General features: G+C 43.8%; 1 protein-coding gene across 1 annotated transcript; it reads left to right on the top strand.

The window, feature by feature from the left end:
- The first annotated feature begins 44,317 nt into the window (after positions 1–44,317).
- HS3ST3A1 (heparan sulfate-glucosamine 3-sulfotransferase 3A1) lies at positions 44,318–143,433 on the top strand. The gene is made up of 2 exons (XM_036267652.1): positions 44,318–44,916; positions 141,003–143,433. Exons 1-2 carry the CDS (start codon positions 44,318–44,320, stop codon positions 141,622–141,624), a joined length of 1,221 nt encoding a protein of 406 aa, XP_036123545.1. The 3' UTR covers positions 141,625–143,433.
- Positions 143,434–144,179: the final 746 nt, after the last annotated feature.

Here is a 144,179-nt window from a genome sequence, read left to right as displayed (position 1 = left end):
GTTCCCTTCAACCCAGTCACCCTAAGTACTAACTTTAAGTAATAAAGAAATAAACAAATAAGTCCATAAAAATATTTACACATAAATTTTTATGGCATGTTTATTCATATTTGCCAAAAACTGGAAACAAGCCAAATGCACACTACAATGATGTTTAACAACTACTCAGCAGTAAGAAGAGATGCATTACACACACAACCGGCAACACGGACGAATCTCAAAATATGTTATGGTGAGAAAAGAAGCTAGAAACAAAATAATATATACTTTAGTATTTCATTTACTGGATTCTAAAGCTGGTAAATCTACGCTGTGGTAATAACAATCAGAATAGTGCTGCCTCTTGATGATGATAGGGGAAGAGTCATGACCTGAAAAATTCAGAAGGTGATAAAGATGTTTTATACCTTGCCCTGGCCGGTTTGGCTCAGCGGTTAGAGCATTGGCCTGTGGTTTGGAGAGATCCGGGTTTGGTTCCCGCTAAGGGCATGTACCTCGGTTGCAGTTTGTCCCTAGCCCTGGTTGATCATGCAGGAGGCAACCACTCGATGTGTCCCTTTTGCGTCAATGTCTCTCTCTCTCTCCCTCATACTCTATCTGAACAAAAAATGGAAAATGTCCTTGGGTGAGGATAAAAAAAAAAAAGATGTTTTACATCTTGATTTGGTAGCAGTTAGTTAGCAGTTATAGTTGGGTGTAAAACTCATTACATTGTTCACTGTTAATCTGTGTATTTTTGCAGACAAATTACATCTCAATAAACTAAATCACCCTGTGAAATATTTTTTATTTAGTGCTAATTCTAAGAAAAAGACTAACATAAACCCAGAAGTATATATCATATATATAGTTTTGCTTGTCTTAGTATCTACCTGAAAGTCTATGACATCTTGGAATTCTTAAACATTCTGAACTCAGCAATCAATATTTGCTAACACTGAAATGACATTTAAACCTATGTGTCATAACTTCACTAGGAAAGGCTTATCACAAAGGTGGTATCTCATTTAATACAGGTGATAAGAAGAATTTAAACATTAATTAAATATCTGTACACCCATGTTCATAGCAGCATTATTTACAACAGCCAAAAGATAGAAACAATCCAAAGTGTTCACTGATGGGTGAATGGATAAACCAAATGTGGTGTAGATATACAATGGAATATTATATAGCCTTAAAAAGGCAATTCTGATATATGCTACAACATGGATAAGCCTTGATATATTATGCTAAGTAAAAAAAAGCCTGTCACGTCCTGGCTGGTTTGGCTCAGTGGTAGAGCGTCGGCCTGCAGTCCAGAGAGACCCGGGTTCGGTTCCCGCTGGGGGCATGTACCTCGGTTGCGGTTGCGGTTTGTCCCCGGACCTGGTTGGGTAGTGCTGGTGGCAACCACTCGATGTGTCCCTTTCACTTCAGTGTTTTTCTCTCTCTCTCTCTCTCCCTCCCCACTCTATCTGAACAAAAAATGGAAAAATGTCCTTGGGTGAGGATTTAAAAAAATAAAAAGCCTGTCCCAAAAAGATAAATACTATATGATTTCATTAGTATGAGCTACCTAGAATAGTCAAATCATAGAGACATAGAAGAGAATAGAGATTCCAGGGGCTGTGGAAGGGAGGAATGGGGAGTTAATGGCCATTATTGAGTGGTAACTGCGTTGATTTAAAAAATTCTGAAGATGAAAGCTGGTGATGGTTGAAAAACAATGTCATTGTACTTTATAGAACTGAATTGTATACTTAAAAAATTGTTAATATGATAAATTATATGTAACATATATTTTGCCACGATGAAATTTTTAATTGATTAAATCCAGCACCTGGTTTCTAGACATTGTATCCCTTTGCTTCTTCTGGTCTTTAGGCAAAGTCTGCATGAACTAAAGAGGAGGGCTGGTCATCAGTGAACAGAGCCTCAGATCCCTGTGAGAATGAGCCCCAAGGCGGTTCCTGTTGTGATCTACCCTCACTTATTTTTACACCTTACCCTTCTATCTCCTGAAGGAAACTTCGCCTCTTCTTTTCTGAGGCTGGTTTTAAGAATTCCTTTGTTTAGCCCGGCCATGGTGGCTCAGTGGCTGGACATCAACCCATGCACCAAGAGGTCGCCGGTTCGATTCCCAGTCAGGGCATATGCCCAGGTTGTGGGCCCGATCCCCAGAGGGGGTGTGCAGGAGGCAGCCAATCGATGTTCTCTCTCATCGAAGTTTCAGTCTTCTCCCCCTCCCTTCCTCTCTCTCTAAAACCAATAAAGAAAAATTATTTAAAAAAAAAAGAAAATAAAAGGAAAAAGTGTCTTTGTTTTAAAAAAATCTGTTTTATCATATTTTACGAGGGACCAGCAAAGGCTTGATTATACAAATGTCTGTCTTGTGCCGTGTTTTGAAGTGTAACTTGCAAAATCTTAGAAGTTTCTTTACCATCCATTTGGAACAAATACTCTGGAGAGCCAGATCCTTAACATGGGACAGTACACATGGAATCACATGGTAAATAAATCTAAATGCATTATTTTTCCATATATCTTTGTGTATTTTTGTCATCATCTTTAATTTGGCTTAAAAATGACATTATTAATTTGATGAAGGTAGTGTGGGCGATACTTCATTTGCACAATATAGGTCTAAGAGCAAAAATCAAAAATCTCATTGCTTGCCCTGGCCGGTTTGGCTCAGCGGTTGGAGCGTTGACCTGCGGTACAGAGAGACCCGGGTTCGGTTCCTGCTAAGGGCACGTACCTTGGTTGCAGTTTGTCCCCAGCCCTGGTTGGTCATGCGGGTGGCAGCCACTCGATGTGTCCTTTCATACCGATGTTTCTCTCTCTCTCTCTCTCTTCCTCTCTCTCCCTCCCGCTCTATCTGAACAAAAAATGAAAAAATGTCCTTGGGTGAGGATTAAAAAAAAAAAAATCTCATTGCTTATGTTTTAGACCACAGAATCATGTAAACATTGACCATGGAGAAAAGGTTTCCATAGAATCCCTGCATGTCCATAGTTTAAAAGCTTCTCACACCCAGCTAATTCACTATTAGCAGGTGCAATGGATGAAATTGTGTCCTCCTTCCCAAATTCATATTTTGAAGCCCAAAGTGACTGTGTTTGAAGATAGGGCATTTTGGGACTAATTAAGGTTAAATAAGGTTATAAAGGTAGGTATCTAACCAGTAGGGTTCGTGTATTTCTAAGAAGAGTAAGGGAGACCAGAACTCCCTCTCCACGCGTGCCCGCACTGCGGGAAAGACACGTAGCACACCGCGTGGCCATCTGCACGCCAAGAAGGGGTTCTGAGCAGAGACAGAGGTACGCCAGCACCTTGATCTCAGCCGCCCAGACCTGTGGGGAATACGCTTCCACTGTGTAAGCCACCATGACTAAGACTGATGGCATTTCAATAAAGAAGAAGAATTTCCAGTGCGATAACAATGATTCAGAAAACTATGCCTGCTTCATAAGGGCTCTGAGTCCAAGTATACCTGGTAGTACTGTTAACATACATCTTTTTAATATATAGTAATAATAATATGTATTTCTGCTCACATTCTGTTTTTCAACACCATAACAAAACAGCCTTTTCACATGCAGAAAATCTGAAAAAAAAATTTTAAATAAGAAATTATTTGTGTAACTAAATAATTGAGTTCCATAGGCTGATTTGAATCATTGTTCTTTTTTTGGGGGAAATTCTTCAGTTTTGTGGTTTCTGGACCACATCTTTTGAGCGTCATCTAAGAGCTCTCCAGAACATAAATCATGCCAAATGGGTAGTAACAAAATGATAGAAGGTAATAGGCTGATTTCCACCATTCTTCCTCCTCCCAGTTCATTGTGATGTCTGCATTGTGATGGCTCTAAGTCACAGAGCCCGGTCCACTCAGCACTGCTTTCCCCACACACCTCCAGACATGCTAAGGGCACACCAAGACCCGCAGAACGCAGCGAGAACTGTTAAGTGGAGGAGCATGTGGGTGGGTGCCGTGGATGAATGAGCCTCAGCTCCCATCCACGTGAGCCCCGCCACGGGACTCCTTGAGCATCCTCAAGGCATGGTGACCTTGAGAGCCCTTGGGACAGCCAAAGTGTGAGCTGTAATGCCTATTGTGACTAGTCTTGGAAGTCACACACCATCACAGCCACCTATTCAACGGTCAAACGAGGTATCTCTGATTCATGCAAGAATGTGATCGCCTGGAAGTGTGGGTCACTGGGGACCATGCATGTTACAACCTCACACCACTTCTTTGCTAGGGTCTTGTGTGAGCTGCCCTACAAATTCTCTCCTCCTCCTGCCAAAGGGAATGTCTATTTGGGTTACTGCGGGCATGAGGGAAGGCCCACAGTTCCCTCTGTGCCTGAATTCTGCTGTGTGCTTAACCACTCCAAGTTCCCGTAAGGAACTGGTTTCCCATGATAGCTGTTAATTAGAATTACCTGAAGGGGGGAGGGGGAGGGACGCGCACATGTATATAAAATATTCCAACAGTAATTCTACCCCATTAGAAATGAGTGTTCCAATTCCATACAATTTCCATGGATTCTGATTTAGTTGATTTGGAGGGTATCCAGCCAACCGTAATTTTTAAAAGTGTCCCTGAATGACTCTAATGTGTGGGTTATAAACCGCTGCTTATGTTTTTGCAAAAGCCAGGTGTCCAGGTAAAGTACACAAATCTCAACTGTACAGATCAATAAATTGTTACCTATGTCTACACCCAGGTAGTCACCATCCAGAATGTTCAATCGTATCCTTCTCTAATCGCAAGAAAGGCAGAACCAGAAACTTACCGTGGAGAGGAAAAAGACAAAGGAGAATGTGTGGGACCATGTAATAATAATACCTCAAAATGGTGCCTCCTGATCATTGTATTTATCAGATTATAGGCTCTTCCTCATCTGTGTCATGTTTATCTTCACAACCAGTAGAATACCACGCTCAGGCCTCATGCATCTCACACACACACACACACACACACACACACACACACACACAGAGTTAAATTCATGTACTGCTCTGTCCTCCGTCCAAAAAAAGAAGACAACAGTAAATATCATGGGAGAAGTTTTAGATATCACCTCCCAACCCGAGTTTTCACACACATCACTGCCTAGGAGGTAGATGACGCTCACCTGGGCCACATGCCTAGTCAGCAGCAGGACTGTGATTTGATCCCAGGATGCCTGCCTTCCCGTGAACGGATCTTTCCCACGTCTCCAAGCCTCCTGAAGAAACCACGGGCTATTTTTAAAGGACCCACATGAGTTTCAGCTGTTAGATTGCTTCACTGTTGATTCAACATATAAACAAAAGAGTTCTGTGGTTCTTATTATTTCTCTCTGTTGAATTACCAGAATCCAATCAGCAAAAAGTTAAAATATCATAAAGGTGGTGGTGGTGGGAGAGAATGGAGAGAAATAGAAAAAGTATTGGCTTTGGTAACAGCGTCTTCTCTTAAAGGGCCTGCACGTTTGGGGCCAGTTTGGAAGAGGGCTTTGCGCCCAGGCAACCCACGTGAGCTCACACCGGTTCCCCTTCCACTTCAGACACCGGGAACTGAAATCCTATAAATATCGGTGATTGGCGAAGCACTGGCTTTATGTTTTTTTTCCAGGACATAGCATTTATTTAGGCCAGAGGTTTCATGTTGAAAGATTGTGGGCTGGATAAGGCCCATAGATGGGGTCATGTGTATACGGCAGGTCCTCCAATAACATTGTTTTGTTCAATGTTGTTTTATTGCAACATTGATGACAAAAAAACGAATTCCCAGCTGGGACCACTGTTTGTATGGAGTTTGCGCCTTCATCCCATGTCTGCCTGTCTTTCTCCGGGACTTGAATTTCACCCACGTCCCGAAGCTGTGTACATGCAGTGGGTGTGTCTCCTCTCCCAGTCTGAATGAGTGTGGATGGGTGTCCTTTGCAGGGTGGGTGCCCACCCTGTGCCCTGGGCTGCTGGGGCTGGCTCTGGTCACCCGACCTCTCACCAGAATAAGCAGGTTGGACAATAATCTTACTTGTTTTTATTAATCTTTCTTAAATATATGAATCACTCACATTCATTTCAATGTTTAATAGTAGAAGTGTTTTGTGTCTTTATTTAGAAACTTGGTGATGTTTTCATGACCAAAAATGTGCCGTAGAAACTGAACTTTTATTTATATCAATTAGCCGATGGTAAATTGCTTTTGTTATATCTTATTTCTCTTCAAGTTGCAGTTTCCAAGAACCTGTCAAGACTTTAAGTGAAGACTTACTGTATGTGTTTAAAAATTAAGGTTTTGTTTTTTTTAAAGTTTCATATTAAAATAAAACAGAACTTCTAGCTTCTCTTGAAGAACCATCACGGAGTAGACAGTACTGGGTTTGCATTTGGACTCGCCAGCAGCGGGCTGAGCTGAACCGGCGTACCCTCTCAGCCACAGTCTGTCATTGACCTCACTGTCTCTTCTGTGGGCAATTGATCTGGGAGCCTTAAACAATGACCTAAATTAGCTACTATTATTTTTTGCTTACAAACCCATCACGTATTGAAATTAAACAAAACAAAACAAAAACAAAACTTTTAGCCCAGCCGGTGTGGCTCAGTGTATTGAGCATAGTCCCATGGACTGAGAGGTCACTGTTCAATTCCTGGTCAGGACACATGCCCATGTATCCCTTCAGCCCCTCTTGAACTTCAGTCCAGCATCACCAATCTGGAGCATTTCAGCTTTGAGTCAGTGGCTAGCTGGAATACAAGTGCTAAATGCCTACTGACAACTTCCTGCTACTCATTCTAAACAGAAATGCCTCCAAAGGATTTGAAATTATGTTGCCATAACCATAATTGAGCCAGAGGCTTCATGAGTGTAACTCTCAACATCTATTTGAATCCAACATTTTAGCCTTGACCTTTGCCACCAATTTCCCAAAGTGATGGAAAGTCTTTTATTTTTTATTTATTTATTTATTTATTTTTTATCCTCACCCGAGGATACTTTTCCATTTTTTGTACAGATAGAGTGGGAGGGAGAGAGAGGAAGGGAGAGAGAGAGAGAAACATCGACGTGAAGGGACACATCGAGTGGCTGCCACCCGCACGACCAACCAGGGCCGGGGACAAACTGCAACCGAAGTACATGCCCTTAGCGGGAACCGAACCCGGGTCTCTCTGGACCACAGGCCGACGCTCTAACCGCTGAGCCAAACTGGCCAGGGCTGGAAAGTCTTTTAAAGGGGAACCTTGCAACAGGCCGTGTTGCCCTCAGTGGTTCCCCACTCCCTCTGGGCAGTGACCTTCCGCATGCAGGTGGTGCACCTTGGCCAAAACAACCCCAAAAGCAGAGATCAGATTGTTTTACTGCAATTTAAACAAAACACATTCCTTTCCAGTGTTTTATTTGAATGCTTCCGAACTGGTATTATTTAAAAACAAATACATATATCATTTTAAGAGAAGACAATGGTGATCTAATGGTTTTAGATTCATTCTTACCCTGGGGGTCCATCTATTATTTGAAAGTTTTTACTTTTTTGAGCTCATTCCAGGGATGCAATGAACAGGGCTTGGTTTTGTGGCTACATTTCACAGGATGTCATCACCTTCTGCCTGAGCTAACTAATGGATGGCTGGGAGGAAAGATACAATTTGGAGGCAATTAATTCTGCTTCAAGTCCCAATTTACCAGCGCTAATAGCACTTGAGTCCAGGCTCAAGATTCGGAGCTTAGCAGCCTAGGAAGCCGGCCAGGCTGCTCCTCTCGCGGTTCCATTGCGCAAGGGGCCTGCCTTTTGTTCCTCCTCCTCTGGCCCTGTGCTTGTGGGCAATTAGATCTGTGCTGGGGCTGCCCCTTGCTCTGTGCTGGGGCCTCCGGCTGCTTTATGCCCTGATTTATGGCCTGAAGGGAGCCTCTGGGAAGCTGGTGCTTGGTACTTGCTCAATTTGTCCTGGCCACAGCAGGACTCATGCTGCCATCTGCTTGCGACACTGCAACAGCACCACCCAAGGAAGGAGGCTTTTTTGTCTCCCTCGGTGCTGCTTGGGGTACTCTGAACTGGGAAGGGAGTCAGCAAGCCAAAGATGCTTCTGCTCCCTGGAGTCATCCCAAACAGGAGCCTGGGCCAGCGGCTGGTCGGCAGGTACCAGGGCTGGGATGACAGGAACATCACCTTGCACTTAGGATTTACCACGCAAGGGGTTGTTAAGCTGTGAGCCCACCCTCCCTGGCCCCTCCCAGGAGGAGGCTGCAAGCAGCCCTCTGTGAGCAGCACAATTTGCTGCTCAGAGCCCACTCGGGTCAGCGGGCCTCGCCTTCCCTCACGCCCAACACTGGCTCCGCAACACCCAGTTCGCGTGGCCAGCCCGGCTCGGGTTCGTCTCTGCCGCTCACCTCCGCAGGCAGCTTAGCCTCCTGAACCTGTTTGCCCCTCCGCGGCCCAGGCTCGTGAGCACGGCGACGCGATGGTTTTCCACGGCGCCTGGCGCACAGGAAGCTGGCTGAGTGTCAGTTACAGCCACCATGCGTGGTGTTTCCGCTCCCGCCACAGTGGGTGGGATAAGCTCAAAGTGGGGACAGCCAACACAGAGCCCCCGGAGTCGGCCCTCTACCCGGAGCCCGGTGTCTTCCGTGAGCGATGGATCCCCACGACGCAGGGACGACGGCTGACACTCCACAGCCCTAATTCCGCGCGCCTTATGTGTATTCAATCCTCCGAAGTGTCGCAGCAGCTCCAGGACGGTGTTACTGTGTTTATCATGTTCTCCACAGACATGAAGTGACCTCCCGAAGTCGCGCAGCTACGAGCCAGGGTTCGCGGCCCACTGGCGCTGAGGGCCGGCTCCTCACCACGGAGGAAAGCACGTCCCGGGACCACAGACGGTGCGCGCTTCAGTGATCCACGCGGAGCTCCGAGCCAGAACTCTCTTATTTTGCAGGAGAGGGAACTGAGTCTGAAGTGACATTTTTTTTTTTTTTTTGGAGAAGGCAGTGTAATAGGCAGCCTGGACTCAGATTGACATGGCTGAGTCCTAACTGTGTCCTGTACCAGCTGACTGACACCACGCAGCTCATGGGCCTTTAAGTCACCTCTAGTGAGAGCCCACTTCCTAGTGAGCCGCCTGGCACTGAACGCACGTGCTCGAGGCCGCGGGCAGGGTTACCTGGGGCGCTGTGTTCAGTGAGACCTCCCGAATGGACAGTGGTGACTGACCTTGCCCAGCTTCATGCAATTGAAGCAGTCCAGCCTGGTATCGGACCCAAAGGCTGCCTCCAGCCCAGGGTTCTTTTCCCTCCCGCCTGCTGCCTGAAGAAAAGCAAGACTAGAAACAAAAACAAAGCCAGAGGTCCGGTGAGTCCAACCGTGATGCCACCCTACTTGGCTCTAGACCCTCAGAGACTTGGGAGTCACAGCAGGAGGAAGTGTGCTGCACCTGTAAGATCTGTTGTCTGTAAAAAGGGCCTGGCCAGGAGGTGAAGGGCTGAGTTCAAACCTGTTCTGTCACCCCAACATGCCTGGGCTTTGTGGGCAGAGAAATCGGTTACCTCTAGGCATTCACCAACCTGCCCTGCCCAGTCCAGGGCTCAGGTTGACTGGGTACCTGTAATGACCAGATGTCCATTCTCTAAGGCTCAGTTCATCTCAGACCTCATTGCCTGGTGTCATGCTCGAGAGACACAGACCAGCAAGTACACAGAGACCATGTGTGACCTGTGTGGAGAGAAGTCCAAGCACAGGGATGTGGGAGTTCAAAGAAGGATATGGCTTGCTCATTTTGGGGAGGGGGAAGGTGACATCCAGTAGAGGGTTCAGCACCTTCAGTAACTCATGTATGTCATCTCGTTTAATCCTTAAGAGTCCTCCAAATACAGCTGAATGGAATCACTGATGGAACTTAAATGACTAGAGTCATGTACTCCAAAGGGTCAGAGTCAGGAGTAGAACCTGAATCTTCAGAGAAGCAAAAATCAAACCCTTGCTTGCAGACCACATTTTTTCTCAGCATTTATGGAGCACCTGCTGTGTACCAGGATGCATGCTGCACCTACTGCTTATTCAGTCCTCAAAGGATCCTTCTGAAATAGGTATTGTTAATCCTGATTTCTAGTAAAGAAGACTTAAGTAACTTGCCTAAAGTCACAGAATAAGTGTAAGGGTAAGGTTTGAGCCTGACTTTAGCTCCAAAACCGATGCTCCTTGCACCACACAGTGATTTTGCCCTGTCTTTTTCTATACTCTTTCAGCACCACATTCCCAAATGCCATCAGTTTAAGGATCCCTTGCCATCCGTGCAATTAGCATATTCCTCGCAGTCACTACCAGACATTTTCTTCTTGTCTCAGGGACCAGGTATGACCTCTCCAACCCTGCTTAGCGACCAGATCACAGCTCTTTCTGTGATAGGAGAATTGTAGATCAAGTGCTGCACTGTGCTGAGACCTTTGCATGCCTTTCCATAACCATCGCCTCCAATCCAGACTCCCCCCGTGCCCTACATCCCCTTAGCTAGCAGACCCTGCCTTTCCAAGGCAGCTCTTCCTTTCCTGTCTACTACCTCAGACTCAGGGAACTCCCCCAAACTAGACCTCTGGCTCACATCTCTCCTTCGACCTCAGAACCCACACACATATCAAAGCTTCCCACGGAGCAGCAGAGAAGGTCAATCTGGTCAAAACAGTACCACATCCTAACCGAAATGTGCACAATGGATAGCAGTCATATAAAGAACTAAACGGTCTAATGACTTTCTGCTGAGACCTTCCATAGATCAGAATCCCCTGCATAGTGTAAAACACAGGCACCGAATCCCACTGGAGTTTCAGATCTGCTGAGATCACAGAAAGTCCACAAAGAATGTAGCCTCACCCTGAATCCAGATAGAAGCTCCTAGTCTTTTTTTCTAAAGGTGGAAAACACTTATTTATCAAGGAGACATTTTTCATACAAAATCCATGGGTATCTTCCTAGTTGTTGTTTTCCAGATTATATATATATATATATATATATATATATATATATATATATTTATTTTTTTTTTCCTTTGTTGTATTTGCATTATTTAAACTGCTCCTGTGGCTGCTGGTTCTCTTCAAGGATTGGCTGTGTCCTCCCGGTCCAATGGGCTAACATTGTGTGGGCAGGAGGTATGCCAGTTGGTGCAGGAAAGTCCCAACCAGCCCTGTTGCTCGGGTGGGTGACCAGTTCATCCCAGTCAGCCCCGGGACTTTCTCCAACTTAGAACTGAAGGTCCCGCATCCTGGGAAAACACCCCAGTCTCAGATGAATCAGGTGGCAGGTCACCCTGTCTTACTGAAATGAGAACAAAAGAGGGTATGGATGTAAATGGTGTAACTAAGTCAAAGAGGCTTCCTTCTCTTTGGAATCAGGAGACCCTCCGTAGGTCAGAATCCCCTGCGTAGTGTAAACGCAGCTCACCGCCTCCCACTGGAGTTTCCGATCCAGGGCAGGGGGAGCGAGAACGGCCGTCCTGCCCAGGTGCCGGCCAGGGACCCCTGTGAAGGCCACCGCGCCGCGGTGTGCAGACCTTCCCACAGAAAGGACAGATTCCTGCGACTGGGATCCCACCAGAACCATCTTGCCACTAAGCCTGACCTTGTACATGCCCCTTGAGCCATTTCATTCTCACTAAAGTCTTCATTGTTCAGAGAGCGAGTGCTAGACTGGCAACACGGCCCCCGCTGATTAATGACCCCCCGCCGCCTGTGCCTTGGGGGGCTCTGGCATGCAGCTTTTGCCCTCAGAGCCCTGGTGCGGGGGAAGCAAAGAGAGGTCTCTTTAGAAAGCCCTGAAGGATGGAGGCCGGAGGGGCTGGGCAAGGCTGCAGATCACTGGAGAAATACCAACCTGACCCTCTCCAAACCCACAACAAAACAACCTTTTCTTGAGTGATTAGCCCCAGAGAAAGGTGATTTGTTAAAGTGCTGGGTCCACGGCTTTTGTGTCCAGGGCCCAGGACATCTGGCAGGGGCCGGGGAGCGCCGTGATAGCGGGCTCGGCCCCCTTTCTCACCCACTGGACTGTGCATCATTGAAACACTGGCCACTCATTCTCATGCTAATCCGTGAACTCTGGGAGCAGATGTGAAACATTCGGTTCTGTTCTTGCTCACTTGTAAAGAACTAATGCAACTTTTTTAAAAGGGAAGGGCAGAGTTGGGCTGGGAGAGGGGTGAAGGTGAAGGGGGAGAGGGGAAAGGAGGGGACTGGGGTGAATTCCAGAAAGAAAGAACAGTCTACGTGAACGACTTCCTTTCATGGTAGGCCAGGCACCGCATTCATGTGAATGCCAGTCAAACCAAATGAGATGGAAATTTGAATTAATATTAAAATAGTGAGATACCTGCCACTTGCAAAACGGACAGTGTTTCTAGAACGCAAAGGCGGGAAGGCACAGAGGCTGGCCCTCCCCTCGGTGAGCTCCAGGATCTGTCTGCCGCGTGCAGGACGCTTCGCCTCTGCGCCTGAACGGGTCATTGCCGCCCCCGAATTCTGCCTGACACACTTAAGGCACACTTCCATTATTTTATCTTTAGAATATCCTTTGAGAACTGAAATAAATTTAAGTGGAAGCTGGTCCTTATCGAAAGGAATTTATCAATATTTCTGTGTGTATTTCCCTTTTGCTATTGATAGAAAAATATGTATCGATTTATGGAGAGACAAACAGATAAATAACTTCCAAAGCTGTCAAGCAGTTAGCACTGTTATTCCTGAGTGGTTCATCGGACTGCAGCGCCGATATTATGGATTGGATCGTAAATCTGTTAATGACAACATTGGTTCAGTGAAATATCCAGATTTGTTTTCTACACTGTCATCAAGACAAGTCTTAGGGGAAAACGTATGAATCATTTGCTGATGGCAGACTGTCCCTCCTGCCTAGGATCTGCAGCGGATTTAATGCCAGAGACACAGGCTGACACCTGCAATGCCCACTCGAAGTGTTCACAAGTCTCACCCACACGTCCTCCCCACGCCGCCAGCCAGCGTCACTCACCTGAACAGTTCTGCTGTGTCATAGCCTGTGCCGGCTGAGTGTCCAGGCCTCCCTCTCAGTGTCTGTGCAGTCAGTGCCCGGCTCTCCCCAGGGCTAAGAATCACCTGCAGTGCTTGTCAGAGTTCTCCTAGAGATTCCTGATCAGTAGCCAGGCAGGGACTGTCGCACGCTAAGTGTCCCTGGTGAGTCTGATCAACAGAAAACTCTGGGTCACATTGCTCAAGAGTGTTTGTGCCCTGGCTGGTTAGAGCATTGGCCCATGGACCAATGAGTTGTGGGTTTGATTCAGGGCACATAGCTTGGTTGTGGTTCATCCCAGGCCCTGGTCTGTCGTGCAGGAGGCAACCAGTCAATGTGTCCCTCTCACATCAATGTTTTTCTCTCTCTCCCTCCCTCCCACTCTATCTGAAGATAAATAGAAAAATATCCTCTAGTGAGGATTAAAAAAGAGAGTGTTTGTGAGCAGTCTCGGGGGGTGAGCAGGGGTCTCATGTATAACTGGAGCTCCCTGCCCTCTGTCCCCTCTCTCGTGATGCTGTCTGTCCACCTTTGCAGTTTAGGTGTTTGTGGCCAGCTTTGACCTTTGAAACTTTGGGGTGCCTATTTTCATGTTACTGCCTTTACCTGGAATTCTTGGCTGTCTCCGGATATCTGTCCCTCAGTTCTCTCTCCTGTGAGTGGAAATTAAATATAATTTCTAGATAGAAGTCATCTTACCTAGATGAATAAAAAGAAAAATAAACTTAAGGACATCATACATGATAAAATATATAATTTTAATAATAGCATTTTCTGGTATATTTTAGACTACATTTACTTGGCTCTTAAAAACAAAACAAAAAACCCCCAAAACCCATACTGGACCCCTGAAAGTACAGATAAGAATGGGAAGACAGCATAATAAACTGAGATTACAAAGGAGTTTTACAGGACAAACAGAAACAAAAGAGGGGCTGGATGATACAATCTTTAAAAGATAATTTTAAGCCCTGGCCAGTTTGCTCAGCGGTTAGAGCATCGGCCTGCGGTCCAGAGAGACCTGGGTTCGGTTCCCACTAAGGGCATGTACCTCGGTTGCAATTTGTCCCCGGCCCTGGTTGGGTTGTGCGGGTGGCAGCCACTTGATGTGTCCCTTTCATGTCGATGTTTCTCTCTCTCTCTCCCTCCCTCCCTCCCACTCTATCTGAACAAAAAATGAAACAATGTCCTTGGGTGAGGATTTAAAAATATATATAATTTTAAAAATTGAAAATTTATTAGAAAGAGTAAAAAAATAAAATTTTGCCTCAAGGATATAGAATTAGGAAATGGAGAGTAAAGTAGTCATTCCAGGGTAGAGGGTGGTGGGGAAAAAACACAAAGATAATTTAAAGTATGAGATGATAGAAATGGAGATCAAAGAATTAAAACATTGATTATGTAACTCTTCAGTGTTACTTCAGTGTTGCCTCCAGAACAAATCCGAGCAAATCCGGGGGAGATTTCTAGGCAGGCTCTCTCTGGGGTGCACCCACACCTTTCGCCCCCATTTCGGTCTCGGGCCTGCTTCTTCTCCCTAAGTTCCAAGGACCCCACAAGACTTTCAACTAGGGCAGCGATGGGCAGTGGCAGCTGTCCCAGACACGCCCCCTGAACCTGTCCCCAAGGCCCCCTTTTCTCTGGCTTCTCGGGGAGCCAGGAGCAGCCCAGTGGCTCTCCTGTTTCCTAGACCACCCCTGGAGGGGAGCAGCCCGCCGGGCTCCGTGCTGCTGCTTCGTCCGCGCTAAGCCCATCCTTGGTTCCGTCCCCAGCTCCAATGAGCGCACTCTCCGAAAAACAAAAGTAAAAAAAAATCCACGAGTCCTTTCATGAGCCGAACAAAGCTAAACTAACAAAAGCAAATCTTCAGATTAACAGAAGTAACAGATACCAGACAAGAGTAATAAAAAGAGAATACCTAGATAAATCAGGTAGAAAAGAAAGGCTATCTAAACATGATGAGAAGTCAGTTAGCCTCAGACCAACTTTAAATACTAACACACTTTACATACTACAGCTTTATATACCAATAAACAATGGAGGGACTTTATAAAAGTATTAAAGAAAAATTATTTTGATTGTGTAAAGTATTTTAAATATTATATACTTAATAAAGCTCTTTTTTTTTTTTCCTGCAGAAAAGAATCCAGAAAACATTGTATTTATGAAAAAAAACTATTTGAAGAACAAGTGAAAATTAAACAGGAACTTTAAAAAAAATGACTAAATATTGAAAATGAATATTAAAAAGAAAAATATTATTTATGTGGTTTGTGGATAAAAAGGGGGGTTGGACCCTCACAGGGTGATCAGATCGTGAATTCCTAACTGGGAAGGTCATGGTGGGTAGTCATACCCAGCCATATGACATTTTTAGTAAAAGGCTTATGTTTGGCCCTGGCTGGTTGCTCAGTGGTCAGAGCATCAGCCTGCAGACCAGAGTCATAGATTTGATTCAGTCAAGGGCATGTACCTCGGTTCTGGTTCGTCCCCGGCCCTGGTCGGCATCATGTGGGAGGCAACCAGTCGATGTGTCGCTCTCACATCAATGTTTCTTTCTCTCTCCCTCCCTCCCACTCCATCTTAGATAAATAGAAAAATATCCTCCAGTGAGGATTAAAAATAATAATAATAATAATAATAATAATAATAATAATAAAAGGTTTATGTTTGCCTTAAGCAAGCCCTGTCTATTGTTTCTGTGCATCTAGGTTAACACACCTTTGAAATAAGCAGTAACCACCCTCAGGAGAGCACTTCACCTTGTTAAGTATTCTGCACCCACCCCTGCCTGCTGTTTCCACGGTCACGTCGTCTTCCTCGCGTTCCCTCTTTAGTCTCATTTGTGCAAAAGGATCTGCAAAACTGTTATTTTCTGGAGCATTTGAGATCTTGCTCCCCTGCATTGGTCATCGGTTTGATTCAAATAAACTTACAAACATTATCTGCCGGTTTTAACACTTCGTATGTCAACAGGTTAGAGAATTAAGAGGTGATATCAAAATATAACTTGAAAATTTTAAATAGGATTTGACGTACAGTATGTCAATAAATTTTGTAAGTAATCTTGACAGCAAGTATTGAGAAGCTTCATGTGTTTAATTTATAATTTAAAAAAATTTGGGTGGAACTCCCATATACAAAACTATCTGAAATAAATGTTTTAAAATAGCAAAGACCAAATTGGGAAATGTTGAATTAGATCTGATATATCCAAGTGTATTTCTATACTGGGCCTATGATCAGAAATTCATCTCTGGGTAAGTTCCAAGGATTTTTAAGAAAACTGATTTTACTGAATTAAGAGTGTCTACACTTAGTGACTATTAGATATGACTTAACCAGGGTTCAAATGTATGCATTTCAAACAAAGGTGTAATTCACACCTAATCTTCTTCATAATGTCAATTTGGTGTAAATTTCATGGAGTTAAACTTCAGCAGCTGAAAACTGTATGAGAAACGACAATGAATTTCAGTTGTAATTGTCACTTGATCCAAGTGTGCTAGAGATTCAGGGACAAGGTTAGTTCTGCAGCAGGAGCAGGTGCTGGTGGCAAATGTTTGCTCTCAGGGGAGTCATGTGTATGAGCCAAACTGATAAAGAACGTACTGAAAAGTCTTCTGGGGCACACCTTTCACCCTCAGACCACTGTAAGTGCAGTGCGGTGGAAATCGTGTGGACAGATCTGGAATGCGTTCCTACGTAGACCTGTGCAGCTATCTGAACCCTGCCCAGCATTTCTAAGATCCTATAGAAGAGCTGAGAGGTTTAGCATTTATCTAGATAAAGCATCTAGCATACAGGGAATACCCACTGCATGTTATAAGAGGTAATAGTGTGCATTAAAATTAGTGGATCATAATGAATCATAATTAAAGCAACAAAAGGCAGAGATGTAGATTTGAGGTTTTGAGTTATAGAACCTTAGATATGGATCCAACTTTACCATTTTCTAGGTAGGTGACTTTGGACAAGATTTTAAATATCTAACCCTCAGTATTTTCATCTGCAAATTGAGAATACTATCAGGAGGAACTGTGGTAAAACAATTAGAAAAAATTGTGGTGACAAGAACTAGAAACAAAATATGTGTAGTGTCATTAGCCAGATGTGTGACATAGTAAATGCTCAATCAAAGGAGATTGCCTTCCCTGATTATTACATCTTATATTGCTCTTCCCCATCCCTGCATAGTACATGTCTATATTTTTTACTCATAACACCCATTCAATACTTCAATTTATTCCTTATGTTAGTTTTTATATATGTTTTTATTGAATTTTTTTAGAGAGAGAGGAAGGGAGAGAAAGGGAGAGAAAGGGATAGAAACATCTATGTGAGAGAGATATGTCGATTGGCTGCCTCCTGCATGCCCCCTACTGGGGATCGAGACTGAAACCCAGGCATGTGCACTGACCAGGAATTGAACTGGGACCTCTCAGTCCATGGGATGATGCTCAACCACTGAGCCACACTGGCTGGGCTCTTACATTGTTTTATGTCTTTCTTCATACCACCTTTTTGGTGACAGCCAGGATTGCCCCTCCTGTTCGTTTCTCTGTCTTTAATACCTCACACATGTAAGGCACATAATAAAAGTTTGTTAAATGAACAAATGATTATTGTTGTTGTTATTATTATTATTATTTATCTGGATGCACAGGACTAAATGAGTCGATTAACTTTTCATATATTTAAAGGTTTTTTTTGCCATTAAATTGGTCTTTCAACATTTCCACAAGGCCTCTTGTCCTAAGTGTCTTACATGGTAGCAAAATATTTACATGCCCTTTTACTTAAAATTCAACAATTCAAAATTCATGTATTATGTTGTCCGGTCAACAAGAAATAGGTCTTGACCTTCTTATACCTCAGTTCTTTAATAGTAAGGCCTGACATTAAATAACTGTGTATTGATAACAAAGAGATTCAAGCAAGGACAGTTAATTATGGTGATAGGTAGATTTTTGGATAAAATAGAAAGATATAGCTTTGCTCTCAAGAGATTACTGGACCAATAACAAAAAAGTTAAATGGAAGTCATTCTTAAAAGTCTCCTGACACCAGCACACCCACCAGGAGGAAAATAGGACCATGGGAAGGAGAAAATGTGCATAGGAAAGAAAGGGAAGACATTCCAAGGTTAAATTTGTTCCCTGGAAACAAAATTCAGTGAAAGCTTGGCTCTTTTTTGGTCTTATTAAACCCTAAATTTCTATAATATCACATTAAGTTTGGCAATATGTGTCACCATGTCCTTTAAATTATTTTTCTACCATTTTCCTCTGGTTGACACCCACTGTGACTCTGTTTTCTTCCTCTCAGCTAAGATTCCATGGTTTTTAGACAGCCCTTCCCATAACTCCCTTTTGTTTTTTGACTTCATAGTTTTTGTTTAATAAATTCTATCTTGGTCCGGCCAGTGAGGTCAGTGGTCGAACATCAACCCATGCACCAAGAGGTTGCCAGTTCGATTCCGAGTCAGGGCACATGCCCAGGTTGTGGGCCCGATCCCCAGTAGGGGGCGTGCAGGAGGCGGCCAGTCAATGTTTTCTCTCATTGATGTTTCTATCTCTCCCTCTCACTCTCCCTTCCTTTATCTCTAAAATCAATAAAGAAAATTAATTAACTAATTAATTAAATTCTACCTTGCTTGGTTCCAAATCTTAATCCACTGCAGCCTGCAGGCAGACAGCTGAACCTGGTTCAAAAAAAATGCAACTGTACTTATTTGTTGTACTTGAAGTTCATGAGCACACATGCCAAGTGGGCTGTCCACACTCTATTTCCCAGTAACCCCACTCTCCTGCTCTTAGAAAGAACAACTCCATACCTTCATTCCCTACCTCAAGTCTCCTCTGTCAACCCCCTCACTCTGCCTTGAAAAAATAGAAGTGAACAGTGCAAAACCAGTAAGAGAACAGTGCATTGAATGTCCTGAAGAGATCGAAGTAAGATTGAAATTGGATTACGTGGGTGAGTTTGAACTACAGGAAGTGGTGACTGCTCAGGGTGTGAGAGACTTAAGGAATGCCATGCTTCACCCTTTCACCACCCAGCGTTTGATTCCTCTGTGCCTGTGCCCACATATTCTGCCTTAATGTCTGCTTGTGCCCAAGGTCACTTTCTTCACTTGGCTATCAGATTTCCTCAATTCTCACCTGCCCAGGGACGTTGTTTCTGTAACCATCTCTTTCCTATGGACTGAGTCATTCTCATTGACACAAAATGTAACATGTCTCACCTTTCAAAAAATGTCCCCCACTTTCTCCAGTTCACAGACCACTTCTCTGTTTTCCTTTGTTTGCCAAACCTCTCCCAAAGGTTATGAATAACTATCTTCCTCTCTATTAGATCAGTTCCATCAGGAAACAAACATGCTACACGTGTATAACATTTCCCATCTGGAAAAGATGGAAACCTCCCTAGGCCCTACCACTCTAATGAAACCATTCTTGTTAAGGTCAAGAAAAAAACATATCTGGCCAATCCTCATTCCTAATTCTACTTGATCAACAGCACCATTTGATCCAGTTGACACAGCTGATTCTTCTTGAAACATGTTCTTCTTCCACCTTATCATGCTCAGCTCATTTCCTTCCAACCCCACTGGCTGCTTTTTTTTCCTATTTCTTTTTTGATTTATCTTTATTTAGTCTTTGGATATAGAATTTCTCAAATCTCAGAGCTTGGTCTTAATTTTCCCATTTATGTTCTTTCCTCAGGCCAAGATTAAATATATTTCCATGGTTTTAAATGCATTCAGTGAGCTGGTGGCTCCCACATTCTATCCTTAGTTCCAATTTCTCCACTGAGCTCCAGAGTTATATTTGTCTATTTGACATTTCAATGTGGGTGTCTAATGAACATCTCAAACTTAGCATGACCAAAACTGTACTCTTGGTATCTGCTCCCAAACCATTATCTAACTGGTTTCTCTAAATATTCCCCATTTACTGAAGTGGCACAATCATTTTCTGAGTTGGTTAGATCAAAGACCTAGGAGCCATTCTTGATCTCTCTTCCTTATACATCACATTCAATCCATCAGCCGTTCCCATTGACTCTACTTCCAAAATACATTTCAAATGTCTCCTCTTATATTACCTTCACCAATAACACCCTGCTTTAAGAGGTCATGATTTCTCTTCTGGAAAACTGAAATAGCCTCCTTACTGGAATTCCTGCTTGTTTTTTTTTGCCCCCCAGCAAAGGGTATATTCTCCACATATCACTAGAGTGATCTTTTAAATATATAAGATTATATCATGTGTGTCGTACTAATATCCTTCAATGGTTTTCTATCACAACTAGAAAGATATCCGTATTTCTTTTTCTGTCTTAAAAGACTCCAAATGATCTAGCTCGTACCTCTTCAATGAAATGTTTTAAATAAATGAGTAAATAAAAGCAACAGAGTTTGTGATTACGAACATGGGCTCTGATATTCGATTACCTGTGGTCATATTGTGGCTCCACTGACTCACGGTTATGGGATCTGGGGGATTCAACTCTCTCAGGAATCTTCTAATTTTAAGTGATAGAAAATCATCTCAGGTAGTTGAAATAAAAATGCATTGGCTCATTTAACCAGGAAATTCAACAAGGTGATTCTGTCTTTAGATATATTTGATTATAGGTGCTCAGATATTACTGGGAATTTGTCTTATTTCCTCCATAAATCAACACAGGTACTGTTGTATAATTTTCAATCTCAGGCAAACTCTCTCCACAATGGGGGAAGCATCCATGCTTCCAAAACCACACAGACTGAGAATGTAGGAGGGTTAGCGCTCCCAAAAGATATCTTGGTTCCCTGACATGTAAAATGAGACAAAGAGTTTCTACCTTTTGTGTCAACACAATGTCTGACACACAGCAAGTTATCATTAGTTAGATACATACAGCACAGAAAAGTTTTGGAATGTGGACAAAGTTCTACTTAGATTTAAAAAACTAACCCTAAAAAATTCTATCACTGAATAAAAAATAAAATAAAATAAAATAAAAAAATGATCTCTATCCTTGCTCAAGATTCTAGAACAGCACAACAAAATTCATCTATAGAAAAGAGAAGAAAGGAAATAACCAATGTATCAGAAAATAGAAAATGGGAGTTGGATTTCTCAATTGCTCCTTTGAACAACATAAGTCAATTCTGGTAAGCTTAATTTTAAAAAGGGAGATGGGACACAGAGCACTAAATAAGAATTAGAATTACGGTAAAAACATAATATTTTAAAACTCATAATTGAATATCATACACAATGTGAATACCTTGAATATAATTTTATTTTAACAGACTTATAATATATTAAGCAAATATTACACCAATGAAACATGAATAGATTGTCATAGAAAGAAACCAAATAAGTATAGCAAAAACAAGACTGTCCCTTACCCATATCCTTTCTCTTGCACTCTTAGAAATAACCAGTGTCAAGAGTTGGGTGTCCATTCTTTTCTCCATTTATTCATTTACATATTTGCGTATTTATGTCTTCCAGGTCATACGGAAAAATCTACATGAAATATAATATTGCCCATAATGCCCTGGAACTTACTTTTTCCTTCAAGCAAATTATTTGATGACATATGGACCTATCTCATCCAATTTTACAGACTCAGAGTGCTCTTGAGGAAGGTAGCCTTGTTAATTATTTAACCACTTCTCTATTGGTGGACAGTTAGGATGTTGGCAATTTTTCTATGACAAACATAAAAATTGAGCATTTCTGTATACATATCTTTAGGTCCGAGTGCAAGTATTTCTTTAGCATAAATTCCTGAAGGAAGTTATCATTTCTATTTTGACAGAGAGTAGCAACTTGCCTTCCTAAAATTTAACAGTAGTAGACTTTTCACATGACTTGTTTAGATTTTCTATTTTCTGCTCATTCTTGTAAATATTTTCTATTATAAATATTTTTTTACCTTAATTGAATGAGGCCACCCAGTAACTTATTTTGTTTTCATTGCTTCCCAGCATCCAGTTCTATTACTTGTTGATCAAAAGAATCAGACAATAAAGCTGCTCTCTCCGTTTTCTTCTCTCCAGACTTGGGGATAGTCATAAAAATTCTCAGAATTGTATCCATTCAAAAGAATGGTTTCTGGGGATTAAAGGCAGACATAGAAGGCAGAATGAAGTCTTATCCCCAGCTCTGCTCTCACTGAAGTAGATTTTCCCTCCTTTACTGTCCTTTTTTTTTATAGATGAGTTTTGGAATGGGAGAGAGGTAAAGTGGTTTTTCTGTTTGTTTGTTTTTTAACTTTTACTCTTTTTTTTTTTTTTAAGATTCAATACTATTCTGTATTAGTTTCAGGTGTACAGCATAGTGATTAGACAATCATATTTACAAAGTGTATCCCCTGCCCCGCTATTTCCAGTACCCACCTGGCACCATACATAGTTATTACAATATTATTAATTTTATTCCCTATGCTGTACTTTACATCCCATGACTATTCTGTAGCAACCAACCTGCATTTCTCAATCCCTTCACCTTTTTCAGCCAATCCTCCAACACCTGGCCCCTTTGGAAAGCATCAGTCAGTTTTCTGTATCTATGAGTCCCTTTCCGTTTTGTTTGTTTGTTTATATTATTCTTTATATTCCATACATATGCTAAATTACATGGTATTTGTCTTTCTCTGACAAATTTCACTCAGTATAATACCTCTAGGTCCATTTATGCCATTGCAAATGGTGAGATTTCACTTTACTTTATGGTCGAGTAATGTTCCACCGTAGATGTATACCACTTCTTTATCTACTCTCCCGCTGAGGGCACTTGGGTTGCAGCCACCTCTTGGCTACTGTAAGAAATGCTGCTGAACTTAGGGGTGTCCATATTCTTTTGAATTAGTGCTTTGAGCTTTTTAGGATATATACCCAGGAGTGGGATCACTGGGTCACAAGACAGTTCCATTTTTAATTTCTTGAGGACCCTCCATACTGTTTTTCCTAGTGATTGCATAAGACTACATTCTCACCAGCAGTGCACGAGGGTTCCCTTTTCTCCACATTCCCGCCAGCATTTGTCGTTTGTCCATTTATTGCTGATAGCCATTCTGACAGGTGTGAGGTGCTATTTCATTGCGGTTATAATTTACAATTCAGTGATGATTAGTGATATTAAACATATTTTCATAATTCTGTTTGCCATCTGTATGTCCTCTTTGGAAAAGTGTCTATTCAGATCCTCCGCCCATTTTTTAATGGATTTTTTGTTTTTTTGATGTTGAGTTGTGTCTGTTTTTATGCCAGGACCATGCTGTTTTGATTACGACAGCCTTGCAGTATAGGTTGACACAAGGTAGCATATATATACACACATATATATATATATATATATATATATATATACACACACATATATATAGCAAATATATATACACATATATATTTTTTTTCTTCATTGAATTTGTTGGGGTTAACCCCTTATCAGATGTATCACTGAAGAATATGTTCTCCCATTCAGTGGGTTGCCTTTTCATTTTGTTAATGGTTACCTTTGCTGAGCAAAACCTTTTAGTTTGATGTAGTCCTGTTTGTTTATTTTTTGTTTGTTTGCTTTCCTTGCCTGAGGAGATATATCATAAAAATTATGCTAAGTGTCGAGATTTTACGACCTATGTTTTCTTCTAGGATTTTTATGGTTTTGAGTATTACATTTTAATCTTTAATCCATTTTGAGTTTATTCTTTTATATAGTATAAGAACGTAGTCTAGTTCAATTTTATCAACACCATTTATTGAATAGACTATTTTTATCCCACTGTATGTTTTTATCTCCTTTATCAAATATTAATTGACCATACAGGCATGGGATTATTTCTGGGATCTCGATTCTGTTCCACTGACCAATATGTCTGTTTTTATGCCAGGACCATGCTGTTTTGATTGCTACAGCCTTGCAGTATAGGTTGACACAAGGTAGCATGATTCTTCTAACTTTGTTCTTCTTTCTCAAGGTTTCTGTGCCTATTCCAGGTTTTTTGTGGTTCCATATACATTTTTGGATTATTTATTCAAGTTCTGTGAGATGCACCACTGGTATTTTGAAAGGAATTGTGAGTATCTATAGTTTTTCTTTGGGTGTATAGTTATTTTAATTATATTAATTTCTCCTACCCATAAGCATACTATATGCTTCCATTTATTTGTATCTTCTTCACTTTCTTTCTTCAGTGTCTTATAATGTTTTGAGTACAGATGTTTCCCCTCCTTGGTTAAATTTATTCCTCGGTATTTTATTTTCTTTGATACAATTTTAAGTGAAATTTTCTTAGTTTCCCTTTCTGATAGTTCATTACTGGTACATAAAAATGCAACCAATTTCTAAATATTAAATTTGTATTCTGCCAGTTTACTGAATTCATTTGTCAATTCTAGTAGTTCTTTGGTGGAATCTTTAGAGTTCTCTATATAGAGCATCATGTCATCTGCTAATAATGGAAGTTTTGCTTCTTCCTTTCCAATTTGGATGCCTTTTATTTCTTCTTCTTGTCTGATTTTTGTTTTACTCATATTTTTAGGTATTTAAAAAATATTTTCTGTGAAGAAATTTAAATCTTAAGGCAGAAATCCAGCTGATGTTTTTTCTATAAATACAATGTTCTCTTGATCCTCACTGGTGATATTAATTTTGTTTATTGAAGTGTTGTTGCTGTTGTTATCTTCTCTGTTAGCCACTTTACCTACAGGTATTATTTCATTACTTAATGTAATTACATATTAATGCAATTAAATATTAGCATTTCCTGGAGATCCAAATCAAGTTAAACCAAATGTCATTATCAGTGTTCAGCTGTTTTGTAACTTACAAAACTAGCAATTTCATATTTGGCAAGTCTAGTAAGAATCTGATTTTCTGCCTGTGCTTTTCTTTGTGGTTTGGTCACTGAGAACAGTTAGAAGGTGTTTCCAGATAGAGTATGCTGACACCGTGAAAACAGCAACTCTGAGGGCTTCCCACTGCTGGGTCACACAGCAAGCGTGTGGGTGGGAGGGGCGGAGGAAGAGGGTGAGTATCACTTCCCATTTCATCACCCTGATGAGTTTCCCTCCACTTGTTGAACCCTCCTTTTGACTATATCATTGGGACTGCATGGGGCCACTCTCATCTCTGCAACAGTTTTTCCTGTGGTGTTTGGACAGCACTTGTCCCCCCTTACCTGATCTGTTCTTCGTCTTGCTTTCACGCGTTTAGCAGCATTTCTGACCCACTTGTTTTTCCCTTTCCCTTCCTTCCTTCCTTCCTTCCTTCCTTCCTTCCTTCCTTCCTTCCTTCCTTCCTTCCTTCCTTCCTTCCTTCCTTCCTTCCTTCCTTCCCTCCCTCCCTCCCTCCCTCCCTCCCTCTCTTTCCTTCTCTCTGTAAGGTAATGGATTCAATTTGAATAGATGAAAAATGGGGGTGACTATGCTCAGTTTATTATCTTAATGTCATTTCTCATGAATGATTTTAAGGAAAAATTACTGATTCGAGAAATGGCAGAAAAACCTGAATATGACAATCGTGAAAAAAAAGTTTGTCAGTGAGTACCCTTCAACATTTGGGCTCCAGATCTAAGTTACTGCGTGCATACTTTCCACATTACTTTCAAGAAATATAGATCCCGTAAATTATTTATACTCTTGTAGAGCATGAAAAAAATGTAAAAAGTTCTCATGTCATTCTGGAGAGCCAGCTTAATCATACTAAAAAAATCTGACAAAAATGAACAGAATGAAAGGCTGGACTTTTTAATGAATATAGATCCAAGCATCCTAAATAAAATCTTAGCAAAACACATAAAATAGCAAAATAAGATAATAATAACTATACCACACTGACAAGCTATGAAATGTGAACTCACTGCAACGTTAAAACAAATTCATGTATATGGACCGTAAACAAACCAAAAATGGAGAACAAGCAGTTACCTCAGTATTTATAAAAGACATTAAACAAAATCCAACTACTATTAATAATTAATGTATATTCTTAATATTATATATTAATTTTAAATAGTTTGGGAATGTATATCCTTAATATTAGAAATAAAGTTAGCTAATTTCTTCAGATGAACAATCCATTGTGTAAAGAAGAGTAAATGTCATACTTAAAGATGAAACTATAGACACATTGCGTTAACACAAACGGAAGGCCCTCTGCTATCTTATCATTATTATGCACTTTCTTATAAAGTTTTAATCAGTATAACAACAAGAATAATGAATGAGTTAGACATTTTGGAAAGAGGATTTAAAATTTTTATCAACTAGAGATTACATGATTGCCTACTGACAAACATTGAAACTAATAGGAATGCCTAGTGAGTGTACTAGTTATTAAATATATATGAAAAAGTTAATAGTTTGCTTAGGTATCATGGAAATCATGAAAAATACACAGGAAAAGATTCATTCACAAAACAATAATACATCTTAATCACTTAAACATATATAACAAACAATACAGAAATTTTATGAAGATAATGTACCATACAATAAAATAATAGAATAATTGTATATAATAAATTACATAATAAACCATACTATGTTCTTTGAAAGGATTATATTATAAATATATAAATTTATCCTTGAGCTATCAATAAAGGTAGTGAATGTCTAATAAAAATGTAAACAGAATTTTTTGTGGTTAATTGGCCTAATAAGTTTAACATTTCCAGAAAATAAATATGTGAGAATACTCAAGAAAATTTGAAATGGTAGTTTAGAATTTGGACACTTTTGATAAATGTAAATAAAGAATAATATAATAATATGTGGTACTGATAAAAATGACAAATTAAGAAAACAAGATAAAATTTTCCAGGAATGATCCAAGTATGTATCAATTATTTTTATTTTTATTTTTTTATTGTTGACACTATTACAGATGTCCCCCATTTTCCCTGCCTTTACCCACCTCTGCCCAGCCCACTGCCCTTTCCTGACCTACAGCACACTATCGTCTGTGTCCATGGGCTATGCATATGTGTTCTTTGGCTAATCTCTTCACCTCCTTTTATCCAGCTCCCCCAGCTCCCTCCCCTCTGACCTCTGTCAGTCTGTTCCATGTATCCCTGCCTCTGGTTCTCTTTTGCTCTTCAGTTTATTTTGTTCATTATATTCCACATATAAGTAAGATCATATAGTATTTGTCCTTCTCTGACTAGTTTATTTCACTTAGCATAATAATCTCCAGGTCCATCCATGTTGTCACAAAGGGTAAGAGCTCCTTCTTTGTTACAGCTGCATAGTATTCCACTGTGTAAATGTACCAGAGCTTTTCATCCACTCATCTACTGATGGACACTTGGGCTGTTTCCAGATCATGCCTATTGCAAATAATGCTGCTATGTACATAGGAGTGCATATATTCTTTCTGATTGGTGTTTCAGTATTCTGATTGGTGTTTCAGAATACATTCCCAGAAGTGCAATCACTGAGTCAAAAAGCAGTTTCATTTTTAATTTTTTGAGTCAACTCCATATTGTTTTCCACAGTGGCTGCACCAGTCTGTATTCCCACCATCAGCGCACTAGGGTTCCCTTTTCTCCACATGCTCACCAGCCCTTGTTGTTTGTTGATTTGTTGATGGCAACCATTCTGGCAGGTGTGAGGTGATACCTAATTGTGGTTTTAATTTGCATCTCCCTGATGACTAGTGACATTGAGCATTTTTGATATGTCTATTGGCCACCTGTATGTCCTCTTTGAAAAAGTGTCTATTCAAGTCCTTTGCCCCTTTTTAAAAATTAGATTGTTTGTCTTTCTGGTGCTGAATTGTATAAGTTCTTTATATATTTTGGAAACTAACCCCTTGTCAGATGTACCATTGGCAAATATGTTCAAACCCTTTTCATTTTGTTGCCGGTTTCTTTTGCTCTGCAGAATCTTTTTAATTTGATGTATTTCCATTTGTTTGTTTTTTTCCTTTGTTCCCCTTGCCCTCGGAGATATACTGGCAAAAATATTGCTATGAGGGATATCTGAGATTTTACTGCCTATGTTTTCTGCTAGGATTTTTCTTTTTTCATGGCTTACTTTTACGTCTTGTATTTATGTTGCATTTATTCTTGTGTATGGTATAAGTTGTTGGTCAAGTTTTATTCCTTTTGTGTGTACCTGTCCAATTTTCCCAACACCATTTATTGAAGAGACCATCTTTACTCCATTGTATGCTCTTGCCTGCTTTGTCAAATATTAACTGACAAATTAATTGATCTCTGGGATCTCTGTTCTGTTCCATTGATCTATATGCCTATTCTTGTGCCAGTATCAGACTGTTTTTATTACAATGGCTTTGTAGTACAGTTTGATAACTGGTATTGTGATTCCTCCAACTTTGTTCTTCTTTCTCAAGATTGCTGAGGTATTTTTTGATTTCGTATAAATTTTTGGAATATTTGTTCTAGATCTGTGAAATATTCCATTGGTATTTTAATAAAAATTGAGTTGAATTTATAGATTGCTTTGGGTAGTATGAAAATGTTAATGATGTTAATTCTTCCAATCCATGAACATAATATATGCTTCCATTTGTTTGTATCTTCCTCTGTTTCTTTCATCAATGTCCTATAGTTTTCTGCATACAGGTCTTTTACCTCCTTGGTTAAGTGTATTCCTAGGTAACTTATTTTTTGTTGCAATAGTAAATGGGATTGTTTTCTGTTTCTCTTTTTGATAGTTCATTATTGGTGTATAAAAATGCCACCAATTTTTGAATATTAATTTTTTATCCTGCTACTTTGCTGAATTCATTTATTAGATCTTGTAGTTTTTGGTGGAGTCTTTAGGGCTTTCTATGTAAAATATTCTGTCATCTGTGAATAATGAGAGTTTTACTTCCTCCTTTACCATTTGAATGCCTTTTATTTCTTCTTGTCTGATCACTGTGGCTAGGATTTCCACTATGTTGAATAGGAGTGGTGAAAGTTTTGTCATATATGACCTTTATTATGTAGAGTTATGATCCCTGTAGTCCCACTTTGTTGGGAGATTTTATCCTAAATGGGTACTGGATTTTATCAAATGCTTTTTCTGAATCTATTAATTTGATTATATGATTTTTATTGTTCACTTTGTTTATGTCTGTATCACATTTATTGATTTGTGAATGTTGTACCAACCTTGCATTCCCAGAATAAATCCTATGTGGTCATGGTGTATGATCTTTTTAAAATGTTGCTAGATCCCACTGGCTAATATTTTTTGAGGATATTTGCAACTACATTCATCAGGGATATTGGCCTATAATTTCTTTCTTTGTAGTGTCTTTATCTGGTTTTGGTATTAGGATAATTATGGCCTTATCAAAAGAACGTGCAAGTCTTCCCTCCTCTTTAATTTTTTGGAATAGTTGTAGGAGGATAGGTGTTAGTTCTTCTTTGCATGTGTGTAGAACTTGCTTGTAAAGCCATCCTGTCTAGGACACTTGTTTGCTGGGAGTTATTTTATTTATTTATTTTTTTATTACTGCTTTGATTTCATAAGTCGTTATCAGTCTATTCACGTTTTCTGATTCTTCCTGATTCAGTGTTGAAAAACTGTGTATTTCTAGGATTTTGTCCATTTTGCCCAAGTTGTCCAATTTGTTGGCATATAGTTTTTCATAGTATTTTCTTACAACCCTTTGTATTTCTGTGATGTCAGTTTTTACTTCTCTTTTATTTTTTTATATTCATTTGCATCCTCTCTCTTTGTTTCTTGATGAGTCTGGCAAAAGTTTCATCAATCTTGTTTATCTTTTCAAAGAAATAGCTCTTGGTTCCATTGATATTTTGTATTGTTTTTTTAAGTCTCTGTGTTATTTATTTTCACTCTGATCTTTATTATTTCCTTCCTTCTACTTATTTTGGGGCTTTTTTTGTTGCTGTTCTTTTTCTAGTTCTTTTAGGTCTAGGGTTAGATTGTTTATTTGAGATATTTCTAGCTTCTTGAGATAGTCCTATAATGCTATAAACTTCCCTCTCAGGACTGCTTTTGCTGCATCCCATCAATTTCAGGCTGTTGTGTGTTCATTTTCATTTTTTCCAAGTAATTTTTTATTCTTCCCTTGATCTCATTGTTAACCCAGTCATTGTTTAATAATATGCTATTTAGCTTCCATGTGTTTGAATGTTTTTATTGTAGTTGATTTCTAGTTTCATGCCATTGTAATCTGAGAGCTAACATTTATATATAAGTAACATAAATGTGTCATTTCAAGTCAGCAAGAAAATAGTTGGTATTAGGGAAACTAATTCATTATTTAGGGAAAAATGTTGAATGGTTATCTCACAAAAAATAGAGAAATTGATTAGGTAAAAAGCTTAGTCAGAATATCTCTTCCTTGGTAACTTCCCTTGTCTTGCTCATGTCTTTTAAGATATTTAGTACATTAGCTTGAATTTTCTTATCTATGAACAGAAAGAGACCTAATCATATACGAGCAAAGAAGGAACTGTTTTTTTAAATCACTACTTTTATTCTTATCTAAAAACATTATTTTGTCTGTATAAATGGTCCATAAAAATCACATTCTTATAAAGTCTGGGATTTGAGTTATTCTAAGTCCTTTCGAAGAGTGAGACTTGTGTCAGAGGTCAAGTTGTAAAAAGCTTGGAGGTGAGCTTGGGTTTTAGTGTTTAATTAAGAAAGATAAGCATTATCTTCGCAGCCCTAGCTAATATTATTCCAGTGGTTAAAGGGCAAAATGCTAAACAGAAGATGTGGTCACATGGATAAAATGCTCCTTTAACATCTGAGAAGTAATAGCAAAATAGCAAAATCAGTCTCTCTCTCCGCCTCCCCCCCCACCCCCCCGGTTTCTTATCATGGGAAAACTACAAGAATTGTGGAGGTGATCAATGTTGCCTGAATATCAGTTTCAGGTGTTTCCTAGGAAATGACAAAGACTGACAATAAAAAAGAACGAGCAGAAGCTCCAAGAGAAGAATGTTTGTAGGAGTTCTAACTTCTGAAGACATGTCTAGTAATCCAAAGCTGTTAACAAGGTACTGCGAAACAAACTGGAAGTGTGTGTTTTACTGAAATCTGAGAGAAAATACGAGTTCTGATGAATTGTGATGAAAAACCTTGGAGCATGTTGTTTCACTAAGGAGACGCCCAGCCTTCATGGTTAAGAGCACTGGCTTTGGAGGTAAACAGAGGTATGTTAGAGTGGATCGTCCTACTTATGAGTTGTCCGTTGTCTTCTTTGGGCCTCAATTTTCCCATCTGTCAAAGGGGGTACGAAAACCTACTCTCAGGGGGCCATGTGAAAACTGAGTGAGATCATGTTTGCAAGGCCCTTAACACACAGTAAGAACTCAAACATGTTAGCTATTATTATTGATCCAACTGTACTGATACATGTTTATTGTGGTATGAATTGTGTCCTTCTAAAGATGTTCCAGTCTTAGTCTTCAGTACCTGTGAATGTGATCTTATTTGGAAATAGGGTTTTTACAGATGTAATTAATATTTAAAATGAAACCACACTGGTTTGGGGGGCCTCATGAGAAACACAGTCACACACAGAGGGAAGACAGCCACGTGAAGACGGAGGCAGAAGTTGGGGTGCTGCATATTTAGGCCACGGAACACCAAGGACTGCGGCATCCACCAGAAGCTGGAAAGAGGCAAGGAAGGGTCCTTCCCCGGAGCTTTCGGAGGCGGTGGTGCTCTGCAGACACCTTGATTTTAGACTTTTAGCCTCTAGAAGTATGAGAAAATAACTGTTCTATTACTTTTAAAAATATTTCTTTATGGATTTTTGAGAGAGAGGAAGTGAGAGGGAGAGAGAGATAGAAGCATCAATGAGAGAGAACATCGATTGGCCGCCTCCTGCATGCCTCCCGCTGGGGATCTGGCCCACAACCCGGGCATGTGCCCTGACAGGGAATCTAACCGGTGACCTCTTGGTGCTTGGGATAATGCTCACCTACTGAGCCACAGTGGCCAGGCGAGAAAATAACTGTTTTAAAAGCCACCCAGTTTGTGGTAATTTGTTATGGCAGCCCTAAAATTATAATCCAAAGTTCAGTAATTAGTATTGTACTTTTTAAAAAAAAATTTGTATCTTCACCTGAGGACATTTTTCCAATTTTTTGTTCAGATAGAGTGGAAAGTAGAGAGTAGAAGAGAGAGAGAGAGAGAGAGAGAGAAAGAGAGAGAGAAATATTGACGCGAAAGGGACACATCGAGTGGCTGACACCCGCATGACCAACCAGGGCCCTGGGCAAACTGCAACCGAGATACATGCCCTTAGCGGGAACCGAACCCAAGTCTCTCTGGACCGTAGGCCGACGCTCTAACCGCTGAGTCTAGCCAGCCAGGGCAGTATTGTACTTTTGGTTGCTTAATAAGACTGAAAAACTGTATTATTTTGTAGAAAATAATAATTAGAACTAAAATGTGCATTTATTTTACTGTTGTACTACATGTGTTTTTACTTTTTTTTAAATATGCAATCAGCGCCTGCTAGTGTGGCTCAGTTGGAGTCATCCCTGTGCAAGAAAGGTTGCCGGTTCCTTCCGCGTCAGGCACATGCCTGGGTTGCAGGCTCAGTCCCCAGTAGGGGGCGTGCAGGGGGCAGCCGATGGATGTTTCTCTCTCACATCTATGTTTCACTTTCTCTCTCCCTATCCCCTCCTCTCTCTTAGACATCAATAAAAATATTTAAATAAAATAAAAAGATTCAATCATTTTGTTTCGGAAGTTTTAGTATAGCTTTCTGAAAACCGGGGATGAGAGAAGATGGACATTAGCTTTTTGGGTTGGCATCATTTGGATCTCCTCGTGTGGTGGGGATGCAGCCACGTGGGGAGCAGTGAGAGTGTGTGCTTGCAGGTCGCACTGTGACAGGCTGAGGTTATGTCTGACCTGGAACAGAAACCCCATGGGGGTCAGCAAATAAAACCTGTGCTGTTAGTGGCCACTGTCTGCTTCCTTTTTAGTCATCCAACTATGCACCGTGTGTGTGTGCGCGTGCGTGTGCGTGCGTGCATGTGTGTGATTTTGCAGGCAATGCAATATTTCCTATCATCTTTATAATTTTATTTATTTTCCACCATCACCATCTATTTTACATGCTTCCTGAACTAACTTGCTAAAGGCAAATTTACTGAAGTGGGATATTGCATAACCTGAGGAGCATCTGCAATGATTATTCTAATTCCAGTTACTACTCCTGCTCAGCTGGATCGGTCTTTTTTTTTTTTTTTTTTCCTTTTTCTTTTTAAAAAATCAATCACTAGCAGGGTAAATGAGATGGGTCCTAAGAGAACAATCAATTTAAATCTCATGCTATAAATATGAAGCTATTTATGTTTCTGTGTCCGCATGTTTATGTATGATGTGCACATGTCTTATCTAGGTATTCCAGAGAACAATGAAAAGGAGATTACTTACGCAAAGAGAGTGGACACAATCTCTCATTTTAAATTTAAAGTATCAAATCTTAAAAGCCTGTGAACATTTATTAACTTGATCAAATAAGACCTGTTTAGACTGTAGGAGATCAAACCATCCACACTTTAAAACTGTATTTAACTCTGACCCAGTCAATGTGCATAAAAAATCAGCAGTAATTAATCTTGCACTCTTAGTTGCTTAATAATATGACTTAAAAGGCTATATGACTGTGTTGAAATAATATCACAACTAAAAAGAAAAATTACAGTAGCAGCTGTCAGAAGAAGTGGTAGCTGCGGTGTTAACTAAGCTCAGGGGCTCGTACCTGCTTCCGTGAGTGAGCAGGCACAGACGTCTCAGGCTGGGCAACCAGGTGTACGGAAACAACTCACAAGTGCTTTTGAAACTGAACTGAATTTCCATTTCGAGTGTCTGTTTTTCTAGTTGCGAGAAATATAATCTCAGTCCACTCTGTGTAGTCTCAGGGTCTCCCCTGCACACCCCCTGCCCCCACACTTTTATCAATTCCTCTGGTCTCCGTCTCCGATTTGGTCTTAGAGCATGCCCATAAAGTAGGGAATCTGGGCTTTGACCATTGTTACCCATCCATGGGCGTCTGATGAGCTGGACGTTTCCGACCTGTCCTGGGTCACCAGTGCAGCCCATCACCGCTGTGGTGGCATGTTCCTGGCCCCCAGGCTTCTCCAGTCTCTGCTCCATCCTTCAGACCCTGCGCCCTCTGCACTGTTTCTGCACCCTTTCCAATGCCTCTGGAACTCCGCGGGGCCTCTTTCTGCGGAGGAGCATTGCAGACCTCCTCCCCTTCCCCTCCTCTGAGAGCAGGGGTCTCTTTGAGGCTTGCCCCTTCTCCGGGCCTCCCTGAGGACCGAGGCCCAGGTCTCCTGTTGTTCTCAGGTTCCCTCCTCCAACTCCTGTTGGACGTGTGTCTAGGAGTCGGAGGGCAGGACCCTGGCTTCTGTTCAGGAAGATCCAAAATGCCCCTTACCTTCCCTCTGACGCATCTCCCTCTTCACCAGCACAAGGATGGTTTTAAATAGCACTAGAGATGAAGAACCAAGGAAACTCACTCAAACGCCCCTTATTTGTCTCATCTATCATTTATGCCCCACACCCTTCTAAAATTCACCTAGACGTTTAACTTATTTGATCTACTGTGAAAAGTATATGGTATCTTTAAAATAAAACAAGGTATCAATATCACAGTGAAACAAAGAGAATTATGGACTTCATGTCTTCTCCTTTTAGGAAAGAAATGAAAAGAGAACAAATGAATGAACTACATAGCCCTCACTGAATCCACATCAGCCCTACGTTACTTATTTAAACAGGTGCTATTGTTTTAACAGTTCTTTCTTCTGCTGCATAATTTTTACTGGAGCCAAGAGATTTTGGAAAGCTGGATGGTCAGTCTACTGAGAAAAAAAAATGTTTCTTGACTCTTCTGCATGCAAATTCATTTTTTGATGAGGTATTCTTCAAAACCTGGGCCTATTTCTTTTCTATGTCACAGAATCTGAAAGAATTGACTCAGGGCAGAAGCAAGAAGCATGAGCAAACCTCTATGTAATTATCAACCTTTCCTGTTATTGTTGGCCAAATCAATAACTCATGGAAATTGCCATTGTCAAGACATTAGTTAAAAACCTATTCCTTGGGGGATGTTGGTCCCTAGGGAAAATAATAGAACAAAAGAAAATTTCCGCTAGTTGGTGAAATGTCCCCCACCTGGCCTCCAGGTAAACCAAAGCTCACCAGAAGCAGCTGAGACCCCACCATGTTCTGAAAACACTTGTCCTCTGAGGTTCCTGACAGTAGCAAGTCCTATAAAGCTCAGGATTCTGCTTCTTAATGCATATTCCTCAGAACAGTGAGTGTTACTGGATAGGGCAGGGGTAGAAGGAGTCCAAGGGTTCAAAAAGCTCGGAAAACATCTTACTAAGCAAAATGTCATTGGTGTCTTTACTGGAAGGTCATCTCAGAGACTATAATATGCTACCGTTTATTAGGGATGCGCAAGCGGTAACATGGTTTCCAAAATTTACTTGGTTACAGAATATTTTATTATAGGGTATTCCTCAGGACTAGGGTTATACTTAGTGAAACTCGGGCCTCTTCCAACTCTCAGTGATATATCTTTTATTTGAATTCTTAACAACTCATAGATTGGCAATTAATGCATTTTTAATCATCATGTCACTTGAGATTGAGAAAGTAATTTTGCCCCAAACATGAGATGACTAAGAGTCATGTGATTCAGACAAAGAACCACCATAATCAAAATAGTCACGTGATCCCATTTCAAACATGATCCAGCTCTGCCTTGTCACCAAGGCTGTGTCCGTACTTCCGACAGTGACTTGACGCAGCTTCCAATCCCACGTGGCCACTTGACTGCTACTTACCAGACTCTAACTCCCCAGTCTACTGGCACGTCCCCATCCCCAGGCCAAGGTCGAGCAAGGCATCCTGACTGTCAAGACAGATACATAGACAACAACAAGCAAACAAACACCAGGCCAGCTGCGGAAGGACCATGCAATAGGAACACTCGGAGTAGCTTTTGACTTGGACTTTTCCTTCATCTGCTGGATCTACCCTTCACAGAGATTTTAGACCTTTCGTTCTGTGCGTACCCGCTGCCACGCCGCAGTTTGCGTTCTGTGATTTCACGGCGCACTAAGCCCGCCGCTGCGCTGGGTTCTCCGCCGCAAGCTCTCCCGCCTGGACTGCATTCCATTTTCAAAGCCAGTTTCCAAAATGATACTTGCATGATTCCTCGAGCTGAAAACAAGAAATAGGGCACTTAAATATAAAATCTGAAGATCAATTTTTTTTGTCTTTGTTTATTTTAATTTAAATGAATCAGAGTTCATGGTTATTGAGTAGTTTTCTATCCCAAGCAGTGGTGAATCAACCTTCTATTCTCCTAATACTGTGGTGATTGAGATAAGTTCAGGAGGCTCAAAGTTTCCACTCATATATGATACATCTTTTAGAAATGGCTCTGGAACGATGTGCACACATCACTGAAAGCAATAGGTGTATCTGCGGTATAAGATTCCATTGAATTTTGAAGCAAACATTCCTTGTTTATGGTAAAAAAAAAAAAAAAAAAATTAGTAATGTGTTAAACGTCTCATTGGGTAAATAAAAGACAATATCAAATGTCAGAATTAACTCCGTGCTGGGAGCTAGTCGCTGGCGTCGGGCTAGGCGACCCCGGGGTAGAAGCTGATGTGCTAGGGCAGGTGAGAGCAGGTGCTTCCTGGACCGGCGAGGCTGGAGCACGAGCAATACGGCACGTTACCAGGACCACCGGTAACACCACCTGACTAGGGGCAAAGCCAGCCTGTGTGGGGAACAGAAAAGCAGAGCTGATGAAACCGAGAGACACGCTGGTCTAAGATCCCCATGAACACTGAAAATTGCAACAGCAGAATTTACTCCAGCATACAGGTGAGTCTGAGGTCAGACCAAGGTGCCTGGAATCCCTCAATTCCTCCCTCTCTGTATTCCTGGGTCGACTTCGCCCTCGGACAGGTTTGCCTCACAGAGGAAAGTGCGGCTGCTGGCAGCTCAGGCCCGGTAAACCTGGGGCCAAGGACAAGCTTTCCCAGTAATTCCGGCAAAGTCCCGCCTCTGGACCTCTGCGCCTGGCTTGATGTGCCTGTATTTTTAGACCAGGCCCTATGGCCTGAAAGATGGGCTACTTTAACACCTAAAGCCAAGGGGTGAGTTTTGCTGTATCCAAATTTTGTGGCATCACTATAAGGAGGAGTGTTTGCCCAGAGGAAAATTTAGGTGCTGTTATTAGAAGAGCAGCCAACACTGATGGCTATTCACCGAAGTATCCCCAGTCTGACTTCTCAGTGTTTCACCTCTTCCCAGGACCTCACACATGCCAGAGACGCACCTCATTCTGGCGTGTCAGCGCCCGGGGGAGTCCTCTCGACATACATAAAGATGCTTCTTTTTCAAAACGCTGTCCTGCCATCCGACAGAAACCCGTCACAGTCAGTAGCACATCTGCATGATTACCACGGGGATGCGATCTCCTGAACTCAATGGACGTGGCGGAACCATAGCATGACCCAAAGGCTGATGTTCTCTTGGTCCTCACCCTCCCTTCAGATGAACAGTGACATTTTTGTGAGGCTCCTGGGTCATTTCTTGACTACAGTTTATCCTTTTGGGTCTTCAAGATAGTCTGTGGCAACAAAATGTGTGCTGGAAGTCTATAGAGAGCGCGCGCGCACTGGTTGGCCCAGAAAGGTTGGGTGAGAACACAAAGGAAAATGCAATATGGTTTCTCAGCTGGTAACTTCATTCTCATGTCCGTGAATGACCTAGAGAACAGACAGGACTGTGTGGTCAATCAGGCAATACAAAGTAGTGTAGAAGCCATTTCCAAAGGCTGCTGAAATCACACTTTTGCCTCCAGGAAACTTTCTTAATAGAAAACGGAAACACTTTCTTTTCTTTTTAAATATGTTTTTATTGATTTTTAGAGAGAGAGGGAGAGGGAGAAAGAGATAGAAACATTGATGAGCCTGGCCTGTGTGGCTCAGTGGATTGAGCATCATCCTGTGGACTGAGAGGTCCCGGTTCAATTCCCAGTCAGAGGACATGCCCGGGGTTATGGGCTCGATCCCCACAGGAGGCAGCCGATTGATGTTTCTTACACTGATGTTTCTCTCTCTCCCCCTTCCTCTCTCTCTAAAATATCAATAAAAACATATTTTAAAAAGAAGAAAAAGAAACATCGATAAGACAGAATCATTGATTGGCTGCCTCCTGTATGCCCCCCATTGGGGATCGAGCCTGCAAACTAGGTATGGGCCGTGACCCGGAGTAGAACTGACGACCTCCTGGTGCAAAGGAGGACACTCTCACCCACTGTGCCACACGGGCCAGGGCTGAAACACTTTCTTAGGGCTGAAATAAGTAAAAGTGGAGATTTGGTCACAGTTAATGACTCCGCATTTATTGACTGCCACCTGTGGCTGCTGCATTGGTGCTTATATCCCTTGTCACCCACAACACCATGCCCCCAAAACAATTCCTCAAGATTCATTTTGAAATCCACCACCTCCACTTAATCTCCCTCCTAATTTCTAGCGAATTATTGATGATCGTATTTTCTCTGTTCCAGTGAGAATTGGAATCCTGCCCTTCAGTCTTACGCTACAAGGAGAAACTTTTTTTTTTTAGGAGAAACTTCCCTCAAAAAGCAAATGTAGTCATGTCAGCTTCCACAGATGTGTGACGAAAGCACAGACTCCAAAGAAAATCTTACAGGGCCTTCAGGATCTAGCTCCTGTTCTTCTTTCTTCTTATTTTTACGCTTCTGCTGGCTCCTTTTAGTGCCTCCCCCAGGCCCACACTTGATTCCACCCACCTCATGCAGTCGACAACACACGGTGGTGCCCTCTCTTATCTCCTGGCTTTTCTGTGTGTTCTCGCCGACTGAATGCCAGCCCCCGACTCTCCTCTGGGATCATCAGTTCATCAACAAATGTTGACTGGGCTCCTTGCACCAGGTAAAGTGCTAGATGCTCCCGGTGAACGACGGAGCAGCTGGCTTGGGCTCCTTGGGGTCCGTGTAGTCTAAAAGGGAAGCACAGACATCACCACACACCTATCACATCACAAACCCTCACAAAGTCTGTAAGGGGAACTTCTGGGAACTTCAAGGAGACTTGATGAAACCAGGGGCAGGAGATGCACAAGGAAGACATCCTTGAAGATACGTTTCCAGCTGATATCTGAAGGACAATTGGGGTGGGAAGGGGCTGGGCACTTCTGAAACTGGATGTGAATCTGGTGAATGTGTGTACATCCTCTCAGAGTTCAGTAGAACACAATGCGATTTTACACTCCAAGGAATGTGTGCATGTTTTGTCCCATTAACAGTATAAGCTCCTAAAATCTGTTTCCCCACATGCAGAACATAATTGGTTTGCTCCCCCAGAACCCTTTCACCCCCTGAAGCTGCTTTAGGAGGCTGAGCTGGATATATTACATCCACAGGCTCCCAAGTTCTCAGTCTTCGTGCTGGCTGGCCAGCTGGAGCTGGCCGAGGACGGAGACGGGGCATGAGGACAGAGAGGACAGGAGCGAGGCCATGGAGGGCCTGAGGGCTGTTTCTTAGAAAGGCCGGGCTTCTGGATAAGGGAGGATATCGGTCTAGTGAAGTAGCTACATTCTCGGAGCAGAACCACTCCTGAGTCCACATAGGTCAATTATTCTCATTATTGCAAATGGCCAGAGGAGGCTCTCCACGTTCTCCACGCTGCTTGAAAGTCTTAGTCTTTAAAAAACTCTCTACATCTATTTATAGATGGATATATATATATATATATATACACAATTTCATATGTATAATTTTATATATAGGTTTACATATAAATTATATATTATAAATACATATATAAATCATATTGCATATTATATAATACATATAATAGTACATATTATTATATATGTAAGTTATATAAAATATATATTTGATGTTATATAATTACTGTATATAATTATTATAGCATTATATAGCACATCTCTATCTATATGTAGAGTTGACCCGTGAACAACACAAGTTTGAACTGCACAGGTCCACCTGTGCACAGACCTTGTTGGATCATTACCTGTACTATTTTCAATTGGTGGTTGGGAGTCTGTGGATGAGGAGGGCGCACTATATGCATTGTTCTCGACCTTTTTATATAGGAGATGTGAGCATCTGCAGATTTTGGTATTCATGGTGCACCTAACCCCTGCTGTTAGGGGTTCAAAGGCCAATTTCATATATATATGAACTTTAAAGAAAACTAACCAATGTATTAATCATGGTCATCTCTAGGCAATAAAATTAAAAATTTTGAGTTTGATTTGTTTTACTTTATGCTTTAAAATTTCCTTGTATATCAAGCATTTTAAATAAACATGATTTACTGATTCTGGAAGAAAGTCATTTAAAATATATTTCTAAGGAAACAGTCTGTGGGTGGGGATGAAGGAGGTAAGCAATGTTTTGTACAGTAGAGAGATGGATTTGGAAGGTCCAGGGCTGAGAAAGGCCTGTGGGTAGCATTCCCCGGAGGACGGTGGAGCAGAAGTGGGCACCGAGAGGGGAGACAAGGCTGCAGAGAAGGAAGCTGGAAGGCACTGGGCATCAGCCTCACCTACCTCACCACTGAGACCAGCTTCTATGAGGGCAAGAGCTCTTCCTGGTATAGCCTTATTGCCTGGAAGGAGGGGCATGTGCTGGAACATGGAATAACAAAGAGAAAGGGAGAAACAAGAAAAAACTGCAACCAAGTCCATGGCGCTTTTTGGTATTTGGTAACCATATTTCTCCCTTCAAAGTTCCATAATGACTAGCTGCGCCTGGTTTCCAGTCTAATAAATGCTGAGTGAATGAAAAGAAGCAGTTTCTAAAGGGTTGTGGTGTGACTGTAACTAATGTTATAATGGGACTTGAATAAATCTTCTTAATTTTGTTTTGTGATTAGACGTATGCCACATACCTATCCCCTACTGATTTTTTTTGGGGGGGGTGTTTGTTTTTGTTTTATGTTTTCTTTGTGTTTGTAAAAACTCTCTCTTTCTCTGACCCTTTCCTGAGAAGTTGCCTTAGGTGGGCTATGTTCCACCCATGAAGCTACCTGCCTCTCTCAAGAGCCTCCTCTAGATGACTTTTTCCTTCTAGGTTTTGATAATGTCTCCTTCCCTCATTCCTTTAGACTTAAGGGTGGAAACAACTCTAATGCTACTAGCCCAAGTTATTGCATTGTGCCCTGTCTTTGCCTTTCCTACTACTTTGTAAACAAGTCTTTTGCAAAGTAACCCTCCAAAAATTATCCTAATTAGAATGTGCTGCCAGTTTTCTGTTGGGACTCTGAGAAATACACCCTCTCACCCAAAACATCCCCATCTGTACTGTCCAGTGTGATAGTTACTAGCCATGCGTGGGTAACTGAGCACTTGAAATTGGCTTGTTTCCATAAAGAAGTTCTGGAAGCATAAAGCATACACTGATTTCGAAGACTTGGTATGAAAAGAAAGAACGTAAATGACCTCCATTATTTTTATATTGAACTACATGTGAAAATCATACTTTTAGGTATATTAGATATATTATTAAAATTCATTCCACCTGTTTCTTTTTACCTTTTTAAAAGGTGGCTATGAGAAATGTTAGATGACCCGATGAGGCTTGTATTTGTGGCTTGTATTTGACTTCTAATGTACAGAGAGGCCCTGGAAAATGAATGAGTGGTCCTGACAACATATCTCCTACATAATGTGCATTTTTAAAAGCCACATAAAGGAGTCACCTATGTTTGAAATGTGAAAGCCTAACACACACTATCCTACTATGTGGGAGCTAGAAGGGAGCTTGGAGACATCATTTTCAGGATAAGAAAACCGAGTCGTGTTTGTCAGCATTTATGGGATTGCACATGCCTTCAGAATAACTTTAATATGGTCTGATTTTTGTTGTTGCTCGTTTTCCTTCTGGAACGCAGACTGAAATACCTAGAGAAAAACTTTAAAATACACTAAATCTCAAACTAGTATTAAACCTCAACTGGTTTGTCGATATCCAATTTTAGCACACAAAGCTCCTTAAAGCTTGGCAGGACTTGTTTGTTACACTTGTAAAAGCCCACTGCTTATGGCATCAGAATCTAATAAGCTTTTCGCGGGCTTGTAGAATAGGTTGGGATTGGTACTTCGTAAACATAAAACCACATCCAGCACTGAGTATTTATTTATCCAGCGGGCGCACACACACACCAGTTTCACCCAAGCAAGGTGAGAACCACTCAGACGCCTTTGGAAAGTTATCAAGGACTTTCCTGACTTCCACTTCCAGGGTCAAACAGAGCTCAGGAGAGGGGAAGGTTGCAAAGTCCCAGCACTGGGCAGCAGGACTCCCCGTTTCCTGGGCACTGGCGCGGCGCCTGCTAGCGGGCCCTGGTCAGCACCCGCAGCGGGCCCAGAGGCTGCCTCCGCAGCTGCGGGGTCGCTGTGCACCGCCCGGCTACCGCCCACATGGCACGGCGTCCTGCAGAGACAAGGAAGCCAAGAAGTCAGAAACAAATCAGATTGGAATAAAAAATACCCACCTCATGCAGGTTCCACTGGCCACCTCCCTCCATTAAACAGCAAGGCGATTTGTATCCCTTCCTGACCTGCTCCCCCGGGAGCACAAGAAGAGGATATGGGGTCAGGGGAGGCAAGAGAGAGGAAATCGCCATTTATGAAGGGACATTTAACTCTTTTACACACACACACACACACACACACACACACACACACACACACTAAAAACAATCCATCATCAAAAATTGGGCATATGGATTTGGAATCGGAGCTGATAGATTTTTTTAAATCGTAATTTCTCCCCTTGATTTATTGGTTTATTTCCTACGAGGTTCTTTCCTAGGTCCGCGGGAAGTCTTGATCATCCTAAATTAATAGAAGGGAAAACAACCAACAGGAAGAACAAAACGCCGGGGAGGGAGAGCAGGCGCGGCTCCAGGGCCGGGGACAGCTGAGTAGGTGCAAGCCCAGGCTGCAGCGGAGGAATTCCGCCGGCCGGAGACAAACGGGGGCGTGGCGTGCAGCCCGGTACTGGGAACTGCAGCCAACAAAACTTCCAAAGGTTCGGGAGGAGGCGGGGGCGGGACGCGGGAAGGATGTAGCGACAGAGGCGGGAGGGAAGAGGAGCTCAGGGGACTGGGACGGGGTCTGGGCTAGGAAGGACTGAGCTGAGTCGGAGGGGTTGGGAACCCCTAATCCAGGGAGTGGTCCGCTGGGTGGAAGTCAGGCCCCCGGGGATCCGGCCGGCTCTAGCTGTCAGTCAGACAACCTGGGGGCCGCCGCAGCCCCCAGCTCCGCTTGAAAAAGGAAAGGCTGCTGGCAGGGCTGGGAGGGAAAGGGGAGTGGGCAAGGGGCGTCGCCCCGGTCGCCCCCGCCCTCTCCGATGTCATTGGGCCGCAGCTGCAGGGTCCGCGCCACCTTTTCTCCATCCTACCCGGCTCGTCCGGGGGCTGGTCTGGCCCGGGCCGTTGACGTCACCGCCAAGTTTGCTGCCCTGGGCGCCCCACGTGTGGCGGCGGCGGCGGCCGGGGAGGCGGCGAGGGAGTGCCTGCGAGCACAGTGGCCGCGGCCGCTGACAGGTCCCTCGCAGCCCGACTCCGCCACGCCGCTCCCAGGTAGGGCGCGGGAGCGGTTTGGAGCAGCCGGCGCGCACCAAGAGGGGCGGACTGCTGGGCGCCGGCCTTCTGGCTCCCGCTCGGGCCGCGGGACCCCGGGGCACCTCGCACCAGGGCCGAGAGGGTGCGCCCAGGCGGACCAGGACACAAGGAAGCCGGGGCAGGGAGGCAGTGTCTCTCGCCGCTATCTGGAGCGCACTGAGCTCAGCAGCACCGGTGCGGCGCGTCCCCTCGCCCGAACAGAGCGAGGGATGCACGGTCGCTGAGCGGAGATCGGTGCCGAGTGGCCGTTCGGGACCGGGGCTGAGACGCACGCCTTCGCCTCCGCCGCCGAGATCCCCATTTCCACGACTCTGAGAGAACTGGGGCGCCGAAACCTGCCACAAGGCTCAGAACTTGGAGAGTCTAAGACGATGGTTTCTTAAGCAGGACACCACGTCTCCTTTCCCGTCCCCGCGACCTGAGGCAGGCATCCCGCGCCGGGCTCCCGGGGCTCCGTTTCCCCGAGGAGTCCCGGCCGCCGCCTCCCGGGGCAGCTCGCAGGGCCGCAGGGACGCACGGGCGATGTGGCCTCCGTCCAGTCCGCAGGCCCTCCTGGAGGATGCCATGGCACCTGGAGGAGTCCCGGCCTAGCATGGCCCGCACGCGTCCCGACGTCGCCTCCGGCTAGGATGGCCCCTCCGGGCCCGGCCGGTGCCCACTCCGCCTCGGCCGAGCCGCTGTCCCGCAGCATCTTCCGGAAGTTCTTGCTGATGCTCTGCTCCCTGCTCACGTCCCTCTACGTCTTCTACTGTCTGGCCGAGCGCTGCCAGACCCTGTCGGGCCCCGTCGTGGGGCTGTCGGGCGGCGACGAGGAGGCGGGGGCTCCGGGTCGCGGCGTCCTGGCCGGAGGCCCGAGGGAGATGGCGGTGTGGCCCGCGGAGGGGCAGAGAAAGCGCCTCTTGCAACTGCGGCAGTGGCGGAGGCGTCGGCGACCCCCGGGGCGCGACGGCGGCGAGGAAGCAGCCTGGGAAGAGGAGACCCCCAGCCTGGCCGGTGGCCCCGGTGGCTCCGGGGCCGGGAGCAGCGTGGCCGAGGCCCCGCCAGGGACCCTGGAGCTGCTGCTGGACGAAGGCAGCAAGCAGCTGCCGCAGGCCATCATCATCGGCGTGAAGAAGGGCGGCACGCGGGCGCTGCTGGAGTTCCTGCGCGTGCACCCCGACGTGCGCGCTGTGGGCGCCGAGCCCCACTTCTTCGACCGCAGCTACGACAAGGGCCTCGCCTGGTACCGGTGAGCTGGCGCGGGACCCTGGCAGGACAGGCGGAATGCTGGGGTGCTTGGGTGTGGAGTGGAGGAGGAGGGCTTGACAGAGCCCACGTTGACCCCCAGTTCACCTCCCTCCCCATTTTGCACAAGGCAAAGGGTCATCATCAGTAGTTGTCCTTAATTTGAGAGGTCGCTTTCCCCACCATTCCTTCTTTTTCCAGGATAGTGGATGCTATCCAGGTGGTGGGTGGGAAATTTGCACCTTCATGATTTTTTTAGTTCCGGGGATTCCTGTTCCCCCCCCCCCCCAATAGCCAATCTCATCTTTTTCTCCTGTTCTGTGGGAGGATTCTAGTTAGCTGAAGAAGACAAAAAATCTCTCCTAAGTTAGAACCTGGGCATCAATTATTAAGTCTATGACCCCTTTCCTAAGTTTTTATTTCTTCTGTTTTTATTTCTTCTTTACCTTCTGGGCAATTCCCTGTGGTTAATGCAGCCTTTGCCACCAGGTATTTATTCACCTTGACCCCCAGATAATTGTTCTAAGTGGTAATATAGACACTTCCTGAAAGGGTCCAGAACCAGAGTCTAGGTAGCTGGGAAGTATGTTGGAGCATGTGTCAGAAACGGGTCACTGTGTTTTAAAGGAGTCTTCCATGGTAATAACTTTTGTTTGGGGCGAGGAATGAGTTTTGTAAAGTGCTATCTATATCTGCAAGGAAGAGTACCTTTTGACTCTGGACTGGCAGAAACTTTTCCAAAGCTCTTCAAACAATTCTCTTTAGAAATGAGGTAGCCAATTTAAAAAAAAGGAAGAAAAGAGGGACATATGAGGACACTGGTTACATTGTGAAAAACCTCCCTAATACAGTTTAGGAAACAAGTCTGATTTAGATGTTAATCTTAAATTTAGCAGTCTTCTCAGATTCAGCCCACTTTTAATAATAGAATCGGCCAAACTCTAATAAATCCTAATGTCACCTGGATTTTGTTTGCCATAAAATATTGGCTTTTTTCTTTATTCTGAGAACAAGGAAAAATATGGCCAGGACTTTCCGTTTTATAATTTTATCTTATTCTTTAAATGTACAGTCTTATCATTTTAACTGAAACAGTATTACAAAAGTTACAACACAGTGTAAATATATATATCCAAAGCCCACTAAATCAACCATGCATCCCCAAAACAGAAATGGACATGATTTGACAAGTTTATTTACATGAGGGGTCAAACACACCCTCAGATAGATTTCAGGAGCTGAATTTACAGTAACCCAACTCATGAGAAAACATTTGGTCCTAAAAGTCAAATTCAAACATTAAACATTTTAAAACAGTAACTTCCCATTTGTTGGAAAGAAAAACAAACAACCTTTCCTTAATATAAAATATATATCATTTAAAATCATCAGTCTCTTAAAAAAATCCCCTTGTGTTTCTGTCGTTTATGTTGTATCCTCTGGGAAGTTCTTATAAAAATGACCTGTTGAATCTGAAAACAACAGGTCCTTCTTTTTAACACAAAGGCAGCTCTGTTTTTTCCATCAAGGACACAAGAAAGAAGTGATTAAAGACCCCTAAAACTCTTATCTATAGCGGTTTGCATTGAATTCGGCCTCGTATAGTGTATAAGTGAACACATTTCAAGCTGACTGCCCGGAATATCTAAGACAATGTTTGGCTCTGAGGTGCTATTATATATGGTGAAATATTTAGTACTAAAACCCTTTATTTAAATTTTACCATTTAGACTTTATTTTTACAAACTAGGATTGTTTCTTCTTATTCTAGAAAGGAGTGTTTGAGGGCCCAGTATATCTAGAGAACTGGCTCTTATTTTCTGTGGAACTTTCTGAGCTTGTGTGAGAGAAGAAAGTCTTCAAAGTAACTAGAAACACAAGCATTGGGGGAGAGAGAGAGAGAGAGAGAGAGAGAGAGAGAGAGAAAGGGAGAGAGAGAGAAGGGAAAAAAGTCATAAACATTTAGAACATTCTCTCATTTGGAAACTGGATGCATGCTATAAAGTAAATCTTTCTTTGAATTGTTTACGCCAGCAGAGGAGTTCTATAAAGCAATTTATGGTGGTTACAAAAATAACTGCACAGTAGACTTCATGCTTTGGTGAATTTAATTTTCTAAGTGTTGGAGCAATGTCTTTGTTTTACCATTTGCAATGGTTTTTTTTTTTTTTTTTATTGATGCATAAATTTAAGTTTAACTCAATTATATTGAAAACTCTTATTTAAAAAAATCTAAGCTATGAGCCTGGATTATGTGATTATTTAATGAAATTTTGCCTCAGTTCTTTTTCATTTGGCCCTGAAGTTGAAGTTTGATGTTTGTGAGAGAGATTGAAGACTTAACCTTGAAAAAAAAATATCCCACACAGAATGGCACTTAACTATTTAATGCATTTTAATTTGTTTATTCATTGACTTTTAGAGAGAGGAAGGAAAGGTGAGAGAGAGAAACATCAACTTGTTGTTGCACTTATTTATGTGTTCATTGGTTGATTCTTGTACGGGCCCTGACGGGGGATGGAACCCCCAACCTTGGCGTATCCTGTGGATGAGCTAACCAACTGAGCTACCCAGCCAGGGCTTAACTGTTAAGTGCTTTTCAGCTGCTTGTATTTAGTCAGTATTTTGGAACAAGGGATTCAGTTACTTTCTTGAGTTAGCCCCACATTTGCAGTATAGGACTTCTACCCCACATATGACCACAGACAAACACACCAACAGAAAGGAAACCCCAGTATTTGAACCCTCCAGTGAATTATGGAAGAGAAAAATCTGTATAACAGCTTTTAGGTGCTCATTGACATGGGAGAATCATACATACATGTCCAGCCTTGTTTTTCGGCCTAAGGAAGTCTCCTTCTGCCATAAGAGTTTGCTGTGGCACTGCCCCCTACTGTCCTGACGAAGGGAGACAGCTGTTGCTGTTAGAAAACTAGAGAAAACCCCTTGGAGAATAAGTTTGAGAGTTAGAAACCGGTTGGTAGGGTGTTTCAATAATTTTATTATGCTGGAAAAAAAAATAATAAAGTAATTTATAAACTGCATCCCAAGAATAGTGTGATCAACTGTTTCTTTGAGAAAATGTAGTAAAAGCAAAGAAAACTTATTCAAAATCTTTACCAAAGGACATTTTCTAATTAATTTAAAATGTCCCAATGTTACTTTAAAATAAGTGAAACAAAGCAAATTGTATTATGCCAGGAAATTTGCTGATGATAATTTAGGGTGCCTCAGTGTAGTTTTCTGGATATGAAACTCCACCCCGACAGGGTTTAAAAAACATTCCACTTTACTTAATTTAGCAGATACGATATCTACAACAAATGTCTGTGGCTTGCATGTCATGGGAAGGCAGCCATTGCCATGAATAGTCTCCATTTCCATTGTATGTGTGGTGAGCTCATAAAGGGGAGCTGGGAACTCTTCGCTGGCTTCTAAACATTCAGGGCTTTTCTGGAAATCAAGACCAAATGCCTCTGCTGGAGTTCAAGAGCAGGTGAGCTTAGAATTTAATAAGAAGGCCTCCTTCTCTGCCTGTGTATATCTGCACCAACGAGAAGGTGTGCCTTTTTTCTCCTAAGAGAAAACATACCTATTTATGAAGGATTTAAAGATATGTGTGTATGTATGTATATGGGTGTGTGTGCATACATATACATGTTTATATGTGTGTGTGCATATACATGTTTGGTTTCTGTAGCACATCAGTCTCATATTTTGGGACAAGATAGTAAGTATTTATTATCCAGTCTTTCATACTGGCACTTCTATTTCCCATGTTTTGGGTTGTTTTCTTCAGCCAGACTGGACTGTTTCCGCGGAGATCAGTATCCCGTAAACTGTTTCACTCCACAACATTCAGGAAGATCGAAGATTGCTCAGCTCCGTATTTAGGAGTCAGTTCTCCCCCGACTTCATCTGGCCTCTAACGATCACTACCTTGTTTTGCAAGGCCACCAGAGAGGCAGGCTGAGCAGAGGAGGTTTTGGTTCTTATCAGGAGAAGTCGGCATTTTGTGGCAGCTGGGAGCAGCTGCAGAGAACCTCCGTGGCAGTTTCCCACCCTCCAGAGCCACAGACCCTTCTGCACGAAGGGTTGGAAATGAAATCTGAGCCAAGGGAGCTGCAGAGTCTGGCCACCCATGCTAGGTCGTATGGCCTGAAGTCCAAGGCCGAGTTAAGAACATAGGGAAGGGACGAAGGGTGGGAGGAAAGCAGGAAGAAGTGCTTTGGACCCCAAGCCTAGGGCGCATGTCCACAGTGGGAGAGGGTATAACTTCTCTCACACGTGTGGTTCCCGGGAGCTCTCGGTGTTGGGACACTCTCCATCCACTGAGGTTGCAAACAGGCCCCCAGAGAAGCCACAGTGCTGCCGTTTTGTTTGCTGAATGTCTGAGCTCTGGGCTCATCATCCCAGTAGATTGCCCAGCAAACAAGTCAAATAGGCTGGTTCCTGTGCGTCTGTGGATCGCATACCTGCCTGCACGTCGCGCAGCACCAGACACCGAGTAGGAGGGGAGCGATGGAACTGATCCCAGGAAAGTCAAGTGGGTAGGGAACTTCTGAACCATATGGGATACCCCAAGGTGTGGAGCAGGCTTTGGGACTACAGAGTCCAGGCATTGAAAACAGTAACAGCAACAAAACCACGTGTAGCTCGGCCTTGGAATACCTCCCGTGAGTGAATATTTCTTCATAACAAAGAGATTTATAATGTGCTGATATGTTTATGTCAAATGCATAACCATCTATGAGTGAAAATCCTCCGCAATCTTAAAATCTTCTGCCCTTCCCTTAAAAAGAAAACACTCTGGCTAAAATGTTTGTCTCATATAAATCTGTTGGTTGGTTGATTAGGAAAAATATGTGTCCCATTCAATTTTGGAGGGGTCATGGGAATGCAATAAGCCTGTGCATCTAGTGAGAACAGGGCAACCTTACACAGACCAGATGCTCACATCATGAGGAGAGGGTCACAGAGCAAACAAGCCTACCTGTTGTAAACAGCAAAGGGCCTCATACTCTAAGGGATGCATTTGAACATTCACAGACTGCAGTCACCACCAGTCAAATTGCCGGGCCAAGGTGGGAATTTTATATACTTAGCGCCCTTCCTTAGGACCACATCGTCCTCCACCAAGTAATGGTAACTTGGCCACTGAAAAGTGTCATTTCTTGGTATGTCTCCCAATGATATCAGATAGACTCCACACTTTTAGAAATTTGTTTCTGCTTACGTGATGAGCTACAATTATGAAATTGAAGTTTCTTATTAAATCTATGTCTTTAATATGTAATAAGAGGAAGTTACACCTAAGTAGTATTTTAGCTTCCTGGGCTTTGCATTTTTAAGACTGTCTTTAAAATACTTGCTAGCACTTTAAATTTGATAGAGTTTAAAAATCTCTGCAGGGGATATTGATATAGTTAATAAATAAACATATGTGAAATCAGAACTTAGAAATTAAGAAAACGTGAAGTTCAGTGAATTGAGGCATCTTCCCAGTTTTGTTGTTGTTGTTGTTGTTGTTGCCTCCAATGATTGCAACTGCTGTGTTTTTTTTTTTTTTGGTTTGTTTTTGTTTTTTGCATTATTCATCTTGTCATGACTATCAGACCTCTAACATTCACATTTATGCCGTGAACACGTCAGGAAGCTATTTCAGAAGTTCAAATTTGGCTTGTTTCAGAAGTTGTCAGATGACAGTAAACATGAAAAGAAGAGAGGAAGTGTTTATTAAGAATGAAGTTTAGTACTTGACATTAGGCTTGTGGTATTCTTGCAAAGATTGCTTTAAAAACCTATTCACTGACTCCTGAGAGCTGCTGACTTTGAATGTGACCTGTAGCGCCACCTAGTGGGAGGGAGAGTCAGCAAGGAACCGGAGTGGCTAAACTTTGAAAACCACCTCATTAGAATATATGTTTAATCTCAACTAAAAAAAGTGTGTGTGTGTGTGTGTGTGTGTGTGTGTGTGTGTGTGTGTGTTAGGTAGCACTTACAGCAAGTAAGATCTGCTTAGTGTGGCTGAGCTGCACTTTGACTCTCTGTCTGAGCTCACTTTTTCTAGGTAGGGAGTTTATTCTTTGGAGAGAAATAAAAGAGACTTGCCTTCACAATAAATCTGAAAAACAAGATATAAATGATTAGGAGATTTATATTAGAAATGCACATGACTGAAAGGAATGCCATATGCCCCAGATTAGTTTTGTTAGTGTGTTTTGCCTCTGTTTCTGAAAGCCAGCTTCAAATGAAAATACTTCCAGATGATTTTATTTCAACATGCAGCCGTATTCCTTCCCGTGTTGTACAGGCTCGGGAGGAGGGTCCCATGATTCTTAACAGGCAGCACACAGAAGTCTCTTTAACCCTTCGTGTACCCGAGGTACACTGTGGAAGACCCTGCTCAGGCAGGACAGCTTTATAGGAAGGTGTTTTCGTGTTCCAGTAGGAGGGACCTTCCTGGGACTGTCGTCCAGTGCCCAGGGACGGCACTGTGGGGATCAGGGTAAAAGTCACACAGGACGAAGGGAAAACAGGAGTGTTACAGTGGAGAAACCTGGCAGACACCACCCTAACCAAGTGCTCAGGTTAATGTGGCTTTGTTATCATGTGGAGATGTCCCCCTGGTGGGGGATTTTCCCCTCCAAATCCATCACCCCACTCTCATCATGAGAAAACATTTGACCAACCCAAACGGAGGGGCATCTACAAAATTCCTGACCGGTATTCTCGAAAAATATCTAGATGATGAAAAACAAAGTAAGACTGTAAACTGTCCCAGACGGGAGGAGACAAACGAGGCTAATCACTAATGAGTAAATAGAGCGGGGCACTCTTGATGGACCCTGGACAGAAAGGCCGTTCAGGGCAACACCGAGAAACGTGACTGTGTGTTGTCTAGTTGGTGGTGTTACACCGAGGGAGCGTCTTGGTTCCGTTCATGGCACTACGGTTATGTAAGATAATAACCTTAGGAGAAGGTGGGTACAGTGGTGTATGAGGATTCTCTCGACTCTTTTCTTACGAGTTTAATATCTAAAATGATTCTAAAACAGAAGGAGATGCCTAGCGGCACCGGGGGCTGCGGGCGTGCACCGTGTGCTCTGCCGTGCGCGCTCCCCTCGGGTCTCTGTGTCCTCCTTCGAAGGCCCCCGCGCAGGCCTGCCAGCTCCCCTCCACGACCAGCACCTGTTGCTGCAGACAGGCTGAGCTTTCCCTCAGCTGATTTCATCATAAAATTGGCTCACGGCTCCCCGCCTACTCTCTTGTCTCTGAGACGAGCACAGAGGTCGCTTGTTTTTCTTTCCTTCTCTGGCCAATGTAAAGCGAAGAAGGTATAAAAAGCGGCCCACCCCTCCCGGTATCCCTCCTGCGCTGCAGAACAGAAGCTTTGCTGTCAATGACAGGTTTCGGAGGACACGGAGCACTGACGTAGGCATCAGACGTAGCATCTGGCCTTTTTCTTGCTACAAACATAGGAGGAGCTGTTGTCAGGGCCCCCGAAGCTGGTTACGGGGTGAAGACATGGGTTCATGGCTTTGGACACTCATAGCTAAGGTAACAACACAGCCTAGATTTTCTGGGCCAGCTCAAGTATCCTGTCTGCTCACTTAACCTTGTGCTTTTACCTTTGGTTCACGCACCATGGCAATGAGGCTGGCCAGGAAGCAAACAGACCTGGAGCAATCCGGGGGTTCAGGATGAGAGGGGAGACAGTACATCTAACCCCCAGGGCACAGGAGGACCAGGACCTGGGTATCCTGGGTGGGTCTTCCTGCTGGAACTGCCAAGCCCGGGATGCCAGTCTCCTCAGGCTCAAAGTTCCTGTCTAGGTGGCAGGCAGGCATTTTCTGCTTCTGTTTTTAAACACACAGTTGTGCAGCTGAGAGCCCAGTTCAATAGAGTAATGAAAATCTGACTTGAAGCATTTCCCTTGATATTTTTAACAACTGTAAAAATAGTTTTATCCACATTACATTTTTACTTAAGCAAAACAAAACAGCACACGAGCTACATCTTAAGATCAAAGAATTGAACAGTATTTCTTATTAATCGTTGATTCACTCATCTTTTTTCTGGATCTGTATTATGAACCTGTTTCCTGCAAAGGATAGGCTAGTTATGCTCATGGAGACAAATGAATTTCCGTGATTTAATACCATTCTCAACGTGTTGTTTGGTATTTTTCTATCTTACTTGGCATACACTTTTCTCCACGCATTTTGAACCATTTTTTTTAAACAGCAAAATATGTGAACCCTGCAATGTACATTTGATCAAAATCTATCATTTTAGTCTCGGTTTCATTCATTTCCACTGTTTTTTGTTATTTCCTGCCTTCTACTAACTTTGGCCTGAGATGTTTCTTCTTTTTCTGGTTTCTTAAAGGGTAAAGCTAGGCTGTTGGAGATCTTTCTTTTCTCTTAACATAGATGTTTATCTGTGAACCCCCCACTGTGAACTGCGTTTGCCACATGCCATAAATCACGGCATGTTGTATTTCCCTACTCAACATAATGTCTCCAGATATATTTTTTTATTTCCCTTTTGATTTCTTCTTTGACCTGTTATCCAGGAATGGATCGTTCAACCTCTCCACAAGTGTGAGGTTTCCAGTTTTCTCCTTGTGGTGATTTCTAGTTTCATACGAGCGTGTTCACAGAAGATCCTTGATATGGTTTCGATCTTCTTAAATTTGTTAGGACTCTGCGGCCCCACGTAGGGTCCTGGAGAAGGCTCGGTGTGCTCGGGAGGAGTGTGCCCCCGCCGCGGGCTGGAATGCTCTGTGTCTGTCAGATCGTCTGCTCTGAGTCGTTCAGGCCCGTGTTTCCGTATTGATTTTCTCTCGGGATGATTCATCTATCATTTGAGACTTGTCGGAACGGCTGCATCTGCTGAGCCCTCACTGTGTGCTGCCTGATCCGCTGCACAAAGTCCGCGCACTTTATTAATATGATTCGTATTATTAGGTAGGTGCAGTGCTAGGTCAGGAAACAGGCTCCGGAAGGTGAGGTGACTCGCCCGGGGTCACATAGCCAGATCAATGGTAGAAGTAGAGCTGGACCCAGGGCCGCCGCCGCCAGATGCCAGGGCTTCTCACCACGACGTTCCACGACGTTCTCGGACCCAGTCGCCAGGTGTGGTTTCTGAATAAAGAGCAGGCCCGCCGAGGCTCAGTGATGGTAGGGATCAGGCTGGCCCATGTGACCGAGTAACCTGCACATATTTGATTCTGGGTCTTGGACCTTCAGTTGAAAAACAACGCAACAGCCCTGGCCGGTTTGGCTCAGCGGTTAGAGCATCGGCCTCCGGTCTTGAGAGACTCGGGTTCGGTTCCGTTAAGGGCACGCACCTCAGTTGCAGTTTGTCCCTGGCCCCGGTTGGGTTGTGCGGGTGGCAGCCACTCGATGGGTCCCTTTCATGTCGATGTTTCTCTCTCTCTCTTTCTCTCTCTCTCTCTCTCTCTCTCCCTCCCACTCTATCTGAACAAAATATCCCCCCCCCAAAAAAAATGTCCTCAGGTGAGCATAAAAAGAAAAACAACGCAACATGCCCTGGCACTAAAGGGTCATGGGTTTGATTCCTGGTCAAGGGCATGTACCTGGGTTGCAGGTTTGATTCCCACTGGGGCACGTGTGGTAGGCAACCAATTGATGTGGCTCTCTCACTTCGATGTTTCTCTCTCTCTCCCTCTCCCTCCCTGCCTTCCACGCTCTCTAAAAAGCAATGAAAATTATCCTCGGGTGAGGATTAACAACAACAACAACAACAAAAATATCAACATGTACTTCTAAAGTAAAATTTTAAAAGTAGTTAATAAATATCCTTGTGAGCTCATTGGCCTATATGGAATAATTAAGGCCACCTCTGGTTTTTTGTGTAATTTTTTTTTTTTTTTTGAGAAGTAATCTGATCACAGGTCTCATCCTACTGAGCATTTCAGAAATCCTGGGCCATTCAATTGATTTCCCCCCCCCCCATCCATTCAAATATAACAAAAACCATGAGAAAATTCAACTAGTAGTAATTGATCCAAATGGGCAAGCTTCTTCCTTCTAAACAGCTTCATAGGAAAGCCAAAATGTTTTCAGAAATAGAATCAGTTGTTTGCTGCTCCTGGAATTGGGGCAAGTGAGTTGTTCCTCTGCCCCTTGTGCTGCCATCCACAGCCCATGCTCCCCGTTGGCTGTGGGCATCGTCCCCCAAACCCCTGAATGTGGCTGAGTCGTTGACAGAGTCCATCTTGCTCACTCTTTCCTGTATTTGCACTTTTTGATTGATGCTTTTAAAAAATTCTTTGCCCAGCCCTGGCCGGTTTGGCTCAGCGGTTAGAGCGTCCGCCTGCGGTCCCGAGAGACCCGGGTTCGGTTCCCGCTAAGGGCACGTACCTTGGTTGCAGTTTGTCCCCGGCCCTGGTTGGTCGTGCGGGTGGCAGCCACTCGATGTGTCCCTTTCACATCGATGTTTCCCTCTCTCTCTCTCTCTCTCTCTTCCTCTCCCTCCGTCTGTACAGAAAATGGAAAAATGTCCTCGGATGAGGATAAAAAAAAAAAATTCTTTGGCCATATTAACATTGCCAGTGAGGGCATGGCCCGTTTGTTACCTCCAAACACTATTCTATCTTCACTATTGTTACTAGTAATTTTCATCTCGTTGATTTCTTGTCAGCTGGTCATTATTAGTGCCAGGCCCTTTCCTGTAGTGGTCAGCTCATGGCCACATCAGACACGGCTCTTGAAGTGCGCTTTCTCTGGTTCTAGTCAGATAGCATCGTGAGTTGTAAAGGAGGTTGGAAGTAAAAGCTACCTCAGAGAGTGTTTTCTGCATATGAAAAGGCCGAGGTGCCTTGCCCAGGGTCAAGCCTAAAGACAGGAGCTCCAGGCCTTTGGATTGCCAGGGTCGGTCCTGGAGAATACAACTGGGAAACAGTGGCACACTCGGAATGACATAAATTTAGTTTTGAAGGGTTTGCACCAAGGACAAAAATACACTCCAGAGAATGGAACAAGTTATAGCGTTCTTTTTTTTTCTCCTCCCAGAACTGGTGAATTAAAGCATTGAATTAAATTGAGTCAGTGATGCTTATAGATTTTAGAGCCCCGTTAGCATGATTGGCCTATGGATCCTTGTAAGTAATTTGTATTTTATGCCTGTTGCCTGCTTGTAAAAGATTAGTGGGAGAAATCCGAGTACAGGCAGGAAAAAGTTTGCTTTTTCTCTCTTGAGTGTTTAGGGTAGGAAGTAATCAATCAAAGTATGGGAATAAAATTCCTTTTCCTTTTTTCAGAGTTCTTACTTGGATTAGCCCTCTCCTTTCAATAGAAAATATCAAAGTTGCCAGGCTGGTTTGAATGACAAAGTCAGAAATGATGTGTTTGCTACGCTCATAAATCTTGGCAGAGTCTCATTAAGTTCAGGTATTTAAAAAGGGAACTGGATTAAGCAGCAACCGAAGTTCCATCCCCCGAGTGACTGCGCTCCTGGTTGCCTGTCCCAGCCAGAGGCCTGTTCGCTCCGACTCCCTGTGGAAGGTCTGGCGGAGGGAGAACACCAGACAGTTATTTCATTTCACAAACAAAGCTCTTAAGTAAACAAAAACGGGCATCTTTTTTTTTTTTTTAATTTCCTGCCGGACTGTAATTATTTTTGTAGTTTCTTTCATCAAATGTTGTGGGTGTGTTGTTTTCTTTTCTTTTCTTTTTTTTTTAAAGAAATAAAGGCCACTTGTTTTTCTTTCTAATGAGAACTTACTCTTTCTTCTCGGTGTAGGAGGACCTGGGATTATAACAGTATCTGTTAAAATGGCTTTCCCCAAAGCCAGAGGGTCTACTAGAATGCCCTGCTAGGGTTTAATGATGGAAAGAAAACAAATTGGATCTGTTTTATATTTATATGGGGGGGAAGTCATGGGGAGTTAATGCTTGTGATAAAAATTCTTGGGATTTTCAGGTGCATTTTTCCTGTGGCAAAGGATGGCAGGTTGGACGCAAACACTGGACCAAGCGTCCTCAGCACCGGCTGGTGGTTACCATGTAAGCAAGTGGACTCATTATTGCCAGGCCTCTGATTTTTTGAAGTAGTCATGGAACATAGATTTAAAAAGAACGTATTGGGAAATAAGTCATGTATTAAAAACCAAAACTGAATCTAAAACATAACAACATCCTACATGGATGAAGCCAATCATTTTTATCTGGGGGGATAAATCGTTGCTGGTTTATAACCTGCAGCTTATGGTGAAGACCAGAGCTAGACGATAAAAGCTCACGTACCAACAGTTTTTCAAACTGTGTGTCACAAGATATTAATGTATTATAAAATCAAAATTTTCATGGAAGGGGCTATAATAGAATAAAACAGGAGAGTGAATCCCTTGTAGCTAGCACAACAAATATTATCTTGACAAACATGGTTCAGTTAATTTATGTGTGTGCCTGTGCGTGTGTGTGTGCAGAAAGGGTTGCATATAAAATGTACTTGTTATAGTGGATCTCAATAGGAAAAAAGTTGGGAAAACACTGGCTAGTGTGACTTAGAAGTCCTGTCTGAAAAGACGGAAGTGAATATGCTCAGGGTCTCAGGAGAAGCTGAGTGTGAGCATTTTATGCTGTGACTGTAGTGTCAGACTTCTGGGGTAGGCTAAAGGTGATCTTACTTTACTTACTTTGTTCCTCTTGGGTGAGTATCCACCTCCCACATCCATGGGAGGTGTGAATGCATGATGTAGGCGAGGGGGTGCCGCTTAGAAATGATGGAGCTCCTTGCAGCTGTGTCGGGGGGACAGTCCATCCTAGAACTGCATGACAGTGACCTGGGGGAACTTTCTGCAATTGGTAGAGTTGTTTGGGGTGATGGCATTTCATGTCAAAGTGATTGTATGCTCTAGTTCAAACATTCTTTTTTGGAAAACACATCACATAAGCGCAAACCAAGGCCGTCTTGGGTCATTAAAAAAAAAGACTAATAATTCATTAATATTTCCTTGACTTTGTACTTTAGTTTGTGTTTAATTTATAGATCACCCTTTATTTCCCAATTTTTTTTTGTCCTTTGGAGGTCTGGGCATGCTATCAAGCATTGGGGGTGATAGGGAGGTAATGCCTCATCATCTGACCTCTGTTCTGAAAAGCAACCCCACCATGTGGATTGTTTCAACCATCTGCCTTAGCAAGTGAGGAGAGAGATGCCGTTGGGATCAAAACAGGAGGGAGGATCACTGAGGATCATTAGATGTCATGTTTAGGTAGTTCGGACTTTATTCTTGATCAGCATTGTTCATAGAAATGTAATGGGAGCCAAATATGTCATTTAAAATTTTCTAGTAGTCACCTTAAAATAGTCAGAATGACAGGGTCAAATAGAAGTTTCATTTTTAATTTTTTGAGGAAACCTTATACTCTTTTCCATAGTGGCTGCACCAGTCTGCATTCCCACCAGCAGTGTACTGGGGTTCCCTTTTCTCCACAGTGATCCCACTTCTAGGAATACATCCCAAGAAGCCTGAAACACCAATCATAAAGAATATCTGCACCCCTATGTTCATAACAGCACTATTGACAATAGCTAATATCTGCAAACAGCCTAAGTGCCCATCAGTAGATGAGTGGATTAAAAAGCTGTGGTACTTCTACATAAAGGAATACTATGCATCTATGAAAATGAAGGATCTCTTTGAGAGGACATGGAGAGTATTATGCTAAGTGAAATAAGCCAGTCAGAGAAAGACAAGCACCACATGATCTCACTTATATGTGGAATCTAATGAACAAAATAGACTGATGAAGACAATAGATCCACAGTCATGGAAGCATGCAATAGACTGACGAATCTCTGATGGAACCGGAGGTGGGAAGAAATTAACCAATGAACTTATGTGCATATATGCGTGACCATGGACACAGACAATAGTGTGGTGAAAGCCAGGGGTAAGGGGACAGTAGTAGGGTGGAGGAGGTCAATGGGGAAAAAAAGGGGATGACATCAATACTTTCAACAATAAAGATACATTTTTTAAAAGTAAGAGTGAAGGGGTAAAATTCATTTTAATCATATTTTTATTTAAGCCAGTATGTATGAAGTAATACAATTTCAACATGTAATAATAATAAAAAAATTCTCAATGAGCCATTTTGCATTTTCCTACAAAATATTACAAATCTAGTATGTCTTTTATGCATGCAGTACGTCTCACTTCCAACTAGCCGCCTTTCAGGTGGTAAAAGCCCCATGAGGCCAATGGCTGCCAGGCTGCACAGCTCAGCTCTGTCTAGGGGCAGAGACTAGGGGGTGTAGGTTGAAGACTTTCAGCAGAGGACTGATTCCTCAGATCTCTGGCTCTTCCGTGGAAGCCTAATCCTAGATGACATTTGAAGGGTAGAGGATACTGAGCTGGTGGCTGTTGAGGAACCTGAAAGAAAGATGATGGAGGCTTGAACCAGAGCAGTGCAGCAGGCATGAGGCACAGGGGGAAGATTTGCTAGCATTTTGGTAGTAGGAATTACAATCCTTCTTGTGGATGCTAGCAATGGGGAAAGAGGGAGAAATTGGAGACCATTTCAGATGGCTGTGTTTTAGACCATGAAGTGGGGTGTGTGTCAGGGTAAGCTTGGCTCACATATAAGGTCAGGTTTGGGAGCTATCAAAGGCACAATTGTCAAGGTTGTGCCTGTTGTGAGCAGAGCCAAGATGTGCAAGTGTGTAACAAAACACAGGGTGGAAGGTGAGCAAGAACAGGAAGACATGTTCATATTCTTGCCCAGAAGGAGACAGTTTCCATAGGTTATGCATGAAGGCAGAGGTGTTTAGAGGGAACTGCCCTGATGTCTGTAGTTACTGTGAAATGCATTAAAAAGGAAAAGATGAATTGATGGATGGACAGAGATGTCACAATAAAAGTATAGAACATATGTACTTCAATTATAATCGGCGGGTACATACTGTACATGTACTTGTACAAGTCTCTCCACTTTTTGCCCTGTTTAAAATGTTTATAATAACATGTTGGCGGTAGTGGGGTGGAGATGGTTTCAAGGTCAGTGCTATCAAATATTACGGACGGGGTGAACAGAGGCCCGAAACAAATGAATGCTGTCTCTTCAGTTAGGAAGATATTTGTAGCCCTGAGACCAGGTGGGCCATTGTGGTGTGAAAGGAGCCAGCCAGCAGTGGGTTGATGGGTAGTGGAAATGCTTCAGAAGGGTGGGAGTGTAATGAACTTCCCCCAGGTGGCTGTTCTGTGCCGTCTCCCTCTTCCCTGCTGGATTTGAGTCAACCAGTGAGTTCCTCATACTTGTTTTATGACCATCATGGCTAGTCACCCATGTAAATAAAACTTTCCTATAGGAAAGGAGGTTTTAAAATGTATTTAGTGTGTTTTTGTCCTGGTGACTGCATTTGTGTGTCCTGTTTTCTGCACATGGTTACATACTCATGGTGACTTGATAAACAGCTTTTTAAAAAAATATATATTTTTTGATATATATATATTTTTAGAGAGAAAGGAAGAGAGAGAGACATAGAGAAACATCCATGTGAGAGAGAAACATCAACCAGTTGCCTCCTGCATGCCCCCTCCTGGGGATCAAGCCCACAACCTGGGCATGTGCCCTGACCGGGAATGGAACCGGGACTGCTCAGTCTGTGGAATGACACTCAGTCCACTGAGCCACATTGGCTGGGTGAGCAGCAGCTTTTTTTTTATCAGATGGCTCTAGCCAGATTTTTTTTTTAAATTGTAGATTGTGCTCTTGAGATGGGTGGTAAGGTTTCCAGTGTTAACTGCTGAGCACTCTGCTGTTGCGCGTTCTTGGACATTCCGGCATGGCACAGGGCCTCTTTCCCAGGGGGGCTGCACTGGCCCCTGCAGATCCTGCTGGCGTGCGGAGAGAAACACAGGCTTGTTGTAAGTGTCTCCCTGTTCTTTGAACCTCACTTGAAAGACCCATGAGGGAATGAAGAAATGTAAATGCTTTGTGTTTTCTCTTACCAGCACTGACATTTAAAATAAAAGTTTCAACCACTGAAATATTTTATTCACCAGTGACATATTCTTATTTTTCCTCTCTGAATGCCAAACATCAACCCTTCTTTTCTGTGTTTCTGATACTTTCCTTTCTCCTATCTGGAAATTTTGGTGATGATGAGAATAGACTAAAAATTAAAAAGAAAAGAAAGAAAAACCTGAGAAAACCAAACCAACTTATTTCTTAACTGTCTGCCTCACAAATGTACTGCTCAAGGAAAAACAAATGTAGCATTTTATTTCTCATTTCGTTGATGGTGACAATTTCTCTCCAATTCATAGAAGCTCATAGAGAAAGGACTTGGAAGACATTTCCATCAGAAAATTTTTTCAGTAAGAGGATCTGCTGTATGTAAAGTCAGGAACGGTTTCCCTGGCATCTCTCTAGATTTAGTCTTGGAATATTGCAAATAATGAATCCATTGCACCATGACTGTGCTTTCCAGGGTCCCTAAGGCCTAAAGGCGGGCCAGCATGGCAGCAGGTCAGGGGCTCCCTTTGGAGAGGATGTGGGCGGAGAGCAGAGGGAGTGTATTTGAGGTTCAGAGACCTGAAGAATGAAACAGCTAGTGGGGTTACATTTTTACAAATGACTGCATTTTCACTTTACTCATCTCATATCCTGATTAAATAAAGCCAGCTGCCATATGTGTGAACTTCGGAAGTCTCATTGCATGACCAGAGCTCGCCATACTTGCGTCAGGGGAGAAAGCAGAGAACTGGAGGACCACCAGCGAAGGGGTAGAGACCCACGTGCAGCGGAGTGGGTGAGGAAGCAGTTTCAGATCTCGTTCACGGTCAGCCTTGACATTTTCAGTGGGTACCTCGGGAGACTCTGGTGAGTCCTGAAAGTCTCAGATGTGGAAATGTTCATCATACCTGCTCCTCCGCGGTGTTTTCCTGGTCACCTCCTTTCTACGGCCATGGGCTTCCAAGAAATTTCTTCAGACCCTACATTTATTGCCTTTTCAGTTTCTACCAAAATTCTGTTCACTTGATCCTTTCTTTTGATAAGTAACATTTCCCCACATTTGTGAGACTGAAGAGCTATACTGTTTAGAGGAATCCAAGTCATCTGCTTCTATAAAATTAACCAACGGCAGGATCACATGAACTGTGCCGTCTACTTAAACATCATCCAAGTGACTGCCGGGGGCTACCCTGTAAGACTGCGCTAGCGGGAAATCAGGCATTCGGAAAAATGTGACAGTATTTCAAATATGGTTTCTTATAATAGGTTATTGATTTCTCAGGGAGAGGAATTGTGAAAATCATTAATTAAATGATCTAATGTATGAGCAGTGCCATGCAAATGCAAGAGGTGACTATTCTGAAATGCTAAGAAATCCACTGGACACCCAGTGTCTCATTCCATGTGTACCCCTTAATTGTTTAGCAAACTATATCAATGGATAGATGATATTTCAGCTGTCTTCTTATAAGCCTGTTTCCAATTTATTTATAAAAAAGCAAATACACCAATAGTTCATCAATTAATATTTTGGCTTGAACACGTGTCTTACGTATACCTATTGTTATTACATGCCAGCACAGTTGTCAAGCTCAGGTGACATTGTCCTTCAAAACAGGAAGTTCTTAGAAATTGGACAATAATTAGATATGTAAGCAATTTCAAAATATTGATTTTGAATGCCTTTGGTCAGAATTTTGTGGAACACACTCGCTCAGTTTTGAAAGCTTGGGCAAAGTAATTTTCCTTGAAAACAGAAAGTTCTTTTTCTTCCTCCCCATGGCCTCTCAAAATCTGAACTATTGAACTCAGATTTGAGTAATGATGCACCGTACTTTGCCAAATGAGTTGTTTCCCCTTTTAGAACATCCATCAGAAAAAAAGGAAGTGTTCATTTGGACAGACTGTTTCCCAGCAAAGGCCTTTTTTGTGTTTGTGTAAGTCAAGGAAATTTTAAAATAGAGGAAAACTTTATATTGTTCTCAGGTGACATTTAGGAAATAAAAAAAATGGAGTCTCTGGCTTCTATTCTATTGGCACAGAGATGCTATGACAGTAGTTAAAGGACACAAGTGTCTTCCATAAGCAGAAGAAAGTGATTTGGACTATTTAACAGCATATGTTCATATAAAAATGATGAAAATCAATGTTTCACATGTTTGCAGTTGTCTTAGATGCATCACAATAAAATATAAAAAATATTCTTTAAACATACTTTTGTACATTTGAAATATTTAGGCTCAGAATGGCGTGACTAGATTTATTTTTATTATATTCAGTTCCTGTTTGAAATTTATGGAGTTTGTACTAAATTCCAACCTGCTGGGAACAGAGCTTGTTTATTCTTATCCAAAATAAAGTACCTTATTAATAAGAAAAAATCTACACTATCATCAAATCGCATTATTAGCACTGGAAATGACCTCCAGGTTATTTATTCCAATGCTTATCTGATAGACCAAAGTTTATTTAAACAGTTTTATAGCTCTTCTGGTCATCAAATAATGCTTTTGAGATATGTCTTCACAACACTGCGGTAACATATTGAAGAGGAACATGTTCAGTCAGCCCACTGCTTCTTCATCCTAATGGTGGCCAAGCAGGTTCCATTTCTTTATTCTTTATTCATGTGATGAGTTGTGCTGAGACAGGATAGAGTGATTGGACAACTTTAGAAGTATGATTTTATTAGCTCACATTAAAATTTATTTATTAGGAAGACAGCACAGTCAGTTCTGCTGTAATGCTTGTTTTAATAAAGTGAAACTGTTCCCGAGAATTAGCGTATTAGGAAATAATTTGAGCATGATGTCAATTTTGCATTTGTTTATGTGCGTTTTCATCCACAAGAAACACTAGAGGAATGCAGAAAACTATCCCCAGCTAAATGCAGCCATGCAGGAGGACACACGCACACGGCCCTCAGTCCACCGCAGGAGGACACACGCACACGGCCCTCAGTCCACCGCAGGAGGACACATGCACACGGCCCTCAGTCTACCGCAGGAGGACACATGCACATGGCCCTCAGTCCACCGCAGGAGAACACATGCACACGGCCCTCAGTCCACCGCAGGAGGACACACGCACACGGCCCTCAGTCCACCGCAGGAGAACACATGCACACGGCCCTCAGTCTACCGCAGGAGGACACATGCACATGGCCCTCAGTCCACCGCAGGAGAACACATGCACACGGCCCTCAGTCCACCGCAGGAGAACACATGCACACGGCCCTCAGTCCACCGCAGGAGGACACACGCACACGGCCCTCAGTCCACCGCAGGAGAACACATGCACACGGCCCTCAGTCTACCGCAGGAGGACACATGCACATGGCCCTCAGTCCACCGCAGGAGAACACATGCACACGGCCCTCAGTCTACCGCAGGAGGACACATGCACATGGCCCTCAGTCCACCGCAGGAGAACACATGCACACGGCCCTCAGTCCACCGCAGGAGGACACACGCACACGGCCCTCCCTCCACCACAAGAGAACACACGCACATGGCCCTCAGTCCACCGCAGGAGAACACATGCACACGGCCCTCAGTCCACCGCAGGAGAACACATGCACACGGCCCTCAGTCCACCGCAGGAGAACACATGCACACGGCCCTCAGTCCACCGCAGGAGGACACACGCACACGGCCCTCCCTCCACCACAAGAGAACACACGCACATGGCCCTCAGTCCACCGCAGGAGAACACATGCACACGGCCCTCAGTCCACCGCAGGAGAACACATGCACACGGCCCTCAGTCCACCGCAGGAGGACACACGCACACGGCCCTTACTCCACTGCAGGAGAACACACGCACACGGCCCTCCGTCCACCGCAGGAGGACACACGCACACGGCCCTCAGTCCACCGCAGGAGGACACACGCACATGGCCCTCAGTCCACCGCAGGAGGACACACGCACATGGCCCTCACTCCACCGCAGGAGCACACACACACGGCCCTCAGTCCACCGCAGGAGGACACACACACATGGCCCTCACTCCACCGCAGGAGCACACACACACGGCCCTCAGTCCACCGCAGGAGCACACACACACATGGCCCTCACTCCACCGCAGGAGCACACACACACGGCCCTCAGTCCACCGCAGGAGGACACACGCACACAGCCCCCAGTCCACCGCAGGAGGACACACGCACACAGCCCCCAGTCCACCGCAGGAGGACACACGCACACGGCCCCCAGTCCACCGCAGGAGGACACACGCACACGGCCCTCAGTCCACCGCAGGAGGACACACGCACACGGCCCTCAGTCCACCGCAGGAGGACACACGCACACGGCCCTCAGTCCACCACGAGTGACGGTCACATGCACATGTGTGGTGTCCAGCTCTGGGTCCCATTTTAGAGACCCTCCTTCTACCTCTGGACGATAACTGCCCACCTTCCCTCGGAAACTTGGGGGCTGTGTCAAGGTGAAGTGCCACATTTATGGTCGTATTTATAAATTTCGTGACTATTTAAGGTGTGTAAAACTGCGCTGCTATTGTTATTAGGTTCCCACCTTTTTTTTTTTTACTGTGCTGCTCGTGAAGTTTTTGAGTGTTGTGCCCTAACTGTATTTTTCCCATGAGCCCTGTAATTTTTATTGTGTAATTTTATACAATGTGATGATTTTAGGAATGCATATGTTGGGGTTTTTAGTACACGCTGCATATATGCTGACCCAGTACAAAAAATGTAGCAAATACAGTAAAGACCACCCTTATAACCAGTTGGCTATACTTCCTCCCAGGCATTTTACTATGTATCACCTATTTAAAAAAACTTTTTAACCTAATTAGGCTTGGCATACACACAATCTATAATACTTTTATCATTTAAAAGTCTAGTTTAAACATTTTCTAACTATATTGTTAGGCTTTTTATAAGTATTGTACTGACTTCTAAATCCCATTTTAAAAATATGTTCTAATTAACTTATTTAGCCTTTAGGTACTTTTTAATTTGGGGCTGTTATAAATACTACCTTGATGGATATCTTTGTTTGTAATGCTATTAGTTACACTGAGTACAAGTTGTTTAGAATGTATTCCCAGAAATAGAACTATAAGGTCAAAGGCTATGAGCCTTTCATACATATTGCTAAATTGATTTCCACAATGGTTGTATGAATTTATATTCTCAACAGTACTGTATAGGTAGACATGTAGTCAAGTTTTCAGAATTCTGAAACAACAAAGAGAACATTGCATTCGAATCCAAAAATGTGTCCAATTACACAAATGTTTTAATTTAAAAAATAAAGATGCAGAAAGCTAGGCATCTGGACATTTAAATATATACAGTTGTGTGATACGGTCACAGAATCCCCCACTTATCTAACATTAAAATGTTTTTCTAGGCATATTGACATCAGACAGCTACATGTTATCACACATTGTGTATATTCAATGTAAATGGAAACTTGGGAGATCATCATAATGGAAATCAATTTTATTTGTGATACATGAAGTAATTCAAATTCAGATAATCACCCTACTTGCAAATGAGTATTTTTATTGACGTGGCATTGTGATTTCTCTTACCTGAGCACGACTCTGTAATAAGGAGCTTTGGTGTCACATTCAGAGTCTAGTTGTTACTGATTCACTCATTTATCAAGTACCGCCAAGTCCCTTTCCCGGGGTGAGTGCTGGGTGTGAGGTGGAGAGACTGTGGGGCCCAGGCTCGGGACTGGATGGAAGGAGGGCCTTGACGGGGGAGGGCAGTGCTCTGCAGACACCCCGGGGGGAGCCCCTACGTCCAAGCTCCCCTTGGCATTGCATCGCTCTGCTGGGCATTGCATCGCTCCCCTGGGCATTGCATCGCTCCCCTTGGCATTGCATCGCTCCGCTGGGCATTGCATGGCTCCCCTGGGCATTGCATGGCTCCCCTTGGCATTGCATCGCTCCCCTGGGCATTGCATCGCTCCCCTGGGCATTGCATGGCTCCCCTGGGCATTGCATCGCTCCGCTGGGCATTGCATCGCTCCCCTGGGCATTGCATGGCTCCCCTGGGCATTGCATCGCTCCCCTTGGCATTGCATCGCTCCCCTGGGCATTGCATCGCTCCGCTGGGCATTGCATCGCTCCCCTGGGCATTGCATCGCTCCGCTGGGCATTGCATCGCTCCCCTTGGCATTGCATCGCTCCCCTGGGCATTGCATCGCTCCCCTGGGCATTGCATCGCTCCCCTGGGCACTGAGCACGCCTTCCTGCTCAGTGTCCAGTGTTTCGCTGTGACACACAGATTTGCGGTGGAACGAACCTTGAACGTTCACCCATGGCTATTTTTTAGGATGACTTCTCAGAAGAAACATGGTTGGGGAGAATGGCATATGCCTTTTTTGAGGCTCTTGAGAGAGGCTGCGACATGGCCCTTCGGAAAAATTGTTTGAAATGCTCTGGGCGGTGATGTGAGAGAGTCCAGATTGGGGTCCAGATGACAACTGCGCTGAGAAACCCTATTCCGTGTGTGTAGAGAACGAGAGCTGCCGTCCGCCTTCCTGGGCCCTCAGCCGGCCACGGGACAGACCGGAGCCGAAGGTGCCCGAGCGGACGCACACGGCGGCCGTGGGCCGTGTAGACCCCGTGGAAGCGCCTGTCCGGCGGGGAGGAGCCTGGGGTTCAGAGCCGCTGCGTCTCCAGGAGTCAGTGAGCTGCTACCGCAGGTGACTTCCTCGGGACTGAGCTCCTGGCGTCTGCGAAGGACGCGAAGCCTGCGTGTGAGGACAGCTGTCACGTGGTCCCGCGGTCCCCCGGGCCTACCGCGCCCCGCGCTGCCCGTGTCCTGCGTGTGCTGTGCGTGTGCTGTGCGTGTGCTGTGCGGGTGCGGGCCGAGGGCGCGGCAGGCTTCCTGTGGTCGTGAGAAGTCACCTCTTGCCCTTCCTCTGTCCCGGGAGGGGCCGCGAGCTTCACTGGCTCCCACAGCCACAACTGAGGCTCTTCCCCTGAACCGGTGGTGACAGCCTGGGGCCGGGCCTGGGGGCGCTCGTCCAGGCAGGGCAGGGCCAGGGAGAAGCAGCTAGTCGCACAGGCTCACGGTGTTTGGGGTAGGCCATTACATACATGTATGTATGTATGTATGTATGTATGTATGTATATATTACTCTAGGAAGAAACAATTGATTCCTAGGATGGCGGGCTGGGGAGATTTTATTTTTTAATTGCAAAATGATCACCACAATAAGTCTAGCTAATATCTGTCACCATGCCTAGCTACACATTTTTTTTTCTTGCGATGAGAACTTTTAAGATCTACTCTTTTAGCAACTTTTAAATATACAGTATTATTTACTATCGACACCAAGCTGTACATTACATCCTCACGACGCATTTATTTTACGACTGGAAGATCCTAATTACAATGGGATGCTTCGGCCGCTCTGTGCTGGAAAGGCTTGTGGACATCCCCGGCCCGGCTGGCCGTGTCTGGGGAGTGTCCGCGGGCCTCTGCTGGGCCTTCCTGCAGAGCTAGAGCTGAACCCTCCGCGCTGAGAGTGGGCTGGGTCTGGTGACTCACAACAACTGAATGCGGCAAAAGCGACCGAGTGCTATTTTCAGGGTTCTGCTGATCAGGCCCACAACCTGGGCATGTGCCCTGACCGGGAATCAAACTGGAGACTTTTTGGTGCATGGGTCAACGCTCAGCCACTGAGCCACACTGGCCAGGCTGGAGAGCTCCTTTAAACAGAATGCTGGGTCCCTCTCCTGAGAATCAGATCCAGGAGGTTTCATGGGGGAGCCTGAGAATCTGCATTTCTCACAAGTTCCCAAATGATGCTGAAGCTGCTAGTTTGGACTGCACTGGCTGCCCGGAGAACCTCGTTGTCATCAAGGGTCCGCAGCAGAGCAGAGCTTTTCCGTGGTGCTGTCCTGGGAGAATTTCTAGCCTTCCCAGCCCACCTGTAGCCTCTCCTTGCTACCCAGCCCTGACACTGGGATGAAGCTTAATACTTACAAGCGTTTGAGGCTTCGAAACCTGCTGATCTGTTGGTAGACATTCCAGCGATGAGTCTATTTTCAGCTCATTCTTTCCCAGTACAACTTTCCTCCTTTCTTAGCTTCTGATGGCAGGCTCCTGGATAACCCTTGGTATGGTCCTGTGCTGTCTGGGAGTCTCTTAGACAAGTGTGGAAGGAGCTGAAGTCCCTGAATGGTTTCTAGAGTAAGCTGTGAGTTGAAATGGTGGGAGTTGAAGGTTAACAGTGCTTTTCCCATTGTTTTCCCCGACACGAGTCACCATAATTAGGAGAGAGAGGGCGAGAACCCCCTGGTTAGAATTCGGTGTCGACGGACGCAGACTCCAGCTTGTGTCTCTGCGGGTCTTCCTTCAAGGCACAAGCCCACCCTTATCTGCGCAGTGCAGTTTCACGGGCGATGTCTTATGAATCGGCAAATAATGAAATCAAAATGCAGTCTAGGAATGTCATTTCTTTCTGACTTCAAGTGTTATTATCCAACTCTTCCGAGCCACTGAAAGATATTTTCCCCCTTAGTGCAGGGGCTTTGCTTGGGGACTCGGGAAAGAATCGCCGTACAGGGTGGCACGCGCGATGCCAGGGGAGGGCATGCAGATGGTAAGCCGCAGAAAATGTCCGAGTGGGTAGCCTGTTGGAGGCCTCTGTGTGCTGGGACAGTGGAGGAACTTTCTGGAAGGAGATGGGATCACAAAAATGAGTAGGTCTTAGAACAGGGAGAGCTGGAGAAGAAATGCCGGGGAAGGGCAACGACAAAGTGGGGGGAGAGGTATACTTGGGTGCTGTTTTGGGGTGGTGGTAGGAGGATTAACTTAACTAGAGTGGACATTTCGTCTATGAGGAGTATTGTGAGATAAGATGAGAAAGAAAAATTAGAACCTCATAGTGTGGGGTCCTGAAAGTTAGTTTAAAAGTTTAGAATTTTTTTATATGGAAACAGGAAAAGTTTTTGAGCAAGGCAATGGTATGTGCCCTTAAATGTTTCAGGAAGATTGATAGGCAGTGGGTGTGGACTGCATTATTCGGGGTGATGTTCAGTGCGGGGTAGAACATACTGCAGGGGGAGCTGCCCAGCCCATGAAGACCTGACCCTGGGGGGCTGGAAGGAGGGTCATCTCCTTGAGGTGTCTGGTTGGTCTGGGAGAATAAAAAGGAGTTTAAAATGATTCCCCAAATCTTTATCATATTAGTTTGGAAATGCATGAGACTGAGTGGACGTGGCTGGGGGGGGGGGGGGACCTGGAAGCACAGAGGCCAGGGGCTGAGGCTGAGGTGTAGCACTACACATGTGGGCGTGGAGTGATCTTAGAAGTGAGGGGAAAAACCACAGATGCATTGAACTTTTTTTTTCTTTATTGACTTTTTTTTTTAGAGAGAGAGGAAGGGAGAGAGAGAAACATTGATGAGAGAGAACATCAACTGGCCTCCACCTGCATGCCCCCCACTGGGGACCGGGTCCACAACCTGGGCATGTGTCCTGACCAGGAATCAAACCGGCGACCTCTTAGTGCATGGGTCAGCGCTCAACCACTGAGCCACACTGGCCGGGCTGCATTGAACTTTTAAGAGATGGAGAGCAGGAGGCTGGGAAGAAGCCTGAGTGGGGGCATTGGGCAATGGAGGAACATTTCAAAGTGTATTCAGAGAGGTCAGATAAGACCCGGGCAACTGTAATGCCGAGAGACCAGGAGAGTGGTCATCCTAAATGCAGACAGGACGGAGGCTAGGAAGAGCCAAGATCTCCGAAGATCTAATAGGGTTGGCAGTTAGCAGGTCAGGGTGAGCAGTCTCCTGGACATTCATATTTTGACTGCAATCCAGATATGAGGGCCACAACCTGAATGGAGTACGCTGTGCTATTTCTTCAGGACCTCCTGCACCCCAGGCCTGCATAAAAACCCTTCCTGCCCGCTGGGATCAGGGTGTTAATGAAGCTTGGTCTTATGGTAGAAAAGGGTCATCGCTTTCCTGCAGTTCAATGTGTAAAATTTTCACTTATTCTTGGTATGTCTCCCATATCCCTAATAGACTGGTTAGCTCCTTGAATCTGTTTTGTTCATTTTTTAAAAAATGCCCTGAGGTTCCTGGCCCTGTGCCTCACACCTGATGGAAACTCAGAAAATACCTGTGAATTCCCCATCTTCTCGATCCTTTAAAATGACAGAAGGGGCCTGCCGGTCAGGCAGGTGAACTGACCTTAGCAGATTAGAACACAGCCCGGACATCTGCAGGGAGCCAACCTCTGAGAACAGAGGCGAAGGCTCCCTCACAGCCAGCTGGGTTGTGAGCCCTGCGTGAGCTGCGGAATCAAATCCCTGGGACAGCTCTCAGCCCGTCCACTTGCTCGTGGGGTGTCCTTCGCATTCTGACTTCTTTTAAACCTCCACTTAAAGTTTCCAGATGCATCGTCTTCTAGTCCTTCCAGGTACAGTTCCACGAGAAGGAGACCGACTCCTCATCCTGGAGGCAGGAGAGTGTGCGGGCCGGGGCCTCGGCCCCCTCTGTAGGACTCAGTGTTGTTCTCTCACAGATGGGTTTGATTCAGTGTTTTCTGATTATAGTTGGTCACCATTAGAGAGGCGTTTCCCAGCAATCGCAGAGGTGAAAACGACATGGGGGAAGGTGAGGTGAAGGGAGATGGAAATGATCTATGCAGAAGCAGTTCAGTATTCAAGAAACCGTTTTCTTGTGACGTCCCTCTCTTTCGCTTTGTTTAGTTGTTAAATGGCATTTTATTATCGAAAATTTTTCAGTGTACAGCCAAGCTAAATAGAGGTTCACAGCGAACACCCAGCGACTCACCCCCTAGAGTTTATTCTTAACATTCTGCTAGGCTTGTTTTATCACATTATCTTTCCATCTATTTATTCTCTGTGCACTCTGGGTTCTTCTTTGTTTTCATGGTTCCTGGGGCAGATGGCTCTTCTCAGACTCGTTCCCAGGGCTGGGGACAGCTAGGGAAGGGTGCTAATGCACCATGGGGACACACTGCCATCGCGGACGCCCTCTCAGGGACATGTTCTTCCTGCCGTCTCCAGAGTTGAAAACCTGCTAACGTAGCACACCTGCTGTACAATATGCAACTATAAACTATGGAAATAAGGAGACTGAGGCTTTTTTGTTTTTAAATGCAGAATGTGTAGACCCCAGTGAGCAGTTCACCAACGCAGTCTGACACAGAGGCTACGCGTCTGCTTCAGTGTTACCATCACACGAAGTCTTTTGGGGGAAATTTTTTTCTTTTGGAATTTTCTTCCGAACTAAAGGTCTTACAAGGAAGCTGGCTTTCCCGCTTCTTGGTAGGCAAGACACTGGTTAGCCATGTCATTGCTGCTGCTTAAAGCCACCCGCTGCCCTGTCTTTCTCCCTTTAATCCTGCCCACGAGAGTGTGTGGGCTGGCGCCGCAGGTGTGTTCCTGGGCTCTGGTCATCTACAGACAGTTCTGATAGCGACAAGCTTCTGCTGGTCCCCCGTCACGCTGAGCAACCTGCCATCAGGTGCCTGCCTCCCAGGCTCCTCTTCTCTCAAATATGGCCAACAATTTTTGCCTCGCTTTAGTTAGAGGGTTGTTTGATTTAAAAAAAAAACAAAACAAAAAAGAATGAGATGCTTAGGAACCCCAAACTCATTTAAAGGCATGGAAAGTACATGGGGTGCTATGATTTTAACTGTTTAAGTGAAAGTCATAAGGCAAAAGAATAGACAGGAAGAAAATACATTGAAAGGCGTGTGTGCTAGAATTAAAGATGAGTGATTATTTCCTCTCTTCGTTTCCAAAATTGTCGGTAAGGTGTCATGACCGTTATCATGAAGATGGATATTAGGACTGAGCATCTGTTGTTCCTATCATCTTAGGACAAAAAGCAAGAAATAAGTTCTGCAGTAGATAGTAGAAAGAGGAAACGACCTGTCATTTGAGAGAGAAATGGAGATATAAAGATGAACCTACGACAGCACGGACTGTTGATTTGTACCTTCTGCATCCGAAGACTATCCTTTATTTTGCATCCCTGGGTAACAGCTGGAATCTCACAAATGTGAGAATATTCAAATGTCAATAACTCGACAAGATGTTATCGCCTCTGAGCTGTAAGACAACTCTGAGAGATCAGATGAACTGTTGATTAACCTGCTAAGGCCCAGCGTTGGCACTGCCCTGCTTCTCAGCTGGATTAGTGGCGACTCCCAGAATAGAACTTGCCGCCCAGCCAGCCAGGACACAGCCTGCACGCAGGAAGGTGGGAGGACTATGGAATGGCTAAAGACCCATTTTAGGTTTTCAGAACAGGGAATGTGAAAGCCAGGGTGACTCCAAGGGCGAGGTGGGAGTCTTTAGGTATGCTCTTCGAAAGTTCTATTTTAACTTTTTATCCCCCCTGCCTTCCCAAGGAATTGAATTTACATCAGATTTTTACTTCCAGTCTAGTTCCCTGCATTAAAGTTTCAAAAGTTGATAGCTGTGAAAAATGAACATCTTAAAAACCATTGATGGCTGTACAGACAGAAGGAAATGCAAGGAGCTGGCAGACACAGCCTGGGGACAGGAGCAGTGACTGGTCCGATTCATTCCGTGTCCTCTGGGAGTGTCCAGGTGTGGGGACTGGATCCCGTAGCAGCCTCCACTGGAGGGCTCAGGTCAGGTGGTCTGTGCGTGTTACAGAGATGCAGGAGACGTTGGATGGTTAGCTTCTCGAGCATGAGATGTGGTACCAATATAGCCTCATAATTAAAGCCTTTAATTATCTCGGAAACACTTCCAGCGATGAGGTGGACTGAGCTGAGGAAAGGATGGGATCTAATTCCTGCCTCCTTCCGCCCACTAACAATAAACACGTAGGAATGTTGCGTAAATATAACCACAGCAACAAAAACGAGAGACCAAGCCACAGTTCAAAGAAAGCACGTTCGGCCAGAGCAGTACGTGAAGGCTGAGTCTGCAGGAGCCCACAGAGGGTACGCGGGAGAGAGGAGCTGCAGGCGGGAGGCTGGGGCCCTTGAACTTGGCCTTGTGCTTTCCAGGAGAAACAAAACTGCCCCCTCCATAATGCTAGACACCATGTTCCTGACCCCTTGGATTAGAAAAACCTCACCTCCCAGGCCTAGAACACAGTGGTGAACGTATAGGATTTTGGACAAAATTTTTACATCACCCATTGGGATTTAAAACCACAGTTCCGAGTTGTATGTTTGCATGTGGTCTGCGTTTATACTTCCTGTGAAGTGTGAGAACCACAAGCTTAGAAGTCAACGTGAGGACTGGTCTCAGAACCATCGACACCCTTGGTATCTTTGGCAGAAGGAAAACTGAGACCTGTCTGGATGAGTTTTCATAACTTGAGTCCCAGGAAACTTCCTGAGAATCAACAACCACAATTGAGGAAAAGTGCGCAATTAGCAATTTCAGTCACTTTAGGAAAGAAATCAACCAGGAGGAGGTAGCGGACCCAGCAAACCCCAAGACAGACCTCAGAAATGTACTCTCTGAAAGATACTTACGGGCGTCTTTCAAATTATTACAGACATAAAAGAAAATATAAAAATCATATTGAAAAAGTGTGACAGCATAAAGATCTGAAAAAGAACCAAATAGAATGTGAAATGAAAAATCGAGTTGAAATGAAAAACTTAGCGGTGAGGGTAAAATAGCTGACAAACATAGCAATAGCGAAAAGAGCAACTTGATAAACAGCATAGCAAAACAGCTGGGTAATATTAGTCACTCAAATATGTGATAAAATTACCAAAGGGGATGGAGAGATGGGGGACTATATAAAGGTGGTTTATAGACACGGAGAATGAACCAGCGAGGTCCAAGATAGGTTTAATAAGACAGAACTTGGAGAACTTTCAGATAAACAAAGAGAGAGTTAATTACACGCAGACTTCCACTGAATCAATTACTAAATGACATACTTTAGCAAGAAAGACTGCATCCAGAAAGAAAGCATGATGTAATGAGAGCAGTGTAAAGCCAAGACATCGGTAAACATGGTAGTGCATCCAAACGAGCAGTGCCCCTCAGGTTAATAACAGTGAGAAGTTGGTTGGGTGCTAATGAGACTGAGTGAAGGCAGAGCGAGGCAGTGTCCGGGTATTGGAAAGTCCGTGTGAACAGCGAGAAGGACAGTGACATCAACTTTAGATTTTCCTAAGTATCATGCAAAACAAACATTTCCCTGTAACCACTAAAAGCATAAAAATAACTTCAGACTGGAGAGATGATAAACCAAAATACGACTGAACTTCATCAATCTAATGAGACTATAGAAAACAGCACCAAATTTATAAGTAATAAAAATAAAGGTAAACATGGAAAGATCCTCTGATTGGATCTTTTTCTCAGAAATACAGGTCTCCGTCAAAAAGAACCTGGATCTTTGGAGAAAGGTCACTCCTCCCTGCAAAATCTTTAGTGCCCTTCGTGTCTCGTAGCTCCGCCCGGGGATAAACACATATGCCGCTGTGCAGGGCGGAATGAGGATCTGCACATAGAAGCATGTGATCATTAACACATGTCCTGAGGTGCTGCTGATGGAAGAATTGCTTTTCTTGGACGAACATTAAAAACTTCCTAAAACCGATCCTAAACTCGTTAGCTTCCTACAGAGCTCTGGCAAGGCAGATGTCGGTCGACGGGATGAGTCCAAAGAGATCGGGCCATTCACTCATTGATAATTCAGAAAAACCTTAGTACCAGTGGTAAGAGTTGCAATTTGGTGATTTTCACGTACTCTCTCACAGTTAATGATGAGCATTTACACAGTTCAGAAACCGAGAAAAGGAAGAGACTGCAGCTGTGTCTTCCTGGGTCTGATTCCGGAAAGAGACAGCAGGGACCGGGGTCGTGAGGTTTGGCCCTTGGTGATGGTTTGCTGGGCTCCAACGCTCTGGACGCCATCACTTAGTAATTCTGGTAGCAGAGCTTGTCAGAGCTGGTAAGAACTTCCCAACTATCCAAGCTGCAAGCTGCTATAGAGATGATGAAAACTAACGCCCCCTCCCGCCCTCAGCAGAAGAGCTGGGCGCCTCTGGTGGGTCTGAGCGAGCCTGGGTCCCACCTTGAGACTGCCTGCAAGAAGCCTGCTCCGTGGCCGGGCCCAGCTCACCAGTCCTCACGCACAGTGATCAGGCGAAACAGCACACGGGTCCTGAGCGCCAGCAGGCCTTCGGGGAAACTGAAAGAGCAGAGAGTCCGCCGTCCGCTTTCCTCAGCCTAGTCCTCCACTTCCTGGACTCTAACCTCTCAATCCTGTTGCCACCCTGAAGAGATGGCCCGTGATCGACCTTCAGAGCTTCTGGTGCTGAGGGAGCAGCCATCACTGATTTCCTTTTCTAGGAGGGGACCCTGCCACCCTGCAAAGACGGGGAGCTGGCAGTGTGGGTGCGGCGGCCCCTTCCCTTGCCTCCACCTGTAGCGCGCCACAGGACAGGTGTGTGCTTCTCACTAACAGTGCACCCCTGAGGCCTGTGGGGTCCTGTTGAGGGCTCCCTGACGTCAGACTTGACTCCACCCAAACCAAGTGGGCAAACAACAGCTGCTGACTCAACTTTTCAGGACCCGTGTCTGCTCCTGCTACCGGGTCCCCTCGTAAAAGCAGCTAGGGAATGCGCGTTAGACAGAAGTCATCATATTGCGGACTTGAACACTGCCCTGTCATAGTAAATATAAGATGCTTTATGGTCGCAGGCATGTCAATTGGCTTCATGAACCCTGCCTTCTGGAGCTCAGCCGGATGCCTTGATATTTGAGTCTTTGGATCGAGTTTGGCCCAGTGGAAATGTTTGCCAGTAATTTCCATCAATGTAAGAAAACAGGGCTTACACAGCCCATAAACTCCCTGCCAGGCTGGGGTGGGGGTGGGGTAGGAACGGTGGGGCCGGGGGAAGGGCTGAAGGCAGAGGGTGAAGGATGTTGAAGGACTTCCATCCGGATAATGTTTCTTCGGTTTCTGAATCTTTCACGCTGGACATTTTTATAGGGCCATTCAATCCCAGGATGTAAGGGAGATCAGAGGGGGTGGGAGGGGCTGCAGTGTCAGGAATCGGATAGAGTTACTGTCCCCGGCCACCGCACTGGTGACAGGATGTGAAGTGTTCGCAGAATGGCCTTGGGTGTCTGTCTGCCTGTTGCCGCCTTTTGCAGAATGAATTGTCCCGGACTCCGCAGGCCAAACCTGCCTCACTCATCTCCTGGCCGGCGGCCAGCTGCGGGCTCCCCTTGCCTGTCCCGAAAAGACAGGGTGGCATTGGCCACCCATCTCGTTCCCATTTTGAGGTATTTTGAGGCGGCACCAACACTGACCTCTGCTTGAGGATTCAGCTGCCCGTAAGGGATGGCTGCGGCTTTCTCCGAGGCTGAGCTCCCTGCTCAGCAAGAATGCCAGCCTTCTCGGAGGAAGCTGCCCTCAGCCCCCGCCCCCAGACCAGACACTGCATCGGCATTTTGCTCTCGGTTCCTCCTGTCCTCACCTGTGTTTGGGACATTTGTGCTGGTGAAATGCACCCTTGTCTCCGGATGCTTGTGTAAGCCCAAGTGCTGCCGTTGGCCGCTGCGCCCACCTCCTGCTAGAATTCCCGTGTCTCCGGCCTGGTGGGAGGTCTGTGGCCAATGCGTTTAGGAAGGGCTGTGGCCTGGCAGTATCTCGGGGTGAGTGCTGGTAAGAAAATAAGCAGCAGGGAGAGAGAAATGCAGTCTGGTGTTAGCGCCTAACGCAAGAGACTTCCACTCGCTGTAGGAGGCCAGAAACACAGCCAATGTCTGAGCCTCCGTTCCTGCAGGGCATGGGGTCCCCTTGCTGGCTGCTGTGAGGAGTACCCGGGGACCTCATCAACACGGATGCCCTGGTTCTGCCCAGAAAGTCCTGGTTCACTGGTCCCGAGTGGGCTCAAAGGCATCTGTGCGTCCTTTAATAGGTCCCAAGGTGATTCTACTGTGCACTGAGGGTGAGTCTGCTTAGATGTGGTATGAACAGAAATGAGGGCCATGGCAGCAGCTTGTTTGTGATCTCGTAGTGGCCTTTCTTACACCTACGTCCCCCGCAGGGTAAGCATTTTAAGGTTCTGTGCTTGGCTGAATGAAATTGCTGGAATTTAAGTCTGAATTTCACGAGCCTTCTCCCAACCCGTTTACCTGAGGAATGCCACTAAGTTCCCCGGCTCTGGAGCCTTTACATTTTAACTTTTTTTTTTTTTAATCCTCATTCGAGGACATTTTCTACTTTTTGTTCAGATAGAGTGGGAGGGAGAGAGAGGAAGAGAGAGAGAAAGAGAAACATCGATATGAAAGGGACACATTGAGTGGCTGCCACCCACACGACCCAACCAGGGCCATGGACAAACTGCAACTGAGGTATGTGCCCCTAGCGGGAACTGAACCAGGTCTCTTTGGACCACAGGCTGATGCTCTAACCACTGAGCCAAACCGGCCAGGGCATGGAGCCATGGAGCCTTTACCATTTTAAAAGAAGAAAACATTTTAAAAGGCTTTCCTGGAGTAGCAAGTACTTTCCTTCAGTATCAGGTCCTTTAAGAGGCACCAGCCGTATTGCAGTTGTCCGTTGAGTAAAACAGAATTACACTATTATTTAATTACTTAGAGCCATTCGTCCCTGAGATTGAATGACGGAGCTACAGTGTCTGCACTGAAAGAGGTCAGATCATTTTAGCCGCGCATCGTCAGCAAGGGTGTCCGGGCTGAAAAACAAGGTTTCAAGGTGAATGATCCTGAGTGTGACCATTGGAGAACGTTCTTGTTCTCTAGAAGATGTGCCCAGAAGTAGCTGTGAGAGGTCACAATGCCTTCACGTTGATGGTCAGCCAAAGAATATACACATTTGCACAGACACGGGCAAGTATGGCAAAAAAACCCAAACACGACAATCAGTATATAAAGCGTATATAGACAATTCACTCTTACTCTTGTCGTGACTTCCTATAAGTTTGAAATCTTCAACGTAAAAACTTTCAGAATCAAGGAATTGATTAAAAAGAAAAAGTTGGTGGCCCAACTCTAAACTGACTCTTTGATAAATAAATGTTGTTAATTGTACAATCTAAGCAAAAATAAAGTAAAATAAAAATCCATATTTGAGCCCTGGCTGAAGTGGCTCAGTGGTCAGCGCGTCAGCCCATGGACCAAAGGGTTTCGGGTTCGATTCTGGTCAAGGGCACGTACCTGGGTTGCAGGTTCGATCCCTGGTCCTTGTTGGGGTTGTGCAGGAGGCAACCAATCGATGTCTCTCTCTCTCTCTCTCTCTTTCTCTCCTTCTTCCTCCCTTCCACTATATCTGAAATCAACAGAAAAATATCCTCAGGCGAGGATTAAAGAAACAAACACCAAACCTGAATTCATGTATTATTCACCAGTCTCCTCCGTCACACTGTGGACAGTGTGTGCTCACCTGCGCCCAGAATGTGATGAAGAAAATGCTAGTTGTTAGCTGCCCAGTGAAGCTATTGACTATGTGTTCATTCCTAGAATTTTGCAAGGGGAAGGGTATCGTAGAGATAATAAGTTGCTTAAAAACCTTTATATAGGTATAATAGATAAGTGTCCATAATATATATTACATAATTTATACAATGCAGTTGTCCCTCAGTATCCACAGAGGATGGGTTTCAGGACCCTCTACGGATACCCAAATCTGAGTCCCTTGTATGCAGTGGTGCGGTGTTTGCATATACCCTACACACATGCTGTCTAGATTACTTATAAACCTCACACAGTGGAAATGCTATGAAATAGTTGTTAGATGTACTGTTTAGGGGCTACTAGAAGAAACAAGTCTGCAGTGTTTAGTGCAGGCACAAGCATTGTAGGCCTAACCACATAGCAGGTGTCAGCAACAATGTAGCTTTTTTTTGGAATATTTTTAATCGTGGTGTATTCGTGTATTCGGTGTATTCGGAACCCACAGATATGGAGGGCTGGCTGTATATATGATATATATTTTAATCTCACTTTTCATTGTAAATGTGGTGTAGAACTAAGGAGTCTGAGGTGGAAATGTTTGGGTTCCTCGGTGTTGGGGGAGGTGCTGTCAGTTATGGTCTTCCTCAGAATGCCTCAGTGATAGTGTGCAGCCTCAGGCCAGGTGCTGAGGCAGGATGCTCAGGGCCACACTGAGCTTCCCCCGCAGGACTGCAGCACCCAAGGATGAGGTGCTTTGCAAACTTGCCTCAAGGTGCCATAAGGTCAACAAAGGGGCTTGACTCTCACTGTTATTTAGTGCATTTGTCCTTAAACCCTGACTTATCTGGTGTTACTCTTCTACTTAATTGCTTATTGATTATTACATATTCAACTTTTTTTGCCTTTAATTTGACTTTACGTCTTTGCCTTAAATTTTACTTTATTTTATCTTGCCATAGATAACTCATTGCATTCTGTGTTTATTCTTAAAATTTCAAAACATTTACAAGGACATCACGTGTTTGTCCCTTTTTGGTAATTTTCCTTCTCGGTGGTAAAGCTGTCTGTCTGCAGACCTCAGATTGTGAGACCTTTTTCTGCAGCAGCTGGATTCTAATCTCTACATATCTGCCCTTCTCCCTTCCTCTTCTCATCTCTTGATAGTTTTCCTCTGCAATTTAAGGGGAGATGACTTCAAGTTTGGCCTCCACAATGCTGATTACCTTTTTACTTGTGTGTTTCGTTGCTTTTAATTATTTTACCTACCCCTTTCATTTCTCTTTACCCCTCAAGTAGCTTGTTCATACTTTAATCATTTAAAATGTTTTCTGATTTTATAAAGTCCATATTTAAGTTTTGTGAGCATAACGGCAGGTAGCACTTAAAACTTCCAGTTTTGTTTGTTTTACATCACTTTTTTCTCTCCAAAACTTACCTTTGTCATCTCTCCTTATTTAGGGCTTTGCTCTTTTCTTTCAATTTTGCGGCTCCTCTTTCTGGAACCGATGTCCATTGTTCTCTGTTGACTCAGACTTGACTGTTCAAGGTTTTATTCAGGTCTTTAATTTGCTCAAAAAAATCGGGTGTGTGACTCAGCTCAGATAAACAGGAGGTCCAGTTAATGACAAATCCATTCTGATGCAATGACTCAGCACCTGAGACTGCCCACCAAGGGACTGTTTCTGGGCTATCCCTGAACTCCTCCTCATTTTTAAAAATGGCTAGATGGCTGCTTTCTTCGTGGGCTTTTGTTTATTAGGAGTTTTTTGGTTTTGCTTGCTTTAATTTGGTGTGGAGTGACTGCGTTGATGATAGGACTGTGTCTGACCCACTTCCTGGGTAACTACCTGCTTTTCAGTGACAGTTTCCTCTGGATGCCAGCACCATAGCCACTGAGTTTCTCAGTGGGTGTCTGTGTATTTCGTGATTTCTCCTTGCTTTCCAACCCTTCAAAATCCACAGAGATTCAAGGAGTTATTTTAGGGTGGCGCCTACTTATTACTCATCATGCACTCTATGTTCTAGGAAAGATACCCAGTACTGTGGCCTAGGTACCACTTCTTAACTTGATTTGGTCAGTGTCTGCACACAGAGATCACCTCTACTAGTTTTCAGTACCAAAGGAGGGGTTCTCACACTGGGATCTTTCTTTGGTTATTTTGCCTAAGACTGCATGAGGGTGTGAGAGGGAGGGACTTTTACCCCATCACATGCTTAGATATACTTCTCCAGGAGTGACTGCATATCCATCTTTGTTTTCAAGTTCTTACATATACGACTTATATTCAAATGCACCTGGGACTCTTAACACATCTGGAATTTACTTGGTGTGTGGTTTGAAGTGCAGATAGAACTTTATTTCTTGTCTGGAACAGTTCACTCACCTTCTGATAAGTATAAATACCTTTCTTATGTTCCTTATTTCATCAAAAAGTGCTTCATGTCATAGGAGAATCGTGTCTTATTTGGATGTTCCCTTTTCAACTCTGTGCGGAAGGCAAGTTCTCACAGAGTCGTTTACCTGAGACCCCCGTAGTCGGTGCAGAGGCGCGAGGTGAGGTGCGTGGGAAGGACCCTGAAGGAAGTGGGGAGCTGCGGGACCTATTCCTTCTCTAGGGTGCCTGCTCCCAGCTGAATTCCTGCATTCTGTCAAACATGTCCCCTCTGTTGCCAAGCTGAACCTGTGGACGTGAGATGGGTGTTCAGTATGACACCCCTTTAGACGAGGTGGGTTACACTTCTTTACCTTGCTGTCCTCATTTCCACGCCGCGTGCCCCAAATGGTCGGGGTGTAAGAGCAGCGCTTTGGGGACGGCTTCCCAGTGCGGTGGCAGCAGGGGGCGCTCCAGCAGACAAGGCTCAGAAGGGGCGAGAAGGTCGAGTCTATTTCGGCAACTGCAGGGCAGCTGTGGGTGCACCGCAGATGTGTGGGTCTCAAGCTGGGAGGAGTGGGTGGTAACACTAAGGAGGTCAGTTGTCTGGGACTTGACTGGGGACGACTCAAATCCAGACTAAGATGTTCATTCACCATTTGTGAGCAGCCAGGTGCCACTGGACGGCTTCCAGTCACACCACCCTCGGGGGCTCAGGGGAGAGACATTTGGCAGCACGGAGATTCCGGATGGAGTCGAATGGTGGGCAGTCTGCCCACGGGGCGATCGTTTTAGGATAAGGAGGCAGAGTGGAGCTGGGAGTGGACAGATGGTAGAGGGAGGGGGCATCTGTCACACCTTTAAGGATGGCATTTTACCCACCCCAGCAGGTTTGGAAAATCTGGATGAACTTCACTCTTTCTGCTTGAAAAACAAACCTTTGCCTTATCTCTCTTCTGAAGGAAGTCCAAGCATGCGTCCAATCAGATTGCCCTTGTAGGTCTGAGACTCTGCAGTTCCTAAGTCACCAGGCTCAGCGGGCCCGGGTGGGGCTGTGCGCTGCCCTCTGAGCACTGAGCACGGGGCGGGGCGGGGGCTCATCCCAGGGACAGCGGCTCCTCGCGGATTTGTCATTCCCCTTGTGAGCACTCACATTTCTCATTTTTATTTTTTAATAAGCTCGATACGTTATACGTTGCTCGTTTGCTACTAAAATTGGAAGCCGCGGAGCAGTAACTGGCAGCTACCTGTCTGGGAACTGTAAGTTTCCCGCTACTTGCCTTCGATCAGCAGAAGGCTCAGAGCTGCTGGCACCGCAGGACCTCGGCCGGCCTCGCAGCTGGACAGGAGGCTCGGGTCCGGAGCGCAGGCCAGCTGCTCACAGAAGGTCTTAGAAACAAAGCAAACAAAACGAAACTCACGGACAAACAAGACAGCCGAAAAGAGCAAACCTACGATCGTTCAAATGGGTACGACGTCTTGCTTATACGCAGAAGCCCCTAACTCTGGTTAATTTGCCGGGAATGTTCTTTTCCTTTGGAATCTCTGATTTTTGTTGACGTCGCAGACCCCAAACTTGCGGCAATCGCGGGGGTGGCACCGCCTTATCTCGGGGTCTGCTGTCTTTGCAGAGTGCCGCCTGGAGAATTCATAGGAAAATTGTCAGGTTGTCCATTGTTTTCAGGTCCCTATCTGAGAAGAGTATCGAAGGAAGAAATTCTCTTCTGAAAATCATTTTAAGAGGTGCTTGATAAAGACGGGGATCGTCAGGCCACGCACCTCCTTACAGTTTTAGAAGGAAGTACTTGAGAGGGTAGAGCCACCAGGATGATGTGTGTGTGTGTGTGTGTGTGTGTGTGTGTGTATATATATATATATTTTTTTTTAGAAATCAGTACTATTTCACGTGCCTGGGAAGATGCTGGGGGTCAGAAAGGTGTATGTCAGCTGGCCAGGGCCGCCTCGGAGAAAACCCCTTAGAGCAAGGAGTGCTGTGCACAGGGACTTGATTGGAAAGGCACAATCTGAGATATTTAGGGAGATTTGACTACTTTTTGAATGTTGGTACATGGACAAATCTTGAGAACTCTGAAGGAACCACAGTAGAGCAGATCTTGGTTTTTCCAACTAAGAGGAAAGCCAGGTGTCATCGACGCAGAAACCTTTATTGCTGCCTTTGCACATGCTACAGTGACAGCTCGTGATGGCTGCACCATCAGCCGGTGGGGCCCTGGACCCCGCTCCCTTGGCAGGCTTCTCCGGCACAGGGTCTTTGGGGTGCTCTTCTTGGTCATCCCCTATTGCACCTGTGGGGCCGGGCGGCACCACGCTTCCTGTCCTGTGAACCCACAGTACCCCAGCGAGAAGTTGGAGGGAGGAACTGCTTCAACTCTGCACTCAGCATTGGGGACCTGATGGAATCTCTCGCTGATGGGGTTCTGGATTCCACGAAGCTGTGGGCCACAGCGGTCCTGGCTTACAGTGTGGACTGTGCAGCATGACAAAGGAACAACAGGAATTGAAGTTAATTGATCAAGGGACACCAGGAAGCCTTAGACCTAGGGATCCAGGTCAGCCGACAGTTCTCCCTGCTAACCGGGAGGCAGTGTTGGTCAGGAACCAGAGCGGAGATCTGCTCATCTGGGTTAGTCAAGCTTCAAGCTACTTGCTTGGGGTGGGAGAGGGGAGGTGTGGAAAGCCTTTCGCCCTGATCTGCTGCTTCTATTTTTCTTCTTAAGTACCGGGGCTGCTGATGGGGACATTTGAGCTGTACCGTTTTGTCTTAATCTGCATTGGAAAAAGTCCCCCAGGCCCACCTGAAATGTCCCTAACAAATGCAACGCTGAATAGTCATGAAGGTGGGTCTGGGCACTGTCCCTTTGGCCAGTAGGCAGGGTTCTGAAAAACACATTTCAATACAGATGGGAACTCTTTTATTTGTTTACTTTTTAAAATCCTCACCTGAGGATATCCTTCCATTGATTTTTAGAGAGAGAGTGAAAGGAAGAGAGAGAGAGGGAGGGAGAAACATCCACATGAGAGACACATGGATTATTTGCCGCCCACTCAGCTGTTGAACCTGCAACCCAGGTATGTGCCCTTGACCAGAATTGAACCCAAGACCCTTGGGCCTGCAGGCTGATTCTCTAACCACTGAGCCAAACCCACCAGGGCAAATGAGAACTCCTTTCTATAAATACATCTACAAATAAGGTGACAGAGCAGAAACCAGCCACCTAAGAAGAGGCTGAGAGCCCACCCCAGCCCTCGCCCACGTGCACTCTCGACATTGCCCTTGAGAATGCTTTCCTGGGGAAGTTGCATTGGTCAGAGCTGCAAGTCTTCCCCCCTCACATACCTGCCTCTCAGACTGTAAGTACCGGGTCAGCCAAGGGAAAATGAAAGTGTTCAAGGACAAAGATAGCAGTTGCCAGTCAGACAGCCGTAAACTCAGGACTAAGCAGATCGGTAAGTGCCTGTTGATTGCTGTCTCGTGTGCGGGAGTAGAAGGGGGTTAAGACAGGGTTCTTATTTTAAAGAGCTGCTGCTCTTGAATAGGATCGATTCGGACCTAAAATGTTAAATCCTAGCTCTTGGTTAAATAATATATGAAAAAACATAAAAGAGCAAAAGGAAATGCCAGAAGGCAAATAGACCATTATGCTCAAGTTGATGTGAAGGACATGGTTGGACTCTAATGGAGAGGGGTGGGTATGATGAAGAAGGTAAAATCTAAGGGTGGGATACGGTAGAAGCATAGCATAAAGACAGAATGGAATATATTGATTCAAAATAAAGATGAAAATTTACCCCGCCCCCCCAGAGAATGAGATTCATTTAAGCAGGAGCACTGTTGGAGCCGGACAGGGAGGGATCGGGCTAAGCGGCGTGCCGTCACTGAGGGACATTTTGGGCAGGGAAGGGAGGTGGCCTAGGGCTGCTGTGTGCACTCTGGGGAGCCCCATCATTAGGGAGATATGGCCGCTGAAGCAGATACATGACGATCCTGTCTTTATTTGAAATGTTGACAATGTGTTCATGATGGATATTTTTGCATCAATTTTGATGTTTAAAAAATATCACATTAAAATCTTGCTTATCTTGATTACTGAATTTTGGGTGCCCCCTTAACTTCTGCCCCTGAGGAAAATATCTCAGTCATCTCACCTTCGTCCTGGCCCTGAAGAAAGCTCCTCGTTTGAGTGTCTACATAAAGCAACAGAGCAGGTGTTTTTGGCGAGGAGGTTCTGCTGCAAGTGGAGGTCCGGGGCCCAGGTTTCCAGCATGACACCTGCTGCCAGGCTGGCTCTGGGTTCGCCCCTGGCCCAGCAGCAGACGTGGGGAAGAGCTGGGAGCTTGTGGAGGGGAGGTTTGCACAGAGGAGCTTGGACACGATTCACGTCAGCTCTGTTCAGACTGTGGGCCAGAGCTCAGGCACTTGCCACCCAATAGGGAGTGGGCGGTTGGTAAATACAGGAAGAAAAGGAAACACGGCCCTGGCCAGTTTGGCTCAATGGTTAGAGTGTTGGCCCGTGGACCCGAGAGTCCTGGGTTTGGTTCCTGCTAAGGGCATGTACCTCAGTTGCAGTTTGTCCCCTGCCCCGGTTGGATTTGTATGGGTGGCAACCAGTCAATGTGTCCCTCTCACACTGATGTTTCTCTCTCTCTGTCTCTCTTTCTCCCTCCTTCCCTCCCACTCTATCTGAAAATGAATGCAAAAATGTCCTCTGGTGAGGATAATAAAATAAAATAAAATAATAAAATAAAGGAAATACGTTTGTTAACAGCTAGCCCACATCCCTCGGTCTCAAGTCCTGAAAAGAAAATTTAAACTTATGCTAAGATGTTTGGTCCCTTTATTTAAACGAATAATAAAAAGTTCAGCTATCAGATCAGTGTGTAACTGCCACTTGCGGTTGCACCTCCTAGCCGACTCGTAATGCCTGTCAGATTCTAAGGCTCTGAGGACAAGTGAAACTTGAATTTAACCTTAGGTTCCCCTAATATATCTAGCCGTGGGATCTCCCTTTCCTAGAACACCTGCCAGTCTCCTGTGAGCATCATGGGGAGCGGGGTGCCTTGGGAAAGGGAAGTTTTGAGAGAATCAGTAAGAAATGAATAAAAGGTCGTCCGAGCACCAGTTACTATTAACAGTTGGGTTCTATTCGTTGGCAAGAACTTGGGGTGAACTAGGATAGGATCGCTTTGTGACTTTTCCTAATAACTTTCCCTGAGGCTGGGAGTGGAGAAAGTCCGTGGCTTGGGAGTCCCACGTGTGACAAGAGGTACACCAGATTGTGAAGGCATGTGGTGGTCGGGTGTAAGGCAGTGCGGATGTGTCCGACGGTGGGGCCAGGACTTTCCGCCACTGCCAAGCAAGACAGATGGATTCAGGTGGCTGGGGGGTCGGTGTTGGGGAAGTTTCCCTGAGGTCAGAGATTCATTCAACAGTGGTGAACGGAAGAAATGTAGCAGGAGAAAATGTTCACATAAAACTCGGAAAGTGCTCGAGAGCTTGGAGATGGGCTGGTGCTGGAGCTGAGTTTGAGCCTCTGTGCGTGGCTGACAGGAGAGGAGACAGTCAGTGAAGTCTTGGAACGTGATAGACAGAAGGTCAAGGTCATAGATGGGCCCTTAACCTGAGTGTTATCTACGATGCTGAGAGACATGGGGCGTATGTGCTATGGAGTGAGGATCGGTGGCCCCTCCCCAATGTACATGTGATGATATTTGAAGGCGGTGCCTTTGGGAGGTGATGACATCCAGGTGAAGTCCTGGCAGTGGAGCGCTCAGGATGGGACCCAGGCCCTTCGGTGCCCTGCGGATACAGCGCGAAGGGGATGTCCGCACCGAGAACAGAGCTCACGTGCGCCGTATCCGCCGGCACCTTGATTTCGTACCTTCCAGCCTCAGGAGGCGTGAGAAGGAACAGTTTGCCGTCTAAGCCACCCAGGCTATGGTATTTTGTGTAGCAGCCTGAACTGATTAAGACAATATATAAAAGCAGTGTAGCCACAAAGTCATTAAAGGCCAAGGAAATGGCTGCTGGAAAGCAGTAGAGTATGGAAATTAAACTCGGACTCGTCAGTATAATGAATAATGTGGACTTTATAAGGTGAGGCAGAGTGTGAGAGGCCGAGGCGAGGGCCTGCGACAAGGACCCCTCTCCTTCCTCTGGGGTGCTGGGAGTGGAAGGGGGGCCCTGGGTAAGATACTTCCTCACAGACTATATAAGTTCTAGAATATTATTAGAGTCAGAGACTCGATCATCACTAAGTGTGATGCGTGTTCTGCGCGGTTTCCTGGGCAGTGTTCAGGACACGGGTCAGCAGTCCAGCGTCTGCTGAGCGCTGCGGAGCACGAGGTCGGGCCTCAGAGGGCTCAGCGGCACGTCGCAGGGTTGGACAAGTCCTGCGGTAAAGATGAAACACGTTGGTCTCATCCGTTCCCAAAACTGTTTGTCTACGAAATCCATTGTGTCATGGTACATATACTTTTGTTCATTCAGCACCTATTTATGGAACATCTGCTACTTGGTACTGTGCTGTGGAAGGTTGAGAAATGCTGATCTTCTCCAGCCTCTTCGTTCTATGAAGAGTCGGGCTTCAGCGAGAAAGTCAGTGGGACACGTCCGCTGCAGGACCGAGGAACCGAGGGAGAGACGGCAGGAGTCGCGGGAATGGGATTTGAGAGGCAGATGCGTTTTCTTTCTGGGGTGGCATATGAAAATAAAAGAACAGGACACGATACAAGTGCACACAGCTTCGTGGTGAGGACAGGGTCTACCTACGACGTTGGACGGGATGGACTCGTGGAAACGAAGCAGAGAAGTACACGTCCATGAACCCCTGCTCGAGCGATGATCCCCACAGCGACAAGGCTGGGAAATGAGTCACCTGACACTTTTTGACTCGCGCTAGATGCTCTGGGTGACACAGACGTGAGAAGGAGGGTGTCCCTTCCGTAAACTGCTGGGGGAGGTGGCGCAGCCTCGGATCCGGGATCCACATCGTCCATGTACCCAGCAGTCAGGTCCTTTCAGAAGCCGCACGGCCACCACCTCTGGGGCCCAGCGGAGTGTGGCAGAACATATAAACCCTCCCCATGCAAAGGGAGGCTTAGCTCCAGGTCTGGACAGGGAGTGGGAAGAAGAGGTCTGTCACATGGTGCAGGCGCGCCACTGGAGAGGAAGCTGCAGGACAGGAAGCTCCTCCACGGTGACAGCAGCCCTGGGAGGGTTATTCACAGACACACTCCCTGTGGAGCCCGCAGCCCTGATTCCTCCTTCACTGTGCACATCCCCTCACCCTGTTCATTACCTGAACACTGTCTGGTGTCATTAAGATATCAGCGTGACTTAGGTGTATCTGCACTGGCAGTTTAATTATGTCTGGGTAAGGCGCGGCCCTTATTCATGGGCGATGGTGGGGACTTGTCAGACAGAGGTGCCCGAGGAATACTAATACTCCTCAGCTTACACATGACACACACGCGGGCCAGTTATTCCCAAACTGATTATTTCAGTCATTAGCAACACATACATCAGCCTCCTTCACTCACGATCTCCGCACGCGTTCATCTTTTCATAAACAATTATCTGACAAGGGCACTGAGAATTGATGTTCTGTGGGGAATTGCCCGACGTGGGTCGGCCACACGATGCAGCAAGCTGAACACCCTGTTAGCATCCTCATTTCATTAATCCGTTCAGGACAATCGCCCATCGAGGGAGCACCACGTTCGTAAACAATAACCAACCAGAACGCCTTTGTGCTGCCGTGGCGGCGGCTGACCTTCCTTCAGAGGAGGCTGCCTCGCAGAGTCCCTTGGACAACCTGCGTCCTTCTACTCCCCGCCCATTTATAATAATTACTGTTGCTCAGAGGATCAGGGCACAAGGAGAGACTCGGGTTGTGGAGACACCATCTGCTCCTTATTGCTCACCTGAGTCAGAGCCTCTCACAGCGACGGGAGCCAAACTGTACAAATGGAGAGCTTGGGGCTGTGCCAGGCAGTGCAGGGCCCGAGCCGTGATGGATGGAGCAGGGGGCCCAGCAGACCTGCTCCCAGGCAGACAGCCCTTTCCTTCGAACGGTGACCCCAGAAAAGGCAGTTTTGCCCAATTACAAAGGTCGTCCCAGACCCTTTAATGAAGGGTAGCATTTGTCTCTCAACGTGCATCAACCATGGAAAAGAGTGTGTTTGTCCACCTTCACCTCGACTTTTTCTTCTGCTGATGTAAGACAAAGTATCAGAGTTTAGTTTTTAATGAGTCTTGGCGATTGCCTTTCCGATAAACAAACATCGATGCTTTTTAAGCAATCCCCAAGGGAAAATACATTTGCCCTTAGAATGGTTTCGTTGGGTGGCACATACATGATGACGATGGCGATGATGCCTTCCATTCTTGTGATGCTTCACTAACAGTCTTTTTTGACTTTCATAAGAGCTGGACTTGTTTTTAAAAAGATTTCGGAAACTGAGGTTAAGAGGCCTTATGCAACTCGCCTGAGACTGTGAGCTGGTCAGTGGTAACCCTTTGCGAGAGGTCTCCTTAATCTTAGTTGTACCCCCTTAATCTCACCCCAGAGGCACAGTAGTCCCGCATCCTGTGTGATGCTTCAGATTCCTGATGAATGATTATTCATGTGGAAGGACATCATTCCCTTTGGTATCCAGCTTGTTCTTTTGAAAAGCTTTAAAATTAAAAAATGTTTTTGTTTTTTTTTTTTATAATGGGCCAAATTCTTTGTAATTTCCAGCTGATTCTAGATCTCCTCCTAGGTGTACATATAACCTATCTGATTCTCCACCTCGTAGCCACAATGTCTCCTGGAAACTTCGTCTTAAGGCTAATGCCCAGTATCGAGGTTATGTGGCACGGCATTCATCTTCCAAGGGTACCAGGACAAAACACCACACACTAGGTAGTTTAGAAAACAGATGTATTTTCTCACAATTCTGGAGACTGGGAGTCCAAGATCAAAATGTCAACCAGGTTGGTTTTCGTGGAGTGTCTTTCTTTGGCCTTCTGATGACTCGATTCCTAAAAGGACACCAGTTCTCTTCGATGAAAGCTCACCGTCATGACCTCATTTAACCTTAACGATCTCTTTAAATGCCCGATCTCTAAACACAATCACATTGGAGGTTAAGGCCGAATGTAGTAGGAAGGTAGGGAGAACAGTTCAGTTCATAATAGGTACAATTACGTGAAGACCTCCATTTCTTTAGCGGAAATCCATATGCAGGGAGCAGAGAAGGCCAGCACCATTCACAGGTGGAGGAGGTGTCTAGAGGTGTGTGAGTGACTGACCTCCGTCTTCTTCAAGTGCCCTCCAGAAGTTGCATCCATCGAATATGCTATATTTACAGCCAATACATGGTCATCTGTCCATGATGCTCAATGACTCAACCTAAGTTAACAGTGAAATAATCAAGCCTAAAGCAAGAGACATGAGTCCACTATGGAAAGAGAATTCTCGGGGAGCAGGAGTCCCTTGGAACTGGCTGTGCAGTGCAGGGTGGAACACTGGAAGGCTCTCCCTCTCAAATCTCAAAGAAACTAGACTCGGGCTTTGTTTTCTTATAGTATGTTTGAGAAGGTGGACAGGGTAATTATATAAACTGGCCCTTCTATTCCCGACATGCATGCCAAGAGTGAGTGAGACAGTGATGAATTACCCAGGATGAGGTTAGAATAATTTAATAAAGAGAAGTGGAAATGGGGTCTTTAATTCCTAACCTTTGGAGCCATGGCTCAAATCCATTAACAGAACGTGGATTAAGAAATCCAAAGTAAGATTACTCAGCATCACCCCCCAGTGAGTCACTCTGGCACTTGGGTCAGAATTAACATCTGAGAATTCTTTAAAACTTTAGGACTGGGATTTATTTATGTTTTTTCTTTTTCTGGCTTGACTTCTTTTGTAATCTTAGTCTCTTTATCTACTGAGATAGGAAATATTTGGCATCTATTCAAAAGTCATTCAAACCACAGGGTAGAACTATAAAGGAGGTTTTAGGGGGATAGGCCGGGTCAGTCTGAATAGTTTATATCATAGCTTTCAGTAAAAAAATTATTTACAGTATCAGTGGGGAGATTTATATAACAACATGTAAGTACAGTTAGCAAGATTTACAAAAGCTACATGTATTCCCTTAAGCAGTAATTTTCAAACATGTGGTGATCTTAGAAGGCTTGGTTCAAATGAAATTTTTTAATTGAAGTAAAATTGAACAAAACTGATAAAAGGGAAGTTGTTCCGCTTAAGTAGGAATGTGTGGTCTCAGGGACTCTTCCTCTCCATTTCACTCTGTTGGGTAGATCGCAATGGGAACAAAAGCTAAGATCTTTCAGGAAGATAGATGGAATGCATTTTCTCTAGGAGATTCTTATTCTACAGTGAATTTCTCCAATAAACACGGAACATATGTGAGTGAAGCTGATCATTAAGTTGTAAGTCACACCTCTCCTTAGGTTTTTTTTTTTTTTTGGTATGTGCCCCTAGCCGCTAGGAACTAAACCCAGGATTCTCTGGTCTGCAGGCCGACGCCCCAAATGCTGAGCCAAACAAGCCAGGGCTCTCCTTTGGTGTTGAAAAATATTTAGAAAATTATAGGTTATCTTCCAACATAAATGGAGAGATTAAGGAAGGTAGATTTTACCCATAGTAAGAACATTTAAATTCTTTGACTGTTTAAAGCAAACTACTGAAAACAGGTATATTTTATCAATTGGGCATGCATTTCTTAATCCATCAGATCATATAAGGGTGAAAATAAAAGGGACCCTAGAAATTGAAATTAAATTAGATAAAAGTGCTTTGTAACCTATAAAATGTTTTGCAAGGATAAGCGTTAATGATGATGATGTTTAACCGCTTCCTTTACCTGGGATTTTAATATCCCTTTGATTGTTAACCCCTGCACCTTTAACTGGAACTCAGAAAAGGGAGAAAAATATCTTGCTCGGTGTCAAGCAGCTAGTCAGTGTTGCAGACAACACAGAACATTATTGATTGTTGCTTGCGGAGCTTCTGATCAGAGTGAAAACGCAGTGATCAGAGGTCCACAAGAAATGTAAAATCAACCATTTGCTTTCTCTTGTGTAGAAATGTAGTTCATTTCTACTGGAGATAGATCTCAAGGAACTGCTTTTTGTTGGGGAAGTCCATCAGTCTGGACCACAAGTCTAGAACCTTCCTTCCGCATGGAAGGAATTGACTCCTTTACCTAAGCCCAGACTGAGGAGCCAGAGGGGTACCCCTTGTTTATAGCTGGGCATTGAGAAGTTTGGAAAAATACAGAGCAGACTCCCATCTTTCATCGTTGGTGGTGAGCTTCTAAATCAGTGTAAAAGCTAAAGATCCTACAAAATCAAAATTATCTTTGCGAATCCTTCAGACTCTTAGAAGCTCAAAGACAAATTCTGTATTTTGTCTCTGGAGATTTGGCTGAGATACTACTTTTCCTGTAGTGTTGGAAGCCAAGGTCATTTCTGTAACTGGGCAAGGCAGCACAATTTTGTTCAATGTTTTGTTCTTTGTGAGCTTGATTGATTGACTATGTTGAGGAATCACACATGGTCTGAGTCCACTACTTCACCTAGAAATAGACTCACGGTGATGGGACTGACTTGTAATTCAAATACATTTAAAATGAGACTGTAATAACTAATATGTAGTGCTGTTTAAGGGGAAAGGTGTTTGACAATGTTTCTAACCTGTGAAGAGAAATCATGGAGGGTGCCTGCAAGCTCCCTCAACTGACCTTTATTTTCTCTTCTGAGCTGGGATCTGGGTTTAGAAGAACAATGGGAGTTGATATGGTATTATCTCCACTGGTGGCCACCCCTGATTCTTCCCATTTATTTCTGGGCGTTCCAGTTTTTCCATCAAGAGGTGGAATCTAATTCTTTCCTCTTGCCTTAAATCTGAACTGGCCTTGTGACTTGCAGTAGCCAGTTGAGTACAGCGATACTGTGCCGGTTCCAGACTTAGCCATGTAGAGGCCTGACAGCTTCTGTTGTTGCTCCCTTGGACCCCTGAGCCACCAAAGAAGGCCAGCCACCCTGATGGAAGGTCCTGCCTGCCCCAGCTCTTCAACCACCGCAGCTGAGGACCGAGAAATGCGAGTGGAACCATCTCGGTCATTGTAGCCCCAGCTGAGCTCCTGGATGAATAAAGCTGCGTGAGTGCAACTGACATCATATGGAGCAGAAGAACCGCTGAGCCAAGCCCTTCCTAAAATACAGAATCACGAGCCAATAAATGCTTTGTATTGTTTTGGGCATTCAATACAGTAGATGACTCTGCCCTGATATTTTTCCTTCCTCCAAGTAGTCTTCTGCTTTTGCATGCTGCAGAGCTGCCCAGACTCTTGGTGAAGGAAAGCAAAACAGGAACTAAACACCAGGGACGTCCTCAGGGCTGGACCCTGCACAGTCTTCTGTTTCTCCCGAATGGACAGTTGCCCGGAGGGTCTGGCCAGTGTCTTGAGGTGGCTCTCAGCTTTGTGGAAGCGGTCACTCATGCATGTTTACACACTTCACATTCCATATTATTTTACACATGCCGTGTTATTTTATTCCATATTTTACTTTGCTTGGTTTTCAATGCTCATTACAAAGGAAGCAGTGACACTTGGCACAGAATTACTTCCTAAAGGATTCAAAACCTAGGAAGAAGGAGGCAGTGACAAGGATCAGAAATGAAAAATCAGACAATGACAGGGCAAGGGTGGTCAATGAATTCTAGAAAATAAAAGTGCTGCCACAGAAATACATCCAGAAACAACCCTCATGACTTGGAAAATGATGCCCCCACCTCTCCCGGTGGATTCTGCTCAGAGGCAGATCTGATGGCTGGGAGTCGGCCAATCGCTGACCATTTAAGTCATCTGTAGATGAAATTTGTCTGGAAAAAAGTGGAACCCCCATCTGTAGTGAGCTTCATTCTGCCAAACACAGATGCTGGATGTCTGACCCTGCAGTAGTAAGACATGTCACTTCTGCTGGGTTGAAAACACAATAAAATTGATGTGTCACTTAAAATACACTGATGTGGCACTTACAGACAAAATACATATTTCTTGATAGAAAACACCTTTTAAAACCTTGGCAGGGCAAAGCAACCTGCTGAAGAGTGTTTACCGCATTGGTTGAAAGTCAGTTACATTCAGCAATGTTGTCACTTAGGAAAACGCCAAACCCAGATTTTAACCTCACAGAAATATTGACGGCATAAAGTGGAGGCTGATGAAATAAAGGGCTCTCGTCACTTTCACTACCTTGGAATAACCTTCCGGCTGTGAAGCACCGGGCATCATCCCCCCGCCAGCTCGACGCCCCACCCCCTGTCCTGTACGACACATGCCTATGCCCTCAGTTGACAAGTGTCTGATGGAAATTTTATAAGAGTTTTCAGTGAGGCATCAGTTGTCTTTAATACTTGAAAGAAAATTGAAAGGAAAGATTCAATTACTCTTGTGAAAAATGAACCTTCTACACAAGGTTTGGCTACCGCCGGTAAGCTTGTTTTAAAACTGAATTATAGGTGCAATACATTTTCCAGAGACACCGGCATTAATTTTTCTCAAACCATTCAAGATTGGTAGGACAGAGTAGGAGGGAGCAGAGAGAAAATAAGATAATAAGAGTTTCACATTGATTTATTCACCTTTGTGCAAAGTAATGGGGACAGCGGGGGGACTGCGGGAGCCTGAAGGGGAGCCGGAGGGACGGTGGGGGAAGGATTGCAGGGCAGCCTGCCAAACAGAAAGATTGTTGTTCTTAGATGATATAAGATCGCTTTATTTCTCTAGCTACTTTATAAAAACACATATGCATAAAATATGCCACTTGATGCTGCCGGAGTGACCGAAGGCCACGCTGTTTATCCAGGAAGCGGCGGATTCCTCACCTGCCTGTCTGTGGCTCGTTCTTTTAATGAAGATAAACTGGGTCTGCACCGCGCGGAGCCGAGGCTGGGATCCCGGTGTGTTTGCGTCTGGTAGCGTGAGAGAGCTGGCCCACGGCCCGCCCTGGCGGCTGGACGGGTGCTGGAGGCACAGAGTCAACGCCACACCGAAGGGTATGACCTGTCCTGCAGAAGTAATGTCGGGTCACTTGGAGTAGCGGGGTAAAACAACGGACCAGGGATCTGTGGAGTCCCCCCTCAGTAATTAGCCCCATGCAACACCAGGATCATCATCTGTGGGCACTGTGCAAAATAAAAATGTAGGGCTCCTTGTTAAAAAAAAGTGTTGAGGATTTTTAGGCTTTCACATCAGGGCTTCATGCCCATGTTGTTCATTCTGGCTCCAGGACTTTGTGACAAGAAGCTTCTCATTGGGAGCTGTCAATTCTCATGTGTTTAAATGAACGGATTAGACCTGATTGGCAACTTGAACCTTGGGGGTGGGGTTGAAGCACTGATGGAGTCAGCAACAGTATTAATAGAGTTCAAGTCTTAACTCCAAAAACCCGCTCCCCATCCTGTTCTTCAAACCATGTATTTGTGCAGAGGGACCCATGGGTCCCTTGGCTGCCCAGGGGGTGGCGAGTAGAAAGCTTGTAGCCATTGTCTCCTAAAGCAAAAAAGGACTTAAAAAATTAAGAGCATATTTTCTCATATCTTTAAAATAAAATCAAGTCACTCATTTGCATTAAAAACTAGTCTTCGCCTTTTTTCTAAAACAAGTTAAACCTCTTTTTGTTCCCACACAGAAATTAAAAAAAAAAAATAGCATATGCTCATTTATCTTGAAACTGACTCTTCAGGGCACGCTGGCAGGTTTATCTATTTGAAAAGAGACCTTGAAACCCAAGTGCCTTCTGTGAAGCTTGGGCTCTGAAGTTGAACTTCTGGGAGATGACAAATGAGAATGGGATGAAGTATAACTTTTCTTGCTGTAACCATAACAGGATCATGAACCCCGAGCATGGAGGTTTGGATTGTGAGTTCTGAGAAACATCACTCTGTCTGGCAGCTGCAAAACGAGTGACTCTGGTTCTCCAGGTCACTTAGGGAAGGTTCTGGAGCCGCCAGAAAAAGATGCTGAGATTTCAGTTTCTGGTCTTGATGAGAGAAGCTAACATAATTCTTCAAATCCGCTCTTTGCCCTTTCGCGTGACCCAGGTAGCAGACCATGGGACAGGAAGGCCATTCATTAGCATGAGGAAAGCAATCTGATATCAACTCGCCATTTTTGTACGAATGGGTGTGTCTCTGACCTATCAATGTATTGCTTTTATTTTCTTTGTGAAAGAGGAAAATCTGATTGGGAAGAACAGAATTCTTGTGATACATGTGGTCTACTTCTACAGGTTCTCTAATTCATCCATCTAACAAGCACAGCTGACCTTTGTTATTTATAGATTGATATGTGTGACTCTGTCTACTTGCTAAAATGTATTTGTAACCCCAAAACTAACATTTGTAGGCATTCGCTGAGCAACACAGTGTTTGAGTGATAATAGTTTGTCCTCCTGAGCTTGCGGGGGGTCCCCGTCCTGGCTCCTGAGTTCCCAGCTGAGGTCACACAAAGAGACACTCTGTCTCTGTTTTAGCTCTCATACTGCTTTTCTCGGTCTGTTTAGTGCCATGGTTTTTTGTTTTTTTCATTTTTGTACTGTTTTTTAGGGGGGGGTGATTTACTGTTGAAGTGGCCTCCAAGTGTAATGCTGAAAGCTGTCTGGTGTCCCTAAGCTCGGAAAAGCTGTGATGTGTCCCACGCAGAAAATCTGTGTTAGACTCTGTTCAGACCTGAGTTATCGTGCTATGGACTGTGAGTTCAGTGTTATTGAATTGACAATATATATTAAATAAGATCTTTTTAAACAGAAACACCCCTAAAACAGGTTACGTAGTGACTGGCAGACGAAGTGTTGTGAGCAGAGGCTCTTAGGAACCGAGCCCTATGTTTCCTGTAGGAACAACAGTGCCGTGTTCAGGGGACTTTACAGGACATAACTACATGGAATAATGAGAATCGATTGCATATGCTGAGACCCCACTCTGTTCAACTGTGTGAAGCTGCAAAGTGCACAGAAGAGTGCGTTTAACCATAGCATTGCCCATTTTTTGACTACTACTCATTCCAAGCCCTTTCCACAGCATGTTCTTTACTTCCCTTAGCAATACTGTAGGTTGGCAGTTAAGCCATTCGTAGGAACAGAAACTCAGGTTGGCACAGCTCTTACGTGGCACAGCCAGGACCTGCACCCCATTCGTTGACTCCCCAAATCATGCGTCCCTCCTCTCATGCTCTTCCGGCTGCGCAGTCAAGGAGAAGGGACTCGCACGTCACTGTCAGGATGAGAAAGGGACGGTATCGACATCGATATTTCTGGTTCATTTTCTCGAAAACACCAAGCTCATCTCTCTTTCTCCCTCTGGCTTGCTCTGGGATATCTGTAAAAATGTTGTCTGAGAAGCTCCTGTAAAATTTATGGTTCTTCCTATCAGTCTTTTTTTTTTCCCCCTTATTTGTTGCACTAACTACAACACAGGAATTTTCAACAAGCAAGAAAAGAGCTTTAACTGAAGACAATGATCCTTAACTATAATGAATAGTATTTAATGGGGGAGTATCGTTGTCCTCTTTGATCAATTGATACACTGTATCCAAAATTTTAAGTTGTTTTCGTGACAGTAACATCTTTTTATCCCCATACAATCAGATTCCTCCAATATATATTATTTTAACTTAAACCCTCTGCAGTGGGTGTAATCAACCTCAATGACAGGTATATATGGAGTGGTTTAATTCTGCTTTAGAAAATGAATGTAATAGTTTTGCAGATTTCCAGAGTTTCAATATTATTTTCTTGTCTTGTGTTCCCCCAAAGGTCTGGGAACTCTTTAAAGCCGCGTCCATGTTCTAAACCTTTCCCATCCAATCAGGACTTAAGACAATGACACTGACTTTTTTTCTTCTCCTTCAAAGTTGCTGTAAGGATAGAATGAAATAACTTATAAAAGTCACCTTGAACGGCACCTGGATTATAGTGAGACTCATTATATATTAGTTTATTTTCTACTCTCCTTATTAACCAGTTTAATTTCTGATCAGCAGGTGAGGCCGTCTGTAAGGCTCGTGTGTGAATAAGAAACCTAATCTGTACAGACAGTGCTGTGCAGAGCTCTCTACAGATTATAGAACCTCCTCCCATCTCCTGGACATATTTTATTCGGTTTAATCCTCACAGTGCTATTGGTGGGGAGCTCTTTGTGTCCCCACTGACTGCTAGTGGAAGTGGGCTTCTTGGGGTGCTGCTGGAATAAGAATTTCCTGAGGCTCCCACGAGCGGATGAGTATCATGGAAAGTTTGACTTCTGTGCAGTTAAACCCCTGAGTCGCCAAGGTCCCATCTCCCTCCATCCCGCCAAGGAAAAAGTCCCACTTTGTCTTCAGCAGGGCTAAAATCTAAGTCAGCTTGTGTTCCCGCTGCAATCCACCGCGTGTGGGGTCTGCATGGCCATGGGCCACACGGCTTCTAGGACCACATGGCTACAGAGTGAAGCAAGAGGAACAAGAGAGAAAATTCCTCTGTCTGGAGATTTTGTATTTCTACATTTTCACGAGCTTGCATTGGGGTCCACCTCCCAGCCAATGATCTTTGTTCTCAGGTTAGACTGATAGGCAAGCCCCTCCCTCTGTCACCCTGACTTCACTGTGCATGCGCGCCCTTCTCCTCCTTTGTCCAGTCTCTTCCCCCAGTGACCTGCGGGGAATGGACGGGTGGTTCCCTGGGGACTGTGAGGTTGCAGCTTCCTGGTGAAGCTGCCCAGGCGGCCATGCTTACAATGCCAGGCCTCCCCTTTGCTTCCTCCCTGTTATTAATAACTAACTGGTTACAACAATAACAACAGCAACTTTGAGAAGAGGGTGGAGTGGGTACCACTGCCTCCTTCTGGTAAGATGATGACACCGGGGTCTGCAGAGGATGAGATCATTCCGGATAAGAGCACACATGTCACTGAAAATATCGTTGTCTTGCCATTTTCATCACGAGTCAAAGCACACTGCTTCAGTCAGCAAATATTCCCTGAAGATGTCAGAACCACCCAGATTGTACAACCAGCAGAACCTGATTGAAAGGAGCCGCTGTTTGATACTCTTATCTTCTGCTGCCCAGACCTCCCTGTCTCAGGACTTCGGGAGAACAGCTCTTTCCCCATCTTGGGTACCTTGTCAACAGATACCAAAGAGATTCTTAATTCTCTCTTATACCCTGAATGTCCAGATTCCTTCTCTGTGTTCTCTCTCCTTTGATTCCCTTGGTTTTGACCCCTGAGGCTTTTGATTCTCCTGGAGAGCTCATTCCTTTGCCCTTGGCCTCTGTCTCCCTGTGGCCAGGTCTTCCACAGCCTCTCCTGAAGTGCTGGGCTTTGGTCCCAGAATCCTGGAAAGTTGGCTGCTGCTCCTTTTTCCTGGTGGCCTTAGGACCATTCAGGTGCCTGTTTGCAGTGTGCTTTGCTAAACAGGAGAGTCTGTCTGCGGTGTCCCGTGTCACACGATAACCAGGTCTTCTGCAAATGCAGTATTAACTGGGCGTGCGCAGTGAGCCTTTGTGCGTGCACGGGAGATGTCTTCGCATGCAGGAGACCACCGAAGTCCTGGGTCAGCAGTCCCCTCTCCACCAGAGAAGGCACTGGTGAGCTGTGTCCATGGCTTCTCTGCCTCAGAAGGGGCTGTTTTAGCTCATCTGGCTGACTGTACTGCAGAGAGGCTGGATTTTCAACTCTAATTACAGCCACTAATTCAGGCCTGGCCTTCTGATCATTCATCTTGAAGTGTTCGGCTTCTGAATCCCATTTGGTCCCCTGTCGCCATCTTTCCTACCATCTCCCCTTGATGTGGCCAGAATAGTTAACTCAGACAATTAGTAAATGCTGAATCATTGAGTCAGTGAATGAGGCGAGCGTCTGTGTGAGGTATACAACTTCCTGAGGGGTTTAATGGATGCCTAAAGAGATTTTTCACAGATTCATGGGTTTTCAAAGGAGAAATTTGCATATTAATAAGAAGCTGTTCAGACTGATTCGCTTAATGTGTTTGGAGTGAGTATAATTAAATGTCAAGGGAGATATATCATGAAGTAATGAAGCTGAAGTCAATTTATCAAAAATAAGGTCTAGAGAGAGACATTTCAAATAATAAACAGTTCTCTAACCTTCCTTTTTAAGGTGATTTGCTTAGTCTGGGCCAAGATTTACATGTTTTTTGAGACTCAATTCAAACAAAGATGCTGGGAACAGAGTGGGGGTTGGGGAGGAGAATAGACATTTTTTTCTATTCAAGTTTATAACATTAAAGGAGGTCTTTCCTGTCTGAAACACTTTTAAAGGGGACAAAACTTGCTTAGATTTTCTCTCTCAGATATTGGGACGTGATTAGGATCGGCACCCCCGCTGGCCCCGCCACACAGAGCCGTCCTGATGAGAGGGAATGGTATGTGTGAGGACAGCTAGTCTCTGCAGCATTGCACCTATAACAACATTGGTTGAAAATGTAATCCTGGGTTCTGGGTTTTGAAGAGTGAACTATTTATTAATAAGCATGTCTGAGGAGTTGGCTATTCTCTAGACAAATTCAATCCATGCTTCACTTTGAATTCCTTTAGAAGAGCCCATCTTTTATTTTAAAAATTTTTTAATTTATTAAAGAAATAGAGGAAGATATAAAAAAGTGGAAGAACATACCCTGTTCATGGATTGGAAGAATTAACATAATTAAAATGTCCATACTACCCAAAGCAATCTATAGATTCAATGCAATCCCCATCAAAATACCAACGACATATTTCATAGAACTAGAACAAATACTTCAAAAGTTCATATGGAACCAAAAAAGACCCCGAATAGCCACAGCAATCTTGAAAAAGAAGAACAAAGTTGGAGGGATCACATTACCAGATATCAGGTTATACTACAAAGCGACTGTAACCAAAACAGCCTGGTACTGGCACAAGAACAGGCATATAGACCAGTGGAACAGAACTGAAAACCCAGAAATGGACCCAAGGCAATACGCTCAATTAATATTTGACAAAGGTGGCAAGAGCATACAGTGGAGTAAAGACAGCCTCTTTAATAAATGGTGTTGGGAAAATTGGACAGCTACATGCAAAAAAATGAAACTCGACCATCAACTTACACCATACACAAAAATAAACTCAAAATGGATAAAAGACTTAAATGTGACCCGTGAATCCATAAAAATTCTAGAAGAAAATGTAGGCAACAAAATTTCGGACATCATACGGAGCAGAATTTTCACTGATACATCACCTAAGGCAACAGAAATAAAGGAGAAAATGAACACATGGGACTACATCAAACTAAAGAGCTTCTGCACAGCAAAAGAAACGATCATCAAAATGGAAAGGCAACCCACTGTATGGGAGAACATCATTGCCAATGATGTATCAGATAAGGGGTTAATTTCCAATATATACAGAGAGCTCACACAACTCCACAAAAGGAAGACAAAGAACCCAATTAAAAAATGGGCAGAGGAGCTGAATAGACACCTCTCCAAACAGGACATACAAATGGCCAAGAGACATATGAAGAAATGCTCAACATCACTAATCATCCGAGAGATGCAAATTAAAACAACAATGAGGTATCACCTCACACCTGTCAGAATGGCCGCCATCAACAAATCATCAAACAACAAGTGTTGGCGAGGGTGTGGAGAAAAGGGAACTCTAATACACTGCTGGTGGGAATGCAGACTGGTGCAGCCGCTATGGAAAACAATATGGTGCTACCTCAAAAAATTAAAAATTGAACTTCCATTTGACCCAGTGATCCCACTGCTGGGAATATACCCTAAGAAGCCTGAAACACCAATCAGGAAGAATATATGTACCCCCATGTTCATAGCAGCACTATTTACAATAGCTAAGATCTGGAAACAGCCCAAGTGTCCACCAGTAGACGAATGGATCAAAAAGCTGTGGTACATATACACAATGGAGTACTATGCAGCGGTAAGAAAGAAAGATCTCTTATCCTTTGAGACGACATGGAGGGACCTGGAAAGTATTATCCTAAGTGAAAGAAGCCAAGCAGAAAAAGACAAATACCACATGATCTCACTTATATACGGAATATAATGAACATAACAGTCTGAGGAATACAGTAGACCCAGACACATGGAAGTAGGGCACAGACTGACATCCCTCAGAAGAGGGGATGGGGGGTGGGGGGGTGGGAAGAGATAAACCACAGAACTTATATGCATGTATGCATGACCAATGGACATGGACAACTAAGCCGGGGACAGGGTGGAGGGGGTGGGGTGGGGGGTGCCAATGGGGTAAAAAGGTAAATATCTGTAACAAAAAAATAAATAAAAATTCATAATAAAAAAAAAAAAAAAAAAAATATGTTTTAAAAAAAAAAATAAATAAAAAAAATAAAAAATGAAAAAAAAAAAAAAAAATTTTTTAATTTATTAATTTGTTTTTGTTACAGATGTTTCTCATTTTCCCCCATTGACACCTCCCCCCACGCCCGCTCCATCCCCAGCCCTGTTGTCCATGTTCATCGGTCATGCATACATGCATGTAAGTTCTGTGGTTTGTCTCTTCCCCCCAAAACCCCCTCTTCTGAGGTTTGTCAGCCTGTACCCTACCTCTATGTCTCTGGGTCAATTTTGTCCAGCAGTTTGTTTAGTTCATTATATTCCACAAATAAGTGAGATCATGTGAGATTCGTCTTTCTCTGCTTGGCTTGTTTCGCTGACTTTAATACTCTCCAGGTCCTTCCATGTCGTCTCAAAGGATAAGAGATCTTTCTTTCTTACAGCTGCATAGTATTCCATTGTGTACATGTACTACAGCTTTTTAATCCACTCATCTACTGATGGACACTTGGGTTGTTTCCAGATCTTAGCTATTGTAAATAGTGCTGCTATGAACATGGGGGTACATATATTCTTTCTGATTGGTGTTTCAGGCTTCTTAGGGTATATTCCTAGAAGTGGGATCACTGAGTCAAATGGCAGTTCAATTTTTAACTTTTTGAGGTAACACCATAGTATTTCCCATAGTAGCTGCACCAGTCTGCATTCCCACCAGCAGTGTACTAGAGTCCCCTTTTCTCCACACCCTCGCCAACACTTGTTGTTTGATGATTTGTTGATGGCGGCCATTCTGGCAGGGGTGAGGTGATACCTCATAGTTGTTTTAATTTGCATCTCTCTGATGACTAGTGATGTTGAGCATTTCTTCATAGGTCTCTTGGCCATTTGTATGTCCTTTTCGGAGAGGTGTCTGTTTAGGTCCTCTGCTACATAGCCATCTTTTTATACTTTACCCCCTAAGTGTTTGATTGAATTAACCAAGAAATTCAGGCTCATGCACGAGATGGATTCTCTTGAATTCCACATGACACTAAAGTGACCTCAGGATGAGTTGCTTGACCGCATCACACGAAACACTCAGTAGCCTCCTGGTTCCGTGTGTCAGCATGTGAAAGCCAGTGGGTCATTCCCGGCAGAATGGACTGAACCCTCCCCCCCCACTGGCCCTCCTCAAAGAGGTCTGAGGGCGGAGAGGAGAGACCTGCGTCAATGCTGTAAACCACCAGGTGGAGGAGAGGGAACGCCTACCACGCACTCATTTATTACACCAGCAAATTGAAAAGTTTCGTGTCCAAGGCTGAGCCACTGAGGAGCTCTCATGTGCCATGACTGCTTCACACTGGCTGGGCCACTGGGAGACATCAGGAGAAAAACACGTGATTCAGAGATATAAGCTTCTGAAGCTTGTAGCCCTTAAATTGAGGGTGATGGCAGATTACCCTGAATTCTGCAAGGCACGCTAACCTCAGAAGCTTTGAAAATAATCTATTTTGTCCCATATCTGAACAAACAATGTCGCCCAGGGTTTTTAAAGTTAGTCTATGGGACTCACTGACTTTGTAACAGCACTGCCTTTAAAGTCTGCCTGTTGTGGGTCCAAGATCCATGACTCCTCCTTATCCCCTGGGTAACTTGGGACAAACTGCTTGCCTCGTGTGGCCTTTGTTGATGGTGTGTGAACTCTCTTGTTACATTTGACCCCTGACCTCATGAAGCCATCATTCGGGATCCATCATTAGTGGACACCCTCTTCGCTTACAGTGATTGGAGACAGTAGACCCTGCAGTTGTCTCTGAACTTTTCAAGGGTAGGGATAAAAACTGTATTTTAGAAGCGACTGTGTATGTCTGACCAGGAGGATCCCTTGGGAACTCTGTGTTGATCTATTTTTTTTTTTTTATCCTCACCCAAGGATATTTTTCCATTTTTTGTACAGATAGAGTGGGAGGGAGAGAGAGGAAGGGAGAGAGAGAGAAACATCGACGTGAAGGGACACATCGAGTGGCTGCCACCCGCACAACCAACCAGGGCCGAGGACAAACTGCAACCGAGGTACGTGCCCTTAGTGGGAACCGAACCCGGGTCTCTCCGGACCGCAGGCCGACGCTCTAACCGCTGAGCCAAACTGGCCAGGGCTGTGTTGATCTATTAAGAGCAGTGAGAAGGTGAGCATTTCTTTCCCTGCAATGGTTGGTCATCCTCCTTTTCCTGGTGACAGACTCACCTTCGTGTGTGTGTGTGTGTGTGTGTGTGTGTGTGTACAGATTAAAGTTTGTAGTTGTGGTTTCAAATGATTGTGCTCCTAGGACTCATCCTTTAAAAAAAATGTGGCCAACTTTAACATATCATAGAATCTGCGAAATGAATGAGGGAGGCAGAGTGTCTGGAACCCATCTGCTTGGCCGACCCTCTCACTGTATAGGGTGACCCGGAAACGGTTTCAAGCAGCCTCTGGGGTTGCCTTCCGCCCAGTTTGAATGCACAGCTTGACGGCTTGCATTTTCTCTAGCTGTGTCGGACAAGTTTGCATCGCTGTCTTTGTAATGAGCGACTTTTACCACGTCACTGAATCTTTAAAGCAAACACAAGAATATCGCACTGTGGTCACAGACACTCAGACAGCTTTGTGGATCTGTTCCCCATGTGGCAGAATAGGAGGTGCTTCCCACACATGATTGTTTGTCAACCAAGCCATAGGTCTTGAACTTCTCATTTATACTGTTCTTTGTTTCGCTTTTAATTAAAACAATGTTTTTCTTTATTGATTTTAGAGAAAGAGGAAGGGAAAAAGAGAGAGAGATAGAAACATCGATAAGAGAGAACATCAATTGGCCACCTTCTGCACGTCCCCCCACTGGGGATCGGGCCCACAACCTGGGCATGTGCCCTGACTGGGAATTGAACCGGTGACCACTTGGTGCATGGGTCAACGCTCAACCACTGAGCCACAGCGGCTGGGCTATACTGTTCTCTATTTACCACAGGAAAAGCACATTGAATATCTCCTAGTCTCACTGTTCACAGGGCTCTCCACAGCATGACCAGTTAGAAGGACCATCCACATACCTGGCTGGGGACAAATCCCCTTCTGTAACTTTACTCTGAGTTCAAGGGCAGCAAGTTCAGAAATAAGAGATGAGACTTTGTGAAACTAGATGATAATTCTTTTGTTTATACTCTCACGTTTTTTATATGAAATATTTATGAACTCCTCAAAGTCAGCCTGCACAATATATTCACTGTAATGTTACTTTCACGGTGTTAGGAAAGTAGAAGGATTCTGTGGTCGAATATGAATGGGAAATGAATTAACAAACATAAATAGGGTTTTTTTTATAGTGGACTTTTAAGAGTTCTGTTTCTAAGACTCACTATTCAAATGGCCGTATTTCCGACAGTGGAAAGCATTTGTCATGAAAACCCATAGCATTCTATGTTCCTTGGAACACAGTTTGGGAAGTCTCATTTTTTTTTCCTTTAATTATAGCACATTGTGATTTATAAAATAAAAACTTTGTTAATGTGGACAAATTTCGCTAGAATTTGATAAAGGTCTCAAGGAAATTATTTTAGGATCCCATGAGCAGGTCGTTTTCTTCTCCTGAATGAGTAGATGGCAATAGGAATATTAACGGCCAATTTCTCTCCTGGAAACGTGGTCTCAGAGCCTGAATTTTACATGATACTTTGGGGTTGCGATATGATTGATTCTGCTGTAGCATGGGACAAGCGATTCATTTTCTCCCTAACAAATAGCAGGTGCTATTCGTTCAAGGAAACCACCTAAGTAGAATAAAACATCTTTTTTTTTTTTTTTTCCTAGGGCTGTCAAAAGTACTATGCTATAGAATTTTCCACATTTTATTGCTTTAGGTAGCTCTTTATTCTCCCAGGGCTACCATTTCCCTTATCAGAGTCTACAAACCAATAAGACTACATACATTGAGCCTTTGTGACAGCCGTATATCCTGGACCCCATATTTTCCAGCTTTATCTTCCCAGTCCACTCTCCTGCCCCACCACTTCGTACATCCTGCTCTGTCCCCACCCAGGACCCCGTCCCACATCTTTCATCCTTGTACCATGTATTTTGTGTGCTGTCCATCCCTCTCCAGAAATGCCTATTTTTCTTTTTTTCCGCCCATTAAAGCTTCACTTACTCTTCAGAGATGAGTCCAATTCCTGTTTGCCGTTGCTTTTCCCAGCGGCTCCTTCAGTGGTTGAACTTAGCGCCCTCTTCCTGAGTTGTATGCCACTTTGTTTACAATTCATTCTCTGTCATTCTTTGAAAGCAGACGCAGAGAAGGAGTTGGGAGTACAAAGGTGCTTTGGAGAGGGCCATCTGTAAAGAGAAAGAAAAGGAAGCTGATGGAGTAGACCTGATTGTGGAGATGTGGAGAAAAGATTGCTTATCAGAGAAGCCCCAACCGGGGCAGACTGGGCAGAGCCGCTGGGTAACACTGTTCAGTCACTGACCAAGAGCCACCCGGGGCTAGGTCTGTGCGCAGTGGCTGAGATGGCCCAAACAATTCTAACTGCTGAAACCTATCGCTGACCACACTTCACACAACTGGGCCACTAGCCCTCTGATGAAGGGAAACCAGTTAGCTCATCTGTGTGTTTTTCTTCTTTGTGTCACCTGTCAAGAGTTTTCATTCCTTTATCCACATGCCCAGAATGTTAGAACCAGAGGGGATGTTTGAGGTCATGTGGTGGAGCCTCTGCATTTTACAGACAAAGAAATAGAGACATTGGCAGCCACACTGGATTATGATTTCCCATCGTATGAGCCGTACTGAATTGAACCCTAATTGGGAATCTACCAGATCAATCCATCCATTCCCATGTCTCCTCCCCCATTCCAATGACATTCAAGTACACATGTATCTGGCCACCCAGGAGGCACTACTTTTTCCTGGGGGCCAAGAAGAATGGATGTTGGGTAAAAAAAGGAGGAAATTATTAGTGAGATCTGCAGAGGCCATAGTAGACACAAACAGTATTGACACTTTGAATATTAGGCTTGTGACTTGAAGTCCCCAAACAGGGGCAGATCATGGACCGGCCTGAAACCCACAGAGCCAGCTCACTGCAGCAAGAGTCGGGAGTCTATGAACAGATCTCGGCCTGTATAAGGAAGACAGGCAGAGAGCAGAACGGAGTGGATTGCAGTGGAGCGCTTGTTCCCTTTCTTGTTGTATCAGTTGCTCTTCACGGAAGCTGCTTGACTCCCAGGCTGTCTTAGGCGCTCTTCCTCCGAGGCTGCCTCCCCGGCTCTCGGGGCTCTGCGGACCGTCCCCGCAGACCATCTCCATCTCCGGGCCGTGCACCGCGGGCTGCACCCTCCCACGGGGCCTGTCCCTCTCTAGCTGTGACTGATAAAGCCTTAATTACCAAACCCAAAGCAGGTGATGTCTGTCTTCTGGGTCCTGAGGGCTCTTGATTACTCAACTCCCTAAAAGGAAACACTTTCCACATCAATAATTAAACAGAGCAATTAGGGGAATATAAAACGTATAATTAGACAGAATCAACTCTGTGTCTCTTGAGCATTCCATCCCTTTTCCTTTTTCATGCTCTATTCCCTCCCTCCCTCCCCTTCCCGAAAGTGTCATTGTGTGGACATGGAGCAGGCCTTCCGTGGGAAGCCTTTGTTGTGCGTTTGGAAAGCGCGGAGCAGCGGGAGAGGCACTGGAAAGGGTGCAGGCAAAGAGCAGCGGAAGGGAAGTGCGGACCGAGGCTGCCTGGCTTGTTCTGGGGACTCACCCTTTTCTCCTTAGAGCTGCCATGGAAACAGGACAGGCTGTCCGGGCTGGCATGTGCAGCTGTGCAGGGCATGTCTGGAAATTGGGTCCCGTGTCCCCAGCAGAGTCAAGTGTGCAGCTGGAAGCACAGTGTGTGGTGGCCCCCAAGAGGCCCCGCAGGAAATGACCTCCGCTAGTGACTGTTTACGTCACTCTTACACGTCCAGCGTCCTCAGGTGAAGAGAGTACACGTTTTTTTTCCTACTTTGAGGGACTGAAAATCAATCAGGCTAATCAGATAATTTGAAAATGAAAAGGGTCTTCTAGTTCAATATGGTGACATGAACCTTTGCATGTAAGCCTCCCCTTTTCCCAACCCCCAGTGAAATGGCGAAAGAAAGTAGCAATAAGAAAAAAGCAGTACAAGGAATGGAACAAGAGCCAACTACCATCCATGCACCAAAAAAGCAAACCTTCTCTAAGAGATAGTGCAGGGAAGTCGGGATTGAGGAAGGAGGAGGACTCAAGCTGAGAGTCGGTGAAGAAAACGTTGGCTTGGGAAGGAAGCTGAAGGGACCCTGTGGAAAAGCCTGAGGGAGCGTGCACGACCATGCAGTGACAGGTGTGTGTGTGTGCGCGCGTGCATGTGTGTGCGCGCGTGCATGTGTGCGCGTGAGTGTGCGTGTGTGCGCGTTTGTGTAGGCCCTGAGTTTGTGCCTGGATTGAACATCAGCATTCACACCTGTAGGGGCCTGGAGGTTCCCTCCCCTCCAGAGACAGTGTGGGGTACAGGCGGGAGCTCAGCACAGCTAGATCAGGTCTCAGCCCGGGCACAGTAGCTCCTGGCTTCACTCCCTACCTCCTCCCCCACTTAGGCTATCTATTTCACTTTTAATTTGACAAAGTAAATCCCAGAAAATACCTACCATTTCTCTTCTTCCTTCTTCTGGCCCTGACAGATTTCAGTAGTAACACGGAAAACTAAAAGTCAGTTCAGCCTAAATATGGACAAATATAGACCCACCCCTGGTGTCCTGTATGGTCAGCAGGCAGGAACGGGACCCAACCTAAGTGTTGGTCGTTCGGAAGAACATAACCGATCGGAGGAATCAGAAAGAACACCGTCTCTTTTCGCCCCTCCCGATACAGTTTCAGTATGAAACGGGAGAAAACCAGAGAAATCTCTCATGTTTCCTCAACAAGGCATCCGTCCCCAGTTGAAAAGATTGACTGAATTACCATGCAAAAGTAATGAAAATGGCCTAAATGAATCCTGACTCCAAAGAGAAAAATTTGATCAAAGGATGAAGGGGGAGAGGGTGGACAAAACAAAATTCTACAATTACCTGAACAACAAAACAGGTTTTCTCAAAAGATGAAAAGTGGAGTTGGTATCAGATGTCTTCCTCAAAATAGTATATTTCAGAAAACTTGAGCCTCTCATTACAGAGTTTTGAGGGGAAAACTTTGTGACTAAGGAATTTTTAACCATCCAAAGGATCTCAAATGGCTGGGTAAACAGAGCTAAGACATCACAAAAACTGAATGAACTGCAATTAAATAGTACAAAACGGAATTAATCATCTGTGATGGTGGTTCGTTGTTTACGAGAGACATACTAAAGGGATACAAAACAATATTTACCAGTGTAAGAATGGCCAAAGCTTACCGGGGAACCCCAAACAGGAAAGGAAGTCGAGGGAAGCTAGCTGGAGTGACAGATTTCTTCAGACAACGTGAAATGCAGCCTAAAAAACTTTAAGCGGAACAAAAGACCTGTTTGTAATAAACTGAGCTGCACTCTACAGCTCAGGTTCTGAGACGACGTAACCACTCAACATCAAAATATATGAAGTGAAACCTATTAGAAATGCAAATGGATTTTTAATTTTATATTATTTTTTACCCTTCATTTATAGATATATAGTATTGCACATAAATGCACAGAAAGTCCCTGTGTACTCTTCACCCAGCTGTCCTCAGTTTTAGCAGCTTGTGTAACTACGGTATAATATCAAAACCAAGAAATTGACATTGATGTAATCCACGGAACAAGCAGAGATTTTATTTAATTTTTTTTTATCCTCACCCGAGGACATTTTTTCCATTTTTTGTTCAGATAGAGTGGGAGGGAGAGGAAGAGAGAGAGAGAGAGAGAAACATCGACGTGAAAGGGACACCTCGAGTGGCTGCCACCCGCATGACCCAACCAGGGACGGGGACAAACCGCAACCGAGGTACGTACCCTTAGCGGGAACTGAACCCAGGTCTCTCTGGACCGCAGGCCAATGCTCTAACTGCTGAGCCAAACCGGCCAGGGCGATGATTTTTTTTTTTTAAATATTACAACCTGGTGGAATATTCTAACATACACATTTGAGTCCTTGCCACAGCAATTGGGAAAAATAAACATATGAAACTCTCAAAAATATATTTAATTTTTACTTAATAAATAGCTATCAGAAGGCTACCTATACTGCAAACAGAAAATGGGAAGTCTTTTCAAAAGTCTGCAAAACATTTATAAGTGTTTATATGCATGGCCACAAAAAGCATAATATGTTTCCTGAAACTTTAACTAATATTAAACTCACATTTTGAGTGCAAGTGAAAATTTAATAAAGGGAAAAATAAAATTTATAAAACCACTACAAGATTAAAAGGTATTTTTCTTTAAAACCCTTAAATTAAGAGGAAATTAACTCTGCACTTAGGTAAGAGTCAAGTAATAACACCACATACCTGTTCTGATTGCAAAGTCAGTGATATAAGTAGAATGAATCCAGTCCTTATATATTTTAATATCAAGCCTGAAAGAATGAAAATGAGTAATTTTGACATTCAAATTTGAAAACCAGAAAAAGAGCAAGAAATAATAAAACAATGCGGATAGGGCCAAAAATATCAAAGACATTAGAAAACATAACTCTCTAAGAGTGAATGTGAAGTATTTCTGAAATAATGTATAGTCTCTGGAAAGACGCAAATCACCAAAACTGTCTGTGGAAAACAAAGGGGACACCCGTTGTTGAAAGACAATCCAAATGAAATTAAAAACAGCCAAACAAAAGCGGACAAGAACTTGCTGGGAGAAGCCTTTGGAGAGTTCTCATCTGTTACATGAAGCACAGGAAGACCTGGTGCAAGGCTCGGCCCGCCTGGCAACCCTCACCGTCTTTATGTGCATCTCCGCAGCATTTGGTGTTCGCCACTGTTGATGAACACCACTTTTATTTATTTTTTAAATATTTTTCTTTATTGATTTGAGAGAGAGAGGAAGGGAGAGAGTGAGCGATGGAAACATTGATGAGATAGAAACATCGATTGGCCGCCTACCGCAGGCTCCCCACTGGGGATCAGACCCACAACCTGGGCATGTGCCCTGACTGGGAATCGAACTAGTGACCTCTTGGTGCATAGTTTGATGCTCAAGCACTGAGCCACACAGGCTGAGCCAATTAGCACCACTTTTAAAACATTGTCCTGTGTCCCCTGGTTTCACTTCCCGTTGAAGGCGGTGGCCTTTTCTCCTTCATTTTATCCCAGGGTACCACCAAAGGTTCAGGCTTTGCCCTACAAATCGTAATGTTCCTTGTCTGAATTAGTTGGTCCTGTTTCCTACTCAAATTAATTGGACAGGTCACATTCTTTGTCTTTTCCTTATTCCATCCACTTTTTGCACAACTACATGGCCAGATCTTGGAACCAGTGTTTTCTAGAAAGGTAATGTGTAAGAAGAAAAATGGGCAAAACGTCATTTGATCTATTGCTTGATTCCAGTCTCAGTTGCCGGACCCCTGAGATCTAGTCCTTCCTTTCTCCTTCGTGAACATCGTCGCTCATACAACTTCTCCCTTTTCACTCTGCCTCCTGCCTCTGGTTTGTACATCGACCAATATCCAGTTCATTCTCAAACGCTCGGCATTTCTAGCTCACTCCAGATGACTCTTTCAACTTGAGATAAGCTGAAATAAGCAACTGTACCGCTGCTTATAAAACGCCTTTCTCTTTTCATTGGTAATGTGGCCAAAACGAAGAGCATATCTTCTGTACTCACGTGTGTGTGCGTGTGTGTGTGTGTGTGTGTGTGTGTGTGGTCATTGAAGCTTGACTTGAAACTGAAGCGTTGGCATTGTTAAACATTCTTTTACCATTAAATACTTGTTTCAGTCTTTATGGGTTCATGTTAGATGCTCCTAAATGAAAGATACCATTTCTTCTATGACATGATATCCATCAACTAACTCGGTGATCCATCTGTAAAGCAAAACCTAGAGAGATGCCATTTAATAGGCTATCTATCCCCTGAAGTAGGTGATAAGACTGAGATAACAAGTTTGGCTTCACACATTTTCCTGCAACACATTGTAGACTCACTAATTTGCTGGATGACCTGTGATGTCCTATTTTGATAATTTTGTGTTATCTGAGATAGAGATAAACCACAACTGCCTTAATAATGTAGACGACAAAATGCCCATTAGTTGCTGAAATGAAACCATATTAAATTAAAACAACCAAACAAAAGCATGCAATAAATCATTGAGACAAAAATAGAAATGTCTTCCCAAGTGGGGGACAATACTCACCTCCCAGCAATAGCACAGATAAATCATTGGTTTTGGGGAGTCAAGATACTCCATCAGTATTTTTCAAACTCTTTTTTTTTTTTTAAACACAATTCACATTATTTATATACATATACGTACCAACAAATAAGTATGAACTATGTGTTCATGAAAGAATAGTTTCTCTTTCCTTCTGTGATATTGTCTGATATTTTCTGTCCTATCCTATTGTATTTTATATTTGTAATGCAGATTGTAATCTTCTAAAGCAGTAGTTCTCAATAGGAGTGGAGATATTTCTGGTTGTTGTCATGCCCTAGTAGTCGGAGAGGATGCTGCTGACTTCTAGTGTGTAGGGGCCAGGGATACCACTCAAATCCTGCAATCCACAAAACACTTCTCACAACAGGAAATCATTCGCCCCCAAATGTCTACAGCGTTGCAGTTGAGAAACCCTGATCTAATGGCCTATTTATGCCCACAGATCTCAAAACACTTTCATTCTACAGTTACCAACAAGGAAAGAATACTGTCTGTAATAATATGCCAAAGTTCTTCCAAGAGGAGTGATAAGAATTTTTGTCTTCATGGGGCCTCTACCAAATGGATCCGTTTTCCCTTGTTATAGTGTACTCTTTCTTCAAGTTTATATCAACTTGTGAGACTTAGGTCTTCGAGCCATCCAGGGCACTTTGAGGTTAAAACGTTAATGAATGCCTCTTTAAGTGTCCATGAAAGCTGAATCAGCACTCAAGGCAATTAGCAGTGTTGGGTTAGAACTAATGAGCTTCGAGTGCCAGTAGTTGGTATTTGAGCTCAGTGGGGCATTGAGACCCAACAGCACTCACCTTCTTTCTGACCTGCTTGAGCTTCTATTACTTCAAAACCCAGTGGTGAGAAAACTGCTGAACTGGCCATTTATTCCCCCATCAGGCTAATTACTTATTTTCCCAAGATCAAGACGATATTTTGTAAGGGCTATGACATCTGAAAGCAGAGAACATCCTGCCTACTGGGGCAGGGAAGTTCAGGCGGTCTTTGTACCCCTCAAAAGAAGTAGGTGATTAGCAAAGAATCTGAAAGCAGAACACCAAGTGGAAGGACTTCTAATGTAGTCTGTGGACCAACCCAGCCAAGAAGCCGGTTGTGACTAGAACTCAGAAGCATGGGTTTGGGAAGTGAGCCACACAGACAGCTGCTGCTCTGGAGACAGAAAGGGTTGCAGTGAGACTAGGAAAGCTCAGCAGAGTACCTGTAAATGACAGAGAATTTGCAAGGGAGCGTATGAGGTTGCTTTTGGTTGGAAGGGTTGAGGTTGTCCCAGTGAGCTCTCATCAAACTTGATATGTAAGGATGATATTCTAGGTTTCTTGTGAAGAAGCAATACATTTTTATCTAAACAGAAATATTTTGCATATTCTTCAACATTCTTAGCTATAATCACTATGGATTAGTTCTATAGACATACAGTAGTTAGGAGATATTTTAGAGGTGACTCGGACTTGGAGGTGAGGTCCTAAACTCTTGTTCCTATTTGACTTATGTAATATTGGGCAAATTACTTTGTCTCCTGGCCAGGCTGTTTGTTATTTAAATGTGTGGTTGGACTGCTTTGATTGCTAAAGGCTTGTTTCCCTGTGAACATACTGTGGATTTAAGAGGACAGGATAATAATGGAACTGTCTGAAGTAAAGTAGAGAAGATCTTGTTTTATATCACCAATCAGGCAGATAGTAGAAGATTAAGGCATAGTGAAGAAAGAGACGTCAATTATGAGTCAAAAGTTTTGGTCATGAGGAAGCTGGAGTATCAATAATAATAGCACATCAATTCTTCATTGACCCTTTGCCATGGTTCTTACTATTTTTTTCATTCATTCCCTTTAAGTGCTATGCTTCACACAAGGGGATGGGCCTTTGTTATTTTGGATTTCTACAGTTATTTTAAATGCCTTGCAGGCAGTTAATAATATTTATTGAAGCTTCATGTGGGGAGAACAATCCAACCAAATTATTAATAGTTTGTAATTATTTTCTTTTTTCTAGACTTGATAAAAGTTAAACAATAATTATATCTTCTTCTGGACAGTTAACATGACTGAATGAAATAACTAGATTCAGCATGTATTTTAATCATTTGAAAATCCAAACTAGATCAACTGCAAGACGTTTAAGCTATCATATGGCAGTTGGTTGTCACTGTGCATAAAAATAAACTCATCATCACTATCATCATCATCATCATCATCATCATCATCATCATCACCATCACCACACTAAGCACTTACAGCTTCTTTGTTCACTTGTGTAGCATTTCAGGTAGTTTCAGCAGTTTCTTATCATGACTTTTCTACTCACAGTAGAAACAATTATGGTCTTGTTGACTCCACGCCCAGCAGGAGCCATTTGCATCTGTGTAAAAGAAAAATAGGCAAAATGGGGGTTAACTGGCTTGTTCACTGATTTCAGACTGTCTGTGTTGCAGACAAGAACAAAAGCTGACAATTCTAAAAGTTTTGTTCAAGTCAGTACTATAACCATTCAGGCTTAATCTTAAAACCCTAGGCAGCTACTGGGATTAGGACCTATTTTCTTCTGTAATCTGTTTTTGGCATTTTAAGAACAAGTTAAGGAAGGAAAATGGATCAAATCAGAAACAGCAGTTCTATTTCTTAGAGGGTACTGTAGTGCTTTCAGTGTTTGGAAATATAATGTTGACCAGTTGCCCGGCTGGTGTGGCTCAGTGGGTTGAGCGTTGTCCCATGGACTGAGATGTCCCAATTGGATTCCCAGTCAGGGCACGTGCCGAGGTTTCAGGCTTGATCTCCAGTGGGAGATGTGCAGGAGGCAGCCAATCGATGTTTCTCTCTATCTCTCCCTTCCTCTCTCTCTCAGAAAAAATCAATAAAATTTTTTTTTAAATGTTGACCAATAATTCCATTCCCTAGAGGTAACCACTGTAGTAGTTTGGTGTACCTCTGTCCGGATTTTTGGCAAGCCTAAATTATATACAAATACAGCATATTACTTATCTATGGCTAAAATAATGCTTCATAACATTACCACAAAACCTCAGAGACATACAATAACAGTTATTTATTTTATAAGTCTACAGAGTCCAGCTGATCCAGGCTAGTCTGAGATCTCAGCTGGCCTTGCTCATGTGCCTGTGGTCAGCTGTGAGTCAACCAGATGTCCCTCTTGATCTTGGCTGGGTCTGCTCATATGTCTGGGGAATCAGCTGGCTGAAAACAGAACTAGGGTGGTCTTTGCTGGGATAACTTGGGTGACTCAACCATTTGTTTTTCATTCTCCAGAAGGCTTGTCCAGACATGTCCTCACAGTGGTGGCCAGGCACAGGAGTGTCTGAGATATATAAGTAGTTTTCAAGCCTCTTCTTGTTTCACAACTGCTAGTGTTCATTGGCCAAAGCAAGTCACATGGCTGAATTCAATATCAAAGAATGGGAAAATAGATTTTACTCATGATGAATAATCTTCAAAATTCATGGTTAAGGGCAAAAATAGAGAGGGATGAGGAATTGGGGCCATCAACACACCAACCTAACAATCACTGAAACATATGTTAAAACACAAGCATTGTTTTTAATTGCTTGTTTTACCAAATGTGAGATAATATCCTATCATTGTATGACTTATATTATTTTGAAGATTAAAAAAAAAAAAATTGAAACAGATGTAAGTCAATGTTTTAACATGTTCCATTATATGGATATACTGCACCAGAAGTTTTTATCCAGTCCCCTAATAATTGGCATTTAAGTTGTTTCCTGTTTTGCAGGCTTTTGTAAAGGTACTACAGTGAACTTTCATGTCAATCTAACTGGTATTTCTGTCAAATGAACCTGTAGAAGTAGGACTGTGTGATCCCTCACACTTGATCCTCCAGCGAAACTGAGCCAGCTGTTGTCAGTTGAACATGCCACAATCTCCTATTCCGGATGTTGTCAAACTCTGTTTCTTCTAGAGTTCCTCTCCCTCTCTCCCTTGATCCTGATCAACCAGAATAAATCTACATGTAAACTAATTGTTGATTTGCTCCCAGCCTCCATGTCAGACTCATTGTGCAACATCTCAAGTTCACAGTATATGCAACTGAACTGTAGTTCTACGCTCTTCGTCATTCTAGTCTTCACTCAAGCACCACTGTATTTGTGGAGCCATCCCTAAATTCCTTTAGCAGTTCAGGTACTTCCTTCCTGAACATGATAAACACTCCTATTATACTAATTCTCCTGCTGAATACATTTGTTATTAAGTCTGTCTGTCCACTAGATGGTAAGGTCTTTGCAATCAGGAACATCATCTTTTTTTGTCCTTATGATTCCATTTTCTAATAGGGTGCTTGGGCAAAGTTGGCACTCCATAAATGTTTGCTAAATAAAAATGTGATACTTGAGGTCAAAACCTAAAGGTAGGCATATAATAATAATTTAATAAATATTTATTTGTTTATATATTCAACAAATATGTATTTATTTTTCTTTCAAATCTTTATTGTTGGATGTAAAATGTATTACAGATGTTCCACATTTCTCCCCCATTGACTCCCTCCTCCCCACTCCCGCCCCCCTCCCACCTTTTCCCACACTATTGTCTGTGTCCATTGGTTATGCATATAAGTTCTTTGGTTTATTTCTTCCCACCCCCCCCCCCCAACCCTTTTCCCTTTGAGGTTTGTCAGTCTAGCAATGAATTTGTGCTTCTTAATCCCTTCACCTTTTTTACCCATTCCCTCAACCCCCCTCCCAAATGGCAACCAACAAAATGTTCTCTGTATCTATGAGAATGTTTCTGTTCTACCTGTTCATTTTGTTTGTAGATTCCATTGTTGATAGATATGTATTCATTGCCATTTTGTTTATTCATACATTTTATCTTTTTCTTCAAAAAGACCCTTCATCATTTCATATAACGGTTTGGTAGTGATAAACTCCTTTAACTTTTTCTTGTCTGGGAAAGTTTTTATATGTCCATCAATTCTAAATGACAGCTTTGCAGGATAGAATAATTTTGGTTGTAGGTTCTTGGTTTTCATCACTCTGAATATTTCTTGCCACTCCCTTCTGGCCTGCAAAGTTTCTTTTGAGAAATCAGCTGACAACCTAATGGGAACTCCCTTGTAGGTAACTAGCTGCCTTTGTCTTGCTGCTTTTAAGATTCTCTCTTTGTCTTGAACCTTTTGCATTTTGATGATGATGTGTCTTGGTGTGGGCCTCTTGAGGTTCATCTTGTTTGGGACTCTCTGTGCTTCCTGGACTTGTATGTCTGTTTCCTTCACCAAGTTAGGAAAGTTTTCTGCCATTATTGTTTCAAACAGGTTTTCGATTTCTTGTTCTCGCTCTTCTCCTTCTGGCACCCCGAAGATGCGAATGTTGGCATGCTTGAAGTTGTCCCAGAGGCTCCTTACACTATCCTCATTTTTTTGGATTCTTTTTTCTTTTTGCTGTTCTGATTGGGGATTTTTTGCTTCCTTATATTCCAAATCGATGGTTTGCTCCTTGGATTTACATACTCTATTATTGAAGCTGTGTAAATTATTCTTTATTTCAGTTAATGCCTCCTTCAATTCTAACTGTGTATCCATGATTTCTAACTGGTCCTTTTTTATGCTCTTGAGGCCCTCCCTAAGTTCACTGAGGTTCTCACTAAGTTCATTGAGCATCTTTATAAGCAGTATTTTGAACTCAGTATCTGTTAGGTTGCTTATCTCCATTTCGCTTAGTTCTTTTATTGGGGTTTTGTTCTGTTCTTTCATTTGGAACCTGTTTCTTTGTCTCCTCATTTTGGCTGCCCCCCTGTGTTTGTTTCAGTGTATTACTCAATGAGAGGTATGGGGCTCGCTGAGACTGAATGCTGCTCGTTTGAAAGAATTTAGGAAAAACCTGAAGCAGGATCCAAGACCAGCCAATCCTATGGTTAAGCAAGTGGCAACAGCTTGGGTGGGCCTGAAAGTTGGGTGGGGCAGGGCGGGGCCTCTGGGAGTCAGCAGGGCGGGGCTACCAGTGTGAGCCAGGTTGCTGGAGTCCCAGACATGGCGGCTCTCTGCCGCCCCCGGGAAGGGCTCACCAAAGGAACAAAGGCCTCTTACAGCACGTTTGGCCCCAAGAAACCCCCCTCTCCAGCCCCCGCTCCAGAGCCAAACAGCTCAGTTCTTCCCTGTGTGTCTCTGGCGCCCCTCGAGCTGCCTCCCCTCCAAGCTTAGCGGGAGAGAATCCGATAAGTCCGTGCACGGGCCCTTTAAGGAGCTGCCTGGGGCTCCAGCCGCTTCAGCTTCCCTGAGCCTCAGTTCCCGCTGGTTTTTCCAGCCAGAAGTTATGCGGATTCTCTTCCTGGCACTGGAACCCTGAGCGGGGCACCTGGTGTGGGACGGCGACCCCTCAGTCCTCAGGAAGGACCTTCCCAGCCGCGGGAGCCTCCTGATTTTTATCCGCCACACGTGGGTGTGGGACCAGCCCCTCGCGCCGCCCCGCCTCCTACCAGTCTGGATGTGGCTGCTGCTTTAATTCCGTAGTTGTAGGACTTCCATTCAGCTTGGTTTCAGGCGGTTTTGAATGATGGTTGTTCTGTAGTTTAGTTGTAACTTTGATGTGGTTGTGGGAGGACGCGATACCACGTTTACCTACCCGCCATCTTGACCGGAAGTCCTCAACAAATATGCATTTAATATATACAGTGAATTGGATGTATTTGAAATGATAGAATGGGGAGAATGTGCATGTGAAATGGGATGGTCTTTTTAGAATATCTGATGAAATTTTAGCCTTTTCCCTCAGAAAAATGGATGTATGCTCTTGTTCATATTTTTACATACACTTACAGTGAGCTCTGTACTTCCTGATACTCATTCTTTGGGACTCAGATGAAGACCCTCTGCCTTTAGTTGATAAGAACATGGCCCTGTATCAGACTTGGCTACACCAAGGACAGATTTGGGGACCTTGAGCTTAGATCATCCATCATGACCTACCCATCATAGTTCTTCATTCTTAACTCATTACAATTGTGCAAGTTGCCAGAATATGAATTCTGTCATATTTATATCTTTATCTACATTTTAGATATCTTTCCTACCCCCAAAATAGCTTCAGAGACTCACATATTATTTCAGACTACTGATAAAGCCATAAAGGCAAATGTAAACATCTCCCACACGTATGCCTCATGACTTATTTGACACAACTTCACTATAATTCTGCCAATACAAAGAAGTTTGATTTATTGGAAGGAAAAAAATCACCAGATAGAAAATTTGATTTCAGCATTTAAAAAAATATTTTAAGGTATATTCAGAGTAAATGGAACATCAGGATCACATTCCAAGTAGAAACAAAAATAGGAACTATTTAGGAATAATATCAACAAGAAGTATGTACATCTCGCCTGTAAAAAAACTTTACTGAAATTTCATGACCTGGGGCTACGCAAATAGTTTTTAGACATGCTAAGAGCACAATCCATAAAATAGAATAAATTGGACTTCATAAAAGTTATAACTGAGCAATATTTTAAAAGAATGACAAATACTTCATGGTGTCATTTATAAGTCAAATCTTAAAAAAAAAGTAAACCTCATAGAAACAAAGTAGAAAAGTGTCTGTCAGGGCTGAGTGGTAAGGGAGGCAGGGAGAAGTTGGTAAAAGAGTTCAAACTCTTATTTATAAAATGAATAAGTCATGTATAACAGGATGACGATAGGTGATAATTGTATAATTGAAACTTACTAAGCGAGTAGGGCTTAAATTTTCACACACACACACACACACACAAAAGAACTGAAAAAAAGAGGTACAAAATTTAATCATTCAATTTGTCTAGTATTCATGAAAAAAAAAAAGAATGATAAGACAAACTACAGACTGGGAAAATATTTCAAATCCCGTATCCAAACAAAGGCTTTCCAGTTAGAATACATAAAAAACTTTAAAACTCTCCTGGTCGGTTTGGCTCAGTGGTTAGAGCGTGGGCCTCTGGTCCAGAGAGACCCGGGTACAGTTCCTGCTAAGGGCACGTACCTTGGTTGCAGTTTGTCCCCGGCCTTGGATGGGTTGTGCGGGTGGCAACCACTCAATGTGTCTCTTTCACATCGATGTTTCTCTCTCTCTCTCTCCCTCCCACTCTATCTGAACAAAAAATGGAAAAATGTCCTCGAGTGAGAATAAAAAAAAAAAAAGAACTTTAAAACTCAACAGTAGAAAATAAACAACACAATTTTAAAACTGGCAAAAGACTTTAACAAAGGTTTCAACAAAAAGCAATTAAGCAAATGAAAAGATGTTCAATATCATTAGCCATTAGGCAGTGTAGGTTAAAACCACTGTGAGATACCACTATACAACTATTAGAAAGGCTAAAAACAAACAAACAAATAAACAAATAAACACAAAAAATACTATCACATGCTTACAAGGATGTGGAGCAAATGGAACCATCAAACATTGTTTTGGGGAATGTGAAAAGAACAGCTTACTCTCTAAAACAATCTGGCAGTTTCTTATGAAGTTAAACATTTGCTTAACAAATTACTCAGCAATTTTACTCCTTGCTGTTTACCTAGAGAAAGACAAAAACCTTTACCAAATCTGCATAGTTCTACTTATAATTGTTGAAAACTGGAACCAACTCAATGGTCCTCTGTCATGTGAATGGATAAACTGTGGTATAGTCATTCAATGGAATACTACTCAGCAACAGAAAGGAAGAAACTATTGATGTATGAGCAACTTGAATGAACCTCAAATGTAATATTTTAAGTGAAAGAAACCAGTCTCAAAAGGTTATGTCTCATGTAATTTCATTTATAGGACCTTCTCAGGAAGACAGAATTCTAGTGACAGAGAACAGATCAATGTTTGTCAGGGATCGGGGGTGAAGGGGAGGTAAGACTATAAAGTGAGAGCACACTATTGCGGTGCTGAAGCTGTTCTGTATTCCGATTGCGCTCAGGTTACACAAATCCGTAAGTCAATTCTACTACATAGTAACTGAAATATAAAATAAACTAAACACTTTAGTGAGGAACGTTAAAGAAAATGTGTATAAATGGAAACCATATCAGATTGATAGACTCAATGTAGAAAAATGTCATTTCTTCCAAAAATTAATCTGTGCATTTTATGAAATCCCGATTCCAGTGGAAGAAGGAAGGGGATTCGATACAAATATTTTATAATTATTCAGTTCATTTGGAAGAGAACACATTTCATAAAAATATTCAAGAAGAAGACAGGCAATTTTGTGTTAGATTTAAGACATTTTAAGACAGTGCAAGAAGTAACAGTGTTCCGTTAGTGCCGGAATAAACATAGGGCACAACATACAAATATAACATAAAATCTTGACATACAAAATGCAGGGTACATAAGAATTTACTAGAAGAGAGAGGTGGATATCAATATTAGATTGAAAAAAACAGTTATCTATTAGTTTTTAAAAAGAAAAATATTTATAATTCAACCTCAGCAATTACCTAAAGTGAATTCCAAAATAAATAAAATTAAAATTAAGATGGATATTTATTTATATTATATTAAAGTAAGGAAGACCTTATTTAGAAAACATAAAAGAAATGTAAAAATCATAAATAAAGAGACTAATGGATTTAAAAACAAAAAAAAAATTAAAGGCCACAAAACAAAATATAAATGAGAAATGATAAAATGGAGTATTTGCTGCATAAAAGAAAAGGGATACATATAATTCATATAAAGAAAATGCTTAAAATCTAAGAACAAAAACATCCAGTAGAAAGTAATAGACAAAAAATAATACATAACCAGGAAAGTCTTTAAAATTTATATTTCTAATGATATATGAGACAACGCTCACTAGTTTCAAACATAAGTATTAAAATATTGAAAAATCATTTTCCTGTTTATTGGCAGTAATTGTACATCATAACAAACAGTATTAATGAGTACATGAGAAAACATATACTTTAATATACTGAACTAGAAATAAAATATTAAAAGTAATATATTAAGATTCACAGATAAAATTTAAATACCTTCACAGAGGGCAAGTATGTAATATGATTCAAAAACCTTCAAAATGTGTGTACTTCGATTTTCACTTCCAAAAAATAATTAAACATGTGAATGAAATTGTTTAACTTTGTGAACAACCTCTGTCCAACAATAAGGCATTCACTGAACACTTCAGGACCGTCCACACAGTGGGATGCTGCAGTCATTTAAAATGAAGTTGACATGCATTTAACATCAGGAATGATGTTTCTGATTTATTCCTAAGTGCAAAAAGCATTTCAAATAACCTATATCCAAAATGATCTATTTTGTAAATTAGAAAGGTCTCCATGGAATAGTCTGGATGGATATATTTCACAATGCTACATCTAAGTGTGGGTGATTTTACTTTTTAGAATTTTGTGCTGCTTTGAACTATTAATTTTTGATGAACATTTGTCACTTGTGTCATTTTTAAGTTTTTGAAACGTCTAATTGTAAAAAAAAAAACTCCATTTGGAAAGCAGCTATTTTCTCCGTGGTCTTACCCTGGAGCCTATGATGTTTTGTCTTCTGGTGCTGAAAAAAGAGAAATTCGTGTTCAGTCCTGTAATTGTAGGAGAGCAGCCTTTGACATCTCTGCTGCGGAAGAAGCGCCTAGTCCCAGGGAATTGCTTCATTTGGAAAGTCCAGCTCCTGAGGGATCCTCGGGCTTGCTGGGAAGCAGAGCCTGCTTGCTGCCTTCCTCTCCTCTATAATGACTTCTCGGAGCCCTGGTGGTCTTTAGGCCCACCCTTAACCTTGTCTGGTCTCTGGACAGAAGTACAAATGGAGGCCCCACATCTCACATGTCTAAACATTTAAAAAGTGATAAGTCAAGCTAATAAACTGTTAAATAAAATACATTCTATTCCTCTGTTTTGACAAATATTCCTTCATGACAACAAAACAGGAAAAATAGGTTTAAATCTACTGTTTTTATATGTCTGGAAGTTTGGCAGACTACCAAAGATGACCAGATTTAACTGCTGTTGCTCGGCTGGGTGTTCTGTTGATGGGGCAGCAGTGTTTGGATGAGCAGTAAAGACCTGCACGAATCATGAGCTCATATACTTATGCAGAACAATTTGGTTTTTTTTCTAGTTAATTTCAATAAGTACTAATTATGTTACAATCAAGATTTTATATTAATTTTCTTCTATTGACCAAAATGATCTGAAGCAGAAGTTGACAAACTTTCTGAAATGGTCACAATGGTAAATGTTTTAGACCTTACGGGCCGTATGGTTTCTGTCACACTGTTCAGCTCTGCTGCTGGTGGCCAAAGGCAGCCACAGACCACAGAAAGTCCCACAGGACACACATTCACTAAGGAAACTGTCACCCTGGCGTGGGCACAGTGCAACCCTTGACCCCAAACACCCGCTCTTGAGGCTGACATCCTTCCGGCACCAGGACAGCTTCCCCAAACCTGTTGTCCTGTGTCCAAATGCTATATCCCATGAAACTTTCTGATAGAAACAGTTGATTTGACCTGTGGACCACAGTTTGGCGACTCTTGAGTTAAAGGATTTTTAAAGGGCAATGTACACATTTAGATGTAGCTTCACCCAAACTGTAAACCAAAGTAAATATGAAAGTTAAAGTTATTTTCACGCTTTGAAAAGTCATTTTCCTTCTGAAGTATTCCAAGCTATCAATATCCAAACACAAAATATAAAAGTATAATGAATAAATATCACAATTTGAAATCACAATTCAATTTGATTTTTTATTTGTTTTCAAAAAATTGTAATGAAATCTTATTAAAGATTTTCCTAAAATTAGGGCTGTTTTCACTTCTAACCTGAAAGGCCCATCAAGTCGCCAGTGGAAGGAATTCGGTATCATGCTTTATTTACTTCATCTAGACCTCCATGTGTACAAGTTTCCGAGAAGCACTATCTGCTTAATACGATCTAATGTCCCCTCGCCTCCATGTACAACTGCGGTGGGCATCACGCTGATGTGTGAGTTCCTCCGGGACTGCGAACTGCAACAGGAGCAGTCAGTCAGAGCAGCACACAGTACTTTTAACGAGAAGCCATTCCATGCTCATTGATATGAGGCATTTGGTAAGTTACTTAATGTTGGTCCTTTCTCTCTGCTACTTCCCTCACTCAGCTCTTCCTCCAGCCAGAGAGATGCCCTGTTCAATGTTGGCAGCGCCACAAACCCACCCACATGTTCAGCATTCGGACACAGGACAAGAGGTTTGGGGAAACCTTTCCCGGTGCCTGAACGATGTCAGCCTCAAGAGTGGGTATTTGGGGTGAAGGGTTGCACTGTGCCCACGCCGGGGTGACAGTTCCTTTAGTAAATGTGTGTGTGCTGTGGGGCTTTTTAAATTGTGGAACTTTGAGTGGGGCTCAGAAGAGTGTCTGGGGCTACCGGTTTTTTCACCTGTGCTCCTGGTTTTCCATAGGTTTTCCCTCCGGCGTGGCCTGTGGTGCAGTGATGCCCACGGTCTGTGTCTCGTGGACACTCACTGAGTTCTTCCCTGAAGTTTGTTTTGTCTGCAGACCTCCTTTCGTGATGATGTCATTATTTTGAAAATGTGTTTTATATCAAAAGAGTGAGATGATTTGGGAAGGTCTGTGTTGATGTCAGTGAGACAGACTATGTATCATTTTCTACTATTCAGACTCGGGGACGCTGATGTCAAGGGACAGTTTCAGAGAGAGTATCAGGCAGCCCATGGCCCCAGACCACACAAAACCATGGTTTCAGGTGGCTTCTCCTGTTTCAAACTCCAAAGAGATATTGATTTAGCACTTACTCTGTGTCCAGACCAAAAATATCAAGGAAACAGAAAACAAACGCAAAACCCACTCTTGCCAAAATGTAACAAAGAACCTTTCTAAAATTTCAGGTTTTTCCCTCAGCATGCTTCTGTCTCCGCTTCTCCTTAGATGGTTGATTTCCGGGCGGGAAGGCAGCTTCTGTCCTTATCTCCCGCCGCACATATGCGGGGACCTGATAAACCCCGGGATGGGAGCTGGGCCCGCGCCGACAGCCGGCTCTCCTGCTCATTTATAAAGCCCGGCAGGGCCCAGCGCCCGGGGGGCGGGGCTGGGGGCGCAGGTGCCTGACCCGCTCTGCCCCCGCGGATGAAGAGTCTCCCGTTCCCCTTCCAGACTGTCGATTGATTCTATAATGATTTCATAACGCGGGGAAATGTGCCCATCGGGTGCTTTGCCCCCTTCGGGTTGAAGGGGATTTTCCTCCTTCCGAAGCGCCACGGGGAATTTCCCCTCCGCAGATGAGTGTTATTGTTCAGGGACTTGAAACGTCAAGGTGGTGGAACTCTGCACCTATTTTATTTGGAGAAAATGGGCTGCATGACTTTTCAGACCTTCCACCTGTGAGAAAAGGGGGCTGGGTTAGGGGATTTCTGGGGTTCCTCCCAGGTCTGATGTTTCGACAGGCTGCTGCTGGGGACAAAACTTCGCCTTCCTCCGGCACATTCTCCCACTTTCTTGGTCTGTTCTTCTCTGTCTCCCTATAATCAAATTCCCTCTCCGTCTCTGTCTCTGTCTCTGTCTCTCTCTCTCTCACACACACACGCACACGCACACACATACACACACTACTTCTAAGGGTTTGTAAACATCAGGCTTAAATCCTGACTGAAGTAATTATATTTTATTTATTTATGTACCATCATTTTTTATAACTAGATGTGCAGTCCTTCTCGACTCATTCCTATTCTAGCTGATTGTAGATCCCCTCCGTTTTTATACACTGACTTCTTTGTTCCTGAGCTTTTAATTTGGCTCCATCCGTTCAATGAAAATAAAACTTCAGCCCTGGCCAGTTTGGGTCAGTGGTAGAGCACCGGCCGGAGGACCAAAGGGTTGCGTGTTCGATTCCAGTCAAGGGCATGTACCTCGGTAGAGGTTCGTCCCAGGCCCTGGTCAGGGTTGTGCCTGAGGCAACCAGTCGGTATGTCTCTCACACATCTATGTCTCTCTCTCCCTCCCTCCCTCCCACCCTATCTTAAGCTAAATGGAAAATTACCCTCGGGTGAAGATTAAAAAAAAAAAAAGCAAGAAATAAAGTGTTTGTTTTTCTCAAGGTGGATGGGAAGTATCTGTGAATGCTAAGATTTATCTCTGAAAAGGTCTTTTGAGACCATTTCAAATGAAGTAAAACTCAGCTGAGTTCAAAGGTCATTTCCCCCTGTAATCTTGCACCACCACTGAGTGCTTCCCGCTAACATCTAAGGCCACTGTCCTTCCCCATGTGTCAGTGCCTCGTCACTGTGCTATTGTCTGCTGTTCTGCCTAGGAAATTCTTTATTCTGAAACTCTAAAACATGTGCTAGTCTTTTTCAAAGTGTGGATCTCTACCGCACTGGGAGCACGAGATTTGAGGAGATGCTTACTCGGACCTGTAAGTGTTGTATTCTGCACACAGGAATAAAATAAAATGTGTCCCTTCTTTGCTTGTGTCAGACCCACAGACAGACCCACCGTGGGGTGGGGGGTCCTTATCTTTTCCCAGGTGCTTTCCTAGGTTCTGATTGGCTTACATATTCTGATGTTATAAGGTTTGTCCGTGAATTTTAGTTTTTAATGTTATTTTTTTCTGGATTTTCTTTGATACTTAGGACACAGGGAGAAACACATTGGTTCCTAAGAGCCAGATATCATTTAAAAACAGAGTTTAAGATAATTTGTGCAGGGTTAGAAATGATAATTCTGTCTTATGAATGTATGAGCTCCCTGATAAAGCCAACTTAGAAGGAGAAAATCAGAGGCTGACGCACTACCTTGTGAGATACTGGACTATTTTTGTATTTCCTAAGAGTCAGGGAATGAGATAACAGGCAGGATGGCTTGGGAAACAGTAAACAAGCAAACATAGAGCACTGTTGCTTGAATTTATGACCCAAGATAACTCGTCCCTTCGCTTTCAGAGCTGCTCTTCTCTCTGACCTGGATGCTCCTTTGCAAAGTTCCCCAAAACTATCAACCAGGAATCCTGGACCTTTCTCTCCTCACCTGGAGTGCCGAGGGCCATTGCGTTGCTTTCTTGAAATAAACGTTCTTTCTTTGTGGTGAGCTGGGTGAGAGTAAGAGCCATCTTTCTCTTTTCGTTACTTGATGGTTCGGAGATTTAGAAGGAGTCCGTTGTCACCAGCACTGGGTGGGGGGGGGGGTGCCAAGCTTTAGGTTTACCGTGTGACTTATCTCGACAGTGGCTTGACTGTTAGAACTGCACATACACATTCAGTCAGTGTGGGAGCTGGTTTAACAACATAAGTCTTCTTCTTCCACAGAAGCCAAGTCAAACAACAACTAGAGGGAGTTTTCTTTTCAGCTTTATAAGTCACGTTTTGAGTGGGGACCCCATAACAACAGCAGAAAAGAAATATTGATGTGGTCGGGGCCTGGCCCGAGGGACGGCCGGCTGACAGCACCGGGGTTTGCAGAAGCTTCCTCTGCGCCAGGCTCGCGCCCCTGGGGACCCAGGGAGCTACCTCCGTGCTGTGGCCGTGAAAAGAGCATGTTTTTCCTCGAATTTTCTGCTGCCAAAGACTTCCCCAAAGCCTTAAAACACACACACATGATTCTGTTTGGTTGTATAGACTAGAAAAATATGTATGTCCAGGGGCCAGATTTATTTATTCCTCAAGGTGAATTACCTCTGCATTACAACTGAGGGATTTCCCGGGCAGCACGTCCTTCTCTTGCAGACGAAGGCTGTTGAGAAAGCACGGCATGTGTTTCACCTCCTTGCAGCAGTTTAGGCAGGATGCTTTGCACTCTGAGCTAAACAGTGAAGTCGGACCTTCAACACTCACGTGTTTGCACAAAATGCCAAAGATGGCCAGTAACATCCACCAGAAGAGTGACACTGAGGTTCCCTGGGCGCTGGACGGGTGTGTGCTTCAGGCTGAACGGCCCCAGATTTTCATTCTGTCCCTTTCACTCATTACTGTGTTTCTTGGACACGTCACATTACCTCCCTGAGCCTAGTTGTTCTGTGAAATCATGAAAACAGTTCTAGCTTTTCACCACCTTGAGATGCAGGGAATGATACATTATATTTTGGTGTGTAGTAAATACTTAATAAGTATCCATTTGCTTATGTTGTCACCCTGTTTTTTCTAAGGCACCCAAACTTGATCTTGGCTGCCCTATATCTTTTATTTTTCATTTAGTCCTATCCATGAGCTTCCTCTTCTGTCTGTGACATCTTATTTTGATGTTTCAGGCACAGAGGGTGCATGGGACAGAGATGGATTTTTTTAGTCACTGTCTTACCAAATGCAGTGAGATCACTCAACTTCATGGACTTCTGGTCTTTCTGTTGCCTCCAAGTGCCAGGGAAATGCCAAGCAAGCTTTCCTTTGAACTAACCCGAGTACCTTCTCTTGGCATCCACTGCAGTCTCTCAAACCTCATTGATTTGAAATAAATTCTGTTGATGCAGAATTGCCTTGTCTAATGATTTACACATATTTTTTTTTTTTTGATTGGCGGAGTCTCACTTCCGTAGGAGTAGTGTGAGGCTATGCAGAACTTTACATTTGACACGTTAGTAATTAATTAGCGCCCTCTCCATATGTAGGATCTTAGAGATGAGACAGCCTTAAAGACACAGAGGACAGCAGTCTGACTTGTCTCATGAAGAAAACAAGGCCCAGAAAACTAAAGCTATTTGTTCACTATCACAGAGCTTAACAGTAGAATCAAGACTAAATCCACCTTCCTGTTCGCAGTGTTGAGCTTCCTATAAAACGGTGTTGTTGCCCAGCTGGTGTGGCTCAGTGGATTGAGCCTCTTCTCATGGACTGAGAGCTCTGGGTTCGATTCCCAGTCAGGGCACATGCCCTGGTTTCGGGCTCGACCCCCAGTAGGGGGTGTGCAGGAGGCAGCTGATGGATGTTTCTCTCTCACATGGATGTTTCTCTCTCTCTCCCTTCCTCTCTCTCTAATAAAAGTAAAATAAAATAAAAAAATAAATAAAAACAGATTTTAAAATAAATAAATAAAATAAAATGGTGTTGTCTTCATGGAGGTATCCATTTGTGCCATGTTTTAGAATAAAACGAATGTTTTGTCTTCATTAAAATTCTTAGGCAGAAATCCTAACTTAGACATTAGTCTCAACTCTACTGAAAGAAAAACTTACCTTTCTTTCTTTTGATTAGTATTATTATTTTTATTCTTACAGTTTTATTTTTGCGTACACTTTTGTTTAACAATCACTAAATTTCTAGGCCAGGTTCAGGTCATTGAAGAGCCTTTATAAATAGTTTATATCGTCTAGAATTAAGGTATGCTGCAAACCCAGTCTGGAGCAAAATGGGAAATAACATCTTTCTAAACATAGGCTTAGAAATTCTAGTCCAGTAGGCTAAGATGTTTCCGCTCTGGTAGCAGGGCTGAGGTACACCTGGCTGCTAGGCCACTATTCACGGGTGTAGCCAAGAAAACAGGGTACAGACCACCAAAAACAAGTCCAATCAATCCAGCTCGTGTTAGAGCACAGGTTTCACAATTCAAACCACCTGTATTCAATGGTAAACTTATAAAACCTCTGTAAGATCTATCCGCTGTCAAAAACGGGATCACTGCCATTGGCAAAGCAGCAGCTATGCGAGCCTGTGTCACATTTAAGGCGCCGAAAAAGACTGTTTGCTATTAGACCACTGAGAGCAGCATTAAATCCAACGTATGTCGATCCACGTTCAAGTAGATTCCTTTCTGCTTCTGGAAGTTGGTTGACTTTTCTGCTTATGACCTCAAAAAGGCTTTCCTTGACAATATCTGCTCCATGATTTCTATCTTGAGCTTTAAATATAAGGCCTTTTTTTCTACGGTGGGAAAAAAGATATGGTCGGCGCTGTAGGACCAACTCCTCTCCTCCCCTTCCGACCCAGTCCCTACCTTTCTTTCTTCTTTTTTAGGGCAGGGAAACCTACTTTGTTCTTCAAAAGAACTGTGTTGTTGTTTTTTGTTTTAGTAAAATTTCCATCATTTTCCGCCTTTGAAGTGGTGGGATCTCCTTCTGCTTTGCTCCCTGCGTGGACCAGCTCTCCAGCCGCGTCGGTTCCCCTCCGCTGGGCGTGTTCTCACCACCTCCTTCTCCCTCTCTCATCCCTGCAACCCAGGGCGTCAGCGCCGCGGGGCGATGCTGGAGGAGCTTCCCGAAGGGTCTCGCTGCGCGCGCCTGTTCAGCTGCACTCTGGGCATCGCCCGGGTGTTCTGTGTCCCTGGTGTTCACCGCACCGCTGTCTTCTCGTCTCGTGTAGCACAATTCTCCACGCGGCCAAATCCCTTCATCTGCAGTTAATTCAGATTCGGGGTCTCCCCGGACCTTCACTGCTACCCTCTGGATAACTTGCTCGCGTTCTCACGTTCTGCCAAATGTGCTCCAACCCAACTTCTGGATATTACTTTCCTGCCCCCTGCGGACGTTCTCTTGTCCAGTGCAAGGGAAGGACCGTTGCCCTAGGCTTTGGGAGGACCACCTGTCGCCTCCCATGTGTCCACGTGCGGACTCGCCCGCCCACGGAGCCTCTCCGCCTCTGCTTTCTCAGCAGAAGACTGGAGGAGCATGTCCTCTTTATTCCCCTATGGCTGGTAAAGATGAACCGAGAAAGTCACAGCTAAACTGTTGTGCGAATATGGTACATCCTTCAGCTACCTCTGTGCCGTGTCCACACCCTGGAGACCCATCCTCGGTGAACTGGGGACGCCGCAGGGTTCGTAGCGCCGTGAGAGTCAAGGGCGCATGCGTGAGGCAGAGGCGGGGCATCTCCTGTTCTGACAGCTTCCCTGGACCAGGGGGAAGTGGTCACCAGAAGTCCCCTCATTCCTCCGCGTGGGAGCGCAACCCTGTTTCCTGATGACCTGAGTGTCCACAAGCGGGAGACATAGTTGATTTGGCAAATGCCCTTTTCCAAAATGTATATATATACATATTTTTGAGAATATAAAAACTAGGTCCACTTATTTTTTGTTGTAAACGTTTGTTGAAGCATAACAAAATTTCGAAAGGGATAAAAATCCTGGGATACAGCTCAGTGACTTTTCACAAGGTGGACGCACTTGTATAACCAGCACCCAGAGCATGGCCTGGGGTGTGTCCATCCCTCCAGAGCTCTTTCTGCCCCCTTCCGGTCACTAATTCCTCCAAGGGCCAGTGTCCTGGCATCTAACACTCTGGGTGAGTTCTGGCTGGTTTTTAAACTTTTTTATAAGTAAATGATACAGTATATACATTTTTGTGACTGGCTGCATTTGTTAAAATTGGATGTATGAGCCCTGGCTGGTTTGGCTCAGTGGTTGGAGTGGTGGCCTGCGGACCAGAGAGTCCCAGGTTCGGTTCCTGCTAGGGGCACATACCAAAAAAAAAAAAAAAAAAATTGAGTGTATGAGATTCAGTCACAGATTTGAGTCTTTCATGCCAATTCTGTATATTCTTTATATTCTGTAAACATATATGTATGTATATATGCACATATCATAAAAATAGAAGGATAGACATGTTTGGGTAGCTTGCGTTTGGGGTTCTCATGAATAACTAAACATTTGTGAGCATGTCTCGGTGAACATAGGTACAATTGCTAGTGAGTATAGCCCTGGCAGTGGAATTGCTGGGCCACGGTGTATACACATGTTCAGCCCTGGTGGACAGTGCCAGCCGGTTAGCCAGCACCGTCATGTCAGCCTCCACTCACACCCGCAGCCAGCCAGTGGCTCCCATCCTCACCCACACCCCGAATTCCCCGGGCTTCTCACCCGAGCCACTTGTGTTTCCCTGATGGCTGATGAAGTTCAACATCTTTTCACACATGTATTGGCCTTTTGGATACTGTTTTTATATCTAGTATATATTCAAGAAATTTTAGACATCTTTACCCTCGCTAAAAATTATTAAGATATTCTCCTATGTTTTCTTCCAAAAGTCTTTTTATTGTACCATTCGTATTTATCCTGCATGCATTTGGAATAGATTTTGGTCTGTGGTACGAGATTAAGATGTATTTTTCTGTGTGAATAGCCAATTGACCAGACACCATTTATGAAAAGCGCAGTGGGGAAGGGTACTTTTCTTTAGGAAGACGTGCCTCAGAGAGAGCCAGGAGCAGTGCGAGGGGGAGGGGGGAGGGGTGGCAGAGGGCGGGCTGAGGGCACTGGGCACCTAGGGCGAATGGCCCGAATGGATGAGCAGGGTGAAGCGCATGAGTGGGTTCCTATTCGGCACTGTCTCCATGTGTCATATGCTCAAGGAGTATGTGCTGCTGAGTGCCAGCGAGGACTACCTCTGGGCTGAGTGGTGAGCCTTTTCCCTCCCGGGAGGCCTTGGCGCTGGACTGGCGGGCACAGCCGCGGACGCAGGCCTGCCTGTCAGCAGGATGGCTCGAGGAGAGAAGAACAAAGCACTTACAGGTCTGTTATGGCTCCGCTTAGCCAGGACGGTTCCCACACCGTAGACAGACAGCTGTCCGCCCATAGAAACGGATCCCAGTGTGACTGACCAGATCCAGCATGAAATCCCCAGGACACCGAAGTGGCAGTGTCCTGAATCAGATGGAAGCGTCCCCAAGCAGTTTCCTTCTTGGCACACTGCACCACACCTTCTGAGAGAAAATGCGCTCCCCTTAAAAACAGACCCATCCCCTCACACGGCAGCAGACCATTCTGTCCTTCCGAAGGACTTGGCTGCACCAGCTCGTGGCTCTCAGACCAGGTATCTTCACTCTCTGCACGTCACACATGAGAGGCCTCCAAAGGCCAGGCATGTGGCTGTCCCAGGAACGTGCTGGAGGGGTTCTTGTCGCACCTGCGCCCTAGCTACCTGCACCGAATGGGGTTCTCTTGGGAGGTGGGGACAACGAGCACCAGGCGTCCCTTTCTCGAGAACAGTGTTTGGTATCACCCCGTAGTAATAATGGTCGTGCCAAACCCCGTGTACAACCCAGATTTCCCAGACCCTTGGCTTGCGTGTCCTGGTGAGGTGAGTGCGCTGAGGTCACAGAGGCTGAAAGACGAGCTCGTGGTCCCTGCTGGGAGTGGGCGAGGACAGGCCCCGACCTCACCTTGTAATTCCATACAGTCCCACACAATCCTGTGAATTATTTGTATTCCCCTTCGGTTTATTTTATTTTTTTATCCTCACCCAAGGACATTTTTGCATTTTTTGTTCAGATAGAGCTGGAGGGAGAGAGAGGAAGAGAGAGAGAGAGTGAAAGGGACACATTGAGTGGCTGCCACCCACATGACCCAACCAGGGCCAGGGACAAACTGCAACTGAGGTACGTGCCCTTAGCGGGAGCCGAACCCGGGACTCTCTGGACCACAGGCTGACGCTCTAACCGCTGAGCAAAACCGACCAGGGCTCCCCCTTTGGTTTAACAAGAGGAAAGCAAAACCACAGGCTCCTTTAGTACCTTGTGCTGATGCTTAATTATACTCAAATCCAAAAAGATCCCTTTGTTTAATTAACTTCTATGATGCAATTGTGGTCCTTGTCTTTTTGAGGAGTTCTTTTTAAAATAAATTATGGTACAATAATGTGGCATCTTAACCATTTTCAAGCATACAGTTCAGAATTGTACATTGTCAAGTACATTGACATTGTTCAGTGGTCACTCTCCAGGATTCCTGTAATCTCACAGAACTGAACTCTGTACTCAGCAAACAGCTCCTTACCTCCCCCTCCCCCAGCCCCTGGCAGCCTCCTTCCTACCTTGTGTGTGTATGATTGGACCCCCGTAGGTGGCTCATGTGGGTGAAGTCATCCAGTATCTGTCCTGTGATATGTGCGTGTTTCACTTCGCACGATAACTTCAAGGCTCATTCATGTTGTAGCATGTGCCAGCTACTGTCCCACTGTGTGTACCCCATTTTATTTATCCATTCACCCACATGTGGACACTTGGATTGCTTCTGCCTTTTGGTTATTGTCAATTCTCATGTGTTTTAGGAACAAAGAGCAAACGTGTGTAACCCACTTTGTAATCTAAATTTGCCTGTGAAATCACTTCTTATTCTTGTCTTCTCTGGGAGAAAACAGATAAGCTTCTCTAATTGTTCTTGTAATTTTGGTTTCTACCCATTTACTCATCTCCATACTTACTATAAACGTCTTCAAATCTTTTTTTACCATTTAGAGGTGAAATTGGAAGAGCCTCCACTGTTAGCCTGGAAATTAAGGCCTCCTAGGTTCTATCCTTCCCATCATCCAGATGGATTTCTCACTCCCCACCCCAGCTGCTTCTGTCTGCAGGCAAACCTTATACATCCCATTGCACAGACCTTTCTGCCCCACTTCCTGTCTCCTATTTCTGCATAGCTCTTATGATGCTGGGATGGTTCCTTCCCTGCACCTCCCAGGCCAAGCCTGCTCTACACAGAGTAGAGGACAGCACGTGCTTCACCCAGGTAAGAAAGACAGCTTCTCCGTTCCTTCAGACACTTGAAATACGGCATTCCAAAGTACATGTGCATTTTATGGTATGTGCTAGAGGAACTCTTCTATGAATATTAAATCCAAAGTGCAATAAGAAAATGAATGAAGAAATTAAAAGGGAGATTGCTATTTTAAGAAAACTATCCTGAGCCATGGCCAGTTTGGCTCAGTGGTTAGAGCATCAGCCTGGACCAATGAGTCTCGGGTTTGATTCTGATCAAGGGCACATGCTTTGGTTAGGGTTTGTCCCCGGCCCTGGTCGGGTCATGCAGGAGGCATTCAGTCTATGTGGCTCTATCACATCTATGTTTCTCTCTGTCTCTCTCTCCCTCCCTCCCACTCTATCTGATGATAAATAGAAAAGTATTTTCAGGTGAGCAATAATAAAAGGAAAAAGAAAGAAAACGATCGTGAGACCTTTTACAAAGCAACCGTTCTCTCCAGTGTAAGTTTAATTAAGGAATTATTGAAACTATCATTTTGTCCTTTTTGAAAAAAAGTAGTTTTCAGCCAGCTTATAGTTAACCTTGACTCCCCACCCTACCCCGTGCTAAACCAGTTTTCCTCATCCTGTAGATGACAGTAATTAATGTGTTTTTCGTCTGAAATTCTATTTTAGCGTTTCCTCTTTCAACTCCCCCTCTTTGGGATAGCTATTCGCCCTACTCTAGTGAGATCATTTAAAATATGGTCTCTTTTCGCAGAGATATTAGTAGTATTTCCTCTGGCCCAGCACCATCTGCAGCCTTCATCTCTGCTGACAGGCTGCTGGGGACCTGCCTTTCCCGAGACACCGGGAAGGAACGCGATGTCGCCAGCCAGCAGCTCCCGAGTGAAGTGTGTTATCTCTATTTCACAGGCCAAAATATGAGGTCGATTAGTTCAAAGTCAGAGATTCTAGGAAAGGAGGCAAGCATGCTGCCTTTTTTTTAAAGCAACAAAAGTTCTTCTTATCGCTTTAGTAATATTTGATGTTTTCTTTTACAGTCCAAAACTTTCACACATTTGGTCAAATTTCCTTCACTGAGATCGGATCGATCTCCTGCCTCATCTTATAAAAGTGCAACCTAAGCTTCCAGAATAGTTAGATTTCTACTGGAAGTCCACTGAGGGGAGTTCCACAGTGACAGAGTCTGTGAATCCGTGTCTCGTGGTGGCACCAGTGTAACTGAGAGAGTAATGTCCATCTGTATGTCCCTTGTGTCAACATTGGACTCTTTACTTAATACTACCCAGACCTTAGAGTATATTTAAAAAGTGGAGAATAGAGCACATTAAAAGTTCTTTTGAAAAGGGAATTGCAGCCCTGGCCGGTTTGGCTCAGCGGTTAGAGCGTCGGCCTGCGGTCCTGAGAGACCCGGGTTCGGTTCCCGCTAAGGGCATGTACCTCGGTTGCAGTTTGTCCCCGGCCCTGGTCGGTCGTGCGGGTGGCGGCCGCTCGATGTGTCCCTTTCACATCGATGTTTCTCTCTCTCTCTCTGTTCCTCTCTCTCCCTCCCACTCTATCTGAACAAAAAATGGAAAAATGTCCTCGGGTGAGGATAAAAATAAATAAATAAAGAAAGAAAGAAAGAAAGAAAAGGGAATTGCAATTTCTTTTTTTAAAAAAATAGCAACAGCTATCAGACATCTAATTATCATTTTCCCCTTCCAAAAAAATGTAAAGAAAACCTACTGCAATGTCAAAGAACAAAAACAGGAGAACACCTGCATCATCAGACTGAGGTATGTCACAGACACCAGATTGCCGCCAAGGTTGGAGAATTGGTGCAGGTACAATGCACCCATTTTCCAGATTCATCAATCCGCTGCCTCCTGCACGCCCCCTACTGGGGATCGAGTCTGCAACCTTGCCATATTCCCTGACCAGGGATCAAGCCCGGACCTCTCAGGCCATGGGACAGCGCTCAATCCGCTGAGCCACAGCAGCCGAGAACAATGCCTATGTTTGAGAACCAATCCATAAGATCTCTGAGACAAAGGGATCTACTCTGGTGGGGGGGGGGGGAGCAATGGAAGAGTTATGAATGATATCAAATTGGCCACTAGTTATAACTATTTAAACCCGGATGTAAGGCACATGAGATTTCTGTTACAGTTCTTTGTATTTTAGTGTATATTTGAAAACTTTCATAATATACAGCTAGGAAATAGTAACAATGGGAATTATGAGAAGTCAACAAAGGCAAATTCACATAACACAAAATACATTTTTTTATTACAAAGGTAAATAAAATGAACAAAATTACCAAAAAAAATCACCCAGCAAATCAACCATTAGCATTAAAAATAAAAATGAAGCCCTGGCTGCTTTGGCTCAGTAGTTAGAGTGTCAGCCCGTGGACCGGAGAGTCCTGGGTTTGGTTCCCACTAAGGGCACGTACTTCGGTTGTGATTTGTCCCCAGCCTGGTTGGGGTCATGTAGTTGAACCACTCAACGTGTCTCTCTCACATCAGTGTTTCTCTCTCTTTCTCCCTCTCTCCCTCCCACTCTGTCTGAAGAGAAATGCAAAAATGTCCTTGGGTGAGGATTAAAAAAAAAGCAATGAAGAATCGATCCTAGAAAATGCCTGGAAATAAAGGGAACAAGTGCAAAATGTGATTCCTAAGTATTCATGAAGTTATCAAAATGACAGCAGTACACATAAGAACCTGTGGAATTAGACTAAGTCTGTACTTAAAGGGAAATTAGTGGCCTCAAAGCGCTTTCGTTACTTGAGAAGGAAGGTTGAAAATAAATGGACTAAGCATTCAGTTGAATAAACTGGAAGAATTAAAAAGCATAACTAGCCTATCCAGCGTGGCTCAGTGGTTGAGCATCGACCCATGCACCTAGAGGTCGCTGGTTCAATTCCTGGTCAGGGCACATGCCCAGGTTGTGGGCCCGATCCCCAGTGGGGAGCATGCAGGAGGCGGCCAGTCGATATTCTCTCTCATTGATGTTTCTATCTCTCTCTCTTCCCTTCTGCTCTCTCTAAAAATCAATAAAGAAAAAAAAAAATTTAAAAAACTAGAAAAAGAATAAAGGGGCATTAAAGAGTTAAAAGGGAAACCAGAAAATTAAAAAAAAAAAAAAAAAAGATAATCTAACAGAGAAAGCAGAAAGATAGCCAGAAAACACTCATTTATGGTTGAGAATAACTTCAACTCAATGACTGGGTGATTTTTAGAAAAATATTTATTGCTAAAATTTATACAAGATGAGGCAGAGCATTACAAAAAAACAGTAACCGTGGACAAAACTGGAAAGAGACTCGAAGATCTCAGTTTCTTTGCTACCCTCACTTCTGAAAGCGCTGGCATTAGCCCAGCCAGTGTGGCTCAGTGGTTGAGCGCCAACCCCTGCACCAAGAGGTTGCTGGTTCAATTTCTGGTCAGGGCACAAGCCCAGGTTGTGGGCTCCATCCGCAGTGGGGGTCCTGCAGGGGGCGGCCAGTCAATGTTGATGTTTCTGTCCCATCAATGTTTCTAGCTCTCTCTCCCTCTTTCTAAAATCAATAAAAACATATTTAAATAAATAATACTAATAATAAAAACTCCAGTATTACATGGGTTTGTAGGTGATACTCATCCAATTTTGAAAGAATAGAAAATTAGAGCGTCGGCCTGTAGACCAATGAGTTGAGGGTTCGAGTCCGGTCAAGGGCATGTGCCTTAGTTGCGGTTCATCTCTGGCCCTGGTTGGAGTTGTGTGGGAGGCAACTAGTCGCTGTATCTCTCTCACATCAAAATTTCTTCCTCTCTCTCCCTCACTCTATCTGAACAAAAACATGGGAAGGTATCCTTGGGTGAGGATTAAAAAAAAAGAAAAGAAAATTATTTTGCTATATTTCTTGACTCATTTTGTGTGTAGAATAATTCATATTTTAACAATTGATTAACCTGTTAGTCAAAAGAAAAACTGTAGAAGCAACTTGTTAATGAATATAGATGAAAAATCCAAAACAAAATAAAGATGAATCAAATCTAGGACTAAATTAAAAGAATAATATACCATGATCAAAGAAAATTTATTCCCGGAATAAAAGTGAATCTTATATAAGGATATTTATAAGTTTGATTCTTTTTTATCAATGAATCAAAGGACAAAACACATTTAGTCATTGTAAATCCCCAAAATTACTTTTTTAATATTGATTTAAGCAACATCTATTTCTTATAAAACTTAAAATTGGAAAATCAGTTCTTTAATATTAGAAATATATATATTTCAAATAAATAGTGGATTCAGTGGCAGTGCACTTATATTGGGAGAGTAAATCGGTTTTATCTGTCTGGCTCATGTGTTTTGACTGGCCCTGAGACTCCTCTGTTCTCCGTAGGAAAGCATGTTTGAACTGGGTGGCAATATCTACTCTGCCGACAGTCCAATGGATTTTTTTTTTTTTTTCTTAGCATAACGAAGTGATTCTAACATTCATCAGGAAGAATAAATAGATAGGACTCATCAAGAACATTTTGAACAATAATATTCAGCTTTTAGTTTGGTGCACATAAATAATACTCTAACATGATAACAACACTATAATTGGGCCAATGCAGAGAGGAACCAAGACATTTAGGATATATTAATAATGGCATTTCAAATTATTAAATAAAAGATGGATTATTTAATAAGTCTTGTTTGTTATAGGAAAATCCCGGAATTGCAAAAAGAAGTATTTTGTGTAATAAGCTATGGCATTATGTTAAATGTAGTTGCTTTTTTTTAAAGAAAACTACAGAAAGTGTTCAGGGTATTTTAATACCATATCGTAGCAGTATAATTGTGCTTATTACAATATTCAAATTCACCTAAAGAATTTGATTAAGTTTATTTTCTTACAGCAGTGTGGGTTGAGGATGATAAAAAATGAAAATTACACAGCACTTTTTCTGTGCCAGGCACTTGCCTAAGCTACTGAAGTATATTAAGTCATTTAATCATCACAACAATCGTATGAGATCGATGTTGTTATTATTTCCCATTAAATACTCGAGGAACCAGAGGTGCGGTGTGTTGACACAACTCGTGGGCAGTCACACATCTAGTAAGTGGGAGACTGGGAACCATCTCAGGCCGTCTGGCTCCAGAGTGTACTGCACCCCTCCTCCTGGGCCTGGGCTGTGTGTGTAAACCAGGGGGAATCGCCCCGTTTTCAGGCTCTTATGTGCCTTTTTTCCTTCCCCAGGGACCTGATGCCACGAACCCTGGACGGGCAGATCACCATGGAGAAGACGCCCAGTTACTTCGTCACCCGGGAGGCCCCCGCGCGCATCTCGGCCATGTCCAAGGACACCAAGCTCATCGTGGTGGTGCGGGACCCGGTGACCAGGGCCATCTCGGACTACACGCAGACGCTCTCCAAGCGGCCCGACATCCCCACCTTCGAGAGCTTGACGTTCAAAAACAGAACCGCGGGCCTCATCGACACGTCGTGGAGCGCCATCCAGATCGGCATCTACGCCAAGCACCTGGAGCACTGGCTTCGCCACTTCCCCATCGGCCAGATGCTCTTCGTGAGCGGGGAGCGGCTCATCAGCGACCCGGCCGGCGAGCTGGGCCGCGTGCAGGACTTCCTGGGCCTCAAGAGGATCATCACCGACAAGCACTTCTACTTCAACAAGACCAAGGGCTTCCCCTGCCTGAAGAAGGCCGAGGGCAGCAGCAAACCCCACTGCCTGGGCAAGACCAAGGGCCGGACCCACCCCGAGATCGACCGCGAGGTGGTGCAGAGACTGCGCGACTTCTACCGGCCCTTCAACCTCAAGTTCTACCAGATGACCGGGCACGACTTTGGCTGGGATGGATAACAATATAATTTAAAAAGAAAAAAAAATCAAATATAATATATTTTTTTACCAATCGGTAGAGAAAAGGCAGTTTAATATTTGTGCTGAAAATATTTCTTTTGGTAGTTTTTTTCAATGAATGTTAAGAGAATGTTCTCACCTCTCCATCTTCACGTTTAACTTACACCAAACATTTGGATAAACAAGAAAGGAAACCTTTACTCATCTAAATACTTTCAACTTTTAGTTTCTGTTTTATACACATACCTATAAAGTAAGAGCATCAACTGCCATTAAAACTTTTAAGAGAACTCCGAGAGTAAACCAATCTCTCTCTCTGGCTTACAAGGCCCAGATAGAATTGATATCTAGCCTGTGTATTGCTCCCTTTAGTTCTTTTCCTGTGCCACTTTTTCTTAAACTGTTTCCCAGTTAATAATACTGTATGGTTTCACACCACTTCAATTATCACAGTGCTTTCAAATAAACATGTTTTGATCCTTATACTACTGTGTGTGCAAGAACATAGTGCATAGAGATTATAATCCCATTTTACAGGTAAGGAAACTTGAGTCTCAGGGAGGTTAAATAACTTGTCTTAGGGCCAGAGGGTGTATCCTGGACAAAACCCCATCTTTTACTTGTTCTTTATTTCATGCCACTTTTTCCAGGACAATTCAAAATAAGACATCTATACCTTTAAAAACAGTTAGCGAGGTTGGAAGTGATCTAGATGGGACGCACCGTATTTGTTCTTTTGGAGCACTTGCCTATTTGTTCTTTTGACCTGGCTGTCCTATTTGTTAATGAAGAAAAAGCTGTTTCTATAAGAGCTTACAAATATGAACCTCATTTTTATTTATCTGTTTTCTTTAGAAAGAAAATCAGCTTCTGTCTGTAATATTTAATTTCTAACCTTGGAGCTAGTACTAACAATGTATCAACAAACATCTTTTACAGTGCCCTTTTGTTCGTGGGTGGAGGACTGTCATTTTGACACTTTATTTTCCCCCATTTCCTGTTGATACCTATTATAACCTAATATTCATTAATTAAGAAATATCCTTAGAAATGCAGATAGGGATAAAAATGGTGGTGTCTCCTATTTTCCCATCTGTTCCTGCCCATCCCCCATTTAAAGAGCTCAAATAAATCAATTGTTTATTAAAAGGGTTCCTTTCCTCTCCGAGCGGGCATTAACAAGATTAGCATTAATGGGAATTAAATTGGTTTAGAGAGGAGCACATATGCACAAAATATTAAAAAACATGTATAATTAGCCTGTCATCAACATTTTATTACAGGTTTAAACCAAGAGGAAAATGTCTCCTATCTCGTGGAACGTTTCTATATCCACCAAAATGTAAAGAACCAAACACTCAAGTCTTCTAAATAGTGCTCTTTTTCTTCTCCAGTGTTGTGAATCAAAAGAAGCGAAATTTATTTGAAACACGTGGTAGAATGTTACCTTTGCCACCGAGGCTGCATCGGTGAAATAAATATTTCTTGAGAAGCCTAACGCAGGATTGAAAGGAAGGAAAAAAATCATTTCAATTTCTAGATATTCCATCATTGCTCCAAATTGTTGGTTCTATGTATTAGTTCCCACCTTCCGGGGTTAAGTAAACCCCAAATCCAGGTCCCCTTTCCCAGCGGATTTCCTTCCCTTCTGTGCCCTCAATTTTCCAGGGTCACAACCTGTTTTTGTTCTGCTAGATTGTCACTACCAGCAACAAGATACTCATTTTGAACTCTTTTTATCTTTTTTTCTTAACTCATTTTGTTTATGCTTCTGATTCTTTTATAAGCATTTGTTTGACATTATGCAAAAGTAGCTTGCACAAGGAAACAATTGTATGGGCAATCTCAATCTTTTTGTGTTAAGAAATAATAATTAAAAAAACAGAATTGAGTGCAAAGAATCTCTTCTTGCATGTGGATTTTTTTGTTCATATTATTTTATTTTTAAATGAAGGATTGAACAGCAGGCCAGGAAAACCTAACTTCTAAGATTTCAGGAGGGTGTTAGAAGTTATAGGTACCCCCAACCTTCCAAAAAAAAAAAAAAAAAGTAAAGATCTGGAGTCAGTGTACTCTGAATGGAACTTTTCCGTTTCTGCTTCTCTGTGGTACTTATTCTTGCTATGCAAGGACTTGAGCTCAGATGCCTTTGTCCATTTAGCTACACCAATCCTAGGTTTTGCTCTTGATTTGACCATCCTTCCACCTTGCCATCTGCCCCGCAGCCATGCCTACTGACCTCCTTAACTCTTCTTAGTGAAGAACCGTCTCTCCAGAACCACACGCTTTCTTCTGAGCAGTTTACTTTTGAGGAGGCATCTACTGTGTATAAATTCTCCAGATAACTTAGGAACCTTTAAGGAAAATTAATTTTATTCTAATAACCTGGGATTCTTCAGCTTCTAGAGAATGGATGTTAATTATTCTAGGAGTAGTAATCCCACTCTAATTTTCTTATTTTCAAAGATCTTTAAAATTAGAATAAGCCTGAAAGGTAAATTGGATCACATCCCCATTTGGTATTTGCATTCTTCCTTTAACTAGGCATGAAAACA

Source organism: Molossus molossus, unplaced genomic scaffold, assembly GCF_014108415.1.
Source record: "Molossus molossus isolate mMolMol1 unplaced genomic scaffold, mMolMol1.p scaffold_m16_p_19, whole genome shotgun sequence".
NCBI classification, from domain to species: Eukaryota; Metazoa; Chordata; class Mammalia; order Chiroptera; family Molossidae; genus Molossus; species Molossus molossus.
Note: the sequence above shows the minus strand (reverse complement) of the source record. Positions and strands in the feature narration are given on the sequence as shown.

Coding starts and splice junctions, on each gene's coding strand:
- HS3ST3A1 (XM_036267652.1), top strand. CDS start 44,318: ATGGCCCCTCCGGGCCCGGCCGGTGCCCACTCCGCCTCGGCCGAGCCG. Junction 44,917..141,002: donor AAGGGCCTCGCCTGGTACCG/GTGAGCTGGCGC, acceptor TTCCTTCCCCAG/GGACCTGATGCCACGAACCC.